This window comes from Notamacropus eugenii, chromosome 7 (assembly GCF_028372415.1).
Source record: "Notamacropus eugenii isolate mMacEug1 chromosome 7, mMacEug1.pri_v2, whole genome shotgun sequence".
In the NCBI taxonomy this organism is placed as follows: Eukaryota; Metazoa; Chordata; class Mammalia; order Diprotodontia; family Macropodidae; genus Notamacropus; species Notamacropus eugenii.
The window spans coordinates 157,311,377-157,455,555 of NC_092878.1; the positions used below are offsets into that span (position 1 = coordinate 157,311,377).

The window sequence follows — 144,179 nt, forward strand, 5'->3', positions numbered from 1 at the left end:
GATACTTAAGAAATGTATAGAATATCTCTCTCATTCTACAGGAATTCAATCCAAAATGTTTCATAATTTGTGTTAATTGATTAGTTTGAAGCTATTTATGAGTTATGTTTTTCAACCGTATATCCCCAAATACACGATCTCAAACATTCCCTAGACAAAGGAAAAATACTCTATTGAAAAAGGCACGCTAAAATGAAAGTGTCTAAAAGTCAGGTGAAATAAGGCCTATACATTTTATTTTGTTTCTCTTCTAAATAAAGACTTCGTATCTAAACGATCTTGGTGGGCATTTTGTCAGACCACACTATTTCTGTTGCTTCATAATTCTGGATGTGCCATCCAGCATTTAATAAAAATAAATGTCAAGATTTATCCTTGGGTTCAAGAAATCAATTTCACATAAAAGATACCCTTGAGTTCAAGAAATTGATTTCACATAAATGTCAAGACTTACCCTTGAGCATAAGAAATCAATTTCACACAAATATCAAGACTTACTCTTGAGTACAAGAAATCAATTTCACATAAATGTCAAGACTTACCCTTGAGCATAAGAAATCAATTTCACACAAATATCAAGACTAACTCTTGAGTACAAGAAATCAATTTCACATAAATGTCAAGACTTACCCTTGAAGAAATCAAGGAATAAGTTTCTCAAGTATGGGATTGTAATGCGGTGTCTAAACAACAATTAATTCAAAAATAATCTGAAAATTTTACTGAACCAATAGCTCAATATAAGTCATCAGGGTTATATAGTTGCTGAAAAACAGCTAATGTGATTGTAGGCTCCATTAAGAGGAACAAAGTATTGAAACAGAGCGGGGAATTAATGGCCCTGTTGTACTCTACCCTTATCAGATCATATCAGAAGTATTCTATTCAGTTCTGTATAGTACTTTTTGAGAAGGGTATTGAGGACCTAGAGAATGTGGAGAAGAGGGTATCTCGGGACCTGTAGGAGATGTCCAATGGACATCAGTATGGTAGGGACCTGCAGCAAAGTGGAGAATGAAGAGATGGCTAGCCTGGGTACTCTCTGGTGAAGGAACTGGGAAAGTAGCTCCTGGAAAATAGAAGGCTCAGGAGGACACAATAGCTTATGTTCATGTATGGAAAGGCCCTTCAGGGGTTAGCCACAGAGGGCAGAATAAGAAGGGATTGGTGGTTGTTTTTGTTGCAAAGAGGCACTTTTAGATTTGAATTAAAGGAAAAAAAGTTCCAAAAAATTAAGGTATCTGGAAATGGCCTGGTGTCCCTGAGAAAGTAGTATGTTCCTCCTCACTAAAGATCTTTAAGCAGAGGTTGCATGACTACTTGTTAGTTATTTTAAGAGGATTTCTTGTTCGGTTAGGGTTATGACTAGACATAAACTCTAAGCTCCTTTCTGGTTCCAAGGGAGTCATTCTCATTACTGTAGGGGAGAGTGCTTATTGAAAGGATGAGCCCTTAAAAGTGTGGTAGTTTGTATTTGTGTACTATCCCATTACTAGACTGCAAGATTCTTACAGAAGGGATTATGCCAGATTTAAATCTCAGACATCCTTCAGTGCTACCATAGTGACCTGAACTTAATATGTTGAATGAGCTACATTGTGAATTGCCTGTTGTTCCCCACATGTAACTGGGATTTTCTAAATAGGACAACATGGATAAGAAGCCATATGATAGAGAAGGATTGGAAAGGAAAGAAATCCTCTTCTCTTTGGCAGTTTTATCCTTGGCTAATTGGCTCCTTAAGGATACAGTAAAAACTATGGTTTTTCCAGGAGCAATGGATGGCTGTGAGAGTTGGAATACAAGGAAAGCTGAGTGCCACACAATCAATGCTTTTGAATTGTGGTGCTGGGGAAGACTTTTGAGAGTCCCTTGGACTGCAAGGAGATCAAATAGGTCAATACTTAAAGAAATTAATTCAGGCTACTCACTGGAAAATTAAATAGTGAAATGATGGGATGTATTAAAAAAGAACCCGATGTTGAGAAAGATTGAAGGTAAAAGGAAAACAGGATGGCAGAGAATGAGATGGATAGATAGTATCATGGAAATCAAAAATATGAATTTGGACAGATTTTAAGAGATAGTGGAGGATAGACGGGCCTGGTGTACTATAATCCATTGGGTTGTGATGAGTTGGAAACGACTGAATGAACAACATATGTGTATGCACATGTGTATTTTCTGGGTATATTTATGTTTACAAATATGATTATATATGTACATGCAAATACATGGAAGAGATTAGTACTTCTATATACTCCCCCCTCAATGTTTTGTTAATACACTTTTCTTATATCCCTATCGCTTCCCAATGATTTCCTACTTCTCTACAGTAATAAAACCCTGTCTTGAAACAAAACACAGGTAAACAAAAATGATAAAATTTAAAAATTGATCTCCAGTGATGTTTGCCTCATTTTATACCCATAGTTCACCATTTCTCTGATGAGAAGTAAGGTGTATGACTTACTCTCAGTCTTCTGAAGTCACAATTAGTTACTGCATTCAATAACTAACATTTATAACACCCTTTAAGGTTTGCAAAATGCATTATATCTCTTGGTGCCCTAGACAACTTTTGAAGTCTATAAGTTATGGAGAAGATGCTAACTTGTACTGGGAGGAGAAATTCCTCCCTAGACGTTTCCAACACCAATGAAATCACAAATCTGGTTCCTCTCCCTACCCCTACCCTTACCCTCATTCCTACCCCTATCCTTATCCTTATCCCTCTTCTGAGGATGGTACAGTGAGGAGAGTGCTGGACCCAGAGTCAGGAAGACCAGAGTTTCAATTCAGCCTTAGATACTTACTTACTGTGTGATCTGGACTCTGCCTGCCTCAGTTACCTCAGCTGTGAAATGCAGAACATATAGCACCTACTTCCCAGAGATGTTGTAAGGTTCTATCAAGAGAATATATACAAAGAACTTGGTACAGTAGCAGGCACATAGTAGGCGCTATATAAATGTTCTGAATAGAAATATATTATAAATGTAAAATGTAATATAAATGTTATAAATGTCAGTAATAATAATAAATGTTTCTCTTCCCCTAATGAAGTTCATAAGCTTCTACAATTATGTATGTTTCAATCAACAAAGATTAAAAAGCAAATTGTACACAAATATGCAAAAAGCATATATATATCTATATCTATATATATAGATATAGATACATATATATGCTTTCTGTGTGCAATAAACTAACAGTCTTTACATCACTTCATTTTTTGCATGATCGGTAAATGGCCTGAAGTTGTATGAAGTCTTTGAGAGAGATCCTACATAACAACTGAAATTTCTTTGGGAAGAGATACCATGAAACGGAGTTAAAACCATCCTTTGATTAGATATCCCTAAGAGAATGACCTCCACCTCTTTGGATTTCCTCTCATATTTTCATAAAAGCTATTTTCCAGATTTATTTCTTTAAAGCCATTTTGAAACAAACCATTGCAAACTATACATCTTTGAAGTGATTTCTTTCCTCCCTTTAATCTAATTTACCCCAATAGCTGTCTGCTGATTGTGTCATTAAATTTCTTTGACTTTCTTCAAAGTTCATTACTCTTTACTAAATGGTCTCATAAAAAGAAAAAAAATAACTTAAAAACATTTCCTTTCTCCCTCCTGATTGAACTGTCTCAGGAACATATCCAGTAATGAAGCCCATACTTGCATTGCCAGTTATGCTAGCTAATTGCTTTCACCTTAGGCCAGAATGCTGTCACTTCAGTGAGTTTCAAAAATTCCTTGGTGAAATATTCTCTTGTTCCCTTCCCAATGATTTTAGTTACATTTCATGTTGAGTTTTATCCTTTACATCCATACAGGTTTTTCATGATAATGTGATTGCTTGTCCTGGATCCTATCATACCTAGCTCTATGACTTTTTTTCTACTTGGTGGACATCACACCAAGAAGAAAAATAAACAACAGGCTATACTGAATTTCATAGCATAAAAGTCATTAGATTTGTATATATCCTCTAAAAAGATATGCAAATCTGGTAGGACACACTGGGAATTTCAAGGCTCATGAGGGGAGAAAAGAATAATATTTGAATGGCTATGTTTTGATGAGTTTTTGAGATTCTGGACACAGTTGGAAGTAGAGGTACACTCTTGTAATCCTTGCTACTAGAGTAGTCTGAGACTGATGGATCTCCTAGACTCAAGAGCTCTGAGATATAGACAGGTTAAAGTTGATATGGTTTGTACCAAATCTGGCACCAATATGATGAGGTCTCAAGAGTGGGAGGCTACCCGTCTGTCTATGAAGAGGTGATCCATCCCAGTTTTGAAACAGTGTAGATCAAAATTTCTTCATAGTTCAGTAGTGGTATTGTGCTCATGAGTGGCTGCTGGGTGAGATAGGGACACAGTCTCAAAAAATAGATTCTGGACTCCATCTCTCCTACACAGGGGATCAGTTCAGTCATCCGCGAGATAGATGAATACAACAATGCCAATAATAAGAATATAGTTGTTTAGATGCAGAAGAAAAACAAGTGGGACTAATATTTTTTCCCTCAAGAATATAATTTGTATCAGGCAGTACTATGTAAGCTCATTCAGGGGAGAAGTCATGGTTGTATTACATCTTTACTACTACAACACATAGAACATCCTTAATAAATGTTAATTGTATTGAATTTGTTGATATAACAAAGACATGTCATCATTTAATGCCATTTAAGTATGCATTCGTCATGAAATCTAACAGGATAATTTTCTTAAGAGTGTATCTGTAAAACATCTGAAAATGCAGGAGAAGAAACACATTAACAGCCTATGATTTGAAAAATGATTATTATTTGGCTTATTGATAGGTCCTGCTTATTTGACAGATTCACAGTGGATGTTCAAGGATGTGAAACAAAGCCTTTTTCAGGATTGGAATTATGGCAAGCTTATGAAGGTATCAGGAACTCAGCTTATTAGGGAGAAGAGACATTGTCCCTGACCCCTGGACTTAGTTGACTCCTGTACCTTTTTCACTTATTTGTAATGGGAGATACTTGAAGTCAAGAAGATCGAGGACAACTCCCTCCCCCAAGCTATTTGATAATTATTAGGCAAATTAGCATTAGCTGGTTTGTAGTTGAGCCTGCAGAGATGAAAATTTGGATAGTGACTTGTGAAGTCACCATGAGCCAACCAGGGATTTCAGTTGAGCCTAGGGCTGGAAGTGGTAGAGATGATAGTTTAACAGCACCCCCATGGATTGAATAAACAGAGGACTGGGTATTGTATAAAAGCACCCACAGGAGCAGTGCCTGGAAGGAACCAGAAAAACAGTATCTGAGAGAGAACAGGATACTAATAATGTGATCAATGTGAAGACCCAGTGCTTCTCAAACACTGGAAGTGTGAATGTGCTTTATACACTTGAATGGCTCCATAAATGGGTGCCCCTTTCTGTATCATGGAAAGAGGGATCACTATCCATGCACCTCCCCATTTGTCCTTTGTGTTTCTTCATTCTTCCAGATGATGCTGGCTATATTGGTGGGAGATCATACCAGGTATGATTAGGTTATTAAAGTGGGAGAGTATTCCACTGTTTCTTATTATGAGTTTCATAAAATACCATAGTTTTGAGCTAATTGTGTCCTTTGGCTGACAGTTGAAGGCAAACACACCAATGGGATCTTATAAACTACCATTTAGAATGTAGGAGAACTATGTTACCTGGGATCTGAGATAGCTGGCTTCTGAGGGACCTGCCCTGGTAGTTGGCTGGTGTTTCCAGATGCTATAGGCCACAAAGACCTTTGGGTTAGTTTTAACTATATCCATGATGATATTAGAGAGAGTATAACATGAATCAGTAATAAGGATGATGACCTGAGTCCTGCTTGCTCCTTCTTTTTGTGTGTGCCAGATTTAATGCAAATTTTCACTTTGACCACATATACCTATTAAATTATTAAAATGTGCACAATATTTACAAATTAAAACAATCTGAATGTGTCCCCAGAAACTTCTGTAATGCACACTGGCCAAGAGAAATAAAAGAAAGAAAGGAGGTAAGGCATGGTCCTGTCTTTGTCCTCATTTACTTCAGAGCCATTTTTAATCTGGAGAAATCCTGAGCATTTCCCCCCTGCCTCTCCCTTCTGGAGTAAAGGATTGCTCATATTTAAGATAATTTTTAAAGTTGTATTTTATCTAGAAGATACCAATATGAAATTTTTTGTTTAAATCAGAAAATTTCTGAAAGCTGAGAATGCTTCCCTGGATAGAAATGTATTGATGGTCTTTGTTCTGTCCTGGTCTAGGTCTAAGAAAGAAGACAAGATTTTTGGCTGGAGGTCATAAGTCTAATACCAGAGGGAAAGTTGCTTCAGGAATTACCAAGTCAGAGGGAGAAGTCCCTGTGGGCAGTGGGGAAGGGTCTCTTGTTGATGCCCACTGACCATACCAAACTGCTTATTTTTGCCTCAGGCAGTATATTCCCTGAGATAAAGATATAAGAGTGCCCTGCCACATAGGGACACTTCTGATGGGCTGAAGAGGCTTCTGGATATATGGTCCAATGATGGCAGGACCCTAGTGCCCTTGAGCCATATGATCCAGAGCTAAGTCTGCTGGGAATAAAGTGTTTCCTCTACCTTTAGGGTGATGTCTTGATTTTCATGTGAGGCGGATTTAAGTGAGGCAAAGTTGTGCAAAATCACCAGCCTCACTCTTTCCTTCAGGGTCATCTAGGATTCAATGGCAGGACAAAAGTCAAGAAGATTGACAATAGCCTGGGATACAGTGGGGAAACTTGGTTTTTCGAGATTAAGTTCTTTCCCAGGTCTCAGTTTGCCAAACTCTTTACAAATATTATATCATTTTATCCTTGCAACCAATGGGGAGATATCCCATCTTATCCATGAAGATACTGAGGCAGACAGAGGTTAACTGTCTTGCCCAACTTGTCTCATAGCTAATAAATTACTGAGGTTGGATTTGAACTGAGGTCTTCTTGACTTCAGGTCCTGTGCTCTATTTAATATGCTACCTAGCAACTGTAATGTAACATTCTGTAGCTGTGGAACATGATAACTATAATGGTGTGTGCTTGTGGTGGAGGTGGAGGTAGGTTGTTCTTATATCAATTCTTTTGGCTCAAGTTTCCAATCAGAATTTATTAAGTACCTACCATAGAATGAGGCACTGGGGATGGGAAGATTTAGACAAATAATCCCTACCCTCAAGGAGCTTATTTGAGAGATTTGAATCAGGAGAGCAAGTAGTGGTGGTGCTGTGGATTGGGAAGTGTAATAGGATTCTCTTAAACTTAATGTAAATCTATTATCAAACCCCTTATTTGAATCATTTACTTTTCCCCACCTTTTTATGTCTGCCTGCTCCAGGACTGTCTGTGATTGTGTTTATACCTTGCCAGAGCATCTGGAAGCAAAGTGAAAAATTTAATCAATTATAGAGATGTTTGGTCTACATAATATCAAACCCTGAGTCATTTCCTCAAAGAGAAAACATCTGGATGATCGACTGAAATTTCCACGTCTTTGTCTGCAAAGTTGATGCAGGCTTGGACAGAATGAGCCCTGGGGCTAGATCTTCTGGTTGTCCTGTACTAGGCAGCCTATACAGTGTGTGTGCTTTTCAGAGAGGTTAAGTGATTCAAGAGGCATTTCTAATAGTTCCATAGGTTTTAATCACTTTATGGTAATTACAATTCCACTTTATATTTCAAAGATCTATAATTAATCTAAGAGTTTCATTAGAAAGCATTTGCTGAATGTGCCATGTATATACACACAAAATCAAGGGGATGACATGTCAATTGAATTGGAACATGTTAATAACCACCTTGCACATTCCACATTATTTCATGGTATGAATCAGTGCCTAAAAGTTAATGTGGCACATCTTTCTATTCATCTATTGGTGAAAGCTCAGATTTCCTGTGGGATGTTTCATCCTATGGATAACTCAAAGTAAAGTTAGTTAATGATGCCCTATTAGCAGGAACCATACCTGAGCCTCGAAGAGCCTTACTTTGCCTTGTCTACATTTCATTCCCCATCAAGCCCATCAAGCCCATTGCTATTCAGATCTCAAGGTATACCTGCGGTATGGTATGACTTTGGTGGAGTCCACACGTCTTTGGTAAATTTCTGCCTGCCTACAAGGAAAGTGGCATGCAGAGTCTGGTCCAGTGGGACAGAGTAGAAGACCAATGATGAAGGGCACACTCAAAGAGTATGTCTATCTCCCATGCTTCATTTTCCAATTTGCGTTTCATTCCATTACTTGGGACGATGTTACTCCTGCTGGGGTTAGAGTCAGCTTGTCTTCTTGGTAATGACATTGGAAAGCATCCTTTCTAGCAGAGTAGTGCTTGATTCAAATCCTGCACACTGACACTTACTGCTTGTGTGACCTTTTCTGAGACTTGTATTCCTCATCTTCAAAATGGGGATAAAAATGTTTTTAATCCTGATCATCTAGTGTTAATGTGAGGCTCCAATGAGAAGATGTAGGTAAAAGGGCTTTCCAACTTTATAGTACTATAGAAATGCTAGCTTTTTTGAAAACCATAGACTGGTTTCTGTTTTTAGTGTTTTCTTTTTGGGGTGCCAGAACTTTATTCTTTCTTACATAGGATTATGAGCTTGTTAGAAAAGAAAATTGATGATGATTTCATCTAACTTTTCTTTAGGGTGATACTTTGAGATATAGGATCTTACTGTGATTATAAGAGTTTGATGTGGAGGGGACCTTAGAGATAAGGGAGGGGAAAAGCAAAATTCCCTTTAATTTCTGTAAAGGAACTAACGTATCCTCTCAGTTTTGGGATGGGGAGTGGGTTATGGAGAGAGGAAAAGTCATTCCTCAACTTCCCATCATCTGTCACTAGAAATTACCAGGTCATGGAGGATAATGCTAAGGGACTAATGCCCAGAGATCTGCCCTCCCGATTGACCCTTCCCACACTTTTTCCTGTGGAGTAGACAACAAGAATGGCTGCTCTTCCTGGTTTTTCTCTCCTAGAAAACTCCAAATACAGTGCCACAAATCCAAGGAACTGCCTGGTGTCTCATTAAATGGCGAGCTCTAGGCAAGCGCTGCTTGGGTCATCTCTCTCCCTAGCTGTGGTGCTATCTGGGCAGGGAGCCCAAAAAGCCAGAGCTGCATTTGTTTTCCTTTTGGTAGGATTTCCCCTTCGACAATTAGACTTTGAACAATGGTTTGGTTTCTTGCGCCAGAATTATATTCCCCAAACGGGCCTGGCAGTAGGCAGGGCTCAGATTTCAACCACATGTATTTCCCCCTAAAAATCAAAAGATCTGCATTTGGTGCTTCAGTCACATATCTTTTTAAGCAACGTTTGTGAGTCAGAGTCAGAAGTGATTGAAACCAGGGAGCTCCAGAACGGAACTTTTCTTCTTCAATGTTTGAATTTCAACCGAGTCCAAAAAAGCATCGAAGGAGCAGGATGGAAAACACACTCACAGAGTGGTACTGACAGCCCAGGCAGAAACATGACTTCATATGCACTCCTTTCATGCAATAGAAATGACAGGCCCAGGCTTACCCCAGACTCAGTTGTCCAGTAAGTAGCACACCTGGACTGGAAATCACGAATTCCATTCATTTGACAAGCATTTATTGAATCCTTTCTGGGCATAGAAAGACAAAATAAAATAGTCCTTTGCTCCACTAGAGTTAGTTTACCTTTTATTTTCCCCACCTCTAGAAATTTATTCATTAATTTTATATTATTTATGACTTTTATATTACATAGATTTCTGATTATCTATCCTTCTTCCTCCCTTTTCCAGAGAGCTATCCCTATTAATGAAGAAAATAATGCAATTCATCAAACCCAACCAATGTATCAACCAAATTTGACAGTAAATACCATATTCCCCAGCATTGCAGATCTGAGCCTGAATGGGATGGAGTTTTCTCAGCTTTCTTCTGGAGTCATGGTAGATAAGTATAATGTTACTTAGTGCTCAGTTTCATTTGTTTCCTTCTTTCTGTTTACATTTATCGCTTATCTTTATCATTTTGTTTATCATTTCCTTGATCCTGCTTACTTTATTCTATATCAGTGTCTCCGATGCACTTTAAGGTGAGGGAGGGTTGGGATTCTACAACATAAGTGTGAGGGAGCAAAGACACAAGACTGAGCGGTGGAGGGAGAACAGAGCAAGTCAGCTTGATGGAAGGGAATGCTCCCAATAAGTAGGTCAGGGATGATAGAAACAGGTCTAATGGAGGCCCTTGGTGGAATTGGGTGAGTCTGGTGGGGTTTGATAACGTTCTTATCTGGATCAAGCCAGGATAGGCACTGGATGGAGAAGAAGGGAGACTGGGGTGCAGATCAAGGTGCAGGGACTGGTGGAGATTCATGTTTGAAGATGGACGGAGACACTGAGGGAAGTGCTGATTACTCACTGTCAGAGGGTAAAAGAGTCTTAATAGGTTTTACTTTGTCAGGGGGAACAGAGCCTTTGAGACTGCCCAGAGCTTCTTTGTTTACTGGGCAAAGGAGGTTCCTGTTAAGCCTTTTTCATGTTTTTTCCAATTTTTAAAAACATTTTCATTTAAAATTTTGAGCTTGAAATTCTCTCTCTCCCTCTGTCCCTCCCCTCTCCCCACCATGAGACGGTAAACACTCCAATGTAGATTATACATGTGAAATTATGTAAGACATTTCTATATTAGTAATTTTGTACAAGAGGACTTGAATAAAAGAGAATCCAATCAATATCAGTTCCTTCTCTGGAGGTGGATAGTCTGCATCATCATTAGTCCTGTGGGATTGTCCTCAGTTCTCATTTCTCTGTTCATGTCAGGCAGTCAACAAGCATTATAAAGTGCCTACTATGGCACAGTGGTAAGCACTGAGGATATAAGGTAGTCCTCAACATGGTCTCTGCTCTCAATAAGCTCAGAGTCTAATGATGGGGACAAAAGTAAAGCACTAGGTAGGTGCAAGGTTTATACAGAGTAGATTAGAGGTAACCTCAGAGGGAGAGCACTGGTGGGGGTGGGGGTGCGGAGCCTCATTAGACCCTTGCAGAAAGTGGGATCTGAGCTGAGTCTCGAAGGAAGCAGGGGAAGCTAGAGATGGGGACAAGATGAAAGAGCATTCCAGACATGGAGGAAAGTCAGAGAAAAGGATCAGAATTAGAAGGTTGAGTGTCATGTGTGAGGAACAGCACAGAGGTCAGTGTTGCTACGTCTTAGAGTATATGAAGGGGAGGGAAGTATAAGAAGACTGAGTGGGGAGGTCTGTACTTTAAAAATCAAACAGTATTTTAGGTTTGATTCTGGAGGTTATAGGAAGCCACTGAAGTTTATTGAGTAGGAGAGAGACATGGTCACACCTATATTTCAGAGAAATCACTTCGAGAGCTGACTGGGTGATGATCTGGAGTGGGGAGAAACTGGAGGCAGGAAGACCCACCAGCAAGCTCTTGTCATAGACCAGGTGAGAGGTGATGAAGGCTTTCACTAGAGTGATAGCAGTGTCAGAGGAGGGAAGGGGTGGAAGGTGGGGTATGTCCAAAAGATGTCACCAAGCTAAAATAGACAGGATTTGGCAATAGATTGAATATATGGAGTGAGAGAGTGAGTAGTAGAGCATGACTCCTACATTGTGAGCCTGATTGACTGGGAAGGTGGTGGCACTCTTAGCCACTATAGTAATAGGGAAGTTTGGAGGAGAGGAGGGTTTTGGAGAAAAGATAAAGAATATAGCTTGGCACCTACTGAGTTTAAGATAGCAAAGGGACATCAGAGCAGGTAGGTGGCACAGTGACTAGAGTTCTGGACTTGAAGTCAGGAAGACTCATCTTTGGGAGTTCAAATCTAGCCCCAGACACTTAGCTGTGCAACCCTGAGCAAATCTCTTAACCCTGTTTACCTTAGTTTCCTTCTCTGTAAAATGTTGTGGAGAAGGAAATGGCAAACCACTCCAATATCTTTGCTAAGAAAATCCCAAATGGGATCATGAAGAGTTGGAAATGATGGAAAATGACTGACAAACAAGGAAGATCTAGTTTAAGTGACCCAGTGGGCATCATGTGGAACTATAGGTCAGGAGGGAAGTTGAGGCGGGATAAGTAGATCTGAGAATCATCTGCATAGAAATGTTTCCATGTTTCTCTGAGTTCTTCAATTAAAAAAACAAACTTATGATTTGGCATTATTCCAATACATTCATATACCGTAATTTGTTTATTCATTACCCAATTGGTAAGCATGTAATTTTTATTGGAAAGGAAAGTTCTTTGCTCTCACACACACAAAAATTACCACTATTCTTATTTTGAGGATATATGGGATTCTTCTTTTCATCATTGACCTCCCTAGGATATATAGCCTAGGAGTGGGATCTGTGATTTGAAAGGTATGGGCATTTTAGTCACTTTTTAAACATCATTGCAGATTACTTTCCAAAAGGATTGAACCAACACTGAATTTCTTACATCACTATAGTTTATCGAACATCTTTTCTTATCAGTTCACATGACCTGTAAATTTGGACCCAAGTCATTTGTTCAATGTTGCAAAGGTTAAAAAATGTGAAGCCAGAATTTGGTTCTCCAACTCCACATATGGCTTTTTTATAGCTTCCTTTGTGTAATAGTCATACTGGAAGAGCTTAGACTGGTTGCCTTCTGAGGGGAATTAAGTTGCTAAAGTCCCTAGGAGTTGAATTTCTTAACTAGTTGTGGAAGAGTTTTTTTGTTACAGCTGGAGTTTTGTCTCTCTCTCCTCTCTCTAACTCTCTCTCTGTCTCTGTCACTCTCTCAGGAGGAACACACTAAGAGGAGATGGTGTCAATGGTTTTCTTCTTTCCTAACTATGTGTATCCCATTCCTCTCCAGAGAGAACTTTAAATCATGTACTATAACAGAAATCCCACATTCCTACTCCCCAGACCTGATGTTCATTAGTTTCCTCTCTTCCCCAGCTGAGAAGACAATATACCTCACAGAGTATTTAGAAACTTAGACTCTCTCACAAGGCAAGCAATCCAAACCTTCCCAAAAGGATTGGTTTAAGATTGGAAAAGGAGTATGATAAGGCTGTCTATTGTCACTTTATTTATTTAACTCATGTGCTAAGTGAATCATGTGAAATGCCAGACTGGATGAATCAAAAGCTGGAATTAAGGTTGCTGGGAGAAATCACTGCTCTTCTTGAAAGATCTTCTTCCAAAGAGAAATACATATTAGAGAGGTGAACATCTTATTAAAAATAGAATGTCTGACAAGATTTGAATTTCTGGAACTGAAAATATTGGAATGATAGGATCTTGGTGGGGGGAAAAGTGCCCAAGGTCATGCAGGGTATAAGCAGCAGGGCCAGGGGTTGAACTCAGGTTCCTCTGATGCCAGGTCTGGTGTCTATGACACTATCTGTCGTCTGTGTAAAACAAGACTGACAAAAATGTAATAAAGCAATATCCACAGCTGAATTATTCCAGGCAGAGAAGGCTCAGCCAAATGTCAAAATGACATTAGTGTTCAACCTTGAATACTCTAAGTGCATATCTCGATTCTTTTATCCTTCAAAGTGCATTTAGCAGCTGTCTCCCTAAATATCAGGCAATTCTGCTGTGTGGGGGATCATTTTTTTCCCTTCTTTTTGTCTGGTTCTATGGTTTAATTGGGATGGGCAACTAGGCTTCTTTCACTGATTGCAGCTAGGCAACTGCAAGCCAACAAGCATATTAAATGAGAGCTGCTATAGCTACCATCGTAGCAGTTAGGTAGAGTCACAGTGCATAGAGCACTGGGCTTAGATTCACAAAGATTCGTCTTCATGAAGTTCAAATCTTACCTCAGACACCTACTAACTGTCATTGGGCCAGTGACTTAACCATATTTGCCTCAGTTCCTCATCTGTAAAATGAGTTGGAGAAGGAAATCGCAAACGACTGTAGTATCTTTCCCAAGAAAACTCCAAATGCAGTCACAAAGAGTTGAGCATGAATGAACAACATAAAAAGTAGCTATAATTTTCACCCATTTTACAAGTAAAGAAATAGACAATTTAAATGACTTTCAGACCATGTATCTTGTAATTTCCCAGACTGGATTGAAAGGCAGAACTTCCCGACTGTGAATCATCCATAGTGCCACTATATGGAGCAGTGTGCAAATTAGTTCAGACAAGATAAAATTATTAAATTTATTGAAATACATATAACTTTTTAAACATCAAAAAATGTTTAATACTCAATGTATTCTCCTTTTGTTGCAATCATTTGTTTATTTCTTTAAACACTGAGATCATGAGATTTTGACACACGTTCTTAATTCTTTATCATAAAGCCACAATTTTATCAAATTAGACATTAAGAATAACTTTGATAAATTTTAGATTTTCCCAGCTCTACCCTTGATTACAGCCCACAAATCTAAACCAGACAAATTTCTAGACCAATGAATTCAACATTTTTCACTACCTATTGAATAAATTTCTTAACCTTTCAGTGAGTATAAAAATACATGGTTAAATTGTTTCTATAATTCTCCAATAATTATCCTCTGTGGATCAATATATTTATAACAGTTCATTACTTTCTCAATGAGAACAAGACCTTTTGAAACCCACTGGAAGTAAAAAAAAAAAAAATCACCCAGACATTTTGTTTGGGGTAAATATTTTAAAGCCTGATGAAGATTTTCATCTCTTAAAGCTGCATTTACATTTTTTCTGGCAATGCTTTTGGTATAGCCTTGGGTGAAAAAGTGATATTCATCAGCAAAAGTTACTTTTATCTAATATTCAGTATTCTAATCCATGCACTGTCTTGCTTATAAGTTTTGTTTTGATTTCATAGTGATAGCAGCCAGTCTCTTTCCCCCCTTCACTGGTCATCTCATCATTCTTCCTATTTCAAGAAGTCTATGCTGCATTGTAAAGGAATTGATTACAACCCTCTAAGCTGCCAGATCCCTTACAAGATGTTTACTTGTTTTCTAGAAATGAATTAGGCCATTTTGTAGTAATGACTTGGTAATTTCTTGAATTTTTGTTTGTTTTTGAATAATATTTTCAAGCTTTGTTGTTCTTGAATTTGTTTTACTGGGGACCTGAATAATTCCTTAATAAGCTTAATCTTTTTTCCAGCAGCTGCTACAATATATGTATTGGTAATTGAAGTGTGCTCCTTAAAATTCCAACTTTTGAATATTTGTTTCATGTAATACTTATTTTTAAAATCAGAGCAAAAGCAAACAATGAAACATATGTAAGATGACATCTAGAACACAACTATTAGAGAACTAACTAAAGGTAAAGAAGTCAACTCAATTCAGCTTCATCTGATCAAGGACAGACATAATAATCCAATTTATATGCATGTTAAGACATCAGATTTGTAATGTCATTATTTCTCTTTGAGAATGAAGAATCAACAACACACTAACACTAGTATTAGTAGAAGCACACACATAAAAGAATTGATGTCACAAAATCATAATTGTTGTGTATTCAAAATAATTTATACACCACTTTGCAACATCTGGAAGATAACTTAGAACAGCGAAAATTCTTGCCTCATTTTGAGTCATTTGATTTTTCAAGTTTTAACTTAAGTATTAATATGAATACTATTGCAAAACTTTTCATAGAATTGACAAACCTACATATTTGAAAAAAAAATTGCTCACAAATAGGCTATGCTGACAAAATGACAATATCATCTAAATTAATTTATTATTCAGTGACATGTCAATTCACTTTCCAAAATGCTGCTTCACTTTTTAAATATTACATTTTTATGCTTTACAGGAAAAATAATATAATTCATTTGGAGGATTTGGAGGAGCAAAAGGTTAATAATAAAAAATAAATAATGAAAAGAAGTAGGAAGAAATGGGACTCAGCAGTACCAGATTTCATACTATCCTACAAAGCAATAATCATTAAAAGTATTTGGTACTGGTTAAAAGAGAAGGAATCCAATCAGTCGAACAGATTTGATATACAATGTACCAAAGCCACAAATCTATTAGCATTGTGTTCAACAAACCTAAAGACCTCAACTATTAAGGTCAGGACTCACTATTAGACATGAAAATAAACTGCAGAGCAGTCTAATACAAATTAGATATGATTCAGCATCTCATACCATACACCAAGGTAAGCTTTAAGTGTGTAAATAACCTCAACATAAAAGGTTATGCCACAGACAAATTAGAGAAGAGAAAAAAAGAAATTTTATATCTTTGAATATAGTAAGAGTTCATGACCTAAGAAGTAATAGAGAGAATCCTTGAAGATATACTAAAAAGTTTTTGCAGGCTCAAAAAGAAGGAAGTCAAAATTAGAAGAGAAACACTTAGCTAGAACAAACAATTTTCAGCAAGTTCCTCAGATAAAAGTCTAACTTTCAAGATATACAAGGAACTGATTCAAATTTCTAAGAACAGGAGCCATTCCCCAGTTGATAAATGTTTAAATGGTATGACCAGACAGTTTTCAAAGGAAAGAAACTCAAGTTTTCAACCATCATATGAAAAAATGTTCAAAATCACTAAAAATTAGAGAAATGCAAAGTACAGCAACTCTGAGGTTCCATTTTATATCCATCACATCATCAAAGATGACAAAAAGGAAAATGGTAGTTTTTGAAGAGTTTTGGGGAAATGGGCATATTAATACACTTTTGATAGAGCTATGAATTGGGTCAGCCATTTTGGAAGACAATTTGGAACTATGTCATTAGGCTTTGATCTAACTATACCACTAGCAGTCCTATGTCCCAGAGAGATCCAAAGAAGGGAAAAGGGCTCATATGTGTAAAACATTAAGCAGATTACAACCAAGAACCATCAATCAGTGAACTGCTGAACCAATTTTAGTTTGTGAACGTAATGGAATATTTTTGATTTGCAAAAAGTGATGAAAGGGGAGGTTTTGGAGCAACCTGGGAATACTTGTATGAACTGATGAAGAGTGAGATAAGGTCAGTTCATACAGGAATAATACTGTGCAGAAAAACAAATTTGAAAGACTTAAGAACTCTGATCAATGCAGTTTCAATCATGATTCCAAAGGAACACATGCTACCCAGCTTCTCAGCAAAGAAGGCTCTGTCTATCTTGATGGACCCAAGATGCAGAATAAGATATATTTTTGGACTCAGTCAATGTAAGAATTTGTTTTGACTGGATTTTGTTTCAATTGGAGATGGATGTGAGAGGATAGCATTAAAAAAAGAAAGAAAAAAGGGTCACTGAAGGATTAAAAATGCACAGAAAAGAACACTAGAACAGAAAGAATCATAGATGGGCAGGTCAGTTTTGAAAGTTACATGTGGATTTTGTTATGTGTTTAAGAACTGTCAGTCAACAAGCATTTATTAAGCACCTACTATGTGCCTTGATGAGATAAACACTAGGGATCCAAAGGAAGGCAAAAACATATTCCTTTCCCTCAAGGAACTCACATTTTAATGGAGGAGACAAAATGAAAAACTATGTCTGTGCAAGAGACATACAGTGTAATTGGGAGGAGACCTCAAAGGGAAGGAAGAAAAGCAAACTGTCAAAGTTTCTGGGGTAATTTTTTTCAGTTCTACTATGTATATGGAAATGCTCATTTAATTTGATATTTTGATAAATTCAAAATAAAAAATAATGCTTAGAAAGTATTAGTTTAATAGAACATCCTCAGTGAAATCTTCATCTGTCAGTTTGAATAAGGTAAGCCTTGTGAGTATATCTTGATGGGGTAATTTTTAAAAAAATAGGTAGCATTGGTACAGTGCTTTTAAATTTACAAAGTTATCTCATTCTATCCACACAAGAGTCCTAGGAAACAGGTAATATTATTATGCCCATTTTACGCTTGAAGAAACTGAGACAAAGATTACAGTATTTGCCCAGGGCCCCATAGTAAACATCTGAGGCAGAATTTGAACTCAGGTCCTCTAGACTGAAGATCATGCACACTATCCATTGCAGCATCTAGCTACTTTTCTTTACTACCTTGTGAGAATACAGATGCCATAAATCTGATCTCTTAATGACAAACACTTGACCAAATATGAAAGTGAGACCGGAAAATGGAAAGGAAATTATAACCATTCTAGTGGATTGAGTGATGGTCTTGAATTGTGCGGAATCCCCACCCTCCCCTGACATCTCAACTCCTTTGTGTTTTCCTGATCTATGACCCTTGTTCTGACCTCTCTTCTCTTCATTGTCTTGGGCCTGTTTTTAGGGTAAAGATGAACTCCTGATGGATGGTAAGAAGTGAAATATGTTGTTAATAAAGAAGGTCTATTAAATGTGCTTAAATTGTGAAATACAAAAATTTAGAACCATCTTCTCTAGGGGTCTAGAAGCAAGGGAATTCAGTCAGAGACCTGAGTAGACAAGTCACTTCATTTCTCTGGTCTTCAATTTCCCTGTCCATAAAAATAAGGATTTGGATTAGATCATTTCTAAGGTCAACCCTAAACTCTAAATTCCATCATTCTATGCACCTGGTTACTAAGAAGATATTTTGTCCAAAAGTATTAACTTATGTATGGAAGTCATAGATATTATTAAAACTTCTCTGCTCAAACTTTTAGCAAGAATTCAGGAATCCCCTTTAGAAGAATTGCAACTCCTCCCCCAAGTCCTCTCCATCCCTTAATATATTTTATTTTCAAGTATTTTCTAGTTTTTGAAGGCATAGTCACAAGTCAAGCATGTGAAGTTAGCTTACTCCTATTGTTTGTGGACTCCTAGCTTCCATTATGATGTATGCCTCTTCTAGCAGGGATTTTTCAAGATTGTTTACAGACTTTTCTGTCCAGAAAAGTCTGAGAATTGGCTTGTCCTTGGCTTCTCAGGTGACAGTGTGAATCCAGTGCCCAGATTCTTTGGTTTGAGGCACGCTCTCTCCTGAACGTTCTGTAGTGAATATATTCTGTAGGGCAAGCCACAAGGTTATAAGACATTTTTCATTTTTTCCACTGACAAACATCTGATATAGCTTCATTCTGAACCACAGGACCTTTTTCTTTTTCAGTTTCCCAGTCATAGACTCTTTGAGGGGACAAGGATCTGAAAGACCACTTTGTGCTAGTTTAATAGATAACTCATTTTAAAATTTAAGATGATGGGATAGATTCAGATTATTTTCATATTAATATACCGAATATGTCACCCAGGTTACAGAAAATGGAAAAAAAATCCACTGAGAAATCACTACTAAAAATCCCCATTTCTTTGCTTCCACAAATTTGTAAGTCACTTGTCTGAAATTCTGACCATATTTTCCCATTACTTGTAAGCAGATTGTCACTAATTCACAGGACATTAGAAATATTGCGTGAGAAATCACACCAGCACATCAACAGCATCTGACAGTATATGCAACATTCAATGTCAATAATCCTATTGATTCTACAATGAAAATGAAATATTTCTTAATATTTTCTCTGGGGTCAGAGTTGGCCATTGATCAATTTAATTTTATTGTTTTTTTCATGAACATGTTGTTAGTTACTTAAACATTGTTTTCCTGGTTTTGCTTAATTAATTCCGTGTAAGTTCGTACAATTCTTCTCATATTTCTCTGAATTCTTCCTATTCATAATTTCTTATAGTTCGTTACTTTTCCATTACATTCATCTACTATAGCTGCTTTAGCACTAATTATTGGACACCTACTTTGTTTCATTTCTTTGCTACCATAAAAAAAAATGCTGCTCTGAATATTTTGATATGTAGCAGTCCTTTCTTTCTGTCCTTGACTTCTTTGAGGTATATGGGATCTCTGGCTCAAAGGCATGGGCAACTTTTTCTTATAATTTCAAATTCTGTTCGAGAATGATTAGACCAATTCACAGAACTAACTTCATTGAATTAGTGTTCCTATCTTCCGTAGACTCTTGTTTCAGTCAGTCAGTAGGTCAAGAAGTAATAATTAATGTTTCCTACATGGTATGCAGTATACTAAGTGCTGGAGATACAAAGAAATACGCTCAAGGATTCACTGGTTGATTGATTGAACAAGGAGAGATTATTTCTCTCTTCAGTTAACTTTGCCAACTTGTGTTGTGTAAGGTAAAACCTCACAATTATTTTGATTTGTATGTGTTTTGATAGTATTTATTTCAAACCATTTTTCATATGAAAAACTGTTAGCAATTTTTCTTTTGAAAAAAAAATGAGGAGCTGCCCTTGATATTATATATTTGCTGTATATATATTATGTATTTGTTGAATTAATTATGCCTGCTAATTGAGTACTAAGATCAGTTGTTTCTATATTCTTGAAGGGTGTCAAATGCTGTAGGCATACTCAAAATTTCAGTACCATGGGGCAAAATCTGTGCTACGTTACCCTAGTTATAATATTAGCTTTGTCTTGAATATTTCCAGATAATTTTTTTAAAAAGGTTACGGCACAGAGAATGAGTAATACAGCATTTTGCATAGTGATCCTGAAGGGGCTGGATGCTTTCAAGTTTTTCAAGTTGATAGACTAGATCTATTCCCCCCTTTATTCTATGGAAGTTTAGATAATTGACTCCCTTCATTTTCTTAAGGTTTTGATTCTGAGGGAAAGGCAAGATTTGCTTTAGACAGCAGAGCAAGAATTAAAGGGGAAAGAGAAAAAGGAAGAGGATTAAAAGGATATATTTGTGTATGAAAGCGATACAGCTGAGGTGGAATTAGCATGGAGTAATCAAATATGAAGATGAAAGAAGGGAATACTAGATAAGAATTACTGAACTACCTGATGAAAGGAAGAAAAGATGTGATGAGGGAGAGACATTGTCAGTCAATTTACAGAGATGGGCACCATGTGTCCTAGGATCATGTATCTCAACCCTAAAGGGACCTCAGTAGTCATGTTGTCCCACCCTTTCATTTTCCTGTAAAGAAAGGTTAAGTGATTTGTCCATTGCCATGCAGCAAGTAAGTTCAAAACTGGTATATGATCCCAGGTCCTCTGAATCTGAATAAAGAACACTCTTCCTTGCACTGTGTTTTTGTTGAGTTGATAGTGGTACAGACTTGGGGAGGGAGTGTGGTTTGGGGAGAAAAGGAAGTTGTGCACTTGTTAGAATAGTCTGTATACTCATTCACATGTAACATTGTGTTATTTATTTTTATGTTGCCTTCTACTTATGTTTCTTAATTTAATTTTTTTCTTTTGGCTTCCAGTTCCTTTTTTAAATTGCTACTCTGTCCCTATGTTTATATTTGCATTATCTACTTTGATGTAATATTATTACTATACTCCCTTCCTTACCTGGCTCTACTTTTCATTGGCTAGCCCTCTCCCTAGCTTTGGAATATTGCTTCATTCATTTTGCTTTCTTTTATTTAATTATCTAATTCTTTATTTCTTCTTTTTTCCCCTCTTCTCTGTTTCACAAGTTTATTTCCAAATTGCTCCTCCCTTCTGCCCTTTAAATTAATTTTATTTTCTGCACTTTTTTTCTGAAAACTGTTTTTATCTTGTTCTCATTATTAATTTGTAGCACCAAGGTAATATTCACAGTGCTTACTGTAGCCATGAATATGCCAGTGCAATTCTGAATCACGAAATACAGCAGACTCTTCACCTGGAAGACAGAAGCAAAATGTGTGTTCAGACACCAGAAAGCCAAATCCATCACAGTAATAAAGAAATCGATACACAGTAACGATGCAGAGGGCACCACCATCCCCAAGCCTTCCCTCTGTTAGGCTTCCCACAAACCAGCTCCCTTAAACATATCATAAACAAACTCTCCCACACACTCTAGCCAGTTGCCTGCTTTTCTCTCTCTTCCTCCATTCTGATTGCTCTGACCAATTTCCTCTCAGCTCTGCTCTAGCCCCACCTCTACCTGTTCCACCCTTCCCTGTTCCATGTGACTTGAATCATGTGACTCAGGCTTCCATGTGACTTATGCAGGTCATATGAACCTGTTAATGAATAGGAAAGATCTTCCCATTTAAATTACCATTACACAGTTCTATCCCCTTTCTATTATGAATTTTTTTGATTCATAGTCTTATATAGTTATTTACTCTTTCTTTAATCTCTTTGTGATCCTCATGAGATTCAAATTTCTGAAGTACTATGTTTGAGCTCCCTCCCCTGAATAATTTCTACTTCATTGTCTTTATAGATCTTGCCCTTTTGTTCCCATTTTACACTGGACCTTAGCAGAAGTATCAATTCACAATAGAAGTAATGAGAATGGAAGCATTACTCTAAGACACAAATTTTTGCATCGAATTCTATCCCCTTCCTTCCCCATGATTAGTTTTCTTCCTGTTTTAAATGCAATCTCATCTCTGGGTCCATGTTCTCTCATCTTTCTGTGTTCCAGTTGCCCCCAGGAGGTAGGATTTCCCTTTTCCTGAGGCAAGTTGTTCACCATGGAGGAAAAACACTCTCAGAAAAAGTGATTTCCTTGTACACCAACCTCATGCACATTATATCCATTTTACTGTTCCCACCTCACCAGACATATACCTCTTTGTCCATGGGATTCCCTTCCCCACTTGAGTGGAAATTTCCCCCTTCTATTATCTATGTTTCAGTCATCCTCTTTCATTTTTCCATAGCTCCTGTTCTTACTGAGAGACTATAGGAATTATCATCCTCTTGAACACATATGGACTTGATTAGCATGCATTACACATTCCCCCTCTGTCTTTTATCTCCCATCTCCCCATTTATGTGATCTTCCATTTTGACAGCTTTCCTCATTCAGTATTTTGATTCACTATCTATAGGGTGGTTTCAGAGATTAGTCCATGTTGCTTCGGACCTACTCCTTCTCTGTCCTTTCTTTCTATTTCTTCAATTTCAACATCCATCATTATCTTCTTGTACTAATATACATAGATGTGTGTGTCTGTATGTGTGTGTGTGTGTGTGTGTATAAAAGCTTACACACACAAGTTGATTCTTGTTTGTATATATGTATGCTTATATATCTAACTAAAGTATATGTATGACTATAGATCCTATTATATATCTATCTAAAGATACTTAGATACATATATGTGTGTATATATATACACATATACATATAAAATGTGTACACTGGTGTACAAGGAGATAATAAAGAAAGTTAAATTTTAAAATGCAATACACACATGTATATGTTGACAGAGGTGGTTAGGTGGCTCAACGGATATAACACTGGGCATGGAGGCAGGAAGACTTGAGTTCAAATCTGACCTCAGACACTTATAGCTGTGTGACCCTGAGCAAGTCACTTAATTTCTTTTAACTTTAATCTACTGGAAAAGGAAATAGCAAACCACTTCAGTATCTTTGCTAAGAAAACTACATGTACAACTATGAAAATCATGAAGATTTGAATGTGGCCAAATGACTAGACAATAATAACACAATGTCATGTTTGTGTGTGTGTGTGTGTGTACAAACACATGCATATATACATACACACATATGCATATATACACATCCATATGCACACACAAATATATATATGCATGTATAAGCACATATACATATGATGTGTATCTATTAAAATATAGCTATAGAAAGTGCCTACAAATCAAGCTTTTTCTTTTTAAAAATCTCTTTTATCATGATAGTTTATTTCACTACTCATCTTTCCTTGGTGTTCTTTTTGTTTACTTTTTTTATATTTCTGCTCGTTGGGATCTGCAAGTTGAATATTCTGATCACATCCTTCTTTTTGCTTCAGGAATGCCTCAAATGCCTCTCTTTTATTGAACATTCATGATTTTTCATTGATTATTAGTCTTAGGTTTGTAAGGAATGTTATGGGAATTGTTGAACATGAATACTATGATTCTTCGAAGTGTGATGTTTTCATTTTTGTTTTACATAGTGATTTATTATTTCTTGCATTATGGTGTTCAGGTTTTTGATTTATCATATTCTTTTTGAAGACCTATAATACTCAAGTTGTCTCTATATAACTTGTCTTGGAGATCAATGGCTTTTTGCTTATATAGATTGTGTGTTCTTTTAGTCACTGAACCTCTGTTTGACTCAGTTGCCTCATGGCAAATGGAAATGATAATAGCACTTACCTTACAGGGTAATATATGTAAACCTCTCCAAAATTTCATGTGGAATATAGATGCTAGCTGTTGTTGTTATTATTAATATTTGCATTATTGCTTTTTCCTTCTCTTCTTCTGTATAATCCCATACTTCAGTATATTTATATCTCAAATATGTTATTCTTTCTTTTGCTTCTTTGGAGATATTTATTACCAACAATTCATAATTTTCTATTCTCTGTTCATGTTGAATATAGGTTTTAATGACATTTGTTCCTTTCTATGGCTTTTATTACTTCAGTGAACCACTGGAATACCCTCTTGTGGTTCTATCCTCTCTTGGGATTCAACAGGATTCTACATCTAATTAGACATTAGTTCAGTTTCCTTTGTTTTGTAATCTTTTTGAAGTTTTACTACTCATTTTTCTAATTTTAGCATCCTTTCTATTGATTTATCTGCTTATGCTCTAGGGTGTTTTTTTAATGTAATTTTCTCCCTCTTGAAATCTTTGTAGGTTTTAGAGGTTTTTCTTTATTGCCTTTTGACTTTTAGACTCCTTCTGCTTTGATGATGTATATACCCATGAGGCTAGCTTTCAAGTTTCTCTCATCTTTCTCTCTTTATCCTCCTTCTCTTGGGGAACTTGTTTTTTACCATTATCAGTCCCTGCTCTAGTATCTTCCAAGGTGAGGAGGAAAGACTGGCCAGCTGGATATCAAGCCCCTTTCCTTCTAGCCTGCTATAACCACACATTCTATTCTTCTGCCCCAATTCCATCTTTGGCTGATTCTTTCCTCTTTGGCCATGATGAGTCAGTTTGACATTTTTGCAGCGTTGGGGAAAGGTGAAGTTAGTGTTCTGTGTAGTTTCTGCATCCTTGAGGTTCAATAAGCCAAGGACCTTCTTAGGGGAAAAAAAGATAACCTATTTACTTGTCTGCTTTCCCTCTGACCCTGTCACTCCTCAAGTGGCTTGAAAGAGTCAATGCCTACTATTTGTTGCAACAGAGTAGGGGAAGAATGGTGAGTGAAATGTTCCAGTAGATTTTTTGTGACAGAAGAGAAATCCATATGAGAGTCCTGAAAACAAACCAATGATTTGGTTTATGGGCCTAGTCCATGGAAGGCAGCAGAGGAGGGGATGATACGTAGCTTAAGGATGAGTTTTCTCCAGTGTTATTACAGAAGACCAGTATCTTGTTCGTTTTCCCACTTTCTTGTCCAGTCAGTGGATTGAACAGAAGTTGTTCTGCCTCTGGTACAAAATTTTGTTTTGAGAGTTTGATTTTTTTGAGCATTAATAGTGGATTGGAAAAAAAAGTCTAGTCAACTATCATGTTGGTCTTAATATCACAACATCTATAATCTCAAGAATAAAGATCTCAAGATTTTCAAGAACTACCTTTAAAACTCCTTTAATGGAATTTTGTTTGTAAAGAAATGTCCTATATATGAATAATTCTCATCTATTTCTTTAATGAGGTTTGGTGTTTAGGAACATTTTGTGTTTCTTTTTTTAAAATTACCACTATGACCCATGGAAGACTGACCTGTGCCTATAATTAAGGAAATTAATGAGTACATCTTTCCTCCCCTTCCCAACTGAGATAAAGGAAGAGAGACTGATGATGAGACAGAGGTGATATCAGGCAATTTTTGACCTTGGTCAAGGTCTGAGAAAAGAAAACTTTAAAAGGATGAAAATGAAAAGAAAATCCAAAAGTCAGACTGAGTTCAGATATCCTCATGATTGCCAGGAATTGTAATCCAAGGGTAAAGGGGTATGTACACCTGTTGCCAGCCATAGGATAGTCCAAAAACTGAGGGGAATCTGTCAACAATTTGGGAAGAGAAATACAAAGTACAGAGTTAGCATCTTGCCTGAACTCAAGCTTGTTGCCAAAAAGGATAGATGCTTTTATTTCAAAGGGTATGCACACCATACTCAGTTAACATGGGTACCCAAAGTAATCCCAGCTGGACTCACTGCCACTTGCTGATTCAACCACCTTTAAAAAGTCAGGAGTTCTCACAGTGGGCACCTGAAAGCAATAAAAATGCGTTTATTTAAAAATTATTCTCTAGTTAAGAATTTCCAGGATTCCCCTCATTTGATTTTGAATAATTCCAAGTTAGTGGGATTTTAGATAAATGTTAAGGCCCATATGTAGAAAATGTCTCATTTGCAAAATGACATATGGGATCAGCCTGGGTTCTCCATTTAGGGATTTAAAAACAATCTAATGAATAAAAATAACATTTTTGAGTAAGAGAAAGTTAAAAGACAAGTTAATTGTAAAAATACTTATTAAATTAAGTGGCAATAGGTTAGAAATAAAGCTAATTTTAAAAGTTCTTATTGAATTAAAAAGGTGGGTTATTTGAATTTTTAGCATTCACTGTCTTAACTTGATAAGTTTTGGGTTTTTTTTTTTTGGGAGGGCAGTTACTTAAAATATTTTATTTTTCTTGTCATCTTCATTTTCAAAAAATCCCTATCCTATTCCTCATGCAGTCAAACATGTGTAAAGATAAAATGAAAACAAGCAGTTTGGTGAAAACCAACCAAAATATCAACCAAATCTAACAGCAGATGCACCATTCCACACCCATAGTTCCCACTCTTTATAATGAAGCCAGAGAAGTACGTTTTCTCAACTTTTCTCCAGGGTCAAGTTTTCTTGTTAATTATATTGTCAAACTAATTGCTCTTTGCTCCTCAGGTTTCTTGTTACTCCAGTCCATCCTGCCAAAGTGATTTTCCTAAAGTTTGGGTCCCTTGATGTCTCTCCCCTACTTAATGAACTCCAGTGGCTCCCTATTACCTCTAGGATCAAGTATAAAATCCTCTGTTTAATGCCCTTTATAGTCTTTCCAGACTTCTTATACCACATACTCAACATCTACCCCACAGCCTTCCTTGCTACTTCTCTAATAAGATGCTCCATCTTTTGGCTCTGGGCATTTTCACTCTCTATCCTAGATGCCTGGAATGCCCTCCTCTCCTTATCTTTGACTCCAGGCGGTCCTGGCTTCTTTCAAGTCTCAGCTAAAATCCTATCTTCTATAAGAAGCCTTTTCCAACTGCTCTTAACTGAAGTGTATCACTTCAGTTGATTTATTTCCTATTTATCCTATGTATATAGCATGTATTTACATGGTTGCTTGCATAGTATGTCTTCTATTTTGTGGGGAGCTCCTTGAAGGCAGGGTCTGTCTTTTACTTTTCTTTGAATCTCCAATGGTTAGTACAGAGCTTGGCACCTAGTAGGCACTAATAAATGCTTGTTGACTGAATGACTGGTGAACACCTTTGGTGAGTGTGCATTTCCTTGTTTCTGATTTATTTTTAAAAAATCAACAAATTGAAATCTCAGTAGACAGCAGATAATTTAGGACAAATAAGAGAGAAATGACACAGGGGATGGTTTCAGAAAAATCTGGGAAATCTTATATGAGATGATGCAAGGTGAAGTGAGCTAAAGCAGGAGAATATTGTACAATATAACAGCAATGCTGTAATGATAACTGAGTGTGAAAGACTTAGCTACTCTGATTAGTGCAATGATCTATGAACATGAACCCAACTCAGAGAGAGAACTGATATATTCTGAGCACAGACTGAAGCATAGTTTTGTATGCTTTAAATATTTTTCTTGGTTTTTTTTGTAACATAGCTAATGTGAAATTCTTTTAAAAAGAACAAATGACAGGGAAACTCCTCATGGTAACTGAGTCTTTGAACAGAGAATGATTTGAATCACAGCATGAAGTGGTAGAAGGAAAATTAACTCATCAAATTCAAAAGATAGCAAAAGTAAAACATGTGAGTTCTCTATAAACAAAGGAAGCAGATCCTGAAGAAAGGATATGATGAGAAAATCTAAGACTTATTGGTCTTTCAAAAAAGCAGAAAGAGACAAAATGCCTGAATATCACACTTTAGGAAATTCTAGAGGAAAATTATCTAGAAGTATGGGAAACAGAGGGCAAAGTTCAGATTGATAGACTCCACAGTATGTGGGAAGAGTAAATATCCCAGTTTAACTCATCAAGAAACATTTTAGTCAAATTAAAGAATTTCATTGTCAAATAATATATATTGAAGGTAGTCAGAAGAAAGAATTTTGCAAAGTAAAATCAATATGAATTATGCATGACTATTTCTTCAGAGTGAGAAATCAAAGGATATAGTGGAATTTGATATTCTGGAAAACAAAATGTAAAAGGACTGCCAAGACAGTGGAGGAAGAGGAAGCTGTCCAGCTCTCTTCCATAACTGTTCCAAAAAAGATCAAGGAAGAACACCAGACTCAGTAACGATCGAGAAATCCAACAAAAGATCACAGGTGATCATTTTTCTAGCCCACTTTAGCACAGAAAGATAGCAAGAGGCCTGCAGGTATTAGGGAGAGACTCTAACCAGAAGGGCCCTTGCTAACTGTTCTAGAATGGGGACTAGAGTGAGGCCCTAGGCCTGTGGACAGGGAAGGGAGCAGGCATAGAAGTTAACCAGCAGCTGCGTTACTCTGATTTCAGAGCAGGGCTCAAGATGAAGCAGTCACAGAGGACTAAAATTTGCATCTGTGAACTGGGACAGTGTGAGGAGACCACAGCTGAGGCTGCAACTTCATTGTTCTCATTCTGGACCAAGATAAATTTAATCTACAGACCTGAATGAGGCTAGAGCTGCAATTGTCTGTTGGAATTCCATCAGGAGCAAGCCTGAAGCTGTCATCTAGATGCAAAAACAGAATGCAAAGCTCAGAGTAGGAGGACAGTGGTAAGATAATAGATCAAATCATTTAGCGTAGCTCGCTGACCTGAGCCACCCTTGAGATCCATGAAGAGCACAATATTTACTACCTAGAGAAAGTAGTGGTTGAATCCAAGATAATACAGATCCAGGCCATTCCAATATTCCCTCCAGAAGTGCACAGAACTCAACTTTAATACAAAGTCCAAATTCAGGAATAAAAATGACAAGAATGAGTAAACAAAAAAGGTACCAGGGATAAAGAGCCTCTGTGAAGCCAGGGATGCTCAAGATACAAATCTCAAAGAAAGGATTACTCCAAAATATCTATCAGGAAAAGCTTACAGAAAACAAAACAGACAAGCTTTCATATACAAATGGAAGATGTTTTAAAGTTGAACTGAATTCATTGATTAAAAAAAACTGGTGAAATTTTAATAAAATAAAAGACTTTGAGATATTCCTTCAAAAGAAAAGCATGCATGGGTAGGGCATCTGACATGCAGCTAGGTGGCACAGTGTATAGAGTGCGGGGCCTGGAGTCACAAAGACTGATCTTCCTAGGTTCAAATCTAGCCTCAGACTGCGTGACTCTGGGCAAATCACTTTGCTCTGTTTGCCTCAGCTCATTTAGAAAATGAGCTGGAGGAGGAAATAGCAAATCATTCCAGATCTTTGCCAAGAAAACCTCAAGTGAGGTCACAAAGAGTCAGATGTGACTGAAAAACAACTAAACAACACCATGCAAAATAGTTAAGTAGAAGATAAATGAGCAATTAAATGTAGCCAGAAAAAAAAATAAGCAGCAAAATCAATGATTTCATGCTTCCAGAGCGAGGCGATTATATTTTTCCCCCAAACTCACTTATATATCATTCAAAAAGGAGGGTAATAATTTTCAATTTCCACAGTATAGCACTCTCATTATCCAATTCATTCTATATTAAGAGTTTTTTTGGCTGCCACCTCATACTGAGCTTGTTACGTACTCATATATATTATTATAGACGCACATCAAGCTCAGTATAGTCTGTTAAAATTCATGGGTCTTTTCTTACATGAAATATTTTCAAATCACCATTCCCCTTCATATATTTTTTCTACTGATGTTTTTAGCCTAAAGTCGGAATTTATATTTATCTGTCTTCACTTTCATTATTTGATTTTCTTCATTACACAAACCTGCTGAGATTGTTTTTTTGCTGATGACATTACCTATTGTGTTAGCATTCCCTTTCCTATTTTGAATATATACATGTGTATATATATATGCATACATATATGTGTGTGTGCATATACATGCATATATATATACACACACACACACCCACATATACCTACACACATACATAATTTCATTGGCATGGTATTCTCTCCTGCAATCTGTATAAATTATTAGAAGGTTGTGAGAATCACTGTGACTGAAAAATTCATCCTCATTTGATCAATCTGGTAAGTCAACTCTCTAAACTTAGAATGACCCTCAGATGGGAGAGACATATAGCCTATTCCTGTGGCCATACTATAATTCTTTCCAGTTTAAATGATACTACAGAACTTGTACTTCACTGACATGTCTTTGAGAGACCCAGAATTACCTGCATGGCATGAAGCCCCATCGCAGTAGGACTTTAGTGGATGTTTGGGGTTCACGTCATCAGTAAATTTTATGAGTGCCTTCTAGAACTCCATTGAAGTCACTGGTAAAAAATGATCTAAAGCATTAGGTCAAGTAGATATTTATTGGAAACTTCTCAACAGTTTGAAGCAGATCTATTAATCAGTCACTCTTTTGGTATCAGCAGTCAATTAGTTCCAAATCTACCTAAATGTATGAGCCTTGTAGCTTGCCTATAAGAACATCATGATGGACACTGTCAAATACTCTGTTTAAATCTGTGCATGTGATGTATATGACGTTCTCTTGATCTACTGATATAGCCTGTCAGAAATAAGAACAAGATCTGCCTGGCATTCCTCATTCTTAAGGAAACATCTAGCAATCGTGACCTACCTTTCTACATGTTAACAAGTCATCTGTTTAATAATGCATTCTATATTTTTCACAAGGATTAAAGTCAAGGTCATGAATGTACAGTCTTCAGATTCTGTCCTCTTCTTTTTTATTTTTTAAAGGATAATAGTTGCCCACGTTCATTCTTACAGCAATTCTATCTTTCTTCAAGATTTTAAAAATGGAGAGAGAGGAAGGGAAGATAATAGCATTTATATACCACCTACCACATGCTAGTCACTGTGCTAAGCACATATTATCTTATTTGATTCTCAATACAACCCTGTGAGGCAGGTGTTATTATCTGTTTTTTATAGTGGAGAAAACTGAGGCAAATGGAGGTTAAGTGACTTGCCCAGGGGCATACAGTAAATATCTAAGGCTGGATTTGAACTTAGATCTTCTTTATTCCAGGCCTAATGAACATACCACCTACCTGCCAGCAAGCACCCTCCACCATCATCAACACAGCAGCTCAGCAATCACACCTGTTCATCCATCTTAGATCCTACCTTTTCCTTCATCTTGCCTAGTCACTTGTGTAATTAGTTTTCTTCAGTTTGCCTTGGATTTCAATACCCTTCTTCATCATATTATTTCACATTTCCAGTTATGAAGATTTCCTCCTTTGTTAAAAATATTAGAATTCTAATTCACTGTTTGTGGAACTGTGAACTGATCCAACCATTTTGGAGAGCAATCTGGAATTATACCCAAAGAGTTACAAAACTTTGTATACCCTTCTATCCACTAATACCATTGTTCCCCAAGATGATGAGGAAAAAAGGAAAATAACTTATGTGTTCTAAAATATTTGTTGCAACTTTCTTTGTAGTGGCAAAAAATTGTAAATTGAAGGGATGCTGGTCAATTGAGGAATGACTAAACAATTTGTGGTATATGATTGTGCTGAAATCCTTCCTTCTTTCCTTCCTTCCTTCCTTCCTTCCTTCCTTCCTTCCTTCCTTCCTTCCTTCCTTCCTTCCTTCCTTCCTTCCTTCCTTCCTTCCTTCCATCAATTCTACCTCTCGTCTATCTAGAGATAACTACATATACATGTATATATAGCATAGGAATAGGAACAAGACCTGTAATTTTGTCTATATAAAGAACTTCTAATTGAGGTATTACCTTCTACAAATGCAGGGCAGCATTTCCCCCTCCCATTGATAATCTTTGAGTTCCTAGAGCAACCTGTATATAAATACAGGGTGAATATTGGCTTAGAAAACCACATTTAATATTATCTATGTTCCATTGTATTTTTGTTTATTTCATTCAGTATCTCCCATTACATTTTATTCTGATTCAGGCTGCCCTGGGGTGTTGAAGGCAGGGATGTTTGGTACCTCTGGTCTAGAGAACTGAGAGTCTGACTTGCCCAGGTTTATGTAGCCTGTATGTGTTACAAGTGGAACTTGAATTCAGATATTCCTGACTTCAAGGCCAGAACTCAATGTGCTACAATGCACTGCCTCACGTTTATATACATGGAGAATAAAATAGGACATATCATGGGCAAGTCCACCTCTAATACTTTTCTTCTTTGGAATCCTTTGTGCATATGATTTCAGAATTTCCTTCTTGAGAGTCACTTGAGTTATCTGCCTTTGTAGAACTTTAGCTGATGGAATCTGTCCTATCTATCTGTGAACTTTGTGCTATCCATTCTTCTCACATCCAGGGTCCGCTACAGACCTGCCCTGCTCTCTCCTCCCCATACGCTATATATGTACATATATATATATATATATATATATATATATATATATATATATATATATATATATATATATATACACATACACACACATGTGTACACACACACACATATATATATAAACTATGGCATGGTCACTTCCTCCAAAGCTCTAATCATTTCTACTTCAGTAAATATTTCCTTCAGAATAAGACCCAGAGTATCATTTTTCCCTAATACATCCCTTTCAATTTTGAAAGAAAAATGATCAATAAAGCAAATCAATAATTTATCCCATGCTACAGGAAGCTACACTAGATATTTGAAACATGAGAGGTCCCCATCATTGCTCTGTTATGTCTCAGTGTCAATTTTATGGTTGGCTTCCAGAACTCATCATCCGTGTTATACTTCTCCCTGGATGGTCTGTAGTATACTGCCATTATGGTATATCACTTCCACCAAGATAATAAAGGAACAGATTTCTTTGGAGGGAAAATATCAGATATGATATGGTCCTTCTTAGCACAAAAATGTGACAATATAATCATAAGAAAAAATACAGTAATTTAAACAAAGAAATAGCATGATATGGTGGGCACAGAGCTAGCCTGTAGAATAGTAAGACCTGGGTTCCAGGTCTAATTTATACACCTTTATATACTCACTGTGTAATTTGGGGAAAGTCTTTTCATCTTTCACTCTGAGTGTGACTTGCAGAATATTTACTGGCCCATCTCTGTAGAGGAATTTTGTTATCAGATATTTCCTATGCTGATAAAATCACAAATCCGAATGAACAAACAACCCCCCCTCCTGCCAAATAACATTATATATCTTAGCACTCACATTTTATTGACAATGGATCAAAATGAATGACCCAATTCAATGAATCAAATGCTATGATGGGAGCTATAACTTTAATGAAGATATTCATATCAGGAGTTTTCTTGATGGGAAGAACAATAAAGAACAGTGGGATATATTTTATTGCTTTTTATTGAGTCAAGGAAGCTTTCTGCTTTTGTGAGAAACATTAGAATTAATGAAGACCTATCCCAACTCTTCTTTGTTTTCTCATCTTCTAATTTCTTGGCTGATGAACATGCTGGTATACTTTAGCATGTATTTTTAGTAACTTTCCATATGTTTATTTCTGCCTTCATGAAGTATCTTTGTCTGAGCTTGCTTTTCATCCTTCCTAAATTTAAGGGGGGAAAGTTACTTAGCTTACTCTGTTGTCTTTGGCCAGAATATGTAGGAATAAGTCATACCCAGCCCTCCTTCATATGTTTGAAGCTTTAATTAGCTTTCCATATAACTTTTGATTAGTCCTGTTGCCCAGGTAAAATATCTCAGCTTCCTCAAATCACAAGAAGTGAGAGTCCCAGGTACACAGTGATTAAAGGATAAAAAGAGGCCTTTAGGAACTCTGTCTCCCTCCCAAAGAAAATCAGCTCTGGCACTGACCATCTTTGCCACTTGGCTTCACAACTCATGGCTCAGTGTCAACATCTGAGGGTTTCCTGGAAAAAAAAAAGAAGGGGGGGTGGTTTCTGGCTTTCATTTCTTATCAAGATTAGTTACGTATGTTACATCCACTACAACACTTGTGGCAACACACTCTATAGTGAAGGTTGGCAATCTTTTTCCATTACTACATCCTGTCCTCACTGAGAACTCCCTCAAAAATGTTCCTTTGGGAACTGAGAGTTTGAACACTTGGTCTCCGGCCCAATCTAATTAGTGTTCATCTGGGCAGTTTCAAATCTTCAAAGGCAAAAGCAAAATCAATGTTGGAAGCAGGGATGTAAAAAATGATATGAGTCCCCTTTAAATCAAATAGAGGCAGGGTCTGTAGGGGCATGGTAGAAGGGGTGTGTCTGAAAGCCTCCATTAGCTAGAATAGCCATGGCTTGTCAACAGGAGTCTGGGAGCAGCAGAAAGCAGGAAATATGACTTCCTTTCTCTTTGGAAGCTGTCTTAATAAACCACAATGAATTAGAAGTCCTAAATCACTTGATCATATCTAGTTCTATCCTAGCTGTGTAGACATGGCCACAGAGTTGAGTTATACTATGAGGAAGTAATTTTGTGCCATCTTACTCTTCTCTCTTGAAAATATTTGAGGTAATGCTAACCAGTTAAGAGGTTTAAATGGGAGGGATTGGTATAATTTGTATTTAATGGAAGAATACAGATAGAGAATATGGACACCTAACATTGGTTTACTTAAACTTGTTAAAAAGATAAATCATTAAGTTTATTCAGTGAAGATCTGTTTAATATTCCAGAATATCACAAATAATGATTATAAATATTTAACCATCTGGGAAGGATTTAAAAAATATATATTGCACATATAATCAGTCTGAGGTGTGGTTATCAAAGTAATAATAACAGGTAGCATTTATATGGCACTTTAAAGTTTGCAAAGCTCATTGCAAACATTTTCTTATTTTATCCTCATAAAAACTCTGGGAAGTAGGTACTATTATTACCCCTATTTTCCAGATGATGAAAATGAGGCAGATAGGTTTAAGTGACTTGCTCAGGGTCACACAGTTATTATATGTTTGAGGCAAAAATTGAATGCAGATCTTCTTGATTTGAAGTCCAGACCTTTCTTCTCTGCACCACTTAGCTGCCAGTGAAAACTACAATTTATAACAAACATTGATTCTCAAGTGTACAATTTGTCTTCAAACTACCTTCCCAGTCTTATCATGGTCTCTTTCATGAACTCAACATTCTAGACTGACTGTCCTTCTTAACGGTTACATACACATGATATTCCACCTTTTGTCCTGGGTCATTGCACAAGACATATCCCCTGATTGCAGTGTGCTCCCTTCTGCATCTTAGAATCTATAGAGCTTCCTTAAAGGTCAGCTTAAAGAACATTTTTCCTAAAGGTCTCTCCTGATTCTCCCAGCTGCTAGTATTCTTCGCCTCTTCACTATTAGCATTAGAACCAATAGCATATATATCTATATGGCATGAAGTTTGATTATATTTTTCCTTTGTGTTTCTGGTGCCTAGCGTAACATGTGGCACTTAGGTGCTTGTGAAAAGTTGATAAGTTGACTGCCACTCATAGAAGGACATTATTGAAACTTTCCAGCCCTAATACCAAGCAGTACTAAAATGTAGAGTTACCATTTTATTCCTTAAAAGATAAATGAAATACTTTAGCATTAGAAAAAATAGCATAATTGATCATACTAACCCCCTTTTCCATTAAAAAAACAACACATGATAATATCTACAAATGCAGAAAAGCCTTGGATAAAGTACAAAATTCATTTATATTAAAAATACTAAAAAGTGTTGACAAAGAGAGACCTTTTTTCTAAAAAGCGATAAAACCATATTTAAAACTGAAATATAGCATAATACAATATGTAGAAATACTAGATACTATTTCATTTAAAAAGCAACAACTCAAATAGGAATAGGGAAAGAGCTTATGACCAGACAAGGAATAGAAAGTCAAAGAAGATAAAATGAACAATTTTGATTACATACGATTAAAGTTTGACATAAATAAAACCAATTCACTCAGTACTAGCAAGGAAGCAGTAAACTGAGAACCATCTTTGAAAAAAGTTTCTCTGGTATAGATTTGCTTTTCAAGCTGTATAAGAAACTGATTCAAAAACATGAAAGTTACAGCTATATCTTAATGGATAAATGATAAAAAATAAAAAGGCTATAAACAGGTTGTCATAAAAAAAAATCCAAACTGTCTACAGTCATACAAAAAAGGTACCCAATCACTAATAACTAGATTAATGAAAAATTAAAATGACTCAGATGTTCCATTTCATACCTACCAGATTGGCCAAGGTAACAAAAAAGAAGAGTGACAGGAAAGTGGAGGGTTTGCAGGAAGACAGTCATACTGTTAAGAACTGCAAACTGATGTGGTCATTTTGAAAGATAATGCTCCCAAAGTTACTAAACTTCTGTTTATGTCTTTTCTATATCTTTTGATCCTGGAATAGAATTATTAGACCTAAAAATCAAAGAGATTAAAAAAGAGAAAGGACTAATATGTTCAAAAAATATTCCCTTTATAATGTCTTTATAATAGTTCTCTTTTTAAGTGGCAAAAATTAGAAGCGAAGGGGTTATCTATCAATTGGGTGAATGAATTATGATTAATAAAAAATAATAATAACTAGAATTTGCAAATTACTTTAAGGTTTACAAAATGTTATACATTCATAGAAATCAAGCTACCAAAGAACAGCTTTATAGAGCTAGAAAAAATAGTAACAAAATTAATCAGGAAGAGCAAAAGGTCAAGAAAATGAAGGGCATCAGTGAAAAAAAAATGTGAAGGAAGGCAGCCCAGTAGTTTCAGATTTCAAACCACATTATACAGCAGTAATCACCAAAACAATCTGGTGCTAAGAAACAGAGCGGTGGATCAATGGGAATAAATTAGGTACATAATGAACAATAGTAAATGACTATAATAAATACAATTTTGATAAACCTAAAGATCCAAATTTTTGGGATAAAAAGTCAACATTTGACAAAAATTGTTAAAAATGGAAATCAGTTTGTCAGAAAATGGGTATAGACCAACATCTCACACTACATACTGAAATAAGATAAAAATGAATATACAATTTAGACATAAAAGATGATTTAAGCAAATTAGGGGACCATGGAATATGTTATTGGTCAGATAAGGGAAGAGTTCATGACTAAATAGAGAAAGAAAGGGAAATACATACTTTTGATTACATCAAGACAATTTTTTTGTGTGTGTGTAAACAAAACTGATACAGTCAAAATGAGAAGAAAAACAGAAAACTGGGAAAAATTGCAACAAATTTCTTTGACAAAAGTCTCATTTATCAAATATATAGGATACTGAGCCAAATTGATAAAAATATGAGCCATTTCTCATTTGATAAATAGTCAAAGGATATGAACAGACAGTTTTCAGAAGAAGACCATTAATAGTCACATGATAAAATGGTCTAGATCACTACTGATTAGAAAAATGCAAATTAAAACAATTCTGAGGTACTACCTTGCACCTGTCAGATTGCCTAATATGAAAGAATAGGAAAATGATAAATCCTGGAAAGGATATGGAAAAATGGACACTATTGTATTATTGTTGGAATTGTGAACTAGTTTGACCATTCTGGAGTACAGTTTGAAGCCATGCCCAAAGAGTTGTAAAAATGTGCCTATCTCTTGACCCAACAATGTGACGACTAGGTCTGTATCTCAAAGAGGTTAGAGAAAAGAGAAAAGAACCGATTTGTGCAAAAATATTTCTAGCAGCTCTTTTTTGTGGTGGCAAAGACTTAGATATTGAGGGAATGCCATCAATTGGGGAATGGCTGAAGAAGTTGTGGTAAATGATTTTATCATGGAATGCTGTTGCACTAAAAAAAGTGATGAAAGAGATCGTTTTAGAAAAACCTGGGAAAATTTACAATCTCATGCAAAGTGAAATGAACCAGGAGAATATTGTACATAGTAAAAACAATATTGTAAATATGACCAACTGTGAAAAACTTATCTACTCTGATAAAGACAGTGATCCAAGGCAATTCCAAAGGAGCCATAATGAGAAATATTATCTACCTCCAAAGAGAGAACTGATGAACTCTGAATGTGAATTGAAGCTTACCTTTTTTTAAACCTTTTTAAAAATTATTTTATTTTGTTTGTGTTTTCTTTTATAACATGGCTATTATGGGCATATGCTTGCCATAATGTCAAATAAAAGAGTTTGCCATCTCAAGGAGGAAGGAGGGGAAAAAGGGAGGGATAGAATTTAAATCTTAAAGTTTAAAAAATGATTGTTAATTTTTTTGCATATTTAAATATTTAACTAAATAAAAATATTTTTTAAATGTTATCTCTCTTTGTATGTATACATATATCTCTGTATATATACATATGTGCATACATACCCATATACATATACAAATATGTATATATGTACACACATGTATATACACAAATGTGTGTATATATACATGCATAATACATATGTATACATATATAAATACACAAGCACACATACATATATGCATATACATGCAATACATACATGCACATATACACATAGGACATACATATATGCATATGCATGTGTATATATACATATACATGTATACATACAATACATATATATACACATATACACATAGGACATTCATATATGCATATGCACATGTATATATACATATATACATATACACATATACATATGGTCCAGGTCCAGCATTCTTACTCATTGTGCCACTTGTTGTCTCTGAACAATAGTAGCTAACATTTATAGAGAGCTTTAAGCTTTACAAACTGCTTTACACCTGTTAATTCATCTTAGTTTTACAACAACCCTGTGCAGTTGATGTTATTTTTATCCCCATTTTTATACGTGAGGAAAGTGAGATGAGAGAAAAGAAATGACTTATCTAGGGTCACAGAGCTACTAAGGGTCTGAAGTAGGATTCCAGTTTAGGTCTTTTGACTGTGTCCTACACTCTAATCTCTATGTAATTTAGTTACTTAGATGAATGTAATTTATTTTTCATTAATTCATTCATTTATTTATTTTTGCAGTGGAAGAAATGATGAAATGAAGAGTTTGAGAAAAATGGAAAGACATAGTAACTGCTGCAGAGGGAAATGAGCTGAAACAGAAGAACATTTTGTACAGTAGCAACAGCACTGTGAAAAGAAACAACTTTAAAAGACTTAAGAACAGTACAGTATCGATACAGTAACTACCAGGACTCCCGAGGACCAATGATCAAGCACTTTCTCATGGGAGGTAAAGGACTCAGGGTAGAGAATAAAAAAAAAAATTTGATGTGGACAATGTGGGCATTTTTTTGCTTGACCTTACTTATTTATGATAAGGGTTGCCTTTTTTTTCCAGTTGAGGAAGTGGAGAGATTAGAAAAAGAAGAATTAGAAATAGTGTTGCTAAAAAAAAGAGAAGGAAATAGGACAATTGAAACATTTTAAAATTGCACACAAGAGAAACACAGGAAGTTTAGAAGGAAACACAGATAAGAAATATAACTTCAAAAGTAGTTTTTTTAAAATTATTTTTTAAAAAGCAAAACTTCCATAAAGAAAGCTCCTGGTTTTACATACAATCTTTTCCTGTCCTACTTTGCATAAAAAGTGTTAATTTTCCCTTATTTTATATTTCCTCAAAATAAAAATAAAAAATAATTTTTTGAAAATTAAAAAGAAAACATCTTGAAATTATGATCAATATAAGTAACTAAAATGTTTATACTCTTGGAAACATAGTTTTCACTGCCAAATCTATTTGTACAAGGATGTTAATGATCAAAAACATCAAACAATTTTGAAAGCAGTACTTTTTGGAGTAGAAACCATAAACATCAGTAAGTGTCCCTTCCTTGGAAAACAGCAATGTAAGTGGTAGCATTTTAATTTAATGGGATGATACCATGCAGTAAAAGTCAAAGAATATGAATACAGAAGAGTATGGAATGACATATGAAATGAAACAAAGTGATATAAATAAATAAAGGAAAACAATTTACATTATTAAAATATAATAGAAACTGAATGCTCTGAAATTATGATAAGCAAAGAAGACAACACCCCTCTCAACCTCTTTGCAGAGATGGGGGACTCTAGATACGGAACATTTCATATAATGTCAGAGTTTTTCTGTGCCTTGATTAGTTTTTGCTGAGCTACTTATTTTTTGCTTTGTACATATGGATATGTAATTGGGAGGACTCATCTTCATGAGTTCAAATCTGGTTTCAGATATTTACTAGTCGCGTGACCATGAGCAAGTTATTTAACCCTGTTTACCTCAATTCCTTATCTGTAAAATGAACAGGAGAAAGAAATGGCAAAGTCCTGCAGTATCTTTGCCAAGAAAAAAAGAATGAGACTTGACGGAACAATTTTTTTTGCGGGGGGAGGAAGAACAATGTTTGCTTTTTTTCGTTTATTACTGTCTCTTAGCACTTTGGCACAGCTCTTAATAAATGCCTTTTCATTTATTTATTCACCCACTCATTCGTTCATCATTTAGCACTCCTTTTCATTCAAGTATCACAGCTAGTTAGTCTTCTTTCCCAATCAATGTGTTTGTACTTTGTTTTATTTCTTAGCTATCTTTGTGCTTTTTGATTGTTAACTTTTACTTTGTCTGATAGAATGCTTACAACTTTTACTTTAAAAAGATCACCCAATGCATAAATTTTGTTTCTGCTTCTCATTGTGATTCTGTCTTTACCTTTAAGATGTACTTCTTATATACAACAGATCATTGCTTTAGATTTCTTATCAATTCAATTATTCTCTTTAGTTTTTATCGCACAATTTATTTGATTCACAATTAAAATTATGATGATTAGGCTTCTGTTTTTACCCCATTTATTTCTTTAGCATTGCTTTAAAAAAATCTCTTCCTCTTTTAAGTCAGTATTTTGTCCTGCCAATTACTTTTGCTTGAACTACTTTGATGCTAATCTATTCCCGCAGGCTCTTTCCTCCTCCCCCAACTACCAATTACCTCCTCTTTCCCAAGGTCTTGAATTTGATTTAAATTATTAATTTATTCAATTATCTTTTTCTTTTCTTCTTTCTTCCAGTCTCTTCCCCCATTCAGTTAAGGGATTAGATCAAAATATTCCCTCCCAACTCTTCTATAACTTCTTCATTTTCTTTTACTGTGGTTTTTCTTAAGATATTTTTCCTTGCTTTGTGTTCTTTGTTTCAATTCCTTCCAATCTATTCTGAACTTAATTTGGTGATTTGTGTCTTATACTCTTATCTTTTTCCTTTAAAAAAATCTGTGGGTTTAACCCATTTGGGTATTAAAGTTTTTGAAGCTATAGGTTTCAGCCCCTTCTTCTACCTAATCTCTGGTAGATTCCTTTTGTCCCATCTTTTTTTCCTGGCTATGGTTCTTCACTCTTAATAATAACCCCTTGCAAAGGAAACAAAGTGAAACAGCAGCAGTGGTTTTTGTTAGTGGCTACCTTTTGTCTCACACTTCTAGCTAAACACCTTTCTCCCTTCTACTCAGGCTTCATCAGGATCAATTTCCTTCCCTAAAGCTGGACCATTTCATTTCTAACTCTGTGTTTTCCCATTTCAATAAATCTGGATATTGTCTGTACCTTCAGAATTCATACATACTTCTACTAAGGCACGACACTGCCTCTGGAGAGCAGAGAAAGTGGCTTCCTTCCACTGGACTAAAAAGTTTTTGTTTTTTTGGTCTTCTAATGCCTGAATGCAAGTTCTATCCCTAAGAATGCTCTTCTACTGTGTAATCTCCCCCTCCTTCACCACCACCGGGAAACAGAGGGATGGTGAAGCCAGCTTGTATTAGCTCAAGACAGACGTTGGTTAAATTTTCAGTGTGAGCCTTTATACTTCAGAAATTGACAAAGTTATAAATCAGGGCTGATTCTTTGTACTGCTGATCATCTAGACCTAAGAAACTGGTGGGTGCTGATCAAGCTTAAAAATGTGTTGAATGAACATTTCTTCCCCAGAGAGCTGATTGTTAAACATTTTCTTGCACACGTCTTTTTTTTTTGACCCAGTCTTTAAGCTTTGCTTCTTGCATTCTTTGACAACCCCTCTTTATCCCATCTTGTTGGCACATTGTAGGAATCACCATTCCTTCAATGTTATCCATTCCCATTTTTGTAGCTTTCTGCTCAATAACATTGTCAGAATGAGAGTAATTATCAAAGGTTTTCTGTTCTGGCCAGAAACTTTGAGGGTCTTTCCTTTCCAGACTTATATTTTTGTGATAGTAAGCTAGACTATCTTTTGTTTCAATTCTTATCTAAGTCTTTGGTTCTTGAATGGACATGGCCCCAGACAAACTGCAACCTGGGAAAGACCTTAATATAGAAAGACTTTAACGTAGAAAGGCCAAGGTCACCCACTGCATCCTGGGCCATTGCCAGCCATCTTGAGTCGTGTCTTACCACTGGATTCTGGAGGAGATAGTGAGGCTGATGACTTTGCATAGCCCTGCCTCACTTAAATTCAATTCACTTGCACATCAAGACATTACCCTTGTGATGTCATTGGCTCTATTTGAACAAATAACAAGCAACAACAATAATAATCTTCCAGCAAGACTTTGATTAATGAGTGTTAGGGGGAGGTTCAGGAAATTTATTGCATGAAGCTTTACTTCACCTCTTATCCCTTTGCTTTACTTAATTCCTTAAAGTGGCTTTAATCTCTATCCTTTTGTGTCCTTTTCTTGATTGTGTCTGTTTTTTCCCTTACTCCATAGAGCAATCCTTATTTTTTTACATTTTTCAAATGATAACTTTTAGAAATGAAATAATTTTTTCTATTATTTTTTCTAACAGAAATTTACCTTTCTTGTCTTTCTTTTGTTTGGAGAGTTTGCAAATTGAATAGTTACTCTAGCCATTTTTGAAATAATAGCTAATAATAACAGCTAACCCTTAAAATTATAAGGTACCTTACGTATGTTAACTCATTTGATCCTCAAAAGAAACCCATGAGTTAGGTGCTAACATTGTTCTCATTTTGCCCATGAGGAAAATGAAGCACAAAATGTTTAAGTGACTGCCTAGGATCACACAGCTAATGTCTGAGGAATTGGAGAAATGATTTCTCTCTCTCTCTCTCTGTCTGTATCTCTATCTCTGTCTCTCAACTAGCAAATGCTAGTCTAGGTAAGCCTGATAATTGGTTCCCAACACCCTAGCAGCCTCTTCTGCTTTATGCTCTTTCCCTAGTCTATTAAGTGGCACATTGGAGAGAACTGGGTCTGGACTCACAAAGACCCAAGTTCAAATATGGTCTCAGATAATTACTAGCTGTCTGACCCTGGGGGAGTCACTTAATCACCGTCTTCCTCAGTTTCCTTAATTGTAAAAAAGGATAATAAAAGCATCGACCTCCTAGGGTTGTAGTGAGGATCAAATGAGACAATATTTGTCAAAAATCTTTGTACAGTGTCTGGCACTTAGCAGTTAGCACTTGAGAAATGCTTCTTTCCTTGATTCCTGAAAATAAGTGATAGAATAACAATCATGAAATATGGCTTTTTTTCCAAGCCTAATAGGCAAGTCTGGAAATTCCTCAGTTGTTCCTGGCTATCTCATGGAAAGTGCTTTTTAAATGAACTACCATGGTCCTGGGGGATATTACTTTGTAAAGGAAGTTAAGTCTAAGCTTATTCTAAGGAATCTCTGGAACTGAACCTAGTCTGTAATGAGACCAGAGCTTGGGTGCTTAGCTAGGAAGGGAACTCCAGTCCCCTTGGGCTGTAGATGGTACACATATTCCCTGTCACTTGTTTTCTGCCCCTCCCTCTTTACTGGTGAATCAACCACTGAAGCTGGATTTTGAAGCTACACCAACCATTTTGAGTTGGGTGAGGGGATATAAGATTCACTAATCTAAATGTCTGCTGTGAGTAACCTCTGTGAGCAGAGCACTGACTCCACCTAAAAGTCAGTTTCTTTTCCTTCAGCATTGATATTACCAGCTGCAATGTCATAGCATCTCCTGATTATTCCCTCTCCCTTCATGTCAGAATCTATACTTGTCCCTTGTTGTGGGGTGTGGGAGCAGTATTCAAGCAGAATCTCTGGAGGAGGAAGGGCTCTCAAGACAGACCTCTAAGCACAAATTCTGTGTTTACTAGCATGGGTTCTCAAATTTTCATGGAGGGTGGCACTGAGGGACAATATGAAAATTCTCTGGTTTTAATTAAGATTTTTCTTTGTCTAGGGTGGGAGTTATCTATCTTCTTCCTCCTGAAGATTTACCTAAAATTCCTATACATCTGGCAATAGTATTACTAATCCTCTACATGTTTACATGACCTGAGTGTCCCCATTATTTTTTAATGGAAGTTGCAGGGTAGAGACTCTGAGAAAACACAGGAATGTCATACTGATGCACTAAGATCAGTGTTTCAGGAAACCTTCTTAGGGGGTGAAATCTCAAAGAAAGATTCAGAGCCATAACTGGCTATTCTGGTACCTGGGGCAAGCCACATGGAAAAGCACCTATCATGTTTTTAATCTAGATTCTGGGGGACACAGGATGAGAACTCTGTACAAAATTATTTGGTAGTAGGATGTTTGTGGAGGTCCGCAATAAATCTTGTGTGTATTTTTGTAGGTCCAATTTCAGATAGAGTATAGATTTTTATAGTTATTTGAAAGGAAATTTTTGTTTTTCTGTTGGTATTACATAGACATAATAAGGATTTTGTGGATTTATTTTGCCTCCGGCTACCTTGCTGAAGGTATTCAGTACTTTAATCAGCTCTTCCTTGATTCTCAGAGATTAGATATCTAAATACACCCTCATGTCATCTGCAAATTAGAATAATTTTTTTTCTACTTTAATGTCTTTGTTCATGTTTTATTCTTCTAACCAGCATTTCTGCAACTGTCAAATAATAGAGGAGAAAGGGAGCATCTTTGTTCTACCCATATTTGTAGTAGGAAAGTTTTCAGTGTTTCTCTATTGCAAATAATTATAGTTATTACTAGAATTGTGTGCAATGCTTTTAAATATATGGCTTTGATTATATTAAAAAGGATTTTAAAAAAAATTTCTGCAAAGAAAAAGATTCCATGGGAGTGAGTCAGAAATCCTGGAACACTGGCTCCCATAGTTGAAAACCTAGGGACGTAGGGAGGCTACTGCTAAGGTTGTAGCCACGGTGAAAGAGCCAAGTGTTATGGGTCTGAGGGCTAGTTCAACTGGAGTCTGCCAACAAAGTCATTGTGCCTTCGAGGGGAAGTAGTATGGTGATGGACTTGGTATCAGGAAGACCTAAGTTTAAGTCCCAGCTCTAACATTTAGTATTTCTGCAAACATAGGCTAGTTCTTCAACTTCTCTGACCCTCAATTTCCACATCTGTAAAATGTCACTAATATATATGTGTGTGTGTGTGTATACATATATTATATATATATAAAAAAATATATATATAGTACCTACGTCATAGATATTTACCTCACCACTGGTGAGGCTCCAATGTAGTAGTGGATATAAAGCACTTTGAAAGTTTTAAAGGACTATAGAGTCAGCAACCATATTATCATTCATTTTCTATTTTAATAAAAATATCCCTGATAGCTAGGTACCAGGCTCAGTTATCTCTGCATTGCTAAAGGTCAGGAATGCCATCCCTGTGATGTTTCCCGTTGTACCACCCTTGTTATAGCTCAGGAGGTGGGACTGAGAAAACCTAAACCAGAATGACAAGATATTTAATGTAATCTTTTTTATTGAAAAGCCCAGGGTGTTTAATTAGATCTTCAAATGCCTTGTGCCATTTTCTGTGATATGCAAATATGTATGATGATTGCTGTGCTGGAACTTTTCAAGTCTTTAATTAGATTACTCCATCACCAGAAGGCTTAACAGTAAGCAGTTCAAACTATTTTGTGGGACCTAGAAACAATAATTAGCAAATGTTTAATTTATTTGACAGAGAATTTATGTTTGTACTTTTCCCTGAGTGCTAATTGCCGTAAAACTACTGAAAACTGCATGAGGCTCAGTAGAGATGGCTGATTTACAAAGATGAGGGAAACAGGAGCAGAAGTCTTATGTTACCAACCAATAAATAATCAACAAGCATTTACCAAGAGCCTTCCGCAAGCCAGACACCATGCAAAGTGCATCCAATGACAAACATGGAGTGCTCTCTTTCCTCAAAAAACATGTTAGTAGATGAATCACGAAGCTTGAATCATAATGCAATGGTTGATTCTGGGAGAATTGGCTATACACTCACTAATTGTGCTAGTGTAGATATGGGAATTCTTTTTTTGTGTGTGTAAAGGATAAAATAAACGTTACAGAATTTCAGAAGTTGGACTAAACTACTTCTTTAGCTTGTAACATCTTGAAGGAAGACAAGATACAACTTAACCGCTATTTTTTAGACTTTGTTCAAAATTTGTATTGCTCTCTTATGTTTTTACATGACTTTCAAATCCTATAAAAGCTCATTAAAGCTTAAAACTTCACTAAGACTTTCGGGACACCATGGGTATCTCCTTTCTCCCCTACCCAAAGAGCCACTCCCAGTAGCAAATAGTAAAGAAAGAAAAAAAGTAGCCAAGCAAACTTAACTGAAAGAGTAAATGAATGTGACAGTGTATGCAGTGTTCCACACCCAGAATCCCACACCTCTGGCAAAGGAGGGACATGTTCCCTGCCTAATCTCTTCAGAATTTATATTAGTGCCTATAATTACACAACATTCAGTTTCTTTTTTGTTGTTTTTTAACTGAATCATAGTGACTGTATTTATTGCATTTCTGGTTCTGCTTACTTTACTTTACATTAGTTCATGCACATCCGTGAATATCTATATTCTTCATATTCATCACATCTCCTGGCTTAATAATATTCCATTAAATTCATGTGATTTGTCTCACCATTTCCAGAAATGGGCACCTATTTTCTCTACAATTCTTTAAAATTGCAGCAAATATTCAATGTTTCCTTATATAATCAGAACTATGTTTTGTTTTGAGAGCTACCATTCAAGGACACACAGAGAGCGATCAACTTGAATGTGTCCAGAAGAGAGCAAACCTTATAGTGTAGGGGATTGAATGTATATCACACCGAAGGAGCTGGAGAGGTTGAGTGTGGAGAAAAGAAGGTACAGGAAATGTGAGGGCAGTCATCAAGAATTTGAATGGCTGTCATACACATGGAGGAGGTATTATGCCAGGAGCATTTCACCCAAGATAGAAGAACCAGGGTGAAAACTGCAGTGAGGCAGATATAGGTTTCATGCTAGGAAAGAAACAACTTAGAGTTGTCCAAAACTGTAATGAATTCTCTCAAGAAGTATTGAATTCCCACTTGGTAGAGGACTTCAAACAGAGTCAGTATTTTGTTGCACATTGATAATCTTTATTTCTACGTAAGGGGAGGTGTCTTCCAGTTTTTGTGTTTGTCCTTCATTGCCAAAGAAAACCATGCCATCAGAGAAATGATGACATGACTTGCACTTGACTTTGTTTTGAGTGAGGGAGGGCTGTGCAGGTCACCAGCCTCACTTCTCCTCCGGAGCCATCTGAATCCAGTGACCAGATAGTCATCAGGATGACTGGAGATGACCCAGGATGCACTGGGAAACCTTGAGTCCTTTAGAACAAGGTCTTTGCAAGCACTCACTTAGGCTGAGGTAACTCCCATTTATTGAACAGGCCTGTTTAAGAAGTATCCAGGGCATGGCCCCTTTAATGAGGTCAAGAAAAGAAAGACATCAGGCTGGGAGGGAAACAGCAACAGTTATTATTGATAATCACTCTAAAGCTAGGAGGGTCCAGAGGAGCCCTTAGGTAGTCCCAGCTTCAGAGTGCAGTAGGTTTTAAGGTTTTGAGAAAGGAAAAGACAGGACAGGACAAGAAAGAATATAAGGTCTGCCTGATATTGTTCAGCCTTCATTTTTGAAGAGTACTGATGGTATTATGTAAGGGGGGATATCTTTACTTGCCCACGAGTTGGATTTAAGTGAGATAGAATCTCATGAAGTCATCAGCCACATTCTCTCTTCCAGAGTCATTAAAATCCAATGGCAAGACAAAAGTCAAGATGACTGTTGATGATCTGAGCTGCAGGGGATGACCTTGGCTTCTTGGACATCTGACCAAGCTCTAAGCACCTCTGCAGCACCTACTTCAGCCACCTTCAAGGCTGTTGGAACGAATGATTGTTATCCACCCATTCTGCTGGGAGGAAATTTTCATGCACTTGGGGTAGACAACCCCCTAAGTCACCAATGGGTTTGAGACCTGTTGGTTACCCTCAACCTGGTTTAGCTCCTCTGCTGAGATGGTTTTACCCAGGTATGGACACTGCAGAGCTACAGGTTCTTGTAGTCACAGGTGAAAGTGGAGACCAAAGGTGGATGAACAACCCTGAAAAGGGCTCAGCAACTCAGCCTCACACCAGAGGGGCTGGTCCTCCATGAACACCTCATACACCCCAGAAGGTCTGCAGACACTAAGAGACAGAGACATTAAAAAGTAAAGAAGAAATTCTATGGATACAGGTGGACATTTTCTATAATGAAAGTAGAGGTGGGGCATGGCTCAACTGTACTTGAAGTGGTCAGTGATCTAATGAACTTGCCTACAGGGTATTTATTGCATTCTTCTTTGTCCTCAGTTGCTCATCTACATAAGATTCTCCAAGGGGTATGGTTGTTCAACATTTTCAGTTCTATCTGACTCTTTGGGACCACATTTGGGGTTGTCTTGACAAAGATACTAGAGTGGTTTGCCATTTCCTTCTCCAGCTCATTTTACAGATGAGGAACTGAGGCAAACAGTGATTTAGAGGGTCATACAGCTAGTAAGTGTCTGAGGCCAGATTTGAACACATGAAAATGAGACTCCAGGCCTAGAAGTCTATCCACTGTACCACCTAGCTGCTCCAGCAGCTCTCAAAGGAGTAGCTGAGGTTAGAAAAAGAAACTTGGAATTTTTTATAGAGGAAAAGGGTTTTGAGTATTGAAGAATTGATTGAAAAGGAGAGGCAAACCTCCTGAAAGGAAGGAGGTCTGTCAGTCCTAAATGAAGGATTTTTGCCTAGCTGAAAGAGGCTTTGTTGCACTTGAGTTAAACAAACACACATAGTAACACTCCAGCTGAAGTGAGTGCAATATGCAACCAATGGCTAATGTTGATTTTGCCCATTGGCTGTCCTATAAAGATATCATATCATATCCAGAGAAGATACCAGTAGCAGAATGGCCTAAAAGCAGCTAACCCATGACAGGTCAAATTGCATACCACAATCCACTGGCCTGTCCAGCAACTGCCCAGTGGTGGCACATCATGCTCAGTCCAGTCTAATATTTGTGGAACCTAGTAAAGAGCAGTACAGCCACTGTGTGATCTGACTGACTGAGTTCAGAAGCATTATTGGCCCATCCAATGCTGGCCTCACACCTTAGGAAGCACAAATCCCTTTGAGCCATCAGAGATATGGTGCCTTCTAAAGAGCCAGTTCAGCTGAACAGTAGAGTGATTCATCATGAATTTCATTAGGACTCGAAAGAAAGAACATCAAGGCTTTTCAGTTTCTGAATTATGTATTGCCTTGTCTATGTGGGTCCCTCACATATGTGCCCTCTACATGCGTACCATTCTACCATTGAATTTTGGCTTTATGATCACTTTTTTTCTCCTGAATTCTGAGTGTATTTGTGGGGAAATATGTTGCTGGCTTTGGAGGAAAAATAAGTTGTATATTCTTGCCATGCTGTTTGGGTAAATGCCATTGTTAAAGATCTGAGTCTAGTGACTGCTTGTCTATTTTTCAAGGTGTTATTTTCTTCAGCATTTTTTTGGGTCTCCTTTAGCAGGGTGTTTAATTGTTTTTCATTCTTTGCTTGCATGTCACTCAATTCTCTTCCCAGTTTTTCCTTCACCTCTCTAACTTGATTTTCAAAATCCTTTTTGAGCTCTTCCATGGCCTGGGATACAGAAGCCTTGGCTTCTGTGTCTTTCCCTAATGGTAAGCATTGTTCTTCCTCATCAGAAAGGAAGGGAGGAAATACCTGTTCACCAAGAAAGTAACCTTCTATAGTCTTATTTTTTTTCCCTTTTCTGGGCATTTTCCCAGCCAGTGACTTGACTTCTGAATATTCTCTTCACACCCACTTTGCCTCCAGATCCTCCCAGCCAGCTCTTGGGGGTCTGAGATTTAAATGCTGCTTCCCAGCCTCAGGGCTTTTGGCGGGGGCAGGGCTGCTAGTCAGTGTGAGATTAAGGTTAGGTGCTCAGGTCAGGGCAGGGCCACCACTCAGGGCTCAGTTCCCTCAGGGGGTTTATGCAGAGACCTTCAACAATGTATCCAGGCTCCTGCCTGCTTGGGGAGCCCCAGTCTGCTCCTGCCTCTGCTGCTGCCTCCCGAGGGGGCCTGAGTTATGGGGGCACCCCACTCCCCTCTTGGCATGCCGAGAAGACTCTCTCACCAACCTTTGGGGCCCGTGGGTGGAGGGACCCACGCGGCAGCTGGAGATTCCGTCCCTGGAGCCTGCTTGGACCTACTCCTCTCAATGCTGCACAGCCAATGCAGGGCTGGGCTTGGCTCCGGGTCTGGGGCGCGACGGACCTTTTGCGAGAGGTTTTCAGGGCTCTCTGGAACAGAAATCTTGCCTGCTCCATTGTTCTGTGGCTTCTGCTGCTCCAGAATTTGTTGGGAGTTCTTTTTTACGGATATTTTTATGGGCTGGGGGTTGGGAGCTAGCGTATGTGTGTCTTTCTACTCCGCCATCTTGGCTCTGCCCATAGTGACTGATTGTCAAGAAGAAACATATCAGTGAGGGCTCATGAGCTAGTTTTTGGAAAAGCCACTCACAGGGTTATCCCTGAAACTTCAGGAGTAGTAATATCCACCCCTCTGGGGACTCAACCTGCCAATAGTACTGTGAATTGTGCAAGTGAGCCCAAAGCAAGGGTTACACTACTTCTGACCTTCTTCAAGTACTTCATCATCATCATCATCATCATCATCTTCTTCTTCTTCTTCTTCTTCTTCTTCTTCTTCTTCTTCTTCTTTTTTCTTCTTCTCCTTTACCTTCTCTCACCTTTTGCCATCTATGTCAATTTGTCAGGTATAAATTGTTTTGAGTATCCTGAAATCTCAGAGTTATTTTGACTTTAATTTCAAATTAGTAAATGGGAAGAATCTTCCATATGGTGGCTAATAATTTTTAATTCTTTTGAAAACTATTTGTTCATATTCTTTGATTGTTTATTAGGGGATAGCTCTTGGTCTTATCTATTTTTATAAGTTGCCTATATGCATGTAAATACACATATATAGGTATGGACATATACATATATGTCATGCACATACATATCTATGACATCATACATGTATATGATATCAGACCCCTATAAAAGATATTCATGCAAAGATTTTCCCTAATTTATCATGATTTCTTATTCTAATTGTTTTGATATTATTTCTGCAAAAACTTTTCAATTTCATTCAATTGAAGTTATTTCAGCTTTTGTCATGATTTTCATTCCTTGTTTGGTTAAGAATTCACTTACTAGGTGGAGCCAAGATAATAGAGTAGAAAGATGCACATACTCTAGCTCTTCCCCCACAGCCCATAAAATACCTGTGAAGAAAGACTCACAATGGATTCTGGAGCAGAAGTCACAAAGTGATGGAGTGGGGAGATTTCCAGCCCAGGGTGACCTAGAGGGCTGGCGGGAGAGGTCTGTTGCACAAGACATGGAATGGAACACAGCCGAGCCTTGGCCACTCCAAACAAACAGGTGAGCAGGACTTGAGCAGACCTCAGGGGCAGAATCCCCAGCAGCACAATCCCTGCAGCAGAGATTTGCAGATCCCTTAACTCTCAGGTACCAAAGGTCAGTGAGAGAGCTTTTTCAACCAGAGTGAGAAGGGAGCAGGGTCTTCCCTTAGCCCCAGCCCTAGGCATCAGTGGCAGCAGCAACAGCAACAGCAGCAGGCGCCCCAGCAGCAGCCTGGGTCCATTGTTGGAGCAGCTCAGCTTAAAGCCCCTGGGGAAATTGAGCAGCTGATCAGAATCTCAGACCTGAGCAAGGTCCAGGGGCATGGGTGAGCTGGAGGCCCCTGAGGAGTAAATGCCTCTCCCTTGATTGTGCCACCTTGGAGGAACTGAGAGCTTACAGGTCCCCAGTGTATACCCTACTCTAGACAAAGGACTCAAAAGTCAAGTAACTGGTTGGGAAAATGCCCAAAAAAGGGAAAAAAATAAGACTACAGAAGGTTACTTTCTTGGTGAACAGGTATTCTCTCCCATCATTTTGGATGAGGAAGAATAATGTTTACCATCAGGGGAAGACATAAAAGTCAAGGGTTCTGCATCCCAAACATCCAAAATAAATATGCAGTGGTCTTAGGCCATGAAAGAACTCAAAAAGGATTTTGAAAATCAAGTAAGAGAAGTGGAGGAAAAATTGGGAAGAGAAATGAGAGCAATGCAAGAAAATCATGAAAAATGAGTCAAATGCTTGCTAAAGGAGACCCAAAAAAATGCTGAAGAAAATAACATCTTTAAAAATAAGCTAACTCAATTGGCAAAAGAGGTCCAAAAAGCCAATGAGGAGAAGAATGCTTTAAAAAGCAGAATTAGCCAAAAAGAAAAAGAGGTTCAAAAGCTCACTGGAGAAAATAGTTCTTTAAAAATTAGAATGGAACAGATGGATGCTAATGACTTTATGAGAAACCAAGAAATTACAAAACAAAATGAAAAGAATGAAAAAATGGAAGATAATGTGAAATATCTCACTAGAAAAACAACTGACCTGGAAAAGAGATCCAGGAGAGACAATTTAAAAATTATGGAACTACCTGAAAGTCATGATGAAAAAATGAGCCTAGACATCACCTTTCATGAAATTATCAAGGAAAACTGCTCTGATATTCTAAAACCAGAGGGTAAAATAAATATTGAAAGAATCCACTGATCACCTCCTGAAAGAGATCCAACAAAAACCTTCTAGGAATATTGTAGCAAAATTCAAGAGCTCCCAGTTCAAGGAGAAAATATTTCAAGCTGCTAGAAAGAAACTATTGGAGTATTGTTGAAACACAATCAGGATAACACAAGATCAAGCAGCTTTTACATTAGGGGATAGGAGGGCTTGGAATATGATATTCCAGAAGTCAAAGGAACTAGGATTAAAACCAAGAATCACCTACCCAACAAAACTTCAAGGAAAAAATGGTCATTCAAAGAAAGAGAGGACTTTCAAGCACTCTTGATGAAAAGACCAGAGCTGAAAAGAAAACTTGACTTTTGAACACAAGAATCAAGAGAAGCATGAAAAGGTAAAGAGGAAAGAGAAATCACAAGAGACTTACCAAACTTGTTTACATTCCTACATGGAAAGATAATATTTGTACCTCTTGAAATGTTTCTCAGTATCTGGGCAGTTGGGGGGATTATACACACACACACACACACACACACACACACACACACACAGAGATATAGAGAGCACAGGGTGAGTTAATAGGAAGGGATCATATCTAGAAAAATAAAATCAAGGAGTGAGAGAGGAATAAATTGGGAAGAGAAAGGGAGAAATGGAATAGGGCAAACTATCTGTCATAGAAGAGGTAAGAAAAATATTTTCTAATGGAGGGGAAAAGAGAGGAGGGAAGGGGGAAAAGAGGCGAGGGTAGAGGGAAAAAATGAAGTTTACTCTCATCACATTTGGCTCAAGGAAGGAATAGCATGCACACTTAATTTGGTATGAAAATCTATCTTACACTATGGGAAAGTAGGGGAGAATGGGATAAGCAAATGGGAAGAGGGAGCAATTAGAAGTAAACCCCCTTGGGGAGGGACAAGGTCAAAAGAGAGAACAGAAGAAATGGGAGGCAGGATAGGATAGAGGGAAATATAATCAGTCTCATACAACATGACTATTATGGAAGTCATTTGCAAAACTACACATATATAGCCTACATTGAATTGCTTGCCTTCTCAGTGGGGATGGGTGAGGAGGGAGGAAGGAAGAGAAGTTGGAACTCAAAGTTTTAGGAATAACTGTTGAGAATTGTTTTGGGGTACAACTGGGAAATAAGCAATACGGGTAATGGGGTATAGAAATTTATCTTGTCCTACGGGACAAGAGAAAAGATGGGGATAAGGGAAGCGAGGGGTGCTAGAAGGGAGAGCACATTGGTAGAAGAGGCAATTAGAATGCAAGGTATTTTGGGGTGGGGGGAGGGGAGAGATGGTGAGAAAATTTGGAACTCAAAATTTTGTGGAAATGAATGCTGAAAACTTAAAATAAACAAACAGACAAACAAATAAATAAGTAAAAAGAAAAAAGAATTCATTCACTATCCACAAAGGCACATGCATTAGTACTCTTCTAGGTTTTTTGCTTTGCTTTGTTTTGCTTTATTTTTGGCAGTATGACCTTTAGAATTAAGGTTGAATATCCATTTTGAATTTATTTGTGGTATAGTATAGTATAAAATATTGAGAACAACTGGATAAAAATGACAAAATGAATGGGTATAGTTTGGAAAAGCAAGCAGGTTAAAGTTTCTGCACTGACCAGCTTAGGAGTTGGACAATGAATTGTCTGCTGCATTTCCAGCCCCAAGTGAGATAAAGAGAAATATTTTCTTCCTTCCCTTATGGGAAAAAAGAATTAAAAACCCTAAATCCAACATTACTTATAGAAACTTTTTTTCTGAGCTTCTATCAATAATTTTTGATGTATCATGTATAATAATAGCTTGTATTATACAGCACTTACTAAGTTCCAGGTACTTTATTACATACTTTAAATTATAATCTCCTTTCATCTTCACAATAATTGTGAGACAGATAATATTATCACCTCATTTGACAGTTGAAGAAATGGAGGCAAACCGAGGTTAAATAACTTGCCCAGTGTCATATAACTAATAAGTATCTCAGACCAGGATTGAACTCAGGTCTTCCTGACTCGAGGTGCAGCACTCTATCCACTGTGCCACCAGTAATAATAATAGGAATTTTTCTGAAAGGCAAGACAAGTACATACCTTGTCCTTTCCAAGAAGCAAAAGTTTGATTCTGGAAACTTCAGACTGGTAAACTTGACAGGGCCAGCTAGGTGGAACAGTGGATACCTGAGCCTGGCTTCAAGAACACTCATCTTTCTGAGTTCAAATCTGGCCTGATACTTATTAGTAGTGTGACCCTGGGCAAGTGACTTAATCCCATTTGCCTCAGTTATATAATCTGTAAAATGAGTTGGAGAAGAAAATGGAAAACCATTGCAATACTTCTGTCAAAAAAATTCCAAATGGGGTCATGGAGAGTCAGAAATAACTCAAGCGACTAAACAACAGTAAACCTGACAGACTATCAAATTCTAAGAGAAAAGGTCCAAATCAATACCAAACTAGCATAAAAAGGAAAACATATAATAATAGGTCTTGGAATTACAATAGCTTGAAGCAAGACTATTCTCTTTTGAATGTGGAAAATGGGAAATCCACAAAGAAAAGGATATTGACATGGACTATTTCCAATACCAATGGAATTTTAACTAATGTAAGAAAATCATCCAAATGCAGAAAACCAAAGAGCCCAGAAATCATCCCAGTCAGCAAATACTTGTTTTCTTTGCCTAAGAGACAGAGCAATCAGGATCCACACTCATTTAGGTTATAAATTCACTTGGGGAAGGAACAGGGAAGATGATTACTGTAGCATCAGTTCTTTAAACACCAAAGGGCAGTTAAAACAAAGCAAATTGGTAGAATGTTTGGCATGTTTTCCACTTAGACCAGGTCATTCCAAAGAGTATTGAAGTATGAAGCCAGAAGGGAAAGAAAATTTAAAAAGAGACTACTTCTCTAAGCACTTCTCTTTTCTCCCTTAATTATTGGGGAACTGCCCTGTTTGAATTCTAACATCTCAATTATCAGGAGGAAATGTCACTAAAGAAGATAAGCTTGAGCTGGCCAATTATAACAAAGAAACTGAAATTGTAGGATACCAAATTTAGAAAATGCTGAGGGTTCAATTCTCAAAGATTTGTAAAAGAAGGAGAAGATACTGGAGGATTGTAGTTAGGGTAGAGTATGTTGAGGGGGAACTACTTAAAGAATTTTGTTGTTGTTCAGTCATTTTCATTCATATTTAACTTTTCTTAACCCCATTTGATGTTTTCTAGGCAAAGATACTAGAATGGTTTGCCATTTCCTTCTCCAGCTCATTTTACAAATGAGGAAACCGAAGCAAATGGGGTTAAGGGACTTGCTCAAGGTCACATAGATAATGCTGAGGCCAGATTTAAACTCAGAAAGATGAATCTCCCTGACTTCAGGCCTGGCACTCTATTCACTGTGCCACCTAAGTATAAGTAGTGTTAATGCAGAGAACATCAATAACTACCAACTCATGTGCTTGCTTTATCATCTTCTTGTGGAAGATTGTTTTCAAACTCTCATTTTAAATCTCTCTAGAAATTATTAACTAATAATATTTTTAGCCATATTATCCCCAACCTCGCTGCCCTTGGATTCCTTCCTTTCCTCTGGTTGGAGTGGGGTAGGAGTTGGACATCTGGTGCTCCTATTCGAGAATGGAACTCAGAGAATTCATCCAACTGCTTTCCTGGACTTCACCATCTGCAAAAATTCATTATTCTGCAAGATAAAATCACCTTGGAAACTCACATCTCCTCAACAGCTCCTGTCCATGATGGCTGGAGAAGGTAGGAGGTCAAACATCTGGGAGTTCCTCCCTGACTCTCCACTACTTAAGAATGACTTGCAGGGAATTTCTTCTTCCAAATTATTTCCCACTATCCTGGGCTTCATTGTTTACAGAAAGTCATCAAACTGCAAAATAAAATCTCAGAAATTTCTACATTCTCAGATGATTTCCAACTGGCTTCATGATGTCTTCATGCCCCGACAATGGATATTCTGTCCCCTATCCCTTTCCAACTTTTTTCACATCTTGTCTCCCTCATTAAATTGTGAGCTCCTTGAGGGCATGGACTATCATTGTACCACCATGTACCACCACAGTTAGCATGGTGTATTGACTGACTCTTTCTAGACTCCTTGGAAAGACCCTTTGGAAAGATGGGTCAAAAGTTGAGGCCAAAAAAGAGTTTCATTAAGTGAATGGATTAAACACGAATTTCTTTTCTTTATTCACAAAGGGATTAGACTAGGGCACATTTTATGCGGCAAGGGGAAGGCACTCTCACTGTCTTCAATTTAGATTCTGGAGAAAAACTAAGACAGTCTTTTGGTTATTAATCGCAAAGCACTAAAGATACATGTTTAAAAAAAATTAGTTTCTGCTCTCAAGAAGCTCACATTCTAATGGGGGGATATAGATATAGATGCAGGTCTTTCAGAGAGAATTCATTATTTCCTGAAGAGGAATGATCCAGGAAGAATGGAATAGCAATTTCATTACCCAACAACTTTTGGAATATTAACCGGGACTCTATTATTTTCAGACATTTTTTTCTTGTTTCAGATTTCTATAAATGTTACCTGAAATCTTCTTAAGGCAGGGTTATGCTGGAAGGCATAGGGAACTATGCCAATTTATATGTCTTTCTTTCCAAATTTGAAATGACTTGGATATAGATGAATGATTAATTAAATAAAATTGTTCCTGGCAGATTTGATCTAAGTTGTATAATACTAATACGAATATTTTTGGCAACTGCAAAATCTTGATGAAAATGATTTACATATGTGTAAGAAATATCCTTGTTGAAAACATGAGAAGAGGATAGGTAGACTTTTAAAAAGGATATTCTCCAGAGGATCATATCTTCACAGTCACACTGACAGGTGCTGTACATTCAATATATGACTATTTATTGCTGATTGATTACAAAAAGGCATAAAACCAGGACATAAATACTTAATCAGAGGTGTTTGTTATTACCATGGAAGATGTCCAATACAAATGAAAAGTGGATTTTATATAGATGAAGGAGTTCTCCAGATTTTCCTGTTTGGGATAGATATGGTACTAATTGTCTCAAGCCCCAGATTATTCAAGAATTCATTAATCAGATCTATAACCACTCAAAAGACTTTGACTTCAAAATCTATATTGGAAAAATCAAGTGAATGAAGTGGACTTTTTGTCCACATTAGGGCATGAAGTTGTATGGAAAACTCACTAAGTATATAGATCTAACTATATAGGCATTTTATTTTTTTTTTATTTTTTATTTTTTTTATTTTTTTATTTTTTATTTTTATTTTATTTTATTTTATTTATCTTATTTTTTATTTATTTATTTTTTAAATTTTTTAAAATTATTTTTAAATTTATTTAACTTTTAACATTCATTTTCACAAAAGTTTGGGTTCCAAATTTTCTCCCCTTTTGTCCCCTCCCCCCACCCCAAAACACGGAGCATTCTGATTGCCCCTGTCTGCCAGTCTGCCCTCCCTCCCTCCCTACCCCTTCCCTTTGGAAGGCAAGCAATTCAATATAGGCCAAATCTGTGTAGTTTTGCAAATGACTTCCATAATAGTCGTGTTGTGTAAGACTAACTATATTTCCCTCCATCCTATCCTGTCCCCCATTACTTCTGTTCTCTCTTTTGATCCTGTCCCTCCCCATGAGTGTTGACCTCAAATTGCTCCCTCCTCCCATTGCCCTCCCTTCCATCGTGCCCCCCACCCTGCTTATCCCCTTCTCACCCACTTTCCTGTATTGTAAGATAGGTTTTCATACCAAAATGAGTGTGCATTTTATTCCTTTCTTTAGTGGAATGCGATGAGAGTAAACTTCATGTTTTTCTCTCACCTCCCCTCTTTATCCCTCCACTAATAAGTCTTTTGCTTGCCTCTTTTATGAGAGATAGTTTGCCCCATTTCATTTCTCCCTTTCTCCTACCAATATATTTCTCTCTCACTGCTTTATTTCATTTTTTAAAGATATGATCCCATCCTCTTCAATTCACTCTGTGCACTCTGTCTCTATGTGTGTGTGCATGTGCGTGTGCATGTGTGTGTGTGTAATCCCACCCAGTACCCAGATACTGAATAGTTTCGAGAGTTACAAATAATGTCTTTCCATGTAGGAATGTAAACAGTTCAACTTTAGTAAAGTCCCTTATGACTTCTCTTTGCTATTTACTTTTTCATGCTTCTCTTCTTTCTTGTGTTTGAAAGTCAAATTTTCTTTTCAGCTCTGGTCTTTTCATCAAGAATGCTTGAAAGTCCTCTATTTCATTGAAAGACCATTTTTTTCCCCTGAAGTATTATACTCAGTTTTGCTGGGTAGGTAATTCTTGGTTTTAGTCCTAGTTCCTTTGACTTCTGGAATATCCTATTCCACGCCCTTCGATCCCTTAATGTGGAAGCTGCTAGATCTTGTGTTATCCTGATTGTATTTCCACAATACTTGAATTGTTTCTTTCTAGCTGCTTGCAATATTTTCTCCTTGACCTGGGAACTCTGGAATTTGGCCACAAAGGTCCTAGGAGTTTCTCTTTTTGGATCTTTTTCAGGCGGTGATCTGTGGATTCCTTGAATACTTATTTTGCCCTCTGGTTCTAGAATCTCAGGGCAGTTTTCCTTGATAATTTCATGAAAGATGATGTCTAGGCTCTTTTTTTGATCCTGGCTTTCAGGTAGTCCCATAATTTTTAAATTGTCTCTCCTGGATCTATTCTCCAGGTCAGTTGTTTTTCCAATGAGATATTTCACATTATCTTCCATTTTTTCATTCTTTTGGTTTTGTTTTGTGATTTCTTGGTTTCTCATAAAGTCATTAGCCTCCATCTGTTCCATTCTAATTTTGAAAGAACTATTTTCTTCAGTGAGCTTTTGAATCTCCTTTTCCATTTGGCTAATTCTGCTTTTGAAAGCATTTTTCTCCTCATTGGCTTTTTGACCCTCTTTTGCCAATTGAGTTAGCCTATTTTTCAAGGTGTTATTTTCTTCAGCATTTTTTTGCATCTCCTTTAGCAGGGTGTTTACTTGTTTTTCATGCTTTGCTTGCATGTCACTCAATTCTCTTCCCAGTTTTTCCTTCGCCTCTCTAACTTGATTTTCAAAATCCTTTTTGAGCTCTTCCATGGCCTGAGCCCATTGAGTGGGCTGGGATACAGAAGCCTTGACTTCTGCGTTTTTCTCTGATGGTAAGCATTGTTCTTCCTCATCAGAAAGGAAGGGAGGAAATACCTGTTCACCAAGAAAGTAACCTTCTATAGTCTTGTTTTTTTTCCCTTTTCTGGGCATTTTCCCAGCTAGTGACTTGACTTCTGAGTCTCCTCTCTACCCCCACCTCGCCTCCAGATCCGCCCAGCCAACACTTGGGGTCTGAGATTCAAATGCTGCTTCCCAGCCTCAGGGCTTTGGGTGGGGGCAGGGCTGCTGTTCAGTGTGAGATTAAGTTTACGTGCTCAGGTCAGGGCAGGGCCACCACTCAGGGCTCAGTTCCCTCAAGCGGTTTATGTAGAGACCTTCAACAATGGATCTGGGCTCCTGCCTGCTTGGGGAGCCCTGGTCTGCTCCTGCCTCTGCTGCTGCCTCCCGAGGGGGCCTGAGTTATGGGGGCACCCCACTCCCCTCTCGACCCGCCAAAGAGACCCTCTCACCAACCCTTGTCACCTGTGGGTGGAGGGACCCATGCGGCTGCTGGAGATTCCATCCCTGAAGCCTGCTCGGATCTGCTCCTTTCGGCACTGCGCTGCCGAGGAAGGGTTGGGCTCTGCTCCGGGTCCAGGGCGCGAGGGACCTTTTGCGAGAGGTTTTCAGGCTCTCTGGAGCAGAAATCTGACCCGCTCCATTCTGTGGCTACTGCTGCTCCAGAATTCGCCAGTGGTTCTTTTTTTTTTCTACAGGTATTTTATTGGCAGTGGGTTCGGAGGTAGCATATGTTCGTCTTTCTACTCCGCCATCTTGGCTCCGCCCCCTCTATATAGGCATTTTAAGTGGCCAAAGACTTATGATCAGGCTTTAATTGGAGGAGGAGAGTGAGCTGGTTTACACTTGGGAAACTGCAAAGTAATTCCAGTGATCCTAACCTGCCCTCTGAAATAAAAATGTGTTTTTCTATAACAATCTTCTGTTAGTGATTCTTGTTGGTACAAAACATGGAACTTCACTAAGGAATCACAATTTTTGGCAATTATATGAGCAAAGTTTTATATATATATATATGTACACACATGCATAAGAATATATATACACATATATGTATATATGTGTGTGTATATATGTATGTGTGTATATATATATACATAATTAATTGGTTATGGCAAATTACTAGTGATGTATGAAGTTGAATAAATGCTATTATCTGGGACACACACATATCCATACACACATATACACATTGATACATAAGCACATGTTTACATATATGTATGTATGTATATGGAAATGAGTTGGTTAGGTATGTATGTATGTATATGGAAATGAGTTGGTTATGTGGTAAGATTGAGGAATAACAGTGATACAATCTGGCTGCTGCTTTGGTACCCAGAGAATTATTATACAGACACACACACACAGCAGCAGAGTAAGGTCCTTAGCATATTCTGTGAATCATTTATTGGAGATTTGTAAGGGCACAGAAATTGAACAGAAGGAGACAATGTGGATAAATTATCTAAACCTAGAGGCTTAACCATATGAATGTTGATTTGAACAAATGGAAATACTTAGTCTGAAGAAATCTTGGATGGAGTATATTGGCCTTTTCCATGTCTTTGAAGGACTTATATAGAAAATAAGACTTTTTCTGTTTAATCATAGAGGGTGGAACTAGGAACCTTCAGAGGTAGTGGATTTCCCTCACTAGAGGTCTTCAGACAAAGGTTGAAAGATGTCTTCATCTTTCATTCAGTTTTCTTGCACAGGTGCATAGGTTGTATTGAGTCTCTTCTAAGTCCCTTTCTAATTTGGACATTCAGACAGACTTGATCAGTGGAGGGAATGCTCACACTAATCAGATCAGAGTTCCATTGAAGTGTAACATACAAGCTTGAAATGAAATCCTGACTGATCCTCCGTTTAAAGAGGGAGCTTAAGGTAACCAACTCATCATTTCCCAACTGGTTGCTCTCTTGGACTTCATTATTGTCTCTAGAAACTGATGCTGCTGCACAATCACATCAACCCTGACACTCATACTTGATTTAATATCCTCTGCCCTGGGTGGATGGTGGAGAGCTTCTCCCAAATCTTCCATTTAAGGAGGGGGCCCACAGAACTCTTTTGTTTGTAATTTCTCACTGGTTCCTCTTCTCTGGAACATGCCCCCACATTGTGTACTTTCTGCCCATCCTCATGCCCCTTTCAAACTTCTTTCCATGTGTTGTCTTCCCTCTTTAGACTGTGAGCTCCTTGAAAGCAGGGACTGCCTTTTACCTTTCTTTGTATCTCTAGTACTTAGCACAGTGCCTGGCATATAATAAATGCTTATTGACTGATTAATAAAATTCTAGAAGGGACTACTATGTGGCTAGATTGTGAAGAATTTGAAAGGAAAGTGATTATAACTAGGAGTCAATCCAAGTTCATATTAACCTCATTTTCTTCTTCTAAAATTATGTTTCTTAGATTGATAAAATAAAGGGACATGTTAGAAGTAGCATTCGATAGACTGTCTATCACATATTTGTCAACCAAATGTGGGATGCACATCAAGGTGGAATTGAATTTGGCTGTTTTTGTTGGTTAGTTTATTTACGACCAGTTGAATGAATATACAGCAAAGGTGATGATTAATGAATTAATGCGAGACAGAATCAATGTACTAGACATTGCTACTACAGATGTGAAAGATCTGTAGTAGCAATGTTTGGTACACAGTAAATACTTAGTAAGTACCATAAGTTTTTGTCCTTAAGTCACATCCAGTTAAATGCTTTTCTTAGTGACTTAGGTGAAAAACATGAGAACATGACTGGCAAATTTGTGGGTTACACCAAGCAGGCTTTGGGAGTGACACCAAGCAGGTGTTGGGGGAGACACCAAGCAGGTGTTGCTGGAAGACAACTTCAGAATGCCAAAAGACCTTGACAGGCTGGAATGTTAGACTGATATTTGCAAAATACATTTGACAGAGATAAACATAAGAGTAAAAAAAATGCATTGTATAAATACAGGGAAAAGTAGATTTGGTTCAAAAGAAATTCACATGAAAGAATGTACAGATCTGAAAACAAACTTACTGTGGGTCAGACTGATACAATAATAAGTGTAATCTTAAACCTCCTTAAGAAAATCATACTCTCTAGAATAAAGGACTTAGGAGTTAGTCTCCTTGGTCAGAGAAAGGCACCATGGGGCAACAGAAAGACTGTTGAATTTGGAGCCAGAGGACCTGGGCACAAAATTTGATTCTTCAATTTATTCCCTGTGTGACCTTGACCAAGTCACTTCTCTCCAGGTACTGGTATGCCAAATTTTGAATATAGAAAATTTTGAGTTTGAGTTTCACTTAATCTACATGCCTATCTTGTATTATAAGCACAGACACCAATCAGGAGCATTGTTATTTTAAGAGATCATATGGAGTTCACTAGCCTTGTAATGATTGAATGTACTATAAGATCATGGAGTAGGTTTTATTTTTAGCCTCTGAGCTGGGCGCAGTTTTTACAAAAAAGTCACCCATTACTTGAGAGCATATGTTTACAATTAAATCAGATGTGTATTTTCTACACAGCATACTAAATAAATATTTCACCATCACTGATTGTGTTGATAAACATTTCCTGAGCCACGCTATCAAGATTGTGTCCAAAATTCACTAATGTGAAATGGAGGTTAGATATAAAATCCAGTTAGTTTCAGCCTCACATATATAAGTTAGAGGTCAAATCAAACTCATCAGTGAGTCCCAATCACACCTTATTCTACTCGCTGTCCAGGACTCAGATCAACTGATCATCTTGTAAATGGGAAGGAAAATCCAGAAACAAAGTGACTGAGAAAGGAAGCAACTTTAGCTCTTAGCCAAGATGAAAATCAAACAGACCTTTTTAATAAATCCCTATGTTAGAATGTTAGAATAACCTTGCATTTGTCTGTCCAAATAGCAATATAACAGATACAGGGACACTTCATCTCTTAAAATTTTTTAAAATAGCTTTATTTCAAGTTTCAAGTTTCAAATCCTATGTTTCCTTCACCTCCCCCTGAGACAGTAAGCAATCAAATATAGGTTATATAGAAATATATGTAAAATATTTCCATGTTAGTAATTTTGCATAAGAAGACTAAAATAAAAGGAAAAATGAAAGAAAGGAATTTGAAAAAACTAGCATGCATTATTAGTCTGTATTCAATGAATATCAATTCTTTCTCTGGATTCTGATAGTATGTTTCATCATTAGTCCCTTGGGATTGCCTTGGATCATTGTATTGCTGAGAATAGTTAAGTTATTCACATTTCTCCATTGAACAATATTGTTGTTGCTCTGCACAATGTTTCCCTGGTTCTGTTCACTTCACTTTGCATCAGTTCGTGCAAGTCTTTCAAGGTTTTTTCTGAAATCATCCTCCTTGTTATTTCTTATAGCACAACAATATACCATTATAATAATAAACCACAACTTGTTTATCCATTCCCCAATCAATGGGCATCACTTTGATTTCCATTATTTAGCTACTCCAAAAAGAGCTGCTATAATTTTTTCTCATACAGATAGGTGCTTTCCCCTTTTGGATGTCTTTGGGATATATAGACCTAGCAGTGATATTGGTGGATCAAAGGATATGCACAGTTCTATAGCTCTTTGGGCATAGTTCTAAATTGCTCTCCAGGATGGTTGAATCAGTTCATAACTCTACCAACAGTGGATTATTGTCCCAGTTTCTGCACATCCCCTCCAACATCCAACATTTTCCTTTTTTGTCATGTTAGCTAATTTGATACATATGAGGTGGTATGTCAGAGTTGTTTCAATTTGCATTTATCTAATTAGTGATTTAGAAAATTTTTTTCATATGAGTATAGATAGCTTTGATTTCTTTGGCTAAAAATTGTTCATATCCATTTCTCAATTGAGGAATGACTTGTATTTTTATAAATTTGACTAAATTCTCTATATATTTGAAAAATGAGGCCTTAATCAGAAATACTTATAGCAAAATTTTTTCCTCAGTTTTCTGCTTTCTTATAATTTTGGTTGCATTGGTTTTGTTTGTGCAAAAACTTTTCATATAATCATTTTATATTAATTTTATATTATTATATTATATTATTATATTATTTTACATAATCAAAAATCTATGTAGTTTTAAATATTTTACATAACCAAATAATTTACTTTCTATTTATAATGCTTTCTATATCTTCTTTGGTCCTAAGTTCCTCCCTTATCCAAAAATCTGACAGATAAACTGTTCCATCCTCTCTTAATTTGCTTATGGTATCACCCTTGATGTATAAATCATGTATCCATTTTGATATACAGGGTATGAGATGTCTGCCATACTATTGTCCAGTTTTCCCAGCAGTTTTGTCAAATCATTAGTTTTTATTCCAAAAACTTGGATCTTTGGGTTTTAAATTACCATGGTCATTTACTAGAATGTAATTTGTAATTAATCTGTTCACTGCTCCACCACTATTTTTCTTAGGCAGTATCAAATTGTTCTGATAATTAATACTTTATAATACAGTTTGAGATTCTTTTCCATTTTTTAAACTGATTCCCTTGATAGCCTTGAGTTTTTGTTTTTCCAGATGAATTTTGTTGTTTTTCTTAGCTCTTTAAAGTATTTGTTCATAATTTGATTGTCATGGCACTGAATAAATAACTTAATTTAGGTAATAAATAATATTTAATAAACAAAAATAAATCACTTAGTTTGTCATCTTTATTGTATTGGCTCAGCCTGCCCATGAGCATTTAATATTTTTTCAGTGGTTTAGATCTGATTTTATTTGTGTGAAAAGTGTCTTTAAAAATTTATCGTACTTATTTAAATATTTCCTAGTTACATATAATTTTTAAAACATCTATTTTAAAAAATGGGAGGAGGAGAGAGAAAGGAGGAGAATAAGAAGGGGTGAGGGAGAAGGGAAGAAGAAGTAGAGGAGGAGAGAAGAGAAAAGAGAGAAAGTCAGATTTCTGCTGACTATCTGTGCTCCCATTCAATAGAAGAGTACTACAATTGGAATAAAAACTGCCTTTCTGGGGGCTACAATATGACAACACTCTACCATTCTATGCCTTGGCAATCTGTTACCTTCTATCTGTTGGCAACACCCCACGTACTAGTTATTCTAAACCTTTTCTCTTCTCCTCAAAGAGTGCCACCCTTCCCTCCATCCTCCTCAATTTCCACCAGAGATTTGACCTACTCTTTTACTGAGATCAATCCTATTAGATATCAGCTTTGTAAATTCCCCCTTCATTCCTGGCCCCAGCTTCTGTAACTTTCAACATAATTTTCTTGCCTCAAAACTCAGCTCAGGTGTAGCCCTCTTTTTCTCCCTTTCCTCAGCTATAAATGATTGTACCTTTGATTCTCTTAAGTAGCTCTATTTGAATCTAGTGACCTACTTAATCAAATTCTAATTGATAGAACAGGTGTTTCTGTTTTCATCTCGCTTCCCCTCTCCCCTCTTTCCACCAATTCTTTGATTGTAAAGATTTTGAGGGAAGGGATTATGGTATTAAAAAAGTATTTGGCTCCCCAGTGCTTACCATAGTGCTTTGCATATGGTTGATGTTAACATATGTTTGTCAGATTGAATCCAATTCTTCTATGAGCAATGTGGAATCACTGAAAATTATGGAGAAGGTAAGTGGTATTTTAAAAAAGCAACTTCTCCTTTACAATGGGTAGGCAAAAGTTAATCTGAAAACATTTTGGGGTTTTCATGTGTTTCAAGCTTAATAGGACTCTGCTGTATGATCTGGTAGCCAATGATACAAATGCCATCTTGGGCTGCATTAAGAGAGATGATACGTACAAAATTTGAAAGGTGATAGGCCCATTGAACTTGCCCTAATCACACCACATCTATAGTACTATGTCCAGTTCTAAGCAAATCATTTTAAGGAAAGCATTGATAAACTTGAAAGCATCCAGGGGAGGGAAAACAAGGTGATGGCAAACCAATTGGAGGTAGCTATGTGACACAGTAGATAGAATGTACAATTACACTCAGGAAGATCTGAGTCCAAATCCTGACTCAGAAACTTACTTAGCTTGATGCTGGACAAGTTCCTTAACCTCTCTCAGACTTACCTTCATTATCCATAAAATGGGCATAATGATAGAATCTACCTCAAGAGTTATTAGGAGGATCAAATGTGTTAACATGTGAAGAGCTTAGCAAGTGTTAAAGATCTTTGTAAGTGCTATCTATTATTATTACAGAATACATATGGGGCTAATTAGTCATGTTTATGCTGGAAAAGATAAGACTTGAGACTTGGTGGAAATGGTGATAGTAAGTAGAGAAAAATAGGGAGGAATGTGATCCTAAAGGAAAAGTGATCATAGAGAGGAGTTAGCATGGTTTCATCAAGTCAGCTTTACAGGGTTTCTAAGTAGATAAGACAAGTGAATGTTGTAGATGGAGTTTGCCCAGATTTTTAATAAAGTGTTGGCTAAAGTCACTTCTATTATTCTTTATTTTATTTTATTTTTTATTTTCAGTGTTCTACAATCACTACCATATAACTTAGATTTTTTCCCCCTCCCTCCCCCTCGTTCTCCCTGCCTTCCCCCCTCCCTCCCTGAGATGGCATACAATTGTATATAGGTTCTACACATGCATTCCTATTAAATACACTTTCACCATAGTCATGTTGTATTGAAGAATTAAAATGAATGGGAGAAATCATACAACAAACCAAAACGTAATAGAAAAGAAAATGATCTGCTACATTCTGCGATTGAATTCCATAGTTCTTTCTCTGGATGTGGAAGGCATTTTGCCTCAAAAGTCCTTTGGGAATTTTTTAAGTCTTTGCATTACAATGAAGTTCTAAGTCTACCAGAAAAAAAACCTTGCGTACTGTGGCTTTTCCTGGGAACAAAGTTCTCCTGGCTCTGCTCCTTTCACTCAGCATCCGATCATATAAGTCTTTCCAGGCCTCTCTGAAGTCTTCCTGTTCATCATTTCTTATAGCACAATAGTATTCCATTACATTTATATACCGTAATTTATTCAGCCATTCCCCAATTGATGGGCATCCCCTTGATTTCCAGTTTTTGGCCACCATAAAGAGTGCTGCTATAAATATTTTTGTACATGTGGGACCCTATCCTATTTTTATCATCTCTTGGGGATACAATCCTAGAAGCAATATTGCTGGATCAAAGAGTATGCACATTTTTGTAGTCCTTTGGGTATAGTTTCAAATTGCTCTTCAGAATGATTGGATCAGCTCACAGCTTCACCAACAACTCTCCCACATCTTCTCCAACATTTATCATCTTCCTGTTTTGTCATGTTAGCCAATCTGATAAATGTGATGTGGTATTTCAGAGACGTTTTAATTTGTGTCTCTCTAATCAATAGTGATTTAGAGCATGTTTTTCATATGACTATAGATATCTTTAATTTCTTCCTCTGAAAGCTGCCTGTTCACACCCTTTGATCATTTTTCAGTTGGGGAATGACTGTATTCTTGTACATTTGACTCAGTTCCCTATATATTTTAGAAATGAGATCTTTATCACAGACACTAGTTACAAAAATTTTCTCCCAATTTTCTGCTTCCCTCCTTATCTTGGCTGCACTGCGTTTGGTTGTGCAAAAACTTTTCAGTTTAATGTAATCAAAATTATCCATTTTGCACTTCATAGTGTTTTCTCTCTCTTCTTTAGTCAAAAATTCTTCCCTTGTCCATAAATCTGATAAATACACTATTCCTTGCTCCACTAATTTATTTATAGTATCAATCTTTATACCTAAATCATGTACCCATTTGGACTTTATTCTTGTGTATGGTGTCAGGCATTAGTCTATGCCTAGTTTCTGTGACACTGTTATCCAGTTTTCCCAGTAATTTTTGTCGAACAGTGAGTTCTTATCCCAGAAGCTGGAGTCCTTAGGTTGATCAAACAGTAGATTGCTATATTCATTGCCTACTGCGTCTTGAATACCTAGCATATTCCACTTGTCTACCCTTCTGTTTCTTAACCAGCACCAAGTGCTTTTGATAATTGCTGCTTTATAACACAGTTTGAGATCTGGTAGAGCTAGACCACCTTCCCTAACATTGCTTTTCATTAGTTTCCTTGATATTCTGGACCTTTTGTTCTTCCAGATTAATTTTGATATTATTTTTTCCAGCTCTAGAAAATAATTATCTGTTAGTTTGATATGGCACTGAATAGGTAAATTAATTTACGTAGAACTGTCATTTTTATTATATTGCCTTGGTGTACCCATGAACAACTGATGTTTTTCCACTTATTTAGATCTGACTTTATTTGTGCAAAAAGTGTCTTGTAATTGTGTTCATATAGTCCCTGGATTTGTTTTGGCAGGTAGACTCCCAAATATTTTATAGTGTCTACCTTAGCTTTAAATGGGATTTCTCTTTTTATGTCTTGCTGTTGGGCTTTGTTGGTAAGATATAGAAGTGCAGAAGATTTGTGTGGGTTTATTTTGTAACCTGCAACTTTGCCAAAGTTGTTTATTATTTCAAGTAGTTTTTTACTTGAATCTCTGGGATTCTCTAAATATATCATCATATCATCTGCAAAGAGTGATAACTTGGTCTCTTCTTTGCCAATTCTAAGTCCTTCAGTTTCTTTGTCTTCTTTAATTGCTACAGCTAACATTTCTAGTTCCATGTTGAATAATAGTGGTGATAATGGACATCCTTGTTTCACCCCTGATCTTACTGGAAATGCATCTTGCTTATCTGTATTGCATATAATACTTGCTGAAGGTTTTAGGTAGATACTGCTTATTATTTTATGGAAAGTTCCATTTATTCCTGTGCTCTCCAGTGTTTTTAATAGGACTGAGTGCTGTATTTTGTCAAAAGCTTTTTCTCCATCTATTGAAATAATTATGTGGTTTCTGCTATGTTTCTTGTTGATATGATCAACAATGCTAATAGTTTTCCTAATATTGAACCAGCCCTGCATTCCTGGTATGAATCCTACCTGATCATAATGTATTATTCTCATGATAAGTTACTGTATTCTTTTTTGCTAAAGTCTTATTTAAAATTTTTGCATCTATATTCATGAGATAACTTGGTCTATAATTTTCTTTCTCTGTTTTGGCTTTTCCTGGTTTAGGTATCACAACCATATTTGTACCATAAAAAGAGTATGGGGAAGAAATTCTTCCCCAATTTTCTCAAAGAGTCTTTATAGTATTGGAATTAACTGTTCTTTAAATGTTTGATAGAATTCACTTGTAAATCCATCTGGCCCTGGAGACGTTTTCCTAGGGAGTTCATTGATGACTTGTTCAATTTCTTTTTCTGAGATGGGGTTATTTAAGTATTCAACTTCATCTTCTGTTAATCTGGGCAATTTATATTTTTTAAAGTAATCATCCATCTCATTGAGATTGTATAATATTTGGGTATGAAGTTGGGCAAAGTAATTTCTAATTATTGTTTTAATTTCTTCCTCATTGGAGGTGAATTCACCCCTTTCATTTTTGATATTGGTAAGTGGGTTTTCTTCTTTCTTCTTTTTAAATCAAATTGACCAAAGGTTTATCAATTTTATTATTTTTTTCGTAAAACCAACTCTTAGTTTTATTTATAGGTCAATAGTTTTCTTAATCTCAATTTTATTAATCTCTCCTTTGTTTTCAGTATTTCTAATTTGGTATTTACTTGGGAATTTTCAATTTGTTCTTTTTTCCAAGCTTTTCAGCTGCATGCCCAATTTATCAATCTCCTCTTTCTCTGTTTTATTCATGCAGATATTCAAAGATATAAAGCTTCCCCTAAGAACTGATTTTGCAGTATCCCATAAGATTTGGTAGGTTGTCTCATTATTGTCATTCTCTTGAATGAAGTTATTGACTGATTCTATGATTTGTTGTTTAACCCACTCCTCCTTTAGGATTAAATTAGTTTTCAATTAATTTTTGGTCTATCTTTCCATGACCTTTTATTACATATAATTTTTATTGCATTATGATCTGAGAAGGATACATTGACTATCTTTGCCTTTCTGCACTAGATTGTGAGGTTTTTATGCCCTAGTACATGGTCAGTTTTTGTATATTTGCCATGTACTTCTGAGAAAAAGGTATATTTCTTTCTATCCCCATTCAATTTTCTCCAGAGATTTATCATATCTACCTTATCCAGAGTTTTATTGACCTCCTTAACTTCTTTCTTGTTTATTTTAAGGTTAGATTTACCAAGTTCAGAGAGGGAGAGGTTGGGGTCCTCTACTATTACAGTTTTGTTGTCTATTTCTTCCTGCGACTCTCTTAACTTCTCCTCTAAGAATTTGGATGCTATACCACTTGGAGCATATATGTTTAGTAATGATATTGCTTCATTGTCTATGGTGCCTTTTAGCAGGATATAGTTTTCTTTCTTATCTCTTTTGCTTAGATGTATTTCTGCTTTTGCTTTGCCTGAGATTAGGATTGCTACCCCTGCTTTTCTTACATCAGCTGAAGCACAATATATTCTGCTATAACCTTTTATCTTTATCCTGTATGTATCCCCCCATTTCAAATGTGTTTCTTGTAAACAATATATTGTTGGATTGTGGCTTTTAATCCATTCTGCTATCTATCTCTGTTTTATGGGAGAATTCATCCCATTCACATTCACAGTTGTGATTACTATCTGTATCTTTCCATCCATCCTCTTTCCCATCAATTGTGCTTTTAGTTCTCCCTTCTCCCTTCCCCTCCACAATAAAGTTTTAATTTTTAACCATTATCTCCCTCAGTCTTCCCTTCCTTCTTTCACCCTCCCTCCCTTTTACTCCCCTTTACCCTTACTACTTCTTCCCTCCCTTTTAGCCTCCCTTCCTCCCCCCCCCCCCCCCGCTTCCTCCACTTCTATTATTCTTTTTAAAAAGATGGAGATGTGTAGGCTGGTTGACTAGACCCAAAGACCAGACAGACAGTAATAGTAAAGGTATGGTATGTTGCAGAAAAGACTCTTATTTAATTAAGCAAGAAATCAACAAGCATTTATCAAGCATTTACTATTTGAAGGGCACTGTGACAGGTTCTAAGAATAAGAAGATAAAAACAAAACACTGTCTTCCCCGAAAAAGCTCATATTTGATTTAATATTAGCATATATAATTAAATATGAAATATATGTAAAGTCAATTAAAAATAGTAATTTCTGGAGGGGAGGAGGCACTTGGATTGGGAAACATCAGGAAAAGTAATCATGCAGAATGTGTATTTGGTCTGGTGATGAGAAGATGATTATAATTCAAAGATCTGAAGATGAAAATGCAATTCTGTGTGTAAAGAACAGAGAGCAGGCAAATTTGACTGAACTATGGATTAAGTGAAGAGGAACAATATGTAATAAATCAGGAAAGGTAGAATGGGGTAGAAGTATTAATTAGGAACTTGATATTTTTTCAGAGAGGCAAAAGGATGCAATTAAAGCAAGGGGTTAACATGATCTAGAACTTTAGTAGTTATATGGAGGCTAAATTGGAGAGGGAAAAGACTTGAGGTATGAAGACTAATTAGGAGATTCTTACAATAGTCTAGGAAAGAAATGAGGAGAGCCTGAATTATGGTAACAGAGTGGGTGAAGTGGAGAGATGCAAGAGGTATAGAGGAGGTAGAATCTGCAAGATTTGGCAACTTGGGGGAGTCTGAAGGAAAGTGATAAACTAAGAATGAATTTAAGGATGTGTACATGACTATGGGTTGGACTAGATGACCTCCAATGCCCTTTCCATATGCAATTCTGTGAGATATGCATATATGCATAAATAAATATACGCACACATACACATATATAATAGATATTATGTATATATTCACACACACTATTTCTACATTGTAGCAAAAAGACTTTTACTTTTGCAGTTGAATTACTTCTCCTCTCTTCTTCCTCCTCAACCTTATTTTCCTGAGAAAGACTAACTTAGAAAGGTCAAGGTCATTCACTGCATCCTGGGTCATCACCAGTTGTCTTAACTTTTGCTGTGCCACTGAACTTTGGTGATTCTGGAGGAGAGAATGAGGCTGGCAACTTTGGGCACCTCTGCTTCCTTCAAATTCAATTTACACCCAAGTCAAGACATTGCCCTCATGATGTCATTTGAGAATGAAGGATGAGCAACACTGTTGGTGTAGCTGGGCTGTCATATCAAACTTACGAGAGGACATAAGTAAAAGCCATAAGATATGCAGACATGGATAGGTTGCAACTTTCAACATTAGAGAGCACACACACATCACTGAGATCAGTTGATCAACAAACATTAGTTAGGGCCCTACCACATGCCAGGGGCTGAAAGAGGTACTCAGAATACAAGGAGAAAACTGTCCCTTCCCTTAAAAACTTATAGCCTAGTGAAAGAAGTCTACATGTATATCCATAGATAATACTAAATAGGTACAAGAAAATTTTGGGGGGATGGCACTAACAGGGGCTCAGGAAAGGTCTCTTGAAGAAGGTATTAATTGAATGAAGTCCCTGAAAGGAGCTGGAGATTTTTAAGAGAGAGTTTAAGGAGAGTACGTGGGAGACAGCCTATGCAAAGGCTTGGTGATGGGGGATGAAGAACGATATGTGAGGAAGGTAAGAAGGCCAATTTGGCTGGAATTGAATATATGTGTAAAATAATATGTCATAGAGCGGGAAATGTAGCGTTTTACAAGGTTTTAAAAGCTGAATGAAGGAGCTGAAATTTGATTTTAGAGGTAATCATAGAGAGCAAAGCACCGTCAGAACCCTGCTGATGTGGCTTGGTTCCACCACTGAAATCAGACTAAGTGAAATTAAGTGAGGTCTTGGAGACTTGGCATAGCCATGTCAGAGTAGATATTTAGAGTTCAGTAAAAATTCTGATGCAATAGAATTTTTGAAATGAGATGCATACTGGCTGGTGTGATCAGAACATAGGCCTTCTCTTCCCATCTCGGGAACTCTTCACTTCACCAAGTGCTTCCAATAAGCCACTTCATATCAACTTGGTCACTTGCTTCCAATGGGGACCCTTTCAGACACTTTCTGCAGGTCCCCACTAGGCCTGCCAGCACCTAAGGAAAGCAATAACCATTTGCTTGAATAATAGAAACTCATTGAGGATCATAAACATTGCATTGGCATTAATTGTTTTCTTTGTCAATTTCAAACACATCCTATTTGCTTTTACCTGAAACATATTGTTTTATAAGAATGGGGTTTTAATTCACTCTCTTCACATTGGGATGGATTCTGTGTAAAACAGCCTCTTGTCTGTGAAACATGAGATAATGCTTTGTTTAAACCTGTAATGGGCACAATCAGGGGTCTCCCAGGAGTCCTTGTCTGCTTCAGTGTTGAAGCTAATAAGGAAACTTGTTCAATTGCACACAGGCCCAGTCTGAACACAATAAAGCCATAACTTCTATGAGTTAAGAACATGCTGCCCCAACCTCCAGTTTCACTTGTTGAAAAACAAGGAAAACAAATTGACATACAGCCACCCATGTGGTTGTGCAAATTGCAAGAAGTGAAAATAACGTGTGACAAAGTAGAGTGCCTGCAGGTTCTGTTTAGTCTGTTCCCACATGGACTTAATCAGTTCAACAATTCTTTCTTTCCCTTCTCCATTTATACTTCAGAGAATTTTTCAAATGAAAAGTAAGACATTTTCCTTCATATTTCAGGAACAAGTGGCTAAGTCCAAGGTTAGGGGAAGTGACTTGGAAGGTCAAGTCAATAAGCGTTTACCAGGCAGTTACTATGTGCTGGGCTCTGTGCTAAGCAGTGGGGATTCAAACAGAAGCAAAAGGAAAGGCAGTCCCTGCTTTCAGGAAGCTTACATTCTAATGAGAAAATATCCAATAAATGGAAGCTGAAAAGGAGAAAGGGGGGTAATCACATAGAGTACTCATAGATTCTCACAGTGGAGAAGTCCAGAGAGTCAGGAGGGGCCTGGAGCACAGTGAATGGCTGGGCCAGGGGCTGCCAAAGTCCATACTAATACTCAACTTTTGGGGTTCATCTTTAGCAGTATCTATGACTTTGCTTTGATTTATTTAATCACTTGAAAGTCCACTGCACTTAAATTGGATTAATTAACTTAGATTAATTTAATTTAGATTACTTAGATTAATTCTAGCTATTTGAAAGTTTATTTATTTATCTAATTTAGAGGAATTATCTATATTTATGTCCAATGAGACATCCATTATAAAATGCCAATGAATAGAACGTACGGAGAGAATATCAAACTCTTTTTGATAGATTCAGTTGGCTAATGCACAGTTCCAGGTTCAGTCATCATGTGGGTCAAAGAAAAATCATTTCCGGGTCACTTTACAGATTTTTTGCAATTATGTGAATAATTCCTGTCCCTAAGCACATGGGCATGGGACTCTGCTTATTGGTGAAGGTGAATGCCATGCCCTGTGTGAGGGGTGAGGCAGAGTTTGTGAGAGGGGAGAAAGCTCTAGCCTTTTATCAGTCCCATTGGAGCATCACTTTGGGATTCTTCAGAACCAATCCCCTTGAGGACTGCTCAAGCTTTGGGTCTTCTTCAACTCTTCCAGTCTCCAGTTGTTTTGGGTACTTCTGGCTTCTATCTTGAAGAAGGAAGATGAAAGAGGCCAATTCCACTTCAGGTAACTGAAGAAGAAGATGTTAGAAAGATATGGGAAAATCTGGTAGTCTCTATCATTTTCTCATTCTCAGCTTGTTACTCTAGAGCCCTTGAGAAGATTCCCCTTCAGTGGGTTCTGGGACTGTCTCTTGTGACTGAGCTGAGTTGCCTCACTCCCAATGAGAGAACTCTTTCACTCTGTATTGTCTGGTATACATTTGCATATATACACCTTTCCTATTTTCTGTTTGGTTGGTAATTTGGATAAATGCATTGCTTTGCTATTTGTAAAGTGTGTATTGGGGATCTGGTGTTTGAGGAGAAATGGGTCAAGCCTTGGATGTGGAACTTGTGGTTTTCCTTCCCTCCAACAATGACAAAGTGATCAAACATTAGACTGATTCAATTATATACTGAAGACAAACAATATTTAAAGGAGGGTATATATATATATATATACACACATACATATATATATACATATACATATATATTATATATGGTATATATATGGTTCTAGTTCAATATCCTTTCTCTCTGAGGAGAATGTAGTGAGCTCTTATTTCCCCTCCTAGCAGGACTGAAAGTCTCCCTTGGAAAAGGATAGGGGAAGAACAGGCTAGAGATGTTGATTCTGCCTCCCTTCAAGTCACACAATGACAGGTCTTTATCCATTTCTTCACATTTTTGTTTTTGTTCAAAAGGGAGGATATGTTGAGAAAGTCTCCAAATACATTTACTAGAGACTTTTAAACTCTTCTCCTACTCATGGTAAACATTTATTCCTACAGGAATCAACCCAAGAGAGAGTGCCAGGCTGGATCACACTTCTAAATTCTGAGCAAATATTTATTTTATCCTTCAGAACTGGAAAATAAGCAGGCAGAGCTACAATAGAGAAGCATCACCTCCAAAGAGAGGTTCTCTATCAGTCTTTCCAAAGTCCAAGGTAAGTAATGACAACTAGAATTATAATGGCATTTGCTCAAATAAATGGAAGCAAACAAGAACCAGAGATATCACATTGATATTAGTTATTTTCTTTGTCATTCTCATAAGAATTCAGTTTTGTTTTACATAAAATATCTTTGGTAAAAGTTAAAACTTGAACTGACTTCATTTTGGCATATTCAGCCCTGCAAGTCATCTGGTTGCTTCCAATATAATCCAACCAATCCAAATCCAAATTCAATCTAATGAGGACCCAGTAGCGAATGTAAATTACTAAATGATTGTGAAAGTATTAAGAGCTTGCTATGTGCCAGACATATATGGAGAGAAAATATGACAGCTCCTTCCCTCAAGGAGCTTACCTTCTCATTGGGAAAAACAACACATATAAGGGGGTGTTGGCCAAGAAAGCAGGTTTTAGTCTGAGGTTACAGGGATGGTGGCTGGAGCCCATAGAGTGATTGGTTGACACATTTCTGCTAGGAATCACAGCGTTGATTTGATTATTACCATTCTCACAGATAGAGTTGGGAAGTGGATGGGAGTGGTGTGAGATTACACTCCTGGCATAAAGGTGACCAAGAAGTAGTGTGGGCAATGTATGGTTCTGGGAAAGACAGGGTGCTTGATAATCTGGAGACCCTGGCCTAAGAGTGGGAATATACGTTCTGGATTCGAGATGGAGGCTAAAACAAAGGAATATGGCAGCTTGAAGGTGATGATAGGGGTGAAAAGTAAGGCAAATGCTCACTGAACACTACTATGAAAATGAGAGAAAAAAAGAGATGTGAGAAAAAAGAATTGACAAAATAAAAGAAAGAAATAAGAAACTGAGAAATAAGGAAAGAAATAAAGGAAGAAAAGAAAGGAGGGAATATAGGAAGAAAAGAAAGGAAGGAAGAAGAAAGAAGTAAAGGAGGAAAGAAAAAGGGAAAAAAAGGAAAATGAAGGCATTTATTAAGTGCTTACTATTGTGCAAGGTGCTAGAGGTAGAAAATGAAAAAAAAATCGACTCTCAAGGAACTTACCTCCTATTGTTGGAAGGGGGGGGGAAATGAAGAAATATGCCGATATTTGCATAATAATTTGAGGAAGAAAGGAGAACACTAAGGCTAGAGGCATTCAGGGTTTCCTACTGGAGGTGACATATGAGATCAGCTTTGAAGGTGGCAAGGACCAAGTGAAGATGAGGAGGGTATGTCTTCCTGCTGCCAGGAGAGACCAAGATTCAGAGGTTGGAGATGGATTGTCAGGTTTAGAGAACCGTAAGATTAGGATAGTTTGACTGAAAGTGTGTGAAGAGGAGTAATATGAGACAAGTCTGGAAAGCCAGTCCAGACTGAGATTGTAAAAGACTTTCAATGCCAAGTCAATGAGTTTATGTTTTATCTTAAAGGCAACAGGAAGCAACTGAAAGTTGTTGGAAAAGGGAGAAGGGGGTGACATGGTCAGATATGTTTCAGGAATTATTTTCTCTTTCTAACATAGACCAGGTCAGCCCTGTCAAACTGTTTTGCCACTAAAGTAATTTAATGAACACTCAATTTGGGTATTTCATGTGTGTGTGTGTGTGTGTGTGTGTGTGTGTGTGTGTGTGTGTGTGAGTGCATGTGCGCACATGCACATACATGTGTTTGTGTTTCCTAACTGGTTATTTCCTGGATAGAAGGTCAAAGTCTGGAGTGACTATGGTTATATGCCCTGTACTTTCTCATCCCTTTGCCTGATAGTCATTTCTTAACTCTCTCCTTTTAGACCAATGACCAGATTCATTCTTTGTGGCTTCTGTGTGTCTGTCAGCAACCCTGAACAATGTGCCAGCATTGGGGATAAACATAATTATGACTCACAGTTCTATAGTGCTTCAAGGTTTGGCAAAGTACAACGACTGTACATGTATAACCTATAGCAGATTGCCTGTTGTCTTGGGGAGAGGGAAGAGGGGGAAGGAGAAAAATTCAGAACTCAAAATTTTACAAAAATCAATGTTGAGTGTTGAATACTATCTTTATATGTAAATGAAAAAAATAAAATACTATTAAGGAAAATCAAATAAAATCCCACCATGAAAAGATTTTGCAAAATACTTTATATACCTTATACACTGTCATAATAACCTTGAGAGAGGGAAAGGCTAGTATTATCCTCATTTTGTAGTTGATCAAACAAACTCAAAAAAGTTAATGATTTGCTTAGGGTCACAAAGCCAGTAAGTATCAACGGAAGGATTCATATCTAGTTCTTCTTGATTCTGCTTTCAGTATGTCATCATACTATCCTGAATCTCAGCATAGACCAGTGAGGCAGAGTGGAAGGCTCCCCTTTAAATTTTTTGCTTCTAATTTCCATAACCTGAAGAGTTAGGAACCTAATAATTGAAACCATAACTAGGGCAAGGCAAACAGTTCATTGTCTCAAGCTGTTGACATGGGGAAAAGTTTATAGTTCTTTGACTTTTATCCCTTGTACCTCGTACTCTCCTTCACCCAGTTTCCATCCTTAGGATTGCTCTTCTCTTTTGGAGTCTGTCTTTGCCTATTGCTACTTCTGTAATTTCCCACCTCTTTTTCCCTCCTTCTGGGATTAAAAAGGGTTGGAGTTATCAATCTCCCTGCCCTGAATGGTTTAGCACTAAACACCAAGGATATTGACAGCCAGTAAGTGTTCCATTCAGATATAGTGAAGATATATTAATCGATCCAGCATTTAGTAAGTCCCTACTAGGTACCAATCACTTTTGCTGAGCTTTCTGAAATATAACAAAATAAATGAATCAGTCTCTGATATCAGGAGCCTCTATTCTACAGGGAGAGACAGCATGTATATAAAACATAAGTAAATTCAAAACAGATGCAATGTCATTTCTGAATGAGGTGATGCTAATATAGTATAGGTTATATATCTATAGTATAGATGCTAACATCTGAACTGAGATTTGAAGGAAACTAGGTATATTAAGAGGTGATGGGTGATGTAGGACTGGAGAGAGACTAGGTTTGGATATACAGCTAATAGACATTTGCATAGATGATAACTGAACCCTTGAGAGAAAGAGTTTAAAAAAAATAATGGAACAGGGCCAGGACCAGAGCCTTGAGAGACACTGATAAGGAGTCAGCACACGAATAATGATCATGATACATACACGCTACTGTGTTCTCAGACCAACAAAGAACACTTGAAGATGGTGATGTGAGAGGTAGGCACTGTTATTATCCTAATTTTACAGATGAGGAAATTGAGGTAGGGAAAAATTTCTCAAGGAGCAGCCAGATAGAGCAGCTGAGCTTAGAGTCAGGAAAATGAGTTCAAATTCAGTTTCAGATACTTATTAGCTGTTTGACCCTGGACAAATCACTTAACCTCTGTTTCCCTCAGTTTCCTCAGCTCTAAAATGGGAATGATAAGAACATGATAAGAACAAAGCACTTAGCACACAGCAAACATTTATTAAATGCTTGTTTCCTTTCTTTCAGGGTCACAACAGCTAGTGTCTAAGGCTTTGAAGGTCCTTTGAAGCTTCTAATCTATGATTCTCTTAAGTGTCAGAGCCAAGACTTGAACCTAGGTGTGAAAATTCCAGTTGATCCATCTTGTTACCATGCCACATCCCTACTCTCTTTCCCACATTTATTATAAAAAGTTCTTTATTTATCAGAGCAGAGGGCGTTAGTGGCTAGTGCTTATCTTGTAATCATAAAGTTTCCAGGTTCAAGTCCTATCTCGGACACTTATGGGCTATTTCACTCTTGGCAAGTCTTACTTCTGAGAGGCCTATCCTGGTCTTCCCAGCTGCCTCTGATTCCTTTCTTAGAATGCCCTTCTATCTACCTTGTATTCTTCTTGCATCTATGTAGCTGTTTATGGATTGCCTCTCTTATTGTAATATAAACTGTTTGAGGGTAAAGGGCAATCATTTTTTTGTCTTTCTTATCTGCAGGACTTGGACAGCACCTGACATAGATTAAAGTTGTGGTGGTAACTTGACTCACCATCTACTAGTCAACTTTCTAATATAATGACATAATGATGTATAATAATGGCTGATCAGGGAAGTCACTATGAATAGACTATTAAGGCAAAAGTGGTAGTTGAGAGGGACTCCTGTGGAACATGAGTTTCTGGAGGGAAGAGATGTTTTTGTTTTGTATTTATATTGGCAACACCTAACAGAGTACCATGGAAATACTAAGCAATTAATAGCAGCTTCTTGAATTGAATTGAATCAGATGGTGAACATGTGTAATATGGGTTCAAATCTCAATTTATCCTCTTTGTATCTCATTTGCATATAGTTGTTTTCATGCTGTCTTGCCCATTAACTATAAGCTCCCTAAGGGCAGGAATTGTCTTTTATTTTTCTTTGTAACCCCAGCACTTAGCACAGGGTCTAGCCCATAGTAGGTGCTTAATAAATACTTGTTGACTGCCTGACTGTGACAGTACTGGGGTGTCCTTGGGCAAGTCATATGACCTCTTTGGGTCTTGATTTCATTTTCTCTAAAATGAGGGGTTTGAATAGGATGGTTCTTCCCCTTAAGGTCCTAAACCTATGATTGAGTATGTCTAGCAATACAGAAAATCCACATGTGAAACACTATATAAAATCAGACAGGTGAATTGTTTGGCTAATTATCCAGAATGTTGACTGCTGCACTTCAGTTAAGTTTTAATTAAATTAGTGATTGTTTCATGTTGATTTTCATTAGTGCTCATGTGCAGGACTTGCTGAGATAGTCAGTTGAATCTATTTAGTAGGATATTTTTTCCCCCAGACCCGTGCTTTCACTATTGTGAGAAACTTGGTGAGGAAACACCCTCTGAGAAATGCAGACCAGAAACTGCTCAGTAACATATGGTTTTAGAGTTGGCAGGGGCTCTGGGAGATGAAGTAGACTTGCCAAACAATGTCAAAAGGTTTGGTATGTATTAGAGGTAGGATATCACACTACCCCTTTCTGATTCTGAGGCTAGCTGCCTATCCATTCTATCACACTACCTCTCTGGGATCCATGTACTGGCTAAGTCATAGTCACTTGAAGCTGACCTAGTTCCATGGTTCCTGATTGAATTGGACAGTAGATCTTCTGACTTCAAAGTCCAAAGTTGATTCACTGGAGTGGATTCAGTTGAGTCATCTCAACATCCTGAGAGAAATAACTTGGAGATAGAACTCTGTATCTTCAGGGGTGTGTGTGTGTGTGTGTGTGTGTGTGTGTGTGTGTGTGTGTGTGTGTGTATGTGTGTATGTGTGTATGTGTGTGTGTGTGTGTGTGTGTGTGTGTGTGTGTGTGTGAAACTTGGAAGTTATTAAATTCAACCCCTGTATTTTATAGTCAAGAAAACAGAACTTCAGGGATTCATGACTTGGCCAAGAGTGCACAAGTAGGTAGAGCAAAATGTAGGAAGAGAGTCTGTGTCTCCTGACCATGCTCATTATGCTTTCCATTACATTGTGCTGCCATAACTTGATTTTCCTGTCAAAGCCTGAATACCACAATGAATGAAAGTTAAAGGAGGGAAAATTTTTCCTTGATTTCAGGAAAAGCTTCAGAAGAATGAGAGATTTCCAAGCTGAAATTATCTGCCTCAAAGACAATGGTAGTGGGTTTCCTCTTACTGGAGGTCTTCAGAGCAAATCATGGGTGACTACTTGCTAGGTACGATTTAAAGGGTTTCTTTGTGTAATATGAGTTAGACTAGATGAACAACAAGGTCTCTTTCAATTCTTTGAATTTTGTGATTCTCTGAATACAAATTATCTTTGGATCATAAATTACATGGCTTTGTGAAGAAATTTATTCCTATCAATTATGAAATAGTATTCCAGGAGTTAAATCTATATTTTAAAAAATTATGTTTTGGAAAAGATATAACTTGGCAAACAATGCACCACTTTCTCAGTTTTTGTTGTCTGACACTCTTGGTGTCAGGTTCTGGGAAAAGATTGAATTACTGCTCCAAATAGGCTGCATTTGAGAGTGTCATTGTTAGGGTCAGCTGTGCAGTGACCTCAATATCTAAAGAGTGCAGAAGCCAAGGCATCCAGAGCCATGCCCACATTAAACAAATGTTTGTTGACACTATTGTGTCATGTAGAGCAGGTGAAAGTTAAATCCACTGGAAAAGGAAAACCCATCTATCAACAATTTTGTAGCTCTGAGCAAAACTTGGGAAGACCAGCATGATGTATTTTCTTTAAGTGAGTTTAATTCAAGAGATCTTTGTGATCAAAGATTTACTCTAATTTTTCCAAAGCTCTCCCAGAGAAGTTTCTAAGGAAGGACAATCAAAATAGTGAGACTACGTAAGTGAATGTCCCAGTCAGTCCATATCAACTCGTTCTAGAATGTTTTAATATGTTAATCTTCTCTTTAGAAGTGTTAGTTCTAGATTTATTATATTCTACATCTGGGTTTTAATGAAGTGTATAAGCCCTACTGTACGTGTGCATGTTTGTCATTGGGCTTAGTTCTGTGTAACAGTGAGATCTGCTCTGCCTGTTTCTTTAATATTTTTCCCATGAACAAGTTACATCACACACACACACACACACACACACACACACACACACACACATGTTAAGCTCCACTTGCCAAATCATAAAGACTGGTTTCAAGTGTTTTGTCACCATATCCCAAACTTAGGGAGTTGCTTTGTCACTGACCCCTGGGAGCTCAGTGTAGGGTCTTTTAATCTTTTGTATTCTTCCCAAAATTTGTGTAAATTTGAAACCACACTACCTCTTCAAGAAATCAGAATATCCCATTTTTTCTTTTTTAAAAAAATATTTTGTCTATCCTTTTCTCCAAATTTCCTCCTTCTTCAACACTGAGAACACAAGAAAAACAAAACCCATTACAAACTTGTATAGTTAATCAAAACAAATTTCCACATTAGCTATGTCCAAAAAAATACTTATCTCACTCCTCTCTCTGATATTTTCACCTCTTTATCAGGAGATGGACAACATGTTTCATCATCAGTCCTCTGGAATCCTGGATGGTCATGATACCAATAAGGGTTCAACATAATTTTCTATCACATTTATATACAGATAAACAAGTTTATCTATTCCCCATTAATGGATACCCCTTCGTATTTCCATCTTTGTAAGAAATCTGCAGGAATTCTTTTTGTAAAAAGAATTTAAAATATTTCTATTTTTCTGTAGAGCTTGTTTTACTTAGGACTAATCCTCTCCCCTAATTTATTCTCCCTCTAATCTCTCCTCCCCCCTTCTCTCCTTTCTTCCTATTTCCTGTTGAGTGAAATGTATATCTGTGTCCAACTCTGTGTATATATTCTTCCTTCTTCTGACACATTTGGATGTGAGTGAGGTTCAAGTGTCAGCCACTCCCCCAACCCTCTCCTCTTTGTGTGTATATCTAATTGTGTGTCCTGATCATAGATAATAACTTTTCCTAACATTCCTTTCCTTTCCCCTCTAGTGTTTTCTTCTTCCCTTCTCTTTCCATTCTTTTCTTAGCATCATCAAGACTGAAAAAAAAACCAAACACTCCTAGGCCTTGTCTAATTAAACCCCATCTACGAATCCTCATGATGACAGGGATCAGAAGAAAAACTTGTATTATATCCTTGTATTTGAATATAGGCAGTTTATCTTTGTTTGATCCTTTGTCGTTGCTCATTCATGTTTATTTTTTTATGCTTCTCTTCACTTTCATGTTTGAATTTCAAAGTTTCCCTGTGGCTTTGTTCTTTTCATCAGCAATGCCTGAATGTCCTGATTTTATTAAAGGTCCATCTCCACCCCTCCCCCCCCCCCCCCGCATTGCATTGTATTCCATTTTGCAGGTTAAGTTATTCTTGGCTGTATGCCTTGCATAATATTATATTCCAAGTTCTCTGTTCCTTTATTGTTGTGGTTGCTAAATCACATGCAATCTTGACTGTGACTCCTCAGAACTTGAATTTTTTTTTTCTGGTTACCTGTGTATTTTTTTTGACTTGGAAAATTTGAATTTTGGCCATGGTGTTCCTGAGAGTTTTCACTCTGGGGTTTCTTTTGCAGACTGGCAGATTCTATTTTTACTTTGCTGAGCTCCTTTTTGTTTTGGTCATGGCTGTCAAATAGCCAAATATTCTTTTTTTTTTTTTATTTTTTTTTATTTTTTTATTTTTTTAATTTTTTTATTTTTTTAATGTTTAACAATCACTGCCATACAATTGCGATTTTATCCCTCCCCACCCACCCCCCACTACCTCCCTCCCTCCCCACGACTGCATACAATTCTGTATAGATTCTACAAATACTTTCCTATTGAGTATATTTTCACTATAGTCATGCTATGTAGTCAGACTAAGATAAATGAAAGAATCCGTATAACAAATCAGAACATGATACACAAACAGATACACATACACAAACATGATCTGCTACATTATGTGAGTGACTTCCATATTTCTCTCTCTGAGTGTGGAAGGCATTTTGCCTTGAGGTCCACCATTGGGATTTTTTTTTTTTTTTCAGAAGTTCTTGTGTTATTACAAAAATCTAAGTCTACCAGAAAAAACTCTCACACACTGTGGTTGTTGCTGTGCATAAAGTTCTCCTGGTTCTGCTCCTTTCACTCAGCATCAGGTCATATAAGTCCTTCCAGGCCTCTCTGAAGTCTTCTTGTTCATCATTTCTTATGGCACAATAGTACTCCATTACATTCATATACCATAATTTATTCAGCCATTCCCCAATTGATGGACATCCCCTTGACTTCCAGTTTTTGGCAACTACATAGAGTGCTGCTATAAATATTTTTGTACATGTGGGACCCTTTCCCATTTTTATGATCTCTTGGGGATATAGTCCTAGTAGCGATATTGCTGGGTCAAAGGGTATGCACATTTTTGTAGCCCTTTGGGCATAGTTCCAAATTGCTCTCCAGAATGGTTGGATGCGCTCACAGCTCCACCAACAATGAATTAGTGTTCCAACTCTCCCACATCCTCTCCAGCATTTATCATTTTCTTGTTCTGTCATGTTTGCCAATCTTATAGGTGTGATGTGGTACCTCAGAGTTGTTTTGATTTGCATCTCTCTAACCAATAGTGATTTAGAGCATTTTTTCATATGATTATAGATAGCTTTAATTTCTTCCTCTGAAAATTGCCTGTTCATATCCTTTGACCATTTATCAATTGGGGAATGACTTGTATGATTATACATTTGGGTCAGTTCTCTATATATTCTAGAAATGAGGCCTTTATCCCCGAGCTTAGCTGTAAAAATTTTTTTCCAATTTACTACATCCCTCCGGATTTTGGTTGCATTGGGTTTGGTTGTGCAAAAACTTCTCAGTTTAATGTACTCAAAGTTATCCATTTTGCATTTCATAATGCATTCTATCTCTCCTTTAGTAAAGAATTCTTCCCTTCTCCATAGATCTGATAAATACACTATTCCTTGCTTCTCCAGTTTATTCATGGTATCAATCTTTATACCTAAATCATGTACCCATTTGGACTTTATTCTTGTGTACGGTGTCAGGTATGGGTCTATGCCTAATTTCCGCCACACTGTTATCCAGTTTTCCCAGCAATTTTTGTCAAACAATGAGTTCTTATCCCAGAAGCTGGGGTCCTTGGGTTTATCAAACAGAAGGTTGCTATATTCCTTGCCTACTGCATCTTGAGTGCCAAGTCTATTCCACTTGTCTACTTCTCTGTTTCTTAGCCAATACCAAGTGGTTTTGATAATTGCTGCTTTATAGTACAGTTTAAGGTCTGGTAGCGCTAGGCCACCTTCCCAAGCATTTCTTTTCATTAGTCCCTTTGATATTCTGGACCTTTTGTTTTTCCAAATGAATTTTGATATTATTTTATCCAGCTCTAGAAAGTAATTGTCTGATAGTTTAATTGGTATGGCACTAAATAAGTATATTAATTTTGGTAGAATTGTCATTTTTATTATATTAGCACGGCCTACCCATGAGCAACTAATGTTTTTCCACTTACTTAAATCTGACTTTATTTGTGCAAAAAGTGTCTTGTAATTGTGTTCATATAGTCCCTGGGTTTGTTTTGGCAGGTAGACTCCTAAGTATTTTATACTGTCTACCCTAACTTTAAATGGGATTTCTCTTTCTATCTCTTGCTGTTGAACTTTGTTGCTAATATATAGGAATGCAGAGGATTTGTGTGGGTTTATTTTGTACCCTGCAACTTTGCCAAAGTTGTTTATTAATTCAAGTAATTTTTTACTTGAATCTCTGGGATTCTCTAGGTAAATCATAATATCATCTGCAAAGAGTGATAACTTAGTTTCTTCTTTGGCTATTCTAATTCCTTGAATATCTTTATCTTGTCTAATTGCTACAGCTAACATTTCTAGTACCATATTGAATAATAGTGGTGATAATGGACAACCTTGTTTCACCCCTGATCTTATTGGGAATGCATCTAGCTTATCCCCATTGCATATAATGCTTGCTGAAGGTTTTAGATAGATACTGCTTATTATTTTATGGAAAGTTCCCTTTATTCCTACGTTCTCCAATGTTTTTAGTAGGAATGGATGTTGTATTTTGTCAAAAGCTTTTTCTGCATCTATTGAGATAATCATGTGGTTTTTGTTAGCTTTGTTGTTGATGAGATCGATAATGCTAATAGTTTTCCTAATATTGAACCAGCCCTCTAGTCCTGGTATGAATCCTACCTGATCATAATGTATTAATCTCGTGATAAGATGCTGTATTCGTTTTGCTAAAATCTTATTTAAAATTTTTGCATCTATATTCATTAGGGAAATTGGTCTATAATTTTCTTTCTCTGTTTTGTCTCTTCCTGGTTTGGGTATCAAAACCATATTTGTATCATAGAAAGAATTTGGGAGGACTCCTTCTTCCCCAATTTTCAAGAATAGTGTATGTAGTATTGGAATTAACTGTTCTTTAAATGTTTGATAGAATTCACTTGTGAATCCATCTGGCCCTGGAGATTTTTTCCTAGGGAGTTCATTGATGGCTTGTTCAATTTCTTTTTCTGAGCTGGGGTTGTTTAAGTATTCAACTTCCTCTTCTGTTAATCTGGGCAATTTGTATTTTTTAAAATATTCATCCATCTCGTTTAGATTGTGGAATTTGTGGGCATAAAGTTGGGCAAAGTAGTTTCTAATTATTGTTTTAATTTCCTCCTCATTGGAGGTGAGTTCACCCCTTTCATTTTTAATGTTAGTAATTTGGTTTTCTTCTTTCTTTTTTTTGATCAGATTAACCAAAGGTTTATCAATTTTATTAGTTTTTTCATAAAACCAACTATTGGTTTTATTTATTAATTCAATAGTTTTCTTTATTTCAATTTTATTAATCTCTCCTTTGGTTTTCAGTATTTCTAATTTGGTATTTACTTGGGGATTTTCAATTTGTTCTTTTTCTAGCTTTTTCAACTGCAAGCCTAAGTCATTGATCTCCTCTTTCTCTATTTTATTTATGTAAGCATTCAGAGATATAAAACTTCCCCTAATAACTGCTTTTGCAGTGTCCCATAAGTTTTGGTACGTTGTCTCACTATTGTCATTCTCTTGAATGAAGTTGTTGATTGTTTCTATGATTTCTTCTTTAACCCAATCCTTCTTTAGAATTAGATTATTTAGTTTCCAATTGATTTTTGGTTTCTCTTTCCATGGCCTTTTATTACATGTAATTTTTAATGCATTATGATCTGAAAAGGATGCATTGATTATCTCTACCTTTCTGCACTGGATTGTGAGATTTTTATGTCCTAGTACATGGTCAATTTTTGTAAATGTTCCACGTACCGCTGAGAAAAAGGTATATTCCTTTCTATTCCCATTTAATTTTCTCCAAAGATCTATCATATCTACCTTATCCAGAGTTTTATTTACCTCCTTAACCTCTTTCTTGTTTATTTTAAGGTTGGATTTATCTAGTTCAGAGAGGGGGAGGTTGAGGTCCCCCACTAGTATAGTTTTGCTATCAATTTCTTCCTTCAACTCCCCCAACCTCTCCTCTAAGAATCTGGATGCTATACCACTTGGAGCATACATGTTTAGTAATGATATTGCTTCATTGTCTATGGTGCCTTTTAGTAGGATATAGTTTCCATCCTTATCCCTTTTGATTAGATCTATTTCTGCTTTTGCTTTGTCTGAGATTAGGATTGCTACTCCTGCCTTTCTTACATGAGCTGAAGCACAATATATTCTGCTCCATCCTTTGACCTTTATCCTATGTGTGTCCTCCCGTTTCAAATGTGTTTCTTGTAAGCAGCATATTGTTGGATTATGGCTTTTAATCCATTCTGCTATCCGTCTCCGTTTTATGGGAGAGTTCATCCCATTCACATTCACAGTTATGATTACAATCTGTGTATTTCCCTCCACCCTCTTTCCCACCATTTGTGCTTTTAACTCTCCCGTCTCCCTTCCCCTCCTCAATAGTATTCACTTTTCTCCCCCTCCTCCTGCAGCCTTCCCCTCCTTCTTTTAGCCCCCCTCCCTTTTAGTCCCCTTTACTCTTATTGCTTCTTTCCTCCCTTTTAGCCACCCTCCCCTTTCTTTCCCCTTCCCCTCCTACTACCTATAGAGCTAGTTAGGATTATCTGCTTAAGGTTATTGTTCCCTCCTTTGAACAAATCAGATGAGAGTACCTCTCAAACAATGCTCATCTCCCTCCCCTCCTTCCCTCTACTATAGTTTTGTACTTCTTCCTGTGATATAATCTGCCATTCTCTGCTTCCCCCTTTCCACACCTCCCACTACATTCCCTTCTCACACTTGAATCATACCCTTGCCATGACATCATTCACTTTATGCCCGTTCCCTCTACATATATCCCTTTTATCATAATGGCTGCACAGTTCTCAAGATTAACAGGTATCATCTTCCCTTACAGGGAGGTAAACAGATTGCTCTAATTGAGTTGCAAGTTTTTGTTTTTGTTTTTTCCCCTCTGTTTACCTTTTTATGATTCTCTGGAGACCTGCATTTGAAGATCAAATTGTCTATTGAGTTCTGGTGTTTTGGTCAGGAAGCTCTGGAAATCCCTTATTTCATTGAATGACTTTCTCCTTGCCTGAAATGTTATGCTGAACTTTGCTGGGTAGTTGATCCTCGGTTGGAGTCCCAACTCCTTTGCCTTACGGAATATTGGGTTCCAATTCTTTCGATCTTTTAATGTAGAAGCTGCAAGGTCCTGTGTGATCCTGACTGTGTGACCTTGATATTTAAATTGTTTCTTTCTGGCTGCTTGTAGTATTTTCTCCTTCACTTGATAGCTCTGGAATTTGGCAACTATATTTCTTGGGGTTTTGAGTTTGGGATCCCTTTCCGGTGGGGAACGGTGGATTCTTTCGATGGCTATTTTGCCCTCTGAGTCTAGTACTTCTGGGCAGTTTTCCTTGATGATTTCCTGGAAGATATTGTCCAGATTCTTTTCTTCATCATGGGTTTCTGGCAGGCCAATAATTCTTAGATTTTCTCTCCTGGATCTATTTTCCAGGTCAGTTGTTTTTCCAGTTAAATATTTTAGATTTTCTTCTATCTTTTCATTCTTTAGATTTTGTTTGACTGATTCTTGTTGCCTCATTGTGTCATTAGTTTCTACTTGCCCAATTCTAATCTTGATCGTATTGTTTTCTTCAGTTAGCTTTCGCATCTCCTTTTCCATCTGGCCAATTTTTCCCTTTAAGGAGCTATTTTCTCCATTTAATTTTTGTACTTCTTTTTCCATTCGACCAATTTTCCCAGTTAGGTTTTGGGTTTCCTTTTCCATCTGATCAATTTTCCCTATTAGGTTTTGAGTTTCCTTTTCCGTTTGATTAACTCTTCCTTTTAGGGAATTATTCTCTCCAGTTAATTTTTGAACTTCCTTTTCCATTTCTTCAATTTTCTTTTTCAGATTGATGTTCTCATCAGTGAATTCTTTTTTTATGGTTTTAAAATCATTGGCCAGTTTTTCTTTTATATCCTTCTTCAGACGTTCCAGGTAATCTAGTTGTGCTTGCGAGAAATTCATAGTCCCATCTGAGGTTTCAGATGGAAGTACAGTCTCAGCTCTGACCTCTTTGGTGTTTGTGTTTTGGTCCTTATCCCCATAGAAAGATTCTATGGTTTTTTCACTTTTCGTCTGCTTTTTCCGATTCATGATGTTGTCTGAGTGTTGTAGCTTTTGGTTCTTTCAGTCAGAAGATACAGATCTTTTAAGTTGAGTTGATGTTTGTCTAGGCTAAAAGCAGGCTTTTTTTTTTTTGTTGTTGTTGTTGTTGTTGTTGTTTCCCAGATCAACCCTGGGTTTAGCTTGATAGGTGTGTGGGAGGTGTGGTCTGGTCTCAGGATATCTCCTCAGCTGGCCTGAGGCAAAGGCAAGGTCCGGGGATGGTGATCCCAGCTTCCCTATTGTCTTCCCTTTCCCCTGGAGGGCTGGGGCACGCCTAGAGGCTAATGCGTGTTCCTGCCCTTCCTGGGGCTCGTCTCCCGGGCTGAGGCTTGCTTGGGTCTCAGTGCGAATTTTTCTCTGCCCTGGGTTGTCTGTCCCTCCAGATAGCCTCCACCACGGTGGGAAGAATCCCCCTTTGCCACCTCTCCAGCCTCTGGTGTTGTGAGACCACCCGCCCCCTTCTGCTGCTCCCACTGATCCAGGATCAATCTGGGGAAGAATTTTATGGTTCCCTCACGGTCATCGGGGGGGAGGGGAGAGCACTTACTGATCACTCCGGCATCCCAGCTTCTGGATGTTCAAGTAGTGACCCACTGAAGTCCCGTCTTTAGGCTAAAGATTTCAAAGGCTGTTGCGCTGATATCGTTGGCTCGGCCTGGCTTATCTCCTGCTCCGCTGGTCTCGCCCGCCACTCTCGGGCCCCTCGGGTCCCCTCCGCCCTGCCGCGCCGCGCCGACCGCGCTGCGCTGTGCACCGGGGTCTTACCCCCGCAGAACAGATCCCTCCCGTGGACCTTCCAGTCCAGCCTGGGCTCCGAATCTGTCAAAGTCCGTCTCCCACTGGATTCTACACCTCCAAAGTCTGGTCAGACTCTCCCCCCAGATATATCCAGAGGAGTTTTTCCAGGAGCTTAGGTGAGTCGTTGCTTTCACTCCGCCATCTTGGCTCCGCCCCCTAGCCAAATATTCTTGAATATTTTCTCCTTGATCTGTTTCCAGATTAGTTATATTTGCTATGAGATACCTTACATTCTCTTCTATTTTTTCCTCAGCCTTTGAGTTTATCTTAATATTTTTTTGTTGCCTCATGGAATTGTTGGCATCTATTTGATCCGTTTGAATTTTTGGGGAATTTGTTGCTTGGGCAAGGTTTTGTACCTCTCCAGTCAATCCATTAGTTTCTTTTCCAATTCTTTCTTCCATAACTCTTATTTCTTTTCCATTTTTCTCTATTGCTCTCATTTCATTTCTAAAAGCATTTTAAAATCTCTCTCTTCCCTTTTCCAAGAATTCCAGTTAGTTTGTGCCCAAGTTTATTTTTCTCTGAGATTTTGCTTCGAGATATTTTGGGGTCATCTCTTCTTTTGGGTTTATGTCTTATGTGTCCTTGCCATCATAATAACTCATTATGTTGGAGTTCTTTTTTATTTGTTTATTCTTCCAGCTTATTTTCAGTCTACTTCAGACTTGATTTTAGGATTAAGCTCTGTAGCACTTCAGGAAGAAAGGTCTGGGATAATTCTACTGCTGTTTTACTACTTGGGTTATTCCAATATCTTGGGGATAGCTCAGGTTGGGAACTCACAATCTTTTAGTGCTTTCCAAGTGGTCTGATCCAGGACTAAGTCTGATTTCTGCCCCCTAGACTGAGTTTCACAAGTTCCTGTCCTGAATTTTGATCAGAACAAGAGTAGAATGCTGCTGGACTCCACTTCTCTCAGTCACTTGGAAAGCTTGGCTGGTTTAGAGTGGCCAAATTGTATGTGCTATTTTGGCCTGGGATTCCTGCCCTAGGTATTCCTCTGTAGGTATTACTCTGTAGCAGACCACCCTGCTCTGGTCATTGAGTTTGAGTAACACTCTTGCTGTGGCTGCTGGCTTCTGAATTTCTTCTTTTTTTCAGTATTCTGGGAGAGGACCACTCCCCTGCAGAGGCCCCTTTCTCACTCTGCCATGGATTTGTGGCCTAGAAGTGGGTAGAAGGCAACAGTACTTCCAATAGACACTTGTCCATACTACAATGTCCTGGTATGAATCTGGGATGTCCTCTTGCCCTAGCCTCTGCCTAGGTGAATGAGTGTGCCACCCTTGGTGTACTTTAGCCCTAACCTGACTGGAGTGTCCTCAGTGTCCCTGCTGTCTCCCCATGCCAAATGGGGCTAGACAAATGACTCACTGTAACTTTTTCTAGATTTCCCCATTAGGATGTCATCTGGTGAATTTTTTTAGGTTTGTTTGGAGGACTTCATGAAGGAGAGTTCATGGTACTCTGCCTAGAATAGTTCTATTAAGAGGGATAAAGTTTATACAGTTATTTATACTTGATGAGTTGTAGAAGGAGTAATCCACCAATTTTTGCTGAATTGAAAATAATTACATATATATATCAGTATATGGACACATATACATATGTACACACACGTGTGTGTATATTTCTCTCTTTCTCTCTCTCTCTCTCTCCCTCTCTTGGTAAGAAATGGGAGTTTCAGAGCTATAACTAGGATAGGACAACTTAATCTTTGCCTCACAGTCCCAAAGTTGAGAAGATGTTGACAACATGTGTGTGTCTTTGGAAGGTAGAATTATAACAATAGCTTTGATTCACATGGCACTTTAGGATTATAAAGTACCTCCACTGACATGATCTCATTGCACCCTTACAACCTCAGTACTGAAGGCATTTTCCCCATTTTATAGATTTGATTATCGAAATTTAGAGATCGTGATTTGATTAATATTGTTGTTGTTTGGTCATTTTCAGTCATCTGACTTTGTGACTCCATTTGGGATTTTCTTGGCAAAGACACTAGAATGGTTTGACATTTCCTTCTTTGGCTAATTTTACAGATGAGGGAATTGAGATAAACAGAGTTAGATAACTTACTCTGGGTCACACAGCTAGTAAGTGTCTGAGACTGGATTTGAATTCAAGAAGATGAGCCTTCTTGACTCCAGGGTCAATACTCTATCCCCTGCAGGACCTACATGCCAAGTACTAGTAAGTACATGAGGCAGGGCTGTAAGCCATGCATTCCTACTCTACTCCAAATTCAACGCTTTATTCACTACACTGGAGCTTGAAGTCTTTTTCTATGGTTCTTCATCTTCCTCTCCCTCCTCCTGCCATTGAATTTGACTTAAAGCATTGATTTTAGGGTGCCTTTCCTGCTGCCTTTCTGAGGAGTGTTTTATGAGTCTCCCTCAGAGGAAGAATGACTTAGTATAGTTGTGGTTATAAGCACCTGGCTTCCTCTACCCAGGCCCAAAGCCTTGTTGTGTCTTTTTCTGCTTCAGATCTTCCATGGACAACTGAATGATACTGGAACTTTAGATCTGAATAGCAACAGACTAGCTTTTTGCCACAACTCTTTCTCTTCCCAACTGCTTTCTATCATTCTTCCAGTCTTTCTGGAGACTGAACTGTGAAGCAGATCATAGCTAGGCTCTGCAAGGCTAGGGCTTTCCTTGTGTCTATCTGCTACTTGCTGGCCGCAAATGACTTTGCCAAGCTGCTCATTCACTGGGGAAAGATGTGTACTTCCACCTTTTGTCTGATATGGTGCCCATGTAGATTTCAGCCAATGCTTTCTTCTTTCTGAGTCCCCATTGGCTGGCAGGGAACAGAGATCCTCAGACTGTTGAATTCCTAATAGGATGCTAGAAACAGATAAATATGCCTAGGGATTTCCAGTCTCTCAACCAGCCCATCAGACAACAGGGCAAGAAAACAATAGTAATAGTGTGTTTTAATATATTTAAAAAAGAAGTTTTGGATAACAACTGTAGCCCTGCCTAGTCTGTAGTTAATTTTGTATAAAAAGTCCACACTATTTTGGCTGCCTTGCTCCTTTGAATGCTGGGATCAATTATTATTTGGTAATCAGATTTGTTTTGTTTTGTTTTTTTCTCTGATAGGAAACATTGTGATGGGAACAAGTTATTATGCTGTCATGTTGGAGATTCTGTTAGGACAGCCCTTTCAGGGAGTCTTCGATCATCCTTGACTGATTAGGAGGTCTCTATTGATGAGGAATCACACTCCTATTCCTTGTCTTAACCCCTTGCCTGATCATCTGGGAAGGTATAAGTGCCAGCCATTACTTTACTGTTTTTAATGTTTATGATTAATTGACTTTGGCACATGGTTTTCACTAATAAATTAGGAGCTTTTTACATTTTGAGATTTAATAGAAGGGGCGGGAATGGGATGAAGAGAGCCTGCTGGTTCACACCACAGCAGGACTTCACAATGTTCTGACTATAAGCTTGGCAAAGGCAATCTTAATGGTCTCCCTAGTAACAAAGAGTTACTGATTTTAACCCTCTAATTCAAGGCCTATGGCTTTTATATGTATTTCATCAATTGAGCCCGTTTCAAAGAGTTTGCAGCCTTAAAAATTGTTTTCTTATTATGAACTGAACAATCATTAACATAAATGAATATCAATATAGAAAAAATATAAAAGATTATGTATGAAACCAAGAATTTCTGTAAAGTCTTTTTAAAAAATACATAAGTTTATCAACATTGCAACAAAATCATTCTGTTTACTGTTCTCTTATTTTTTGTTTTCTTGTATTTTTAAAGTTTTTTCTCCCTTCCTTCCTTCCTTCCTTCCTTCCTTCCTTCCTTCCTTCCTTCCTTCCTTCCTTCCTTCCTTCCTTCCTTCCTTCCTTCCTTCCTTCCTTTCTTCCTTCCTTCTTTGCTTCTCCTACTCAGTCAATACCCACTAACTCACCCTCAGCTCCCATGCCATATCCTTGTAACACTTGTCAACATTTCAGAGTTTGGTCTAAGAAAGACAAATGAATTAGATTGTGTCCATCGATGTTTCATTTTTCTCAAAATGAGAGTTATGCATATGCATGGAGATGCATTATTGGAATTGAGTCTCCTTTGGAGTTGAGGTACACAGTTTATATGTCCTTTGAAAAGAAGGTGTTCTCAAAGGGTGCCAGTCAACTGTTTGCTTAACACACTGGGAGGTGGGCTCTGTTAAAGTGAGGGTCAGGGTATATATTCTGAGACATCAATTTCCATATCACCTGTCTTAACAATAGGGAGAATCAACATTTTCCCAGACTAGTCCGAGCAACATAATGAGCAGGAATACTCCCATTAGCTCAAACTTAAAGTTTCACTTACTGTCTCATTAGATCTTAGCCTGGGTAAGTCTTTAAGAAAGATTTCCCATACTGGTTGGTTTCTGGATAGAAAAGGAGAAAAACCTTGGTAAGAATCTATCTACACCTAAACCTGAGGAGAACACAATAGGCCTCCTTACCTTAGATTAAGTTACTTCTGGGTTGACCAGGATAAGGAGACTCAATGCAGTCTTGTTATCAGTAATGACCCTACAAAGAAGAAACTCAACTTTGAAAGAAGAGGGCTGGGGATCTCTGAGTCTCCAACACAATGATTATTAAAAAATCATTTTTCACGTACTCAATTCTTTTAAATACAAGATTAGTTGATGACTGCAAAATAACATTGAAATTTGTTATTTTTTTCCTTGAGAATTCAAATTTTTAGAAATAATACTTACAAATGAACAATATCTTTCAAGTTAATCATTGTTTATTTTGTTTGTAATTAACCTGTCATGGTTTTGAACATTACTAGAAGGATGTTTGATAAGGTAGAAAGTCCCTTTGCTCTGGTGCTGATGGGGATGTGATTTGTGCTGGACCCCTGCAAGGAAAAGAGAATGTCTTTGAGACTTGAATCAAGCACCCCTCCCCCCCAACCCAAATCCCTGATTTTTGCCTAAGGCACCTGGCCCATCCCAATACAATCCTTTTCCTACCCTTTCATTGTGGTCCTCATTGTCTGCACTTGGCCCCACCCCAGGCTCCTTGGTCAGTCCTTCCTCCTATCTAGATCTTCCCACAATCTTTCTGTGTGAAAGATCCATCTTACCCCCCTTCCCCCATTAAATTGCTCAGGTTCTTAAAATCTGACCAATGCTGCTGATGTTTTAATAAACCTCATCTGTGACTGAAAGAAGACTTGAGTCTAATTCTTTCAAGGCAGACCCTAGTCTTTTGTTCATGAATTTTGGGGTTCTCAGCATCCCTCGATCATGATAGTGATGAGGTTTAGGGGTGCTGGGGACTTCAAAATACTGACAGTCTGGGTCATGCTCGAACGAATTCGACTCAAACCTTCTTAAAGTCAAAGAAAACAAAGCTTATTAAAGATTCTCCAAATTGGGTTGGCTCTTAAGGAGCCTAAGCATTTGTAATGCTTGTATTCACAAGTGAGCCAGATAGAATCTCAGCTAGAGAGAGTCTGAGCTGGATTGCATCTGAGCACCTTTATGGAGGCGAGATGGAACTAAATACAAAAAAGAAGGATCTGGGGAGGGGTGGTCTGGAAGTCCAGGGTGATGGGAGGAAGGATTCAAGGAGGGTTCTGAGGAGAAGTCCAAGGAAGGTTTCTGGAGGGTTGGAGACAGCTGGAGGCAATCAGGAGACATCAGACAATGGAGCATCTGGGTGGGAAATAGGTGGGGCAATCCAGAGATCTTGATAGGGGCTATATGGGAGCAGTCAGCAGCCTGGGGAAATGGGGTTTTGATGGGTTCAAGGGTGGGAGGTGCAACAGAGACCTGAGCATTCAATGATAATGAAAAGCCCCATGAGCTTCTGGAGACTGCAGGAACAAATGGGAAGATTAGATTTTAGTAAGCAAGGCCAGATTAAGTGGGAAAATTCAAGGGGAGCTCAAGGAGGCTCCCAGAGTCTGAACCCCATCCTGCTTTCAATGCCACAAGGAGGGCCACTGGTCCAGGGAATACCCCTCTAGGGCATCCCCTGGAGGAAGCTTCCAGGACTGGTGACTCCAGGATGGTGCCTAGTATGTGACCAAGAGGGACATTGAAGGAAGGACTGTCCCCGAGGTCACAAGAGTGGTGGAGCCACCCCCCCAGTACCTGTCCTCCAGTCCTATCAGGACTCCGAATGATGGGACAACCCAGGGCTTGACAGTGCCCCCATTTTCTCCATCTCTCTTGCTGAGCCCTGAGAGGACATCGAGGTCAGAGGTAAGATGACCAGATTTATGATTGACATGAGGCCAACATTCTAACTAATTATTCTGGCCCTACTTGCCCCTCCACCTGTCGGGTTGTGGGGATAGAAAGGAAAACTAAGGGATGTTGAGAGACATACCCCCTCTCCTGCTTGTTTGAGGATCTGTTATTTGAACACTCTTTTCTTATCATCTCTTGTCCCACCCCTTTGCTGAGAAGGGACCTGATGGTGAAATTGGGAAGCCAATTTTCTCTAGTCAAACTTCCCATTTCCCTGTTTCCTCTGGTCCCATCATGCCAATGAGCATCTTCCAAAACCTTGTCATTTATGGTTCCCTGACAGGGAAAAGCTGCTAATCTCAAGTTCTTCTGCTAAAACTTGAAGGTATGTAAGCCTCCCCCTCTCCCTATCCTCTTCTCGCTCTCAAGCACCTTGGAAGCAGATTTTTGGACCTGGCTTCAGGTCCCAGTATCAGGCAAAGTCTCTGAACTTCCTGGGTATGAGGGAGTTAGAGACTCTGGTTGTCGGTCCAGTGGCTGAGTTTGCGGCAGTGGACCTGGGCATACCCTCCCAAAGTGAGTGCTCAATTCTCTGGATTTCCTAGGTGCAAGGGAATCAGGGAAAACTCAGTCATTTTTGTCCTCTTGTTTTTTTTCTCAAGGCTTACTCCTATGTCCTCCTTTAAGGAGGATGGGACTTCCAGCCCCATGCCAAATAATGGGTCAAACTTCATCACTTCCAAAGAATTCACCTTTGGATTGTCTCTTACGAAACTGGAAAAAATTTAGCTTCTCTAAAGAACTTAAAAAAATGTTGGTGTTCTTTTCAAAACACTTTGGCCTCAGTATCACCTGAAGGACAATGAAGTGTGGCCCATGTTTGGGACCTTACAATGTAATACTCTTTTATAGTTAGAATTACATCGTCTTCAAAAGGAAAAATGGATAGAAATATCTTATATAAGGGCCTTCAAACTCTCTCAGGACCCCATTCTCAGAAAAGAGTGTAAGATGCTTGTAGCTAGAGCCACCCCACAAAAGGGAAATGGGGGTAAATTGGATGTTTTGGATGACTCCCTGTTTATGACTCCTAGGGTCTTGACCTCACCTCCTTCCCTACCTCCATTATCACCATCCCAACCCCTACACCCTCCCCAATCCCCCTGAGCCCTTTTCCAGCCCCCCAACTTCCTACTGCTCTCCTACCTCCTCCTCCTTGGTCACCTCTTCCTTCCCTTGGTTTCCTTTACATTTTCCTTTACCCCAGCTCCCCTCAATTCCTGCCTCATTTACCTATCCTGTATCTCTTCCCATGGTCCCTTCCCCTTGACTACCCTTGCTCAGTTCCCAGCCACGGGTCTTGCTGAGGTGCCTCCCTCTGCAGCCACTCTCACTGGGGCAATATTCACTCAGGCCTCAGGCCCTGCTCCCATGGCACTCTCTGGGGCATGATTGCTTTCTACCCCTACTCTTCCTCAGGTACCAGTGGATTTTTCCCCTTGGCCCTGCAGCCCAAACCAGTTGAGTCAGCATTCCCCAGCCCCTCCCTCACAAGAGGTGGGACTTCCTATCTTCCTCCACAAGCCCACTAGGTTTACTGAGGGTTTTAGGGACATATCTCTACAAGTTGAACTTTCTTGGAAGGATCTGCATATTCTTTTCTCTGTCTGTTGTACCATTGAGGTGAAAGGGAGAATTTGGGAGCATGTCCAAAAGTTTGGGGATCATATGGCTAGCAATGATCCCATAAAATACCCCCCAGGAGCAGCTGCTGTTTCCACTAGTGACCCAGGATGGGATTATCAAAAGAGTGAGGACAGGGGAAAGAGAGACCTTATGGTAATTTGCCTGTTAGAAGGCCTAAAAACTGCATTTCAAAAACAAGTAAATTTTCAAAAAATTAGGGAAATTACTCAGGGAGAAGACGAAAACCCTGCCCTTTTTCAAGACTTGCTAGTAGAAGTTATTAAAAAGCATACATATTTGGATCCTGACTCCATAGAAGGGTCAGGAATCCTTAGCATGTATTTTATTAATCAGTCTAGCCCAGATATTAGGAGGAAACTGCAGAAATTGGCAACAGGACCCCAAACACCTCAGGCCCAATTACTGGAGACAGCCTTTGGAGTCTTTAACAACAGAAACCTCCTTGCAGCAGAGGAAAGAGAACGAAGGAGAAGGGCCAGGGCCAAGAAGCATGCTCAATTCTTGGCTGCTGCGTTGGCTAGGAAAGAACTCAGGGAGCACCCCTCCAGGGCGCCCCCTTGGAGGAAGCCTGGCTACTTGGGCAGTGGGGAAACCTGCTTTCATTGCCACAAGGAGAGTCACTGGTCCAAGAAGTACCCCTCCAGAGCACCCCCCCTCCCCCGCAGAGGGAGCCCCAGGAACCGATGCCTGTGGAACTGTGCCCATGTGACCAAGAGGGACATTGGAGGAAAGATTGTCCCTCAGGTTGGAAAAGTGGTGGAGCCGCCCCCTCCCAGTACCCTGTCCTCCAGTCTTCTCAAGACTTGAAATGACAGGAAAGCCTGGGTGCTGACAATGCTCCCACTTTCTCCACCTCTCTCTCCAAGCCCTGGGCAAAAATGAAGGCTGAAGGTAAGGTTACCCACTTTAACATGGCTAAGTTCTCTGCTTTAACCAGTTACTCTGGCCCTCCCCTCCCCTTTACCCCTCCAGTCATAGGCATTGAAGGGGAAGCAAAGGAATATCTCCAGACAAACCCCCTCCCCAACCTACTTGAGGATCTGTTGTTTAAACACTCCTTCCCTTTGCCCTCCCCTAGCCCTGCCCCCTTGCTGGAAAGGGACCTGGAGGTGAAATTGGGGAGCCAATTTTCTCTAGTTAATCCTCCCATCTCCTTTTTCCCTCTGTTCACTAAATCTCCCCATGTTTGCTTGAGAGTGTGGGAGACAGTTGAGCCAATTGTTCGAGATCTGGGAATTCCAGGGTGAGTTACCTCTGCCACCCCAGTTATTGTTAGCCTCCCAGACCCTAAAGTGCTCCCCCATCTCAGCCAGTATCTGATTAAGCCTGAGACCTGGGAAGGACTACAACCCTTTAATTGAAAAATTCCTTAAGTATAGAATCCTTGTCCCTTGTTCATCTCCATGAAACACTGCAATCCTTCCTGCAAAAAAGCCTAATGGAGAATACTCACAATTTATTTTTGCTTTTGAATGTACTTTTCTTGGGCAATCAAGTCTATATCAGCTAACACGGACAATCTTGCCCCAAAGCTTTTGAGATAACCCTCATTTATTTGGCCAGGCTTTGGGAAGGGATTTAAGGCACCTGAAACTTGCATGTAGTAGCTTAATTCAGTATGTTCATGATATTCTTATTTGTAGCTCTACCCAAGTGGGTTCTTTGGCTACTGCCACAGAAGCCCTTAATTTCTTGGGTACTGGAGGCTATAGGGTCTCTTTGAACAAAGTCCAGATAGCATGCCAATCCATAAAGTATCTGGGCCATGAGCTCATGCCCATCTCTCTCTGCTTAACCTCTGAGAGAAAAAGGACAATCATGTCTATCCCTGTTCCAGCTACTAAGAAACAAGTTTGAGTGTTTTTAGGCATGACTGGATTTTGTAGACTCTGGATCCCTAAGTTTGGTTTTATTCCTAAATCCCTCTATGACCCTACTGAGGGCACTGACTCAGACCAGGCTAAAGCTTTTGAGACTCTGAAAACTAAATTGACCACCACCCCATCACTAGACCTACCCAGTCTGGGAAAACCTTTCACTCTGTATGTTGATGAAAAGAGAGGACAGGCTTTGGGAGTCTTAACCCATTCCTTAGGACCTGACTCCAGGTCAGTTGATGTTTTTAGTTACTCAAAATATGCTTTCCTTGTTCTATATACCCATGGAACAATCTGGAAAGAAAGGGGATATCTGACAGCAAAAAACTCCCCTATCAAACATGCCCTTCTATGTTTTGGCCTTGCCATAGTCATCTTTAATTATCTCCAAGAAATTATCTTTTTTTGGCAGGGAAATTGTCTTTTCTTTATACTCCTTTTGTGCCTGTTTGGTGTATGTTTGCCTAACCTCCTTGCCAGGTTTGTCTTTTCCAGAGTGCAAGCCATCAACTTTCAGATGACAGCCCAGGCTACATACCAACCTCCATCTGAATCCAAGGTCACCAGGTCATTAGACCTGGCACCACCAGGTTCTGAAGTCTGACCCCTTGAACAGGACCCATCAAGGCAGGGACAGTTCTATGCCCCTTGCCAAGGGAAGCAGTTTCAAAAGCTGAGACTTTTGCCCTTTACCCCAAAAGAATTTGGGTTCAGCCTGTTTGAGGGGAGAATGATGGGGTTCAGACTCTGGGAACTTCCTTGAATTCTCCTTGAATCTCCTCACTTAACCTGGCTTTTCATATTCAAATTGAATTCTCCTTGAATCTCCCCACTTAACCTTGCTTTTCTTACTCAAATTGAATTCTTCTTGAATCTCCCCACCTAACCTGGCCTTTCATACTCAAATTTGTGGCCATTATTTGTTACCTTTTGATTGCCCCACCGGTTTCACACCCAGACTCTCCACTGTCTGATATCTCCTGATTGCCTTCTCTAACCCTCCTGAATCCCTTCCTTGGACTTCTCCTCAGGACCCTCCCTGAACCCCTCCTCCCATCACCATGGGCTACCAGACCACCCCACCCGATCCCTCGTTTCTATATTTAGTTCCATCTCGTCTCCATGAAAGTGCTCAGACGCAATCCAGCTCAGACTCTCTCTAGCTGAGATTCTATCTGGCCCACTTGTGAATACAAGCATTACAAATGCTTAGGCTCCTTAAGAGCCAACCCAATTTGGGGAATCTTTAATAAACTTTGTTTTCTTTGACTTTAAGAAGGCTTGAGTCAAATTCATTCGAGGACGACCTGGACTGTCTGTATTTTGGGGTCCCCAGCACCCCTAAACCTCATCAGTAGTGCCAAAAAGCATGGGTTCAAATTCTGCCCTTCATGCTTCTTACCTGTGTCATAGGGCAACTTGCTTAAAGTACCTGGATCTTGGTTTCCTTCTCTGTAAAATGGGAGAGGGAGAGGCTGGATTAGATAGCCTCTGAGGTCTTTTCCAAGCAGGGTCCTATGAACCAGTTCAGTCTCTGCTCCATAGCAGAAGATTAGATGGGAAAATTTATTTTATTATCTTATTGTAAATGTGAAAGTTTGTACCACAGAAGGTGTGAAAGTCTCATCTCTTTACTCCAAGAGAAAGGTAGCAACTCTTCCCCTTTCCCTTTGTTATGGTGCAAATCCCACCCTCCGTAACATCCTGTGAAATATTTGAACATTTTGCTTAACACATAACTGCATTCTGTAGTGGAGGCTCACATATTAGCATTGTGTAGAAAACCAAAGGTGTGAAAAACAACGAACAACATCAACAGCACCAGAAAACCCCATTCACATGGTCTTTAGGGGGTAAGCTCTCCGAGGACCTGGCAGGGCAAAGGCCCACCATTGGTATGAATAGCTTGAGAAAGGCAAAGTGGTAGAGTGGAATGTCTACAGACCTTGGAGTCAGGAGGACCTTTGCTCAAATCATGCCTCTGGTTCTTGTTATGTGACCTTAGGCAAGTCACAAAACTGATCCTCAGTTTCCTCATCTTTCCAATTGGTATAATGGATACTCAGCTCATTTTTATAAGGTGTATAAGGGGCACTTATCTCACAAGGTTGTAGTGAGACCCATATGATAATCTCTTTAAAGTGTTCTATAAACAAAACTTGAAAGCCAGTACAAATGCCAGTTATTATTATTGCTGCCTACAGCCTATTGGCAACAATGACTTCCCTAGGAAAAGTGACATAAATGATGTTATCCATGATGAGAGAAAAGGGAGGGCATTGATTGTGCAAGAAAGAGACCATAATTATAAATACTAAGAATAATATACAATATAATAAATAACAAATGGATGGAGTAATTTTCTAGTATTCATCATGTGTTAACAGATTTCAAGGGGGTCGTCCAGCATGTTCCACTGTGTTTCAGTGGTTGCAGTCCTGGGTTTGGAGGCAGAGAACCTTTTCTGAATTCAGTCTCAGATACTTGCTAGCAGTGTGATCTCAAACCTGGACTATTGCAATAATGATGGTTGGTGTCCCTGCCTCAAGTCTCTACCCACTTCAGTCCACTTCACTCACCTGTCAAATCAGCTTTCCTAAAGCACAAGTCTAAGCTCATTACCCTCTTATTCAGTAAGCTCCAGTGTCTACCTGTTCTCTTCAGGGTCAAATATAAAATCCTCTTTGTGCCTTTAAAGCCCTTCATTACCTAGTCCTTTCTTGCTTCTCCAGTCTTCTTACCATTTGTTGTTGTTTAGTTATTTTTCAGTTGTGTCCAACTTTTCTTTTTTCTTGCCATTTGAGGTTTCTTGGCAAAGATACTAGAATGATTTGCTATTTCCTTCTCCAGCTCATTTTACAGATAAGGAAATTGAGCCAAGCAGGGTTAAGTGACTTGCCCAGGGTCATACAACTAATAGGTGTCTGAAACTGGATTTGAATTCATGAAGATAAGCCTTCCTGACTCTAGGCCCTCTCCTCCATATACTCTATGATCCAGTGACCCTGTTCTCTCTTATATTCCCTCACACCAGACATCTCCCAACTCCTGGTATTTTCTCTGACTATCTTCTATGCCTGGAAATTCTCTCCCAGCTCATCATGCCTTTTGCCTCCCCTGGATTCCTTCAAGTCTTTCTTACATTCTGCAAGAAGTCTTTACTGAGTGTGCCTTCCTTCTGTTGATTAACTCCTATCTATCACATGTATGTCTTGTATGTATGTAGTTTTTCCCGTGTTTTTCTCCCCCATTAGGCAGTGAACTCTTTGAAGTGTGAATTGTCTTTTACCATTTTTTTGTATCCCTAGAGCTTAGCACTGTGCCTAGTAAATAGCCAGGCTTTTGGATGGATGGATGGATTGACCTTGGTCATCACTTAACTTTTACCTTCTTCATCTGTGAAATGAAAGGTTGGACTCAATGATCTTTGGGTTCCCTACCAGCTGTAGATCTGTGACCTAGTATTAAGTAACTTTTATAGAGGAATTGCAGAAGGACATGGAAAAGGACTTGTTTCACTGGTTTCCCCTTCTGCTTTTGTGCTACCACAAACTCTTCTTAATTTAAAAATAGCTAGGTGGCACAGCAGACAGAGGTTTGAACCTGGTATCAGGAAGATCTAAATTCAAATGTATTTGGGGCAGCTAAATGATACAGTGGATAGAGCTCCAGGTCTGAAGTCAGGAAATACATTATTGTATAAGTTGGAGCTGAGGATACCATTTATGAAAAGCCATATGAAGTCCTCACCCATAACTAATAAGATTTGTGAGGAAATAATTATGAATAATAAAATTATTCCTATCTTCAGGCTATTTAGTGTGCATTTGTAACTTGCCTGCTCTGATTTATGATTGACGCCGCTATACTAGTTAGTGTCTTCTGCCTTAAAACATTTTCATCACAAAGTGTTGGTTTTTCTGATTTATAGTAATGTATCATGCTTTTTTTCAGTACCAGAACATGAAGCCCCTTTCTCTGCATTGTTTTCTGTGTCAGTCTGATCCTCTTTATAGTTCTGTATGAGATCAACCTGCAATCTTATTCTATGTTATCAGTTTCTTTTTTAGATTCATAGGAGCACCTATATTACATTAGATAGAGAATTGGATCCCAAATGGTCAATGTTTCAGAGTTCCTATCAGATCTTTATAACTACCAAAGAGATCACAGAGAGTCTTTGATGTACATTAACCTCACCAGTGCTTCCTTACTTTGTTATTGCACACACTTGGTAAGACCTAGGAGACTGTTTCAGCTTTGAAAGAATTATTGTGATGACAATAATGAGGATGATGATGGTATCACCTGCGGTCATTTAAATGATATTGTGCTCTGATGAAAATGTACTATTTGACAGCACCCTTTACTCCTTCAAAGAGGCATATGTGTATTAAACGATGTTTTAATGTACATGATCTCATTTGGTCCTCACGCTGACACTGAATTAGGAATATTGATCATTATGACCTCCACTTTACAAATATGGAAACTGAAGGCGAGATCAAGTTAATGGCGTCTCCAAGATCACACTGTCAGTAACAGCAGAGTCAGAACCCAAATTTAAAGAGGTCTTAGGACTCTGTGTTCTTCCTACTACATTGTTTCCTCCCTATAATTAAGTAATCCCTATAATTAAGTAAAAAAGAGGTGTATTCACTGAATGGGCATTACCTCACTGAAAAGGCCATAGCCTAAAAGGCCAACGTCTCCCATGGCATCCTGGGCCATCTCCAGTCATCCTGATGAATACCTGGTCACTGGATCCATATGGCTCAGGAGAAGGTGAGGCTGGTGACCTTGCACAGCCCTCCTTCCCTCAAAACAAAGTCAAGTGCAAGTCATGTCATCATTTCTCTGATGTCCTGATCCTCTTTGAAAATGAAGGAAATCAAGTACTATTTATTAATGATATATCATAGTACTTCATCTTCACAAGGAGGTGACTCTAGGTTCTCACAGATCATGCCAAGAACTCTGGAAGGCCCTGTTGTTGATGATGTTGAATTGTTTTAGTAGTGTCTGACTCTTTGTGATCCCATTTGGTGCTTTCCTAGCAAAGATGCTTGAATGGTTTATCATTTCCTTCTCCAGCTCATTTTATACATGAGGAAACTGAAGCAAACTGGATTAAGTGACTTGCCCAGGGTCATATAGTTAGTAAGAGAGTCAGGACCTACCAAGTGGGATGATAGATTTAGAAATGAAAGGCACCTTGGAGGGTATCTTGCCTAAATATTTCATCTTTTAGATGAGGAAATTGAGGCTTAGGGAGGCTAAGTAATTTCCCAAGGCCACACAGCTACTAAATGAGAGGGAGGAGTTGGGGACCTAGGTCCTCTGACTTTTGAGCCAGTACTCCACTGTAGCATGAATTAAAGTACCATGCTGTGAGGGGCACCATGCCTATTGTCTAAGGTCCAACCTGGCAAAGTTAGACATTTATCACCAGAAGATGATATTCACATGTGAATTAGGGGGCCATAACCATGCATGGAATGCTACACTAAGGTTCTGAGGGTGTTGCAATGGGCACTGAGCCTAAAAGTAGAGACACAAACCCATCCCAATCTAAGCATGACTTTAGAACCTTTCTAGTTAAGTAGCCTTATAACCAATGTGTCAATCAAAGGTTTTCCTCTTTGGTATGCTCTGTTGGGGGGATAATAGACAAGGAAAGGCACACATTTAGCCTGTTATTTGTATTCTTTTGTACCCAACTGCGGTTACAGAGATTCATTTCTCCAGTACCATTATTCCCCTCATAACTTGGGGGTTCCCAGGATTTACTTTCCTAAAATATCTGCCTTGCCCCACTACCCCTTCACTCCCAAACACAAGAATTATTGAACCTGAAAAAATCCATTGGGAGTAAGATAGTTTTCCTCTAGTTTGGTTCCACCAAGAGAAATTACAGTCTGTCCCCCATCTATATTCCTTTGGCACAATAATGATCCTATTTCCAGTAGGAAATGGAGGGTTGAATGATAGGTGATGATTGGGATGCAGTGATGGGAACATAAAGGAGTGCCTTAGCCTTTGGACCCTAGAGGTTATGGCCTAGATCTGAGTTAGAGAACCAGGAAAATAGGTCATTGGTCCATACTGGGGAAGAAGCTTTACCTCCTACCCCCATCAGCATGTTTGGGAAAACCCCCAATTTCTCCTTGATAGCTATGTTCTTAAATACATGTAGTAGCTTTTAAAGAAAGAAAATTCCAGAAATATCAGCCTAAGGACCTCTGCAGAAGAAAGGAGATGCCTAGTAACTAAGGTGAGAGGACCTTAATTCATTGAAATAATGTGGTATATGGTTCAGTCTGAATTTGAATTTTGACTCAACAGTTAAGCTAAATTGGTTTCTGTTTCATTATTTATTCGATCCACTGATCATATCTGGTTCTCTATTAAAGTCTTTTATCATTGTGTTTGTTTCCTGTGAAAAGCTTATATTACTATTTAATTTTATGAAGCAATATTTTATTTATACTTTGTTGCTAGCAGCAACTGAAAAACAAAAAAAGGTTGGAATCATAATAAAAAATGTTGGCATAGAAATAACTTATTCATCTTTAACTGTAGAACATGTTCACAGTTAGAGGAAGAGCTATTTGTTTGACAAATTCATCCTTGGCTCGAGTTACCATTATTATAGAGTATGGCCACCCAGCTAGGAGGCAGGTGTTCCCTTCCTGCAGCATGATGGAGGTGGTTTGCCTGTTGTTTTAGGATGGGGGCTCCATCTTCATTATCTCTGTGACATTTAAGGGAGTTGGGAGACCCAAATGAACATGTAAGATGCTATACTTAATCGATATACAACTGTGAGCCTAGATGGTTTTCTTTTATTTATCTCTGAATCAAGGGGTTGTGAGAGGCTTGTCTTTTGAAGTACTCCATGGTATTTCCCCCATAGAACTCCTTTTTCTCCTTCCCAATTATTTTCATTCTGAATCTGTGGTGATGAATTCCTTCCAACTCAGCTTCTTTATTACTTTGGTCTCCAGAGTAATTTTTTTCTCTCTCACTTTAACACTCTCAGGAGGCTTTTAACATAGAAGGAGTGGGCTCAGGGGTGAAAGGAATTCTGCAGACTTTTTTTTGAGTGAAAGCTTAATAACCAAAAGAATTTGCTAGAGTTCTTGGAGACCTCTTGGGCACAGTTAAACAGGAAAAAAAGTAAAGAATATAGGCCTAATTATCATGGCACACAGCTTTTAGTCTTATCACCATTATTTGTTCTCTTGTCTGATGCTGTAATAACAATCTTATAGAAGATAAACGTATTGAATTATATAGTATACTTGGACACACCTCTGACACATGCTGGATATGTAATTCTGGGCAAATCATTTTATTTCTCAAGACTGTAGGTGACTCTCTAGTCCTGTAAATGTAAGCAAAGAGCCAGCCTGCTTTGGTAGAAGAAATATCTCACCAGAAATTCTTTACATACGTGAAATCACAGATTCGGTTCCCATCATCATCATTATTTTTATCACCACTACCACTAGCATCTTTATCATGATACCAATACCTACCATTTATATAGAGCTTTAAGATTTGCAAAGCATTTTACGTGTATTTTTCATTTGATCCTTTCAACAATTCAATTCAATAAACATTTATTTAGCATCCACAATGTGCCAGGACATTACTAACTCTATTTTAATAAACGAGGAAACTGAGGCTGAGGCCCAGGGCCACAGAGATAGTTAAGTGTCCAAGGCAGGATTTGAACTCAACACCTAGATGTTCCTAGAGATAAGATAATTAACTGCGCAAAACAGCTTTAATGACCAATAAATAACAGGTAGAAATTTCTATAGCCTTCCTGAGTGGCAGTCAGGCATGAGGGGACACTTCTGTCAGTGTCTACCCCAAACAAGGCAGTTTTGCAGGTGGTATTGTATCAGCAAAATCAGTCAAACTAGGCAGTTCTGGACCTTAGGTTCATCTTAGGTGGTTGAGTTGGCCATATGGATAGATGTAAGAAATGATGACTTCCATTTTGGTCTTTGTCTTCTTTCCCATTTGATCATTGCCCCTTAAAGTGAGCAAAATGCTGACTTCACATTTAGTCTGTGTGTAAGTCTGTAATGAAAATACACAGCCCTTTTACAGCTTTGGCACATTTGGGGCATATTCAGTGGAGAATTTTTTAACAAGTCCGAATAGTGAGAATATGGATTTCACATCTCTTTAAGCACCTGAAATGGGAGAAGAAACCTTTTTTATTAGCACACAGACATTTGATTTGCACGGTTTGCAGAAGGACAGAAGCGCTACCAGAATTTAGTCAAAGCAAGATGAGAAAATTCAATGAGAGTTTCATTGAAACTGCTAAAGTTCTTGAGAAATAAACTTTGAGTATTTGCAGATGAGTTGGGCCATTCCCTTTTAAATGTTGATTGGCACTTGGTCTTTCTAATAAAATGTAAGTTAGTTTTAAACTAGTTATAACTCAGAGCATTTGCTGATTTTACTCTATTGAAATGTGTCCAAAAGCCCTTCTGTGCTTAGTTAGCTCATTCAATTTACCATATGGTGGTTGGGTATTTTTTTTTTATAAGCTATGTCACATATATATGCATGCAGAAATGCATGTGTATGTATGATTATATGTTTGTACCACTTCTACGGTCATGATTATCATCAGACAAATTCTTATGTTTTCCAAACTGTGGTCAGAAATTTAAAATTGTTAAATAAATTGACTTTATAAGTCACTTGAGGGTGTCAATAGATTATACTCTAACTGAAGAAACACCTCTCTCTTTCCTCCTATTAAATATTGTTCATATTGACTATGAAAACAAGAAATGTACTATATTTTAAAAGGAAGAATAAAAAAATTCTGCTCCTGGGACCATTTAAAAATTTCATTAATTTAATTATTTTTTCGAGACAATTGGGCTTAAGTGACCTGCCCAGGGGTATATCTGAGAGTAGATTTGAACTCAGGTCCTCCTGACTCCAGGGTTGGTGCTCTATCCACTGAACTACCTAACTGTCCCTCTGGGACCATTTTTATATTTAATTTGTTTGTAATAATTGAATAATGTGCTATGTTTTTGATTTCCTGTAAACAATATTCCATTTCTCATCTGGTAGCCTTTTGTACTTCTATAAAATTTGTATTTATTTACATATCTGTAGATACATTGTTCTCCCCTCCTTCCCTAAAGAAAATAAATTCCTTGAGGGCAGGGAATGTTTCATTTTTGTGTATGTAGCCCCAGTACATAGTGCAGTGGCTGGCATGTAACTAATGGATGACTGTTGCATAAATCAGTGTTCATTGTTGATATTTTTTAAGACTCTTTTTTAGCTTTGATGTCCTTCCTGTTATACAACATACTTAGGGAGCAGAGATTACCACAGTTTCTAAAGAATTAAGAATCACCCAAAGGGAACTAAGGACGCAAAAGGTAACCATAATGCATTAATAAACGCAACTTGCTTTAATAACAATCCATTGGTATTAAATATTTGTTCAGAAGATGCATGATAAAGGATGTCATGAAAGCAGTATGTTCTATGTTTACATATGTACATGTGGACATATACAAATATGTGCATATATTGTATATCCATATCTCTTTGTATCTCTCTACATGTCTATGTCTGTCTCTATGCTAATCATGTGACAAGAACAAGGTGCTCCACTGGTATCCATGTGACAACAAGAGATATAGAAGAAGGCTTTTGCTGTCTTAAAAGAAGCCCTTGTGGAGGATTCAGGGAAACCTTTTTATTAGCACATGGACAAGGACATGGACAAAATTCATATGATATGGATAAACATTGGAAGGTTTCAATATATATTAATGGAGATATATAAAGACCTTAAAATCCGTAACACTCAAAGAATCATGGAACTACCAGGCAACCAAACTTCTTTCTTTCTTAGTGACCTCATCCACTCTCATAGGTTTAATTACCTTCTGCATGTGGATGTCTCTCAGATGTATATATCCAGCCCCAGACTGTCTACTTAGCTCCAGTATCAAGTTGCCCAATGCCTAGTATGGATTTAAAACAGGGTATCCTATAGGTATCTCCATTCTGATATGTTCAAAGCTGATTATACCATCTTCTGTCCTCCCCAAATTCATCTTTCTTCTGAACTTGTCTATTTGTATGAAAACATTTCCATTGTCTTTATCACAGAAGAGGAGGTGGGTGGGGTGTTCAGAGGGGACTACCACCGCTGATGTGAGATTTTCAAGGTTGCTGATCCACCTTTGGTGTAAACCTTCACCCAGCTCTCACCTGTGGCACCAAGAAACTAGAGCATGTGCAGTGACCGCAATCTAGCAAACAGTCCTTACAGTCTGAGTAAAACAATTTGAGGATAACTGATGGTCTTTAAACCTGTCATTGTGTCAGAGGGATGTCTACCCCAAGCATATGAAGATTCTCCCTGGAGGAATAGCCAGATGAGAACATTCTATTCCAAAGGTCAGGAAGATGGCTGAAGCAGGGGCTGTGGGGCACTTAGAGCTTGATCAGACATTGAAGATACCAAGGTCATTTACTGCATCTGGGCTATCACCAGTCATTTTGTCCTGCTATTGAAATTCAATGACTTAGGAAAATTCCAATTCACATGCAAGTCATGACACAACCTATGGCATCAACACAGTGCTCTCTCTCACCCTTCATATATGTTTCATTGTCAAGTCTTAATGATTTTGCTTTCATAACATCTCTTGTATCTATCTCTTCTTTGTCGTCATGTGGTTAACACCTTGGTTCCAAGCCTCATTGTTTCTTCTCTGAGTTACTAAAGTAGTCTTATATTTAGTTTTCTTTCCTCAACTGTCTCCTCTCTCCAATTTATCCTCCACATGCCTGTAAAAATAATTTTCTTGAAGTAGGGATCTGATCAACTAATTGTACTGCTCAGACTCAGAAATATCAGTGGCTCCCTACTATCTGTAGAATTAAGTACGGGCTGCTTTGTTTGGCTTTTAAAGCTCTTCACATTCTGGCTCAAATTTATGTCTCCAGCTTTATTATCCATAATTCCTCTTCACACACTATATGGTTCAGCCACACTGGCCTTTGTGTGAATCCTCACATATGAAACTCTACCATTCTTTCTCTATGCCTTTTCACTGGCAATCTTCAAAGCCTGGAATACAATCCACCCTCATCTTTGTCTCTTAGAATTCCAAGTTTCTTTCAAAGTTTAACTCAGCTCAAACATCACATTATTTATGAAACCTTACCTACTTTCCCCAGCTTCTACTGCTTTTTCCCACAAATTACCTTGAACAATGTTTTGGGAGGTGTTTTGTTATGTATTTCTTTTGTTTATATTTCCCTTTCAGGGACTATTTAAATTGTTGCTTTCTATCCCTAGCACCTACACAGTACCTGGCATATAACATGAATTTGATGAATGAAACTGACTGATTGGTTTCCTTTTCTTTCCTCTAATGTTCCCAATTTGTCCATCAGCACCCAATTAAATAGATACTGAGAGCAGACATCTGAATAAATTAGAGCCTACAAATGCTTTCAGTTGAATTATTTATATATTAAGATGAATTAGTTGTTTGAATTTGAAATATTTGTATTTTGCCTGGATTTTTTACTGTACAAATTATAACAATAATAGTAGCTGAACAAGGTCTGAATAGAGGAACAATTTCCTATGCTAAATAATAGCTGATATTTCTGCAGTCCTTTAAGATTTATGTGTATAACTTCTATATAATGTGATCAACAAGATGGAAGACTAAACTACATCCCCAGCAATCACTAATTCCTTCCCCTCCCTCCCTCAGGAGTTATGACCTAGATATAGGTCAATAATAAATGAATCTATAAAATTCTAATGAATATATTGTCAATTTATTGACAGAGTTGGTTGAATTAGTTCCTAATAGTTTCCTTTATTTCTGTTTCATTGGTTATGAATTCATGTTTTCAATTTTTTATGCAAGCAATTTAATTTAATAAATTGAATCAAGTTGGTATCTATTTTCTTTTTTTAAAATTAGCTTTGCTTTTATTCTTTCATTCAATGACTTTACTTTAAATTTTGTTAATTGACTTTTTGCTTTTCAAGATTTCTACTTTCATTTAATTGGGAGGGATTTAAAATGTTGGCTTTAATTTTTTTTTTTTGTAAATAAAGAAAATAGCTTTATTTTCTGATTTCTGCTTCCTCATTTCTATTGATGAAAGTTTTTATGAATATAAAATTTCCCCTAGAGTACTGCTTTGGTTTCATCCAAGAAATATTATTTCATTGTTGTCATTAAGTTTATAAATTATTGATTATTATTGTGATATGTTCTTTGACTCACCTATTAAATTAGCACTAAGCTATTTAATTTCAATTAATTTTAAATCTTTTCTTTAAAGTCACTTAATTGAATATAATTTCCACTACATTATGACCAGTAATATATGCATTTAATATTTATACTTTTCTGCATTTGTGAAGTTTTAATGCTTTAATTGTTAATGGTCAATATTTGTGAAGGTGTTATTCATAGTTGAGAAATATGTATGCTCCTTTCTTTTCAATTTCAGTATTCTCTAGAGGTCTATTACATGTAAGTTTTCTAAAATCCTTTTCAGGGTCTTCATATTTTTTTAAATTTATTTTTGGTGAGATTTATCTAAGTCTGAGAGTGGTGAATTGAGGGCCTAAATTATTTGTATTTCTATTTCTCCTTGCAACTCCTTGAACTTTTCCTTTAAGAATATACATACTGTAGCACTTTTGGCATATTAACTTAATATTGATATTAATTATTTATGGTGGCTTTCAGCAAAGTACACTTTCGTTGTTTACCTCTTCAATCAGATCTATTTATTTAGATTATTTAGTTTAATTCTGTGTTTACTTCTCTGTTTCAAATAAGCTTTTTGTAAACCAGACATATCAAACATGTGACCCATGGGCCAAATGTGGCTCACAACATTTCTGAGTGTAACAAATCAAATAAAAATAAAATTGGGAAAAACATCAAAATAGATAAAAATATAATAGAGCAGAGCTAATATTACATTTTAAAACTAAGTCAATATGCAGCTCATAGAGATCCTTAGGTATGGCTTAGTGACCCCCATTTCTATTTGAATTTGATACCATTTTTAAAAACGACATATTGTTGGATTTTGGTTTCTAATCTATTCTGCTATTTTCTTCCATTTTGAGGAAATAAGCTTTAATCTGCATTCAGACTCCATTAGTTTTTCTCTGGAGGTAAATAGCATTTTTCATCATTATCTTGGATTGTTGTATTACTGAGAGGAACTAAATCATTCACAGCTGATCATTGTACAATATTGTGGTTGTGTACAATGTTTTGTTGGTTCTGCTCATTTTGCTTTTTAATCAGTTAATATGTGTTTCCAGATTTTTCTGAAAACATCCTGATTATCATTTCTTATAGCACAAGAGTATTCCATTACAATCATATACTATAGTCATTCCCCATTTGATGGACATTCCTTCAATTTCTAATTCTTTGCCACCACAAAAAGAACTGCCACAAATATTTTTTGTATATAGGTACTTTTCCTTTTTGTTTTTATCTCTTTGCAACGTAAACCTAGTAGCAGTATTGCTGGGTCAAAGTATATACATGGTTTTATAACCTTTGGGCACAACTTCAAATTGCTTTCCATAATGGATGAATCAGTTTACAACTCCACTTATGGTACTTTAGTCTCTCAATTTTCCCACTTCCCCTCCAACATTTCCTATTTTCCTTTTCTGCCATATTAGCCAATTTGATAGGTGTGGGATGGTACCTGAGAGTTGTTTTATTTTTCATTTCTTAATCAACAGTGATTTAGAGCATTTTTTCATGTGTCTAGTGATAGATTTGATTTTTTTTTTCTGAAAACTGCCTGTTCATGTCCTTTGACCACTTATCAATTGGAAAATGACTTGTATTCTTATAAATTTGGCTTGGTCCTCTATATGTTTGAGAAATGAGGCTTTTACCTGAGAAACATGCTGTAATTTTTTTCACAGCTGTGATGCCGAATTGTGCATTTTCTCCTTCCTATTCTGTCTCTCTTTCTCTCTGTCTCTTTCTGTCTCTCTGTCTCTTTATCTCTTTCCTTTCACTCTATCCCCTTCCTCAAAAGTGATTTCCTTCTAGCTACCACCTCCCCGAATCTGCCCTCCCTTCTATCAGTCCCTTGCCTTCCCCTGTACCCTCCTTTTTCTACTTTCTTATAGGATGAGACAGATTTCTATACCCAACTGAGCATGCATGTTATTCCTTCTTAGAGCCAATTCCAATTAGAGTTAAGATTCAAGTGTTTCCCCCTACACCTCTTCTATTTTTCCATCCTCTCTAAAAGCTGTCTTTTTATATGACAGAATTTACCCCACTCTACCTCTCCCTTCCCCCTTCTTTCAGTGCCAGTTCTCTTTCTCATCCCTTAATTTAATTTTTTAGATATCATTCCATCACATTCAACTCACACCTGTGCCCTCTGCCTATATATACTCCTTCTAAATGCTTTAATAATGATAAAGTTCTTAGAAGTTACAAGTATCATCTTTCCATGCAGGAATGGAAACAGTTTAACTTTATTGAATCCTTTATGATTTCTCTTTCCTATTTACCTTTTTTATGCTTTTTTGTGTCTTGCATTTGAAAGTCAAAATTTCTATTCAGTTTTGGTCTTTTCATCAGGAGTTCTTGAAAGTCCTCTACTTCACTGAATATCCATTTTTCTCCTTGAAGGATTATATTCAGTTTTGATGGGTACATAATTCTTTGTTTTAATCCTAACTCCTTTACCCTCTAGACTATTATATTTCAAGTCCTTCAGTTGCTTAGTGTAAAAGCTACTAAATCTTATTCTTTCCTGATAGTCAGTCCACAATATATGAATTGGTTTTGTTTTGTTTTTTAACAACTCACAATATTTTCTCCTTGACTCAGGAGCTCTGAAATATGACTATAATATTCCTGGGAGCTTTCATTTTGGGATCTCTTTTAGCAGGTGATCAGTGGATTAATTCAATTTCTATTTTCCCCTCTGGTTCTAGAATATCAGGGGAGTTTTCTGTGATAATTTTTGAAAGATAATGTCCAGGTATTTTTTTAAAATCATGGCTTTCAGGTAGTCCAATAGTTCTTAAGTTATCATCTCCTCTGGATCTATTTTCCTGGTCAGTTTTTTTTTTTCCAATGAACTATCTCACATTTTCTTCCATTTTTTCATTCTTTTATTTTGTTTCATTATTTCTTGATATCTCATGAAATCTTTAGCTTCCATTTACTGATTTTTAATTTCTAAGAAATTATTTTCTTCAGCGAGCCTTTGTATCTTCTCTTCCAGTTGGTCAATTCTACTTTTTAAGAAGTTCTTCTCTTCAGTGAATTTTTGTATATTTTTTTCCATCTGACTAATTCTGTTTTTTAAGTTGTTATTCTCTTCAGTGGATTTTTGTGCCTCTTTTACCATTTAAACTATTTATTTTAAGGTGTTATTTTCTTCAATTTTTTTCTGTGCCTCCTTTACTAAGTTGTTAACTTTTTTCATGAATTTCTTGAACCACTCTCATTTCTTTTCCCAGTTTCCCTTACCTCTCTTATTTGATTTTAAAAATCCTTTATGAGCTCCTCTAGGAATTCTTTTTGGGCCTGAGACTAAATGAGTATATGGAGCAGCAGTTTTGACTTTGTTGTTTTCTTTTGAGTTTGTTTTTGGTTTTTCTCCATCACCACTATAATTTTCTAAGATTAGGTTGTTTTTTAAAATTTTTGGTTGCTCACTTTACCAGCCTATTTCTTGACTTTTAATTTTATGTTAAAGTTGGGCTCTGCTCCTGGAATGAAGGGAGCACTGGCCCAAACTGCAATCTTTTGTGCAGTTATATTCAGAGTTAGTCCTAGGAGCTTGTAAATTTTCAGTACTTTCAAGGTGACACAATCTAAGGGGAGGTGTGTTTACTATTCTCCTGGACTGTATTCTGGTCTATGAGGGGCCATATACACTCTTTTCTCCCTTGGAACTGTGATGAGGATCACCTCTCCTTTGCAGCTGCATGCTTTGTTGTACTGGTGCTCCCCCTTGCCCTGGCTCTGTGACTCAGGGCTGGAGCCTAGACCTGCACATGGCAATGCAACAGTGTCTTGTACCCAGTGCCTGTGAAGGGACCCCTGCAATCTCCTTCTGTCCAATTGTCCAACCCCATTACCATCTATGAAAATCACTGATGATTCAGTTGTCCTCAAGATCTGCTGCTGGCTTTGGGGGAGGTGCTCATGCTGGACTACATTCCACTCTCACCTCAGTATGCCAGATCTTTCTTGCTAACCTTCTAAGTTGTCATGGGCTGGAAGATTATTTCTCCCTATTCTTTTGTGGGTTCTGTAGCTCCAGAATTCATTTGGAAGAATTATTTTAAAGTTGTTTGGAATTTGGGAGAGTTCATGGGAGTCCCTGACTTTTCTCCACAATCTTGATTTTGTCCCCTCATTTCAATTTTAACATCACATTGAATTCATTTTAATTTACTTTCTCTTTCCTAGGAATTCTAGGTGGACTTCTGTCCAAGCCGCAATTTTGCTTTTGAGATTTTTCTTGTAGATATTTTTGAGTCATTCTCATCTTCTGGGTTTTTGTCTTGAGATTCCATGTCATAAAAATAACTCTTTATGCAAGAATTCTTTTTTTGACTCATTATTTGACTTTAAGGTTTATGTCAAGGCAGCGCTCTGCACATATTTGGGGGTGATGTGCTCTGGGTATATGTCCTCTTGTGTCCTGCTGCGTTTGCAACTCAGACTGGGGACATAATAGCTTTTAAAGCTCCCAAAGTGATGTCATCCAGAGCAAGATCTGCTCACTTGTTTTGCTTTCTGAATGTTTTTGATTCAAGTTTGGGTATATTGATTTTTTTCCTTGATATATGTTTCAGTATAGTATTTCTGGACTCAGCTACTCTTAGCCTGCTGTGAGGTTCTGACAGTTCAAAGTAACTGAGCTTCAGGTTCTCCTTTGGTCTGATATTCCTGCCCTTGTAATTCCACTGCAGGCCAGCATTATTCCTGCGTGAGATAAGCTAGAACTGAGTCCCTGATCTGCTCTGGTGACCAGAGCCACAAGTTACTTTTTATTTCTGCACTTATTCCTTGTTTAGTACATAACTAGGGTTCATGACCATGATGACTCTCCTCTGCTCCATGTAGGTATAGATCCCCTCCTCAGTCCATCATAGATCTATGACTCAGAACTGAATAGTGAGTGACAGAGATGCCATATCACATCTGTGTCTGTATCTTGTGCTGATTCAGGGAACCTTGGAGATCTCTTCCTTCCCTATTTCTTCCTGCCCTTGTAACCCATTTTGGCTTTCTTTCAGTCCTTGGGTGCTGGCATATCCCACATATGATGCACCTTTGGCCAGATATTAATTTTTAGTGTCCACAGAGCCTTCTCTCTAAGGTTACTTGGTTTGGAAAAAAAAATGAGTCACAGTGACTTTTTCTTGGATTTAGTGATCAGAATTAAGTATGGTGCATTTTTTTGTAGAGTTTTGTGGAAGAAGTATGGTGGGTGATTATGTAAGTTGTGCTTTTTCCTGACACTTCATCTTCTTGACTATGACTCTATCCCATAAAAATCTCAAACTTAACATGTCCAAAAAACCCCCCAAAACTCATTCTAACTCATCACCAAGTTCTGCCCTCTTTCCACCTTCACTTGTGGTCGGGTCAAACAGGCAGTTTAGCTGCTGCACTGCTTTCCATATGCAGTGCTGCTGCTATTGACTTTATTTGCTGGTGGTGCTTCGGAAGACTTTGATGTATCTCTCAGTTTTGCTAGTTAAGGAGTACCCTACTATGGGACTACCCAGTTAGCTGTCACTTTCCATGCTACCTCCTGCACAGAGCCAGCACAGTTAAATAAAGGAGCTATTTGTTGAATATTGATATCACCTCCCAAAGAGAACTTACTTAGGATTTCTCAAAGGGAGAAAAGGACTTTTAGTGCCAATTATCCCTCTTCTGTTCTCTTCACGTATGCTTTGTGTTTCAGTGCCCCATGTGTTCTCTTCAGCTTTTGGATATTTGGAAACCAATCTACCAAGCACAGCCAATATCTATAAAGATGAAATTACAAATCACCCCTTAACAAAATCTAGAAAAATTTAACGAAATGGAGGCCCATTAAGCATTTGTGCTTGGTCCATATTAATGTAATAAAATGATAACATTGTTGAATTTAATTTGCAGATTTAGTCAATTTGGTAGTTTAATCAAACTACCAAAGGGTTACTTTATAGATCTCAATAAAATAATAATTATAAATTAATTTAGAGTAACAAAATATCTAAACTATCAAAGGAAATAGTGAAGGAAAGATAGAATTAAATAGGGAGTATCACTTTCATACTGGAAAGTATATTAAAGATCAATAATCCTGAAAACCATTTGGTATTACTTAAATAAAATAGAAAACTAGATCAATGGACCAGCATAAACAAGAATCAGAAATAACTGTCCTCATTAATCCAGTAATTGATAAATCTTAAAATGAATATTATCTAAGAAAGAATTCTTAGTATGATAAAAAATTTTGAGGCAATGTAGATATCAGTCTGGAAGAAATATGCTTTAGGCCAACATCTTACAACATGTACCATATATATCATATACCAGGATGAACTTAAAATGGAAACATGATTTGAATATTAAAGATCATGTAACAATAAAATTAGAAGAGCTCACATACATATGTGAAGGCAACACATTCTTATCAAAGCAAAGATCATTTTTTTGGTTATTCAGGCATTTTTCAATCATGTCTAATTTTTTCCAACCCCCTTTGGGGTTTTCTTGGCAAAGATTCTGGAATTGTTTGCCACTTCTTTCTCCAGTTCATTTTACAGATGAGAAAACTGAGGCAAAGTAGGTTAAGTAACTTGTCCAGGGTCACATAGCTAGTAAGTGTCTGAAGCTGGATTTGAATTCAGAAAGATAAGTCTTCCTGACTCTAGGCCTGGCATTCTATCACTTTACTACCCACAAAGGATATAGTTACAAATAAAAAAAAATTGTGAAATAAAAATGCTTTTGAACAAATGAAATTACTGTAACCAGAATAGAACCTGTCCATTGGGAAGAGATCTTTTTGATTAACATACAACATCAGCTAGAAATCTCTTGAGTTGAAATGCTTGAAAAATTCATTTTCTAATGACTTAATTTGCTGGTGTCAACTCTATAGTTAGCTACTCTCTTCCTGGAAAACACATACCATATCCATTACTTCAGTTATCCTTGAGACTTTCTAGTTCTGTATGTCTATTATTGTCACATAGTCTTTCACAAGTCAGGTTCATTGTCATACCACAAGGTAAATATAGCAGTATAGAGAAAACAATTCACAGTGACTAAGTGAAATTCATACCACAGATGCAAAAATGTTTCAAAGTTAGGGAAACATCACAGTTACTCATACAAACAGCAAAGCTAGCAAAAAACCACATGAATATTTCAACAGATTCAGAAAAAGCCTGCAATAAAACATACCCTTCATTTATATTAAAAACTCTAAAAAGCATCAGCATGGTAGTATTCTTCTTTAGTAGGGTAAAAAAACAGATTCTAAACCAATGACCTGCCACTGCCTGCAAAGGAGAAATAAATACTAGGAGCTTTCCTATTAGAAACAGAGGGTAATACAAGGATGTCTCTTCTTTCAACTTATGTCTGACCTAGTTCTAGAAAGATTAGCTATGGAAATAAGACAAAAGAACAAAATTAAAGGTCAAGAAGGAACAAAACTATACTTGCAGATAAGATGACAACATACTTAAAAAGGAATCATTGAAGAAATTGACTGGATAACTTGAAAGAGATAAAAAGATGTGAAATAAATCTCCAGAATATTAATTGCAGTTCTATGCAAAACTAGCAAAAATGATGAAAAAGTGACAAAAAAGAGGAAATTCCATTCAAAATTATTACAAAATGCATGAAATGTTTTTGACTTAACTTACAGCCGCAAGTGTAAGATTGATATAAACACAATTACAAAATACTCTGAAAAATATACAAAGAGAAAATTGATTGGAGAGAAATTTGTTGCACATGATTAATCATGCAACTATAATAAATATGACAACACTCCGTGGATGAATTTACCAGTTTTGTCTTATACCAAGAAAATTAACATTGTAATACTTGATACAAAACAAAATGATAGCAAAATTTATTTGGAAGAACAATATCTCTAAAATCTCAAGAGAAATAATAAAAATCAGCAATGAAGGGAGCATAACATTATTAGACTATTAATTACATTATAAAGAAGTTATCCTTCAAAGCTGGTCCTGCTAAAAAAATGGAAAGTTAATAAGAAGAAATAAGCAAGAAATGGGGACAATTGGAAAGAGTGGGATACTCTTTGATAAATGCAAAAACATAAATTTATTGGAGAGAAGGAATACCTTTTTTGATAACTGCTAAATATACAGGAAATTATGTCTCATTTTGGATTAGACCAACATCTGATACCATATGGATTGATAAATGAATGAAAAAGCCTTTTAAGTACTATGTTTCTAGTGTAAAGTTCCATGGATACAAATAGAAAAATGAGATAATTCTTGTTTTCAAGGAATTTGCATTCTAATGACGGGCAACTACACATACAAGACTGCTCAGTTGGAAATGCTTGGGTGTCCAAAGAGATGTATAGGTGAGATGTACAAGTGAGACGATGTACTTATGATGCATTTGAAGATCAGATTGCAACACTTGACATTATCCCAATAAACTCAAATGAGTATATCGTTTGATAAAAGAAGTTCATGTCATGGAAAATATACAACAAAATGAGATAAAAAAGACTAGGGCTATGGGAAGAATTCTTAAATAAACATGGATAGAGAACATAAAATGTAAAGGATAATTTTATTGCATAAAATTGATTTAAAAGACTTGCAAAAATAAAATGAATGAAGATTCAATTGCAAGAAAAATAGTAGAATGGAAAATATTTGCATAAAATACCTCTAATAAAAGTCTGAGATCCTAAGTATTTATGAATTGGTACATCTGTAATGATGGGCCATTGCATCTATCGACCCTTGCAAATTTGGTGAACTAATGAGCTATTTAATTTTGATTTTTGTTTGTTTAAAGAAGCATAACCTCCTTTCTTTGTTTTCTTATGATGTATATATGTATGTGGCAAGGAGGGAGGAAAGGGGAAAATAAAGTAAGCTGCCATTTAACTATAATTTTAATAAAGAGTAAAATTTTGAATTTTTAAAATATTACTTACTTATTTTTAGTTTTCAACATTCATTTCCACAAGATTTTGAATTTCCAAATTTTCTCCGTGTCTCACCCCTCTCTTTACCTCAAGATACCATGCATTCAGATTATCCCTTCCCTCAATGTGCCCTCCCTTCTATCACACCCCTCCATTCCCTTATCCCCATCTTCTCTCTTTTCTTATAGGGCAAGACAGATTTCCATATCCCATTGCCTGTATTTCTTATTTCCCAGTTGCATGCAAAAACTGTTCTCAACATTTGTTACTAAATCTTTTGAGTTCCAACTTCTCTCCCTTCCTTCCTCCCCCCTTCCCCCAGAAGGCAAGCAATTCAATATAAGCTATACATGTGTAGTTATGCAAAAGACTTCCATAATAGTCATGTTGTGAAAGACTAACTATATTTCCCTGTATCCTATCCTGGCCCCCATTTACACTATTCTCTCTTGTGACGTTGTCCCTCCCCACAAATGTTTACTACTAATTACTCCCATTTCTATCCCTTCTATCATTCCCCTACCCCACTTATCCCCTTCTCCCCTACTTTCCTACAGTGTTAAGATAGATTTTCATACCAAATTGAGTGTGCATATTATTCCCTCCTTAAGCCAAATGTGATGAGAATAAGCTTCACTTTTCCCCTCTCACCTCCACCCTTTTCCCCTCCACTGAAAAAGCTTTTTCTTGCCTCTTGTATGAGAGATATTTTGCCCCATTCCATTTCTCCCTTTCTCCTCCCAATATATTCCTCTAACCCTTTAATTTTATTTTTTTAGATTCCTTCCCTTCTTATTGAACTCATGCTGTGACCTCTGTCTATACATATATAATCCCTCCAACTACTCAATACTGAGAAAAATCTCAAGTTACAAATGTTATCTTTCCATGTAGCAATGTAAACAGTTCAGCTTTAGTAAATCCCTTAAGATTTCTCTTTCCTTTTTACCTTTTCATACTTCTCTTGATTCTTGTGTTTGAAAGTCAGATTTTCTATTCAGCTCTGGTCTTTTCATCAACAATACTTGAAAGTACTCTACTGCATTGAATGACCATTTTTTCCCCTGAAGTATTGTTCTGACTTTTGCTGAGTAGGTGGTTCTTGGTTTTAATCCTAGTTCCTTTGGTCAATATTCACTAAACACCTACTGAGTTGCTGAGGATTCAAAAAATGGTCAAAAAAAGGCAAAAAATCAGGTCCTTTCCATAAGGACCTTACAATCTGTAACAGGGGAAATGATATGTAAACATATATATATATATATATATATATATATATATATATATATATATATATATATATATGTATATATATGTATATATATGAACAAGCAAATATAAACAATATACACAAAAACAATATATACAGAATAAATAGGAAAAATTAATAGAAACAAAGCACTAGAACTAATAGGGGTTTGGTACCAAGAAGCAGGTTTGATTTTAGTTGGGAATCTAAAGACGAGGGAGGTCTATAGATGGCATGGAGGAGAGGGAGAGCATTCCAGGTGTAGGGGTCAGCCATAGAAGATCAGTACAAAGAGATGTAGTGATTTGTATTCCCAACTGACCCTGTCCACTGATACCAGCCTAGGCATCACACAGTTTTCTTACCTTTTAATTAATTCATTAATTGAATATAATTACAATCTACTTGAGCCTCTCATTTATTAGCACAGGGCAGCTAGGTGGTGCAGTGGATTGAGCACCACTGCAGGAGTCAGGAGGACCTGAGTTCAAATCTCACCTCAGATGTTTGACACTCACTAGCTGTGTGACCTTGGGCAAGTCACTTAACCCCAGTTGCCTCATCCTGGGTCATCTCCAGTCATCCTGATGAATATCTGGTCACTTGATTCAGATGGCTCTGGAGGAAAAGTGAAGCTGGTGATCTGCACAGCTCTCCCTCACTCAGAAAAGCAAAGTCAAGTGCAAGTCATGTCATTATTTCTCTGATGGCATGATCTTCTTTGGCAACAAAGGATGAGCACACACACTGGAATATTGTATTCCCAGACTTTCAATCCCTTAATGTGGAAGCTGCTAAGTCATGTGTTATCCTGATTGTATTTCCCCAATACTCAAACTGTTTCTTTCTAGGTGCTTGTAATATTTTCTCCTTGCCCTGGGAGCTCTGGAATTTGGCTACAATATTCCTAGGAGTTTCTCTTTTCATATCTCTTTCAGGAGGTGATGAGTGGATTCTTTCAGTATTTATTTTGCCCTCTGGTCCTAGAATATCAGGGCAGTTTTCCTTGATAATTTCCTGAAAGATAACGTCTAGACTCTTTTTTTGATCATGGCTTTCAGGTGGTCCCATAATTTTTAAATTGCCTTTCCTGCATCTGTTTTCCATGTCAGTTGTTTTTCCAATGAGGTATTTCACATTGTCTTCTATTTTTTCATTCTTTTGGTTTTATTTTGTAATTTCTTGGTTTCTCATAAAGTCATTAACTTTCATCTGCTCCTTTCTAATTTTTAAAGAATTTTTTCTTCAGCGAGCTTTTGAACTTCCTTTTCCATTTGGCCCATTCTGCTATTTAAAGCATTCTTCTCCTCATTGACTTTTTGGGCCTCTTTTGCCATTTGACTTAGTCTAATTTTAAAACTCTTATTTTCTTCAGCATTTTTTTTTTGGGGTCTCCTTTAGCAAGCTCCCTTTTCATGATTTTCTTGCATCACTCTCATTTCTTTTCCCAATTTTTCCTTCACCTCTCTTACTTGATTGTCAAAATCCTTTATGAGTTCTTCCATGGCTTGAGACTATTGCATATTTTTTTGGAGGTTTTCTATGTAGAAGCTTTGATTTTATGTCTTCCTCTGATGGTATATTTTGTTATTCCTCATCCAAAAGGATGGAAGAAAATGCCTTTTCACCAAGAAAGTAACCTTCTATAGTCTTATTTTTCCCTCTTTTCTTTTTAGCATTTTCCCAGCCAGTTACTTGACTTCTGAGTCCTTTGTCAAGTGGGTGTATACTCTGGGGACCTGTAAGTTCTCAGTACCTCCAAGGTGGCACAATCATGGGAGAGGAGTTTACCCCTCTCCTGGCCTGTACTGTGGTCTGGGAGCAACCACAAGCTTTTTTGCCCAGGATCCTCTCCAAAGCCTCCACCAGCTCTACCATGCCATCACTCCTTCTCACCCCAGGACTGTCACTTAGAACTGAGACTCAGATTGACCGCTGAATTCCCCTAGGGTCTTTAGGTTGAGGGCTCCAAAAATGGATTCTGCTGCTGCAATAGCTGCTGCCACCCTGTGACTGGGACTTGGGCCAGACCCATGCCCCCTTTCATCCAGGTGAAAGAGCTTTCTCACTGACCTTTGAAGCTGTCTTTGGCGTTTGTGGGTTTACATCTTAAAAGATAACTGCTCCAGTTGTTGCAGCTTAATTCATATTAAGAGTAAGTTGTAGTGTTTGCTTTCTAAATGTATATTTAGATGTACATATCACTAATTGAAATGAAATATAAATATAAAAAGAGGGCCTTAGCTAAATGGTATAAAAAGTTATCAAATGAAGATTTCCATTGATAATTTGCCACTTAAATTCATGTTTTAAATCCTTCATGTGTAAAAGAGATGCAAATTAAATGATCCCAAGGCTGTTTTCCATGCCGTGCCAATTGGAGAAAGGACAGAAAATGAGAACAACCCATGTTGAGGAGGCTGTGAGAAATCAAGCACGCTTGATTGTGGTAAAGGACCCTACTCTTCTGGCCATGTGGAATTCCACTAGGTGAATGACTAAGCTACTCAGAATTGCATTCTCCACACCCCACCCCCTGACAATCCCCCTGTTGAGAATATACATCTAGGAAATCAAAGACCCAGCATGAATCAAAATATTTATAATAGCACTCTTTTTGGTAGCAAGGAAGAGCAAACAATATGAGTGCCCATTGATTGGAGAGTAGATGAAAAAATAAATCTTATAATTTATGAATGATAGGGATTGAACCTGTGAAATTTCATTGATTTAGGAAACTTCCAGATAAGGAGATTCACTCTCCCAAGGCAGATTGAACACCTTCTCTACAATTTATAGTCTTAAAGAGGGGCATTTGGTCTTTAAGAAATTTTCTCAAAGTCACATAGCTAGACTCTCTCAAAAGGCTGACTCTTTATTGACTATGCCATGCCTGGGGAACATTGAGCTACTCTAGATGAATGGCCTTTCTTCTTAATGAGTGTTTATTTATTGATTGATTATTCAATACAATATCAATTTGTACTAAAAATGATGAGTATGAGGAATTTTGAGAAAAGTGGGGTGATGTATACAGAGCAAAATAAGTATAACCAAGAAGACAATGTATGCAATGACTTCAACAAGGTAAACAGCTAACAGTAATAGAGCTCTAAAAATTTACAACTTCATATATCTCTATCATTGACATCTAGATGTTCTATATCTGTATTATCTATATTGACATCTATATATCATCTATGTCTGAGCTGTATGTATGTATGTATGTACCTACTTATCATAGCTATTTATCTGTCTGTCTGTGTATCTATTTCCTTTGATCCTCACAACAACCCTGGGACAGAAATGTTATTATTACCCCCATTTTGCAGATGAAATGGAAGCTTAAAGTCAAGATAAGTAGATGAAAAGTCCATACAAAATGTGGTGAAAATTCTGAAGAAGAGGTTGTCAGGATCCATCATAGGAAGAGTGCTGGATTTGTGTGTCAGAAGACTTGGGCTCAAATTTTGGTTCTGCTTCTGTGACTTCTGCCAAGTCACTTGTGTGTCATCTTTGACTTTAAACCCAGAATTCTTTCCCACCACATCACTTGTTGTGGACCAGACCTGACTCAGTTCACCTGACTCTTAAATATTTGGGATTGTAACAAAATGAAATATTTGTAGATCATCTAAGAGTTAACAAAAGGTGGTTTCCTTTGCCTTAGCAGTAAGGATAGAGTGGTGGTTCAGGTAAATGTAGCTTCCATATTTTCTTACCCAAACACCTTTATTTAGAAAGGTGTGCTGACTTGTGAGATAATGGGACTTATGTTAAGTCTGAAAGTTACTGACCCCTCAAGGGTTGGCATTTTTATACCCCAGACTTAATAAAAACCATGTCAATAACTCAGTCTTTATTCCCATACACCAGAAATTCTCAGTCTTTGATCTCAGAACCCTTTATACTCTTTAAAATTATTGAAGACTCCAAAGAGTTTTGTTTATATGGAATATATCTAGTGACATTTATCATTTTAGAGCTTTTCTTTGTGTAGGTATACTTATTGATATTTACCATGTAATAAGTGAAAATGTCTTCATATTATTATTAAAATAATGAGGACTTCCTGAAAAGATTTCAGGGCCCACATTTTGAGGACCATGGCCAGAGTCAGTCAAGTCTCCAAGACAGTTTTCCTGCCTTTTAGGGAAAGACTAGCTCAGCCTGTGTGTTAAAGGACTCTGAATAGGTGTTACTCCTATTGCACCACTTAACCATGTAGTAATGGCCCATGTTTGACCAGTCTTACTAGCACTTAACTTCTTATTTTATAAGTAAGTATGAATAGTATGGTTAGCTAAGTGTATGTAGCATGATGGAGACAGCACTGATTGTGGAATCAGGAAGACATCTTTCTGAGTTCAAATCTTACCCTTATTAACTATGTGACCCTGGACAAACCATTTAACACTATTGCCTCAGTTTCCTCATCTGTAAAATGAGCTGGAGAAGGAAGTGGCAACCCACTCAGTATCTTTGCTAAGAAAGCCTCAATGGGGACACAGAATCAAACATGATTGAAATAACTCAACAACAACAATAGTGAACAGAAACTATCCTGTTCTATAAGGTTGTTTCAAAACTGAAATGAGATAAGAAATGAAAACCATTTTTCACATTTTAAAATACAATACAAGTTTTCCAGTTGCTGTATTTCATAAGGAGAAAAAGGCGTTCAGGTATAGGAGATAGTGTGGACAAATGCAGGAAAGTTTGACATATTTTCTCTAGAGTATTAAACACATGGAAGATATTTACAAGAGGTCAGGCTGGAGAGTTGTTTGGAGCCTAGTAGTGGAAGAGGTTGAAAGCTAAACTAAGAGTCCTGAACTTTATGTGGTAGGTATTAGGAAACCATGTGACCAAAAAAAAAAAATGACCAATCTAAATTTTATCCTCTTTCCTTTCCTCCATCTACAACTTAACAGGGACTTAGAGGGGGTAAACAGTTTAGCCCTGGTCCCTAGATTATACTTCCATTATCCTTTAGCAAGATTTAAAAGTGAAATTTAAATAGATTCTAAATGATAGACTTTGGATATAGAAATAGGACTGTTAGTTAATCTTCTGAATTAAATGCATACAATGGTTAGGAACTGTTGGCACTCATAAGAAGGCACGTCCTTTTGAAAGTAAGACAGAAAAGGGTTTTGGAGGATCTCATAAAGTTCTGGATTTAGACTTTTAAGCAAATCTACTGATTTTTATATTTCATATTTAAAGGCTATCCCCCCTCCTTCCTTTGCATTGTTTCTTGTGAAAGTAGCACCTTATTAAGTTGTTGAAATACTTCAATGAGCATAGGTTTTCTATTCAGAGGTTCCATAGATGGGTTATTTTATTTGTCTTTCAAAGTAACTCAATGTACTCAGCACTGAACTCACTCGGCAAAGTGCTCTGGATGGTAAGTGGTTACAGATGCTGTGGTTTTCATAGGATGAAACACGTGATCTCTGAAAGAGATTACATAAAGAAACATGCACTAAAGCGATGGGTGTAATTTTCCCATTACTCCATAAACAAGGGTAGGAGCCTGTCTCCATCTTAAGGTTTTCAAAATTCCAAATAGTTTGAAAAGGCCTTTAAATGATAGGAGGAAGAACAGACAAAGGCAGTTTTCTTATAGATACATAGGCTTCTTATGTCATTCCATTTCAAGGAAAAAGCAGTGGTATCTGTCAGAGGAACTGGGTTCAATTAGTCAATCAATAAACACATATGAAATGACTACAATGTACTAGACACTCTCTTAAGAGCTGGGAGCCAAAAGAAGGGGAAAAGATATTCTCTGCTCACAGGGAGCTGGCAACCTAACGGAGGCGCCAACTTGTAAACAGCTATGTACAGGTAGGATCCTACAGGTAGGATCCATTGAGGGCAAACTGAAAATAATCAACAGAATGGAGATATTAGCCTGAAGAAGGGTTGAGAAAGTCTTCTTGTAGAAGGTGAAATGTTATCTGGGACTTGAAGGAAGCCAGGGAAACCTGGAGGCAGAGATGAGGAGGCAAAGATTCTAGGCATGGGAGACAGGCAGAGAAAATGCTCAGAGTGTGGAGATGGAGAGTCTTGTTCAAAGAAGGCCAAGGGGGGCATTTTTAGGCAATTGTAGGGGACTTTAGTGTGTGTGTCTGTAAGGTGTAAGAATTCTGGAGGGGTTGGAAGGGAATAGGTTATGAAGAATTTTGTATGGCAAACAGAGGATTTTGCATTTGATCCTGAAGGTGAGAGAGGACAAAAAGGGAAGGAAATAAGTGCCAGGCACTGTGCTGTGTTTTGTTTGTTTGTTTTTTTGTAAAAAAAAAAATATTATCTCATTTGATCTTCTTAACAATCCTAAGAGTTAAGGGGTATGTGCTATTATTACTCCCATTTTACAGTTGAGAAGTTGGACAAGTAGAGGTTAAATGACTTGTCTAGCTAGTAAGTGTCTGAGGTTAAACTTGAACAGGAGTCTTTTGGTCATCCAGGCCTAATTATGCCACCATCTGTTTTGATGTAAGACAGCAACTTGGTTGGATCTGCACGTTAAAGAGATCACTTTGACAGCAGAGTGGAGGATGGCATGGAGTGGGGAGAGACTTGAGTCAGGGAAGCCAACCAGGTGACCACTACAATAGTCCAGGTGTACAATGTACAAGGGTGGTGGCTTTTTCAGAGGAGAGAAGGGGGTTGTGGGTATGCCCTGGGCCAAGTCCCTGAGTTCTGTGGATTTCAATTTCTTCATCTGTAAATTGAGGGTGTTGGACTATATTAAAAATTCAGAGCCAGAAGGGACCTTATGGACCACTTAGTTCAACTCTCTCATTTGAGAGTTGAGGTACAGAAAGCTGAGGAGATGGAGTGCCCTGCCCAATGTCTCTCAGGTAGTAAATAAATGAACTGAGTTCATTCAAAATGAGTTCCACAGACTTCAAATCTGGCACCATTTCTACTCTACTACATATCTATTGCTTTCTTAGATTGACACGGTCCCTTCTGAATCCTAAGATGTATGATAAATGTCCTGTACAATGAAATTGCTTTTGTCTTATGATGTTGAAATTACAATAAGGGCCTGATGTACGTGAACAGCAAATTCCCCTGCAGTAGTCACATGTATCCATATTTACACTATTCAAAGTTATCATTATGAAAAAAAAATATGGTCATTGGTTCCAGCCTAATGGAAAAATGCAATGTGAATCAGAATAAGGTGACCACTTGAGGGGATTTGTTGTTCCCACTAATTGAGACCTAGTACTGTAATTTCAGCAGGCAGTTATTAAGCCCCTATTATACTAGGCACCAGAGATACAAAGACTGATATGACCCATTCCCTGTTCTCAAGAAATTTTCAGTCTAAGAATAATAACTGGCTAGCCTGTATTAATAAAATGGAAAGATGTACCAAAAAAATTAAGATACAAAGACACATCAGATAAGGGCAAAAGAGAGGTCCAAGAACAGTTAGATGAGAAAAGTGAGGTGTCAAAGGTGAGGCTGCAGGGGGAAGGAAAATTGTCATAATGTGGCCATGGGAAGGAAGTTGTACCTTAGTTGAAATTTGGAGGCCAGGAGAGGTGTTTCAATAGAAGGAGATGGTAAAGCAAGTGACCTATTCCAGGCATGGGACGCCTTTGGAGAAAGAGGATGACAGGATGAAAATATGGGAAAGGGAGTCATCTTATTTGCCTTGAACATAAAGAATGTGAAGAGGTAAGGAGGAGAGGTTAGATCCAGTTTACGGCTAGCTGGAATGCTAGGATCAGGGTTTGTATCTTATTTGCTAAGTTATGGAGGGACACAAGAGTTCTGAACAAAGGAGTGGCAAGTCCAGAAGAGTGCATTTAGGAGATTATTTGGACAGAGTTTAAAAGATAGATCTGAGAAGAAATAGATTAGCTTCAGGACAGAAAATCTTGGAGGCTCTTATATTAGAATCTAGGTGACAGGTAATTAGAACCTAAACCAAGGTGAGTGTAATTTTTATTATTATTACTATTATTTGTAATAGTAGCAATTGGTGCTATTGCTGCTGCTTCACCTCCTCCTAATAATAATATTATATTTGGGAGGCATTTAAAAAATTTAGTTTATAGAATAAAGCAAGCATTTTTATAACAGTATAATAAAAAAAGAAGATTGCATATGAAAATCTATTATTTGCAACTGGCTATTCATTTTAAATATATAATAAAGTTATTATGTAAGACATTTTTATATAATGGGAGACATTTTTATACCTTGGAAAAAACACTAGCTCTATAATGAGGACCTACTTAGAATCCTTTCTCTGGCACCTGTTTCTGAAAAATGATACTTGAGGTGACTCTTGTAGGGGACCAAAGATTACTAGAGGCAGAGCTAAGAAAGGACATCATTCTAGACATAGAGGATAGCAAATAGATGAAGATAAAAGGGAAGGGGAAGGAGGCAAAGAGAATAATCATTTATTAAGTGCCTACTATGTGCCAGGGAGTTGGTGAGATCACTGTACGAAACTAGAGAGAGCAGAGAAGGTCCAAGATAGAGTCCAAGTTAAGCTGTTTCCTGTATGACTTATTTTGTCTTTAGGGAGAGAAAAGAATCCAGTCTTTTAGTTTAAAAGGTAATTACCTCAAAACATCTTTCCTTCCAGCTCCTACTGGGATGAAATGCAAGCTACAATTCAGAAAAACAATGAAAGAGTTCATGATAATGCCAAAAAAAATCAGTAAAGGCGGTAATAATGCTGAAAGCAAGATTGATAGTGGGCAACATGAAATGCAGATAATATCTTCATGGAAAGGTAGGGGAAGAACATATGGCAACAAAGAGTCTTAAATTCTCAGGAAGAAAGAACAGAAATAAAAATATAATAATGAAATGATTGTGCGTGGTGTTCATGAAACACAGCTAAGATCTGAAAGGTGATTTTATACTGGCCTCATTTTAGTATGAGAGAGTGGATGTAGTACATGGTGTTAGACCTGACTTTACCAAGATCTACACTGACATTTCTCCACCAACCTTTACTACCTGTGTGGCCCTGGCAAGTGGTTCTTAGTAAACCAAGGTTTACTAAGGTATAGATGGGCTGCTTGGTGGAACAAATTCCTAAACTAATGACATACTATTTCCCATTTTCATTCTTTACCATAGGTTCTCCATTAGACCTGGAATATATTCCTGTATCTCCTCTGCCTCAAAGAATCCCTAGCTTCCTCTAAAACTTAGGTCAAGTGATGATTCTAAAAAAAAAAAAAAGCTTATCTTGGGCCCCATTAAGTTGCCAGTTACTAGTGCTTTCCCTTGGAAATGACTTAGTGTATGTTTTGTATTTAATTTTCTATGTACCCGTCTCTACCATCTCACCACTTTCCATGTACACACACCCCTTAATAAAATATAATGTCCTTGAAGGATGGGACTATTTCAGCTTTGTCTTTGTATCTCTGTTGTCTAGCATGGCACCTGGAACACTGTAGGCACTTAATAAATTCATGTTCATGTAATAATTATAGCACCTACTTCTCAGGGTGGTTGTGAAGATCAAATGAGATAATATTTATAAAGCACTTTGCAAACCTTAAAGAGCTATAAAGATGCTAACTATTAATGTTAAAGGGAATGGAATGGAGTGGAAACTACAGACACTTGAAGTATTACTGGCACTTTTTTGGACTCAAGTGAACGACTATGACACATTTGGAGGTTGCTGATTTGGTAAAACTAAACCATGGGTAGATTATGTTGAAAACTATCTTTATTCATAATCAGAAAAAAAGATTATACTATTAAGTAGGAAAAAGAGTAGATTATTAAGGAAAAAGTTTCAAAATAATTAAATGCAATGAATTTCAGTTCTAGCGATTGTTTTTTTAGACCTGAGTCTTGATCCAATCCACTACAGTAACATTTACTAAGCACCTACTCTGTTCAAGGTACTGTGTTAAATAATTCAAAACCAAACCAAACCCAGTTGCTGTCCTAAAGGAACTTACTTCCTACTGGGCTATAAAATAATGAATTGAAAGAAAGAATGCTATTAAAAAGAGAAAAAAAATTAAAATATGTGATATAAAAAACTGATGTACAAAAATGATCTAGAAAATATTATTGAATTATTGAACTCCCTGAAAAATATGATTAAACAAAAAGACATGGACATGATATTTCAAGAAATCCTAAATGAAGACTGCTCAGATATGTTAGAAATAAAATGCAAAATGAAGATAAGAAGACTCCATCAATCACTTGCTGTACAAAACCCCATCCAATGGAAAAGTCCCAGGAATGTCATAATCCAAATGCACAGGAACCACATCAAAGAAAAAAAAAATAATGCAAGCTTCCAGAAAGAAGCAGCTCAAATACCAGGGAATCATGGTAAGGATGACATAAGATCAAAAAGCTGCTATTAGAAATGATAGAATATCTTGAAATATAATATTCCAAAAGGTAAGAGATACAGGTGTAAACCAAGAATAACTTGTTCTGCAAAGATAAGTATAGTCTTTAAAAAATAGACCTCTAATTCAAAAGAGGATTTTCTAGCATTTTTTAAAGGAAAAGGACAGAATTGAGTAGGAATTTTGGGGTATTAAAATGAATCAAGCGAAACCTAGAAATTTACTTTTATCTGAGCACTTGGAAGAAGATATATGATGATGTACTACTAACTTTCTAATAGAGATAAAAGGAAAAAAAAAACTCTTCAGAATCTAAGTGGTGGAGGGTGTTAGAGTGCTGGACTGACCTGAGTCCAAATCCAGCCTCAAATCTTAACTAGCCATGTGACCTTGGGCAAGTCACTTCACTTTTGTTAAGACATGCATATTCACAGTGGTATTCATTTTGCTTGGCTGTGATTATTTGCTACTAGTTTTTCTTTCTGTTGATTATTAATTGGAGGAGAAGACTGAAGAAGAGTGAGAGGGGCTAGCAATAATGATGACACAAAAAGAGGGCTATTGGAACAATTTTAAAATACATAAGAGGGAACAAAAGGCCAGATGAATAGACAAGTGGCAGAGTTTTGAATGTAGCATGGAATTATTATGGGCTGTTTTTAAATGTTTGTGAAATACAATAGACATCCCAAATTCTGTATACAGTACAATATCTTTTTGTTTTTTGCTTTGTATTTGTAAATATTTCTTTTGCCTGTTTGAGTTTAGAATAAAAATAACCTTTACTAGAGAAATTTGCTGGAAGGATTTTTTTTCCCATAGTGAAACATTTCCCTTCTAACTATATTGATTTGGTTATTTGCAAGCTTTTCAATTTTACATAATCAAAAAGTTCCATTTTTAATCCTATAATGCTGCTTATCCTTTGTTTCAGCAAGAACTATCTATGCATATCTCCTTTTCCACTTCTTTATGATATAATCTTTCATATTTAGGCCATGTATACTTTTAGAACACGTTGGATATAGTATGAGGTGTTGGTGTAAATCTACTTTCTGCTAGCCTACTTTCTAGGTTTCCTAGTAGTTTTTATTGAAAAGTGAGTTATTATCCCAGTACTTGGAGTCTTTGTGTTTATTGAACACCATACTACTATGACTGATTGTCTATGGGTCTTGTGTATCTACTCTTTTTCACTGATCAGCTATCCCATTTCTTAACCAGTACAACATATTTTGATGATTACTACTTTATAAAATCATTTTAGATCTTGCACTGCTGTGCCCTCTTCTTTTCATCAATAGATTAATAAACTAACATTGGTTAAATTACGTAAATCACTTTCCTGATGTCATTGGTCCTCTTCAAGAACTAAGGAGAAACAACAAACAGCTACTGTATACCAGGCACCATGTGAAGCGATGGAATTACGCATGCAAAAGAAAACAAACAAAAATAACCCACCCAGCAACAACAGAAACCAAACGCTTCTGCCCGCAAGAAGCTCACCATCTAATGGGGGAAACAACGTGCAAGCAATAATGTTCAAACAAAATACGTACCGGATAAATTGGGGATATTCTCAGATGGAAGATGGTACATTAGGAATACTGGGAAAGCTTTCTTCTGTTAACACTTGAGCTGAGACTTGAAAGAAACCAGGAAAGCTAGGAAGCAAAGATGAGGAAAGAGAGGGTTCCAGGCTCTGGCAGCTGTTAATAGGATTAATTTCCTTTCTTTGAGTCCATGTGGTAGTTACTGCCTATGAAATATACTTACTGCAAAATAGAAATTTGAGATAAAATCCTAGGTTTTATTATTATGCTGAAGCATAGATTCAGACATCAGAGAAAACAATGAATCTGAATATTTAGCAAGCTTCTGATAGGGCCAGAGTGACAAAAATTTATTTTTTTACATATTATAATTTTGTTTATTCCTCTTAGGCCATAAAAGTTAAAGAAAAAACATTCATAATCCCATGATTCCTTCAATGTAAAAAAAAGTGAACAAAGTTATAATCTCATATAAACAGCCCTAGGTAAACTAAGTCAAATTACAGATTAAACTACATTTATTTTATTTTTAAAAATTATTTTTAATTTATGGAATAAAGCAATCCTTTCTATAACATAGTATAATAAAAAGATGATGGTACATGAAAGTGCAAATCTACTATGTATACTTGCTATGCCTTGTTAATGTATAATAAAGTTATCATGTACATTTCTTTTTTTCCTTTCCCCCCTTTTCTCCTCTCCTTGCTCTCATTCCTAGAGATAGCTATCAAAGCCACAAATAAGTGTATACACACACAGACATGTACATATATGTATGTATATTCATATGTATGTATATATTATATATATGTATAGCACACATCTATGTAAAATTATTCTATACATGCTTCTATTTATCATTTCTCTGGATACTGACAGTGTCTTTCTTGATATGTCTTTTATAGTTAATGTGGGTGTTAGAGAGTTCTGATTATGCTGATCGAGGTGGGGAGATTTGCGTTTTGCCAAGGAATAAGGGACAGTTGATACTCCTCCTCTGGATTTTAATCTAAGGAATACTTAAGGTCCTTCCTGGATAAGGTAAAGGCAAACCGTTCCAGTATCTTTGCCAAGAAAACCCCATGGACAGTACCGTTGTACTATGGTCCATGGAGTTGTGAAGAGTCAGATACAACTTGATGACTGATAAACAGTTTAAGGACATAAGTGAACTTTCTTATCTTATGGGATAGGTGTTGGTCAGGTGACATTAATATTAACAGAAAACAGGCTTTCAGTTAACCAAAAGTTGTGGAAGGAATGGTCATGAGCTGAAATCATAAAAAGACATTAAAAACACATTACCTAAATTAATTTATAGATTCAGTGCCATATCAATCAAACTAAAAAATATTCAGGCAATGAAAGTGCAAGTTGGAGGACAAGGTGTCCTGTATCAGGAAAAGTCAGGAGGTCAGTATCTCTAGATCATAAAATATGTGGAGAGAAATAAGGAGGAAGAATACTGGAGCTTTAAACACTGAGAGCTTTAAAAACCAGAGGATTTTATATCTGATCTTGAAGGTGAGAGAGACTCACTGGAGTTTATTGAATAGAAGGATATTATGCTCAGACCTGTAGCTTCAGGAAGATCAATTGAGTTGAGGATAGAAAGGATTAGAGAGAAACTTGAGGCATGTTAACCTACCAGTAGACTATTGCAATAGTCTAGGTGTGAGGTGATGAAGACTTGTACTAGAGTGGTGGGAGTGTCAAAGGAGAGGAGGAAGTGAAGCATATGAGGAAGGTAGAAACAATAGAACGTGACCACTGAAAGGATATGGAAGTGAGATATCAAGGATAAGTCATAGGTGTTAAGGATGATACCTAGGTTATGAGCATAGGGGGATTTTCCACTTTTCATTCATTTGCTTGAGATCTTTGTGTGTTTTTTTTCACTCAGATGAATCTTTGTCATTTTTTCTAGTTTTAGGAATATGCCTTTTTTAGTTTGATTGATATGGTATTGAATCTATAAATTAGTTTAGGCAATATTGTCAATTTAATTATATCGTCATAACAAGTAACTTACTGTTGGTGAGTTAGGGGGATGTCTACCACAAGCATGTGAAAATTTCCCTCAACAGAATGAGTAAAGGAGAACAATTTGTTGTAATCATAAAGACAGTTGAAGCAGGCATTGCGGAGTACTTAGAGCTTGATAGGATATCAAAGATGCCGAAGTCATCCACTGAATTGCCAGTTGACTTGACTTTTGTCTTGCCGCTGGAGTTTCATGATTTTGAAAGAGAGAGTGAGACTGAAGACTTTGTCAAACTCTGCCTCACTTAAATCCAATGCACTTGCCAGTCAAGACATCACCTCCCAACATCATTGGTTCTCTGTGAAAATGAAGGACAAATAACAATATTATCATATGCAACTACTCGCAATTATTAGCTTTATGCTTTTAAATTTTGTAGTTGTATTGATGTAATTCCTGTACATACATCTTGGTAGCTGGTTTCCTAGATGTTTTATACAGTTATTTTGAGTGGGACTTATTTTTCTCTTTATGCTGGGTTTTGAGAATAATATGAAAGGCCAATGATTTTGTGGATATATTTTATATCCTGTAACTTAACTAAGTCAATTAATTATTTAATTGGTTGATGATCTTGTTTGGTTGATGTTCTCTAAGTAAACCATCATGTCATCTGCAAAACTCAATAATTTTATTTCCTTTTTGCTAATACTTATTCCTGCAATTTTATACTTTTTTGCCTTATGACTATTACTAGCATTTCTAGAACTATGTGAAATATTAGTATTAATAATCAACTTTCTATTCTATTCCATCCAAATGGAAATTCCTCTAGTATTTATTACAGATAATGCTAGCTATTAATTTTAGATGAAAATTTTTTGACCATATTAAGCAATTGGCCATTTATTCTTATGCTTTTAATTTTTAAAATGCAAATGGAGGATAGCCTTTTAACAAAAAGCTTTTTCTGCATCTGTGGACACAGTCATGTGACTTTTATTATTTTTGTGATGGCTATGGCCTATTACTTTAAAGTTTTTCTGATATTGAACAAATGCTGGCATAAATCTAATCTCACAGAGCATCATATTTTAAATATATTGTTGAAGCATCCTTATTAAATTTTATTAAATGTTTTAGCATTTGATATTTATTAGTTCTGTCTACACACATATTTCTTTCTCTAACATCTCTCTTTTAGGTGTCAGGAACATATTCGTCTCAAAGGAGTTTAGATGACATTTTCCCCTATTTTTGTAATTTATATAAAATCAAAGAGCAGTTGCTCTTTAAATGTTTAATAGAATTTACTTATAAGTACATCTAGTCCTGCTGTCCCCGCCCCCCTGACCCCATTGGGTGTTCCTTTATTTGTAACATCTCCTCCAAAATTGAGTCATTTCTCTATTTTTTATTCTGTTAATATCAACATTTTATATATTTTTAAAAATTCATTTATTTAATTTTAGTTATATATTGCACTGACATTTAATTGGGAAAGTATTTTTGAACAATGACCATTATTTCTTGTGAATGCTCATCTAAAAAATTAATATTTACAATTTAGTTTCCCTCTATCTTTTTTATTAGATTAGTAAAAGATTTATCAATTTATTTTTAAAAACTGCTCTTAGTTTTAGCAATTCAATATTTTCCCAGTTTTTTCCAGTCCCTTTGTCAGAATTTTTTTGTTTCGATTTCTTCCTTCCTTCCTTCCTTCCTTCCTTCCTTCCTTCCTTCCTTCCTTCCTTCCTTCCTTCCTTCCTTCCTTCCTTCCTTCCTTCCTTCCTTCCTTCCTTTCTTCTTTTCTTTCCTTTCCTTTCCTTTCTGTCACACAGCCAATTCATTGTTATGTTCTTTCTGTTCATGAAAATATTTAAAGATATTAATTTTCCCTTAAGGACTGCTTTGGCTGGATCCCAACATTTTTGTTATGCTGGCTCATTGTTATTGCTTTCTTTGTTGAAATTGCCTATTTCTGTGAGTTGTACTTTGACCTATGACTTCTTCACAATTAAATAACTCAGTTCCCCATTCAAGCTGGAATCATCTTTCCAAAGACTCTTTGTTACTTTATAATTTTTATGTTGCTACGGTGCATAAAACATGGGCTTAATATTTCTGCTTTGCTTCATTTGTGAGTGATGCTTTTATGCCTACGCAGATGGTCAATTTTTGTGAAAGTATGATATACAAATGAAACTATGCCTTTTTCTAACTATTGGTAAGGTGTCTTTTGATCCATAGTATTGATTTAATTTTATGTTTTCTTGTTGACTAGTATTGCCACCCTCAGTTCTTGGTCAGATACTTTGGGCCAAGACAACATTCTACCGGTTATTGATGCCTTGGCTGGTGTCATGGGGACCTGTTCAATCCTGTCCTTGAATTCCTCAAGCTTCTACCTCCCCAAGTTCTATTTCTTTCTGAATTTCATGATCATCGCTCCTTCTGGCATGCTTGTGGGGCAAAGACCCAACAAAGGAAATCTAGAGAGCTGTCAGACAAGTAGAAGGACAAGAGTCATCAAAGCCTATAGAGAAGAGATGGTCTAGGCAAAACACTTGATCAGCCATAACAGATGATTCAGAGAAGTCAGCGGGAGGAGGGCCATGTGAATCAACTGAAACCAAAAAAAATTTACACTTGAAATTCAAAAAGTATTGTATTTCTAGTTCATACTTCTTAGCTTTTCCAATATCTTTGCTATCAGCGTTCCTTAGCAGTCTATAGACTTTTCAAACAACCAAAGAAATAAAATATGTGGTCCTTCCTATGATGACCAGATGTGTTAAATAACACAAACACTTCACAATTGTGGGGATCAGGAAAATTGTTTGTAAAAGGCAGCATAGAAGCTGATCCCAAAATGATGCTCTGGATTCTAAGAGGTATTAACTCCACACCTCTGATTTTTAATGGCTTCTTTGTATATAATCTGAATTTATTGTGTTGTTTTTTTCCCAACAAAGAGGGCACTATGCTAGGTGCTTAAGATACAAAGCACTTAGCACAATGCCTGGCACATAGTAGGTACCTAAGAAATCCTCATTGAATTGAATGTGGGCAAGGAATTGTGCTATGTACAGGATACTAAGACAAACCGTGTATAGGAAATAGTCTCTGGCCTTTTCTCTAGGATGTCACATTTTACTACTTACAAATACAATCCTAATAGAATTTTCACCAACAGAAGGATGTCAGTTGTCTCCTAGGGAATGTTGGGTATCCAAGCAGGGTTGTATCTTTGGAACCAGAGTGATCAAATTTCAAGATTATAGCATCTTGAAACAAAGAAGGGTCAAACATAACAAGTAGTAATTTTATTAGAAAAATTCTAAAGATAACTTAGGAAAAAATTCCTTAAAATATTTGAATTTCTTAAAAGACAACTTATAAAATAATTGATTACAAAATGATCTGTAAACAAAGGGAATATCATTAATACTCCACTTTGGTGACAAAGACACTGAAAACCCTAAAGTCCTAACAAAGAGCACCCTGTGGAACATCATCACCTATACTTACTCAGACCTAATGTGCATTTCCATTTGTATCTGTGCTCCATAATTTGTCTCAATCTCTTATCTCAGATGTTAGGCTTTTCTAGGGCAGTGGAATAATTTGTCTCCAAATTCTCTTCATAATGTTTAGCATAATCACGGAACTTTGAATCAGGAGCCTGAGTTCAAATCCAGCTTTAGAAACATACTAGCTGTGGGACTCTATGTAAATCACTTTCCCTCTGTTTACCTGAGTGTCCTTATCTATAAAGTGGGCATAGTAATAACCTCTACCTCCCAGGAATGTAGTGAGACTAAAATGGTATGATATTTGTAGAATGTTTTATCCTTAAAGTGCCACATGAATGTTAATATTACTATCGATTGACTTGTCATATTATAAAGAAACCGTCGCACAGACAGGAGAAGCAGATTTTGAATTCAGGTCCTCTTAATTCCAGATTTTGTGCTTTCTCCACCATACTATGCCATGTTCAGAACCTGACCAAGAAATAAGTCACCTCATTTTTGAAACAAGAAAAATAATTTCATCAACAAATCTTGCAGCACCCCTTCTTAATGTGAATGTTCATTTCATACATTTCTAGTTGCCCAACTGTGCCTTTCTCCTCAAGGGTTTGATGAGTATTTGATGAGAAATAGCAATGGCCACACTTTTGTCTGAAGCAAAATCTCCACATTGGTGATTGTGACTTCTCTAAAGTGCAAGTTTCTGAGTAAAGAAAGGCCAGGCCTGTTTCAGTTCAATTAAATGACAATAGAGTCCAGCACTTCTTAGGGGAAAAAAGGGGCTGGCAAAATATTGAAGGTCCCCAAAGTCTAGTCTAGTCTATCTGTAAATGGAAAATAAATACCTCTCTCTCTCTCTCTCTCTCTGTCTCTCTGTCTCTCTGTCTCTCTGTCTCTCTGTCTCTCTGTCTCTCTCTCTCTCTCTCTCTCTCTCTCTCTCTCTCTCTCTCTCTCTCTCTCTCTGTCTCTGTCTCTCCTCTGTCTCTGCCTCTTCTCTTTCTCTCTCTCTCGGTCTCTCTCATCCCTTTAAAATCTAAAAGAAAAACACCCAGCTTACAGAAACAAAAATTCAACGGACAGATCATGTTTCCAGGAAAACAGTAGTCTGTCCTGGTTGCAAACTGCTACCTTGATGGAAAGAGTTAAAATAGTGCCCGAAATCAACCATCTACAAGACACGACACAAATGAAGCCCTTGGGAAGGGTTCTGTACAGTCAGGGAAATATTAAAAAAAAAAAAAACTGGTTGTCATCAGAGTCCCAAGTTATGTATGGTTGATGTTCACATCTGGAGAAACCAGGTTGCCAGATTCTTAGTTTAAAAGATTGGGGGGGGTGGGCGGGCAAAAAAGGCCCTCTGGTTTGGCTTGCATGAGCCTAATTCCCCAGGAGGGAGACATTTATTACTCAACCAATTAAATGTGAAGAATACCATGCTATGTACCATGGTGACAATACGGCTTCTATGCATGTGAAATGACCCTTTTTCCCAAGCAATACTTGAGCACGGGCTCTTGGCTTCCCATAAGCTGCAGATCTAAGCCAAAGTGGCTTTTAATTGGAGGGTGGGGAGGGATGGAGAGGAGGCAAAGAGGAGGGAAGAAAGGCAGTGGAGGGAGGAGCATGGATTGTTTGGATTTAAAAGTGGCTACTGATGAAATGAAAGAATATTCAGATTTAACTAGTACATATTAACTACCAAGGACATTTTCCGCATATTAAATTTCTCCATGAAAGACAGCATGGCCTTCAAGGCAGGAAGACCCACATTGCCAGCGTGGCAGAGTGGAAAGATTGCTGGATCTAGAGTCAGACAGTTCTGGTTCCAATCCTGGCTTTGTAATTTACAACTTGAGTGATCTTCTGTGCCTCAGTTTCCTCATGTGTAAAATGAGGAGTTTGGAGTAGATGTCTTCTAAGATGCCTTCCAAACCTGTACATGTGATTCTATGTTCATATGATCTGGGTTCGAGGGATGCCTCCTCCACTTACTGGATTTGTGGGCAAGTCACTTAACCTATCAATATCTTGGGCATTTCCTTAAGAGTGTAGATGTCAGTGTTAACTGATAAGTCCAGGGTAAAAAAAGGGAAAAAGAAGAAAGAAATTGAATGGAAACTGTACAGGATGGGCAGGCAGAGATGATGTTATCTGCAAGGTTGGAAGTAATTTTTTGTTGTTGTTCAGGTGTGTTCAACTCTTTATGGCTCCCTTTTTTTCGTTTGGCAAAGGTATTGGAGTGGTTTGCCATTTTCTTCTCCAGCTCATTTGACACATGAGGAAACTGAGGCAAACAGGGTTAAGTGACTTATCTAAGGTCTCTACTAAGTATCTGAAGCTGGATATGAACTCAGGAAGAGAAGTCATCCTGACCTGAAGGCCTGGCACTCTACTGTGTCACCTAGCTGGAATTAATACCCACATCCATTAGATAATAAATCTATTGGGATTTTGTAGTTTTTTTCCCTTTTTTCCCTTGGAGATAACGTGGCATATCAATAGATAGGATTAGGAAGATCTACCTCTGACACATACTAACTGTTTGAACATTGGAAACTATGATTTATAGACAAATTACTGATCTGCATTGGTGGAGGAATTTTCTATACTGGAAATTTCCTGTAGCAAAGAAATCACATGTCAAACCCATACCCCTTTCCCCCTGGAAAAAGAAGTAAAGTGTTTGCATATTATATACATACATCATCTCTGAGAGAAATGTTTATCTCTATGTG

The 144,179-nt window shown here is 37.4% G+C and overlaps 1 long non-coding RNA gene across 5 annotated transcripts; it reads left to right on the top strand.

The window, feature by feature from the left end:
- Positions 1 to 7,023: 7,023 nt before the first annotated feature.
- Positions 7,024 to 95,313, top strand: LOC140513540 (uncharacterized). Of its 5 annotated transcripts, none has more exons than XR_011970223.1 (6): positions 7,024 to 7,093; positions 9,808 to 9,957; positions 39,084 to 39,294; positions 76,541 to 76,698; positions 82,243 to 82,360; positions 94,750 to 95,313. It is a non-coding gene; the product is annotated as an uncharacterized lncRNA (long non-coding RNA). The 5 variants fall into 5 exon arrangements; XR_011970224.1 differs by lacking the exon at positions 82,243 to 82,360 and adding an exon at positions 70,918 to 70,976 and having other exon boundaries at positions 94,750 to 95,312; XR_011970222.1 differs by lacking the exon at positions 82,243 to 82,360 and having other exon boundaries at positions 94,750 to 95,309.
- Positions 95,314 to 144,179: the final 48,866 nt, after the last annotated feature.